The following is a 124,744-nucleotide window of genomic DNA, read 5'->3' as shown; positions in this document are numbered from 1 at the left end:
AACTGGAGAAAAATAATAACTAGTATTTTATTGCGGCAATGGAGCAAAACTTGAACAGGTGAATAAATATGTCACCGTTATTTAAATTTCTCTTATTACATCAGATTGAACGACTTTGCTGACAGTTTAATATAAAACATGAGAAAATGTATTCAAGCCAATTTGTGATGAAAGAAATGTTACAGGCAAATATTGGCATGATTTGTCTTATCTCTGTTTGAAAATCAGCTCACTCTTATCTCCCGTTGGTGAAATGAATTTAATGTGCAAAACAGTAAATCTGTTGTATGGCATTTAGGCAACCAAATAAAGGCTTGTACTAGTAGAAATCGTTGGACCCTTGCCATCTTGGTTTAATATAATGCCGCATAGGTCAAACATAACTTAAAATGTGACCATACTGTCCCGACTACGACCTCTGTGGTCGTATCAAGCTGCACCGTGGAACATTTTTTATTTGATATACGTTAGAAACATGTACGTGTATGATTTATGTCGATTTTGTCTCCGTTGATAATTTTGTAATATTAATATGTCCATTAGATTGTACTTCTCTCAATATTTAGTAGATGGTCTTATTTCCCATTCATATGCCTCGTACAATTTTATAGCACCCATGATAAAGAGTTGATGTTCTTATCTGATTAGTTATTTCGTGACTTTATAAGGTTCATCCTTGTAATTCTTAAAAATCTTTATTTTTCTGAATTAATTAAATTTAGCGGAATGAAAAACTACTGAAAATAGTTAAATGCAAATTGAACAATTGCGTGTACTTAAAATTCTATGTGTTTAAAAGTAATGAATGTGTATAAGTTCGTTGTGCATGTCATGTTCGATATTTAACATAATGACGGAAATAAGGCACAGGTGTTTCTTTTAAACACATTTCAAAAATATCAACAACAGGGCTTTGATTTTACACAGTGTCCATTCCATTAACTTACCAAGTACACAACTACCCAAGGATTATGTTTATTTCCTTCGTTAAAGGTGATTGGTTTTCTATTATTGTCAACGAAAAGGATATTAATAAGCAAAAATATGATTACTACAAACTTGCATAAATATAACAAGAATCAAGCATCCTACACAGAAATATGCTATGAAGATTTCTTCTTTCTTACGACATCATCGAACCAATAAGCACCCGCAAGACAACATTAAGGGCACTGATCTTAATTACCAATGACAAACGAAACGATAATCATTTAAAACTAACACTGATATATCGTTATTTTTAGAACAAACACAATTTCACCACATATTACATTACCGTTCAAAAATATTTGTGAAAATTCAGTATTCTTAGTAGCCATTTTCTGTCAATAATTAATGAGATATTGTTATTCTAGTATTGTAAACAATTATTTATTTTAACATGTATGTAATGTATAACGAATTACTTAGGGTCATTAATCAAAAAATAACATAAATATTCACACCGAGTGCAATTTTTACACTATTTAATGCACATTTATTAATAACAATGTTCTATAATTGAATGAATACATATTGGTGTCAAGAATTTCTTCATACTTTTTTGCGCTATTGATGGAGAAGAATTGATAAAAGTATTTATAACTTTGGTGTCGAACCTTACTTATTTATGTGAAGATAAAAGTTATATTAATGCATTTCTTCTAACTAGTCGGAAGACAAGTTACTCTTTCATTTACACGAATTTCAAACAGTTCATAACTTGCAATAAATTGATAAACAGATTAACTTTAAGTATTCACCATCAAGTTTTGCAAAATATCTTCATTTTTTGTATATCTAAAGCCAGTCAGTTTCCATCAAAATATCTTATTTAGAGTTGGTATGAAATACTATAATGGACCTGCAACCAGTCCATTTTATGATGTATGCCAATAACAAAAAATCTTCACGCCCTCGTCTTAATAGGATTGTGGTTGACGTTTCAACCACATTTTACCTTACTTCTGTTATGTAATGACCACGTCAGTAACCGTACTTGCCTATTAAAAGTATTTATAAGCAGACACTTAAAATAATTAGATACTCTACAGCCATAACTGTTTGACTTTTTCTATGTAAAGATCGTAGTATTTAGCTGAAGTGGCATTGTACGTACATCATTGAAAAACGGCGTGTACTTTAAAAAAGATTTTGGATCAACACTTTTCGTAAAAGCGACATAGTTTCAATACGTATTGTTTCTAATGAATGTCGTAACATTGTTTCGACAATTACAGGTAATCATAATAAATGTAAGTTTTTTTTCTTTTTTTGTTGTCATTTTCATCGAAGTTCATTAGTCGTATGTCGACCTGATTCAACGTAGCTTTGTTAACTACACCGGTGTACGACAATGCAAACCAGTGTAGACCCCAGTATATGTACATTGTTACTCGCCTAATTATCGTAAATAACCGCATGTACAAATCAATTAGTATGTCATAAAAACGGATTGCAGACATGCTTTTCTAATTATCTGAAAATATTAGAAATTGTCTACATTTTAGATAGAGTGTTTTCCTGTTGGATATTACTAACACTTGGACTGAATGCATTGCTTTATCCTACGGAATAATTTTTCATGGAATGGTAAGCTAATTTTTATGATAAGAATATATAATACTCTATCGCTTAACGATTAGAAATAATTATTACTGCGATTTTTTTTCTATTGTAAACTTTTTGTATGTTTTTTGTTTTGCGTACTATTAGCTTGGACTATATTTCACACTGATTTCATATTTTATTTTCCAGGAACTTAAATCATTCGTCTTATTTTTATTATTTCTTGGAATTAAAAGTCTAACAGCCCAAGGCAAGTATTCAAGATTTACTTCTTACTGATGAGTTCTATCTTATACAGATCACAAGGACAAACAGTTCGGTAAACAACACATTTAGTACAACAAAAATATCCAACGCGGGATTAAGAAAGCTTGGTCGTTTACTACAATACTTTTCAGCTGAATTTTAAATAAAGATTAGTTTTAATGATATTTACATACCATCAGCATTTAAGAATATATTCGTTTTGATTTTGAAATAGTTTAGTATCGGTCCATATAAAATTCAGACAATACCTTTAGTAGAATTGCTTAATGATGTAGAAAATAACGCTTTTTCGGTCGACATATGCTATATTTTTACTTAATGATAATCCTTTTTGTACTCAGATCTATATTTTTCAAACCAAATCAAGAAAGATAACTCTTCCAATGTGCCTCTATGTAATTTTTATCTGAAAAGTGCAACAACCGAATGAAAACTTGGACTGGTTATGTGATCAGAAATTGTTTCTGAATAAGAAATAAAAGTGAGTTCGACGAGTTTTTATCATGAATAAATCAACTCCTGTCCGATTTTCTCAGCAACTTAAATGCATTACATTTCCTGTAGTCAATAGCTCATCTAAAGTGATTTACTGTTTACATATGAAAGGATCGTTTGTATTTCAGATTGTTTAGAATCTCAATTCCAATGTAAGACAACAGGGGTGTGTATTCCCAAACAGTGGGTGTGTGACAAAGATCCGGACTGTACTGATAACTCAGATGAAGAGTCATGCTGTAAGTGTTAACCTTGACCTCTCACATACTTTTGTATGATATTGGTCACGAAGGCAGAAACTCGAATGGCTTTTTATAATGAACATAAAGATATACTGTTTTTTTTTTGCTTTTCGCCCTCATATGTAACGTGCTCATTGATGCTAGTCAAACTAACTTTTGCTATTGAATTTGTTTTTCCTGAATGATGATAAGTCTTAAATGCTTCAAGATCAAAATTATTGAACTGCTGGAAGTGAGTAAATAAGTAAGTATTAGACACAAAAGATAACTTAGCAGGTTTGTAAATACACCCTAAATATATCTGCTGCATACCCGAATGATATAAAACGTGAATTAATGAATTAAAAGTTATTTTGTTCACCAGTTTGCCTTAGTCTGAGTCACGGAAAACCTGGAAACAAATCATAACCTTGAAATGTCAACAGCAGATATACAACCATGCCATATTCATGCCTACTATATATATGTGGGTCGATCTGGTTTTCGTCAATATATTTTTGTTTCCTCTGTTTTCTACTAATGGCAAAGATAAATTTATTGGATTTTTTCCGTTATCCTAATTATTTGTTCTTAGCAACCACTGAAAATGAAGTAGATACACGGAGTTGTCCTGAGAACAGTTTTGGCTGTAACAATGGAGTTTGTATCAGCAACGAGTTTGTTTGTGATGGCGACAGTGACTGTACCGACGGAGAGGATGAACAGTGTGGTAAGAAAATAGTTGTTTGGATTTCTACAAAACTGAATTTGGACACGTAGTGTTTTCAGACTAGAAGATTTGATTGTATGCCATAGACTGTCCAATGGTTGTATTTGATAACATGCATATAATTGGATATTTATCTTCGACTAACTGAAATATTTTATTTTGATGGAATAAGTGGTATAGATTGGTTGCTGAAACAAGTTTTTATGGTAACTGTATCTTAAAAAAAGCTTACTATTCTTTGCTTTGCCCGAAACATTGATATCAGTTTGATACATTGATCACTTTCATATCATATTAATATTTGTCCAATTTCAGTTTCCTGGACTAGAAGGTATGACCTTGTATGATTTGATGTTTTTGAGCTAAAACACGTATAATGTCAACACAACTTCTTCAAACAATTGTGATGCTGTAAAATGACGTGCAGAAAAACAGTCCGTGTTTTACATCTTCCTAAATCATGGAAATATTAAAACTTACTATTTACTCTCTCTTTCACGTTTTTAGAAATAAAGACTTTTAGACGGATATGTTACTTTACAAATTGGGCCCAGTATCGCCACAATGATGCCAAGTTCACACCAGACAACATTGACGCAAGTCTTTGTACACACCTTATATTTGCCTTCGCCAGACTGGAGGGGACTAAACTTGTCTTCACAGAGTATAACGATGACATGACGTAAGTTATGTAAACAGGACTCTGTGTTAGGTGTATAATTCAGTGAACATCTGATGTATATGATCTAAGTTCAACATGACATGGTGATAATTGTGTTTTTGAAACTTGGTTCTTCGTGGTTTGATCACAAATAGTTGATGTGAAAATGAAAAGGAAAAGAATGTCTGTGATGGTTGGCTTTTGATTTGAGATTGTCATGAAATTCGTTTAAATAGATACACAAAATGCACACTTCTCTACTGATTTGTTTCAGTCGCGTTGAAATCATGTTGATAGTTACGTAAAAACGTATGCCAACTTTTGAAGATAGAAAAAAAAATGTATCTTCTCGGGTAATTTTACACAAAATATAGCAAAGTAATGGTTATCGTGTAGGTATGAAAAGTTTAATGGTCTGAAGAACAAAACTAAAGGACTGAAAACTATGTTAGCAATTGGTGGATGGAATGCTGGGAGTAAATCCTTCTCAGACATGGTGGCCACCGCTGACAGTAGGATGACGTTCATTTTATCTGCCATCGAATTCCTCAGGAAATATAACTTTGACGGGTTGGATATAGACTGGGAGTACCCCACTCTCCGACAGGGAAAACTAGAGGACAAACCCCGATTCGCTATGTTGGTGAAGGTGTGTTAGTAAACGTCGAGCCGACGAGCTTTTCAGCTTAAGTTTATAATGTAAAGTGTATTTGTAACATCAGATTAATTTTGTTTTCTTCGTTGTTTAAGTGGTTGAAAATTTATTTCTTTAAGTAAAACTTTTTTTGAATTGCGGAATACACTGACTCTCTTGAAAGGATGAAGTCCCCGAGATATCATAAAATACTCTATTTTTCGTTTATCAACAGGAAATGCGGGAGGCTTTTGACATGGAAGCTTCGAGATCACTGCGTCGAAAATTGTTACTGTCAGCTGCAGTTCCCACTGGAAAGAAAGTTGTAGACTCAGGATATGATATACCAGCTCTAGCTAAGTAAGTTTGAGAAGATATGAGCTCAGTGTAGTTATATGCAATGTCTAGGCATTTACCAATCTAATATTGTCTAACAACAACGATCGTTTATTGGCTGTACACGTCCCCTTTCAGGTATCTAGACTTCCTTAATTTGATGTCATATGATTTCCATGGTGGATGGGAACGACAAACAGGTCACAACAGCCCATTATTCTCTAGCGACAGAGGATCCGGTGCTGTTAACATGAATACGGTACGATGTCTTTTTTGTTATTGTATGTTGTCGTCTATATGGTTATAAAGATATAACCCGGTAATAGTTCAGTTGTAAAACTGTACGTTGATTTGATTGTTTTCTTGTAGTACTTAATTAAACGTTGTTCATAACCACTCATCTAATTATAGCATTGCACAGATATCCCGGTGTTAAAAAAACACTAAACAACAAAAGACAAAAAACAAAACAGACTGTTGTGTTATAGCATAGCTTTACCTGACTACTCTTAACTTTCAGGAAAAAGCAGCTGAATATTGGCACTCAAAGGGAACCCCTAAAGATAAGTTGAACATTGGCATAGCCACGTACGGAAGATCATTTGTATTGGCAGATCCTGTGAGTGAGTTAGGGTTAGGAGCTCCTGTAACAGGTCCAGGTCCACAGGGTCCCTATACACAAGAAGTCGGATTTTATTCTTACTTTGAGGTATTTTGTATATCTGTCATAGATAGCTTTATTCGCTTTGCAATTTCAATCTTATAACGTTACATGAACTATTATAGGAATGATATTGGGATTTTGTAAATAAAGTACTAAATTGTTTAACAAAAGCAATAAGAGATGTTGGTACAGACTTTTACTGCACAAATATATGTAGTACAGAATGTTAGATATACATTTACCTTATTCACTTGAACCTAAATGATTTAGATGTATAAACCACTAGCATCAATATCACGTATCGCTTTTTTGCAACATTTAACCACAATGCGATTATGAATTACTTCTTTATAATATGAAGCTAATTTTACTGAATATAACACAAGTATGGAAATATCTTGTTCAAATATTTGAATGATCCGGAAATAAGACCGGATGCTTAATTTCTTATAGATATAAACCTATTGTATACAAAATTTGAATTACAACCGAAGTTGTTGAATGAATTTCAAAAATGTAGCTTATTTGGTAATTCAACTAAAATAATATGGTTTGTAGATTTGTCAAATGCAAGGTGATGGTTCTGGTCAAATATACAGAGATAAAGACCAAATGGTACCATATTATGTGAAGGATGATCTTTGGGTTGGCTATGATGATGTAGAAAGCGTCAGGAACAAGGTAATATGTCTAAACGTGTTCCCTTGTCTTCATATTTTATCACAAACTAGCCTTTCCAGTTATTAAATTAAGACAACTGGTAGCGTTTCTTTCTTAAAGTATCTACATGATTTATAAAACCACTTTAAGTAGATATAAGATGAACTGAACATAAATGAAGAAAGATTTAATTAATGTACCGTTTCAATCATCCTAAATGTTTTATAACTACATCATAATGAAATATACACCCACACTTTTATCATATAAATGTTTTGCTATGCGTTTTGTGTATTCCAAAGGCTGAGTGGATAGGACGAGAAGGCTATGGAGGTAGCATGGTGTGGTCTTTGTCGTTAGACGATTTTACTAAAAGTTGTTCGTCGTCCGTTGTTTCTTCCCCACTAACACGGACTCTATCCACAACTCTGCAAAACATTGAGAGAGCAATGGTTCTTAACTTTACAAGTACCACTAGAAAAATTATAACAACACCAACGACATCCCGTCGTCCCACGCCAACAACTGTTACGACGACAACGGTTACCAGTCGTCCAATACCGACAACTGTATCTCCAATACCCCAAGTAACTAAGAAGTTGTGGACCGCTGATATTGGATATGATGTAGATCCGAATAAAATTATTTCGCCACCAATATGGCAACCACCAGATTTAGTTTTTGGCCCAAGTAAGCAATTTTAATCTCAGTTTACTTAATGAGGGAATAAGTATCATTCTAGTATAAAGACTTCAAAACCCATGACCGAGGTCACCCATTAAGTTCATGTCGCACCACGCGTCTACCTTGTCCACCATAGATTTTACATTTGGTCGGTTGCTTTGTTGATTCGTACGACATATATTTGATGGATTATTCTATTATTTTAAAAGAAGAAATGATAAATCGGCCATTATTTTATCAAGTAAAACCAACAGGTATTATTTTACAAGCAACGCATCATTGCATCGCAGAACTTTTGTTTTCTTGCTGTTTTAACATTTAAACAAGTCCGGTGTCATTAATAGTATTAAAAGAACACTCATCAAAGTTAATATAAGGAAATTGACAAAGATAAAACTTAATTGTAGTCATGCAAAGTATTCCCTCTGACAGTATTTTCCTGTAATTTTTTTCTAGCATTTTATGTAGTTTCATATTTAAAATAAAATGAATGCTCAATGTTTTTGTCCGTTTAATGGACTTGTCTCGCGTTTCCTAGAAAAGAAGTTTGAAATATTCTTTGCGTTTTTTGACCACGTATTTTAAGTAATCTGTCGTTTTGTCATCAAATTTATAATAACTGTAAGGTTTATATTTGTAATAAGTAATACATTTGTATAATAGTTAGTATTTTGTTGTACAAAAATAAACAAAAATTGCGGAAATGTTTAACGTATCAGCAAATTAATCATGTATGTTTACATTATTAATAAGATGTGCTATTGATATCCGAAGCCTATGAATACCAATTACGACAGCTTCACATAAAAACACAAAAAAAATGATTTTGATGAATGAGAAAGAGAGGACGAATGGGCTTTTATTAGAATATTCGTTAATTTTGTATTAAATTGACCTTTAATATTCATGCATGTTGACCTTTTTATTTATCAATTTGATATGTAATATTTTCAGGTTCCTTTTCATGCAGACGGAGACCATTTGGATATTTCCAAGACCCAAATAATTGTAGTAAATATTTCGTTTGTCACATGGGAAGAACATTTCATTATAAATGTCCTAGTGAATTAAGATTTAACCCAAAGAAAATAACATGTGATTGGGCGGATTCTGTCCCTTGCGATGATGATGGTAGACCTATTAATAAATGGTAAGTTTACATTGCATGTTAGAATCCATTTGTCCGTATAGTTTTTTTTCAGTTGAATGGAAATCATTTATAAATCAAGGATTGGAACAAATAATACGAGGTGCAAATGAATAGGGAAACTCAGGTCCAACTGCTTAGTTGATGAAACGAGCACAACACTAAATACTAGTCTAAGTATACTACAAGTAGAAATGGTCCTAATGAAACCAACACTAAACTTGTACTATAAAAAATATTTTAAGTTCTTCATATTCGTTTAGTACATCCCAGGAATATTAAGACGGGCAGATACCTATTTTTACTGCTATTAAAGCATTAAATACTGAAAAAAAATTAATTGCATAGTATATTACATTTATAATACGAGGCATGTTTAATCTGTAGAAGGACAAAGTTGAATATATTGATATGATATTTTTATACCTTTTACAGTTTTACTGATATTTTTTCTCCATAATTTAAAAACAATTTTAAAACTTTTAACATTCAATTTTCGTTAAAGATACTTTAATTAGTAAAGATCCTTTCTCGGTATTGCAAGTTAACTTCCAGTGGAACTGAAATCAGGCTCTTGGTGCTTCTATGGTCATATGTCAAATCCATATTAATTACCATTACAAGAACTTCGTCCTCTGTTACCATCTTAACTGTACCCCATTTGTGTAAACATTCATGCTTATATTTATAGATTGATACAAATTAATTTTAATCTTGTATTTTCTTTCTTTCAGATACACATTGATAAGTTTATTTTTTATATAAAACATTTTGATATACAAAATGAATGAAGTTGGTTTTTTTTTAAATAAAATTATTCCAATATGAGCTAATAAAAACATGCTTTAGATTTTACCCTATCAACAAGTGCTATTTATAATGAGTACAAAGTCTAAACAAAGTTTAGATATGCCCAACTCGATCGTCTTTCTGTGTTGACGTGCAAGTCTTAACCGTATCTGGGTGAGACAAGTGTTTGTACAGTTAAATAAACATTTGCATGCTCGTGTCTCCAACTGATTTTGAATTGACCTGCTTACTAGCATTTTGATGTTTTCCCTGCAAACAGTTTCGTGCTTGATGCTTTTCTTTTCTGATGGTAATGTCATATGTATACATTGTATAATGGTAGATTCAGGAGAAGTTTATCCAAGGGTTGGAATCCCCTTTTTTCTGTATGATATTGTTAGTTTTGTATAAAAATATGGTCAAATTATCATGCAACCCTTGGATTTTCCATTCATGATAAATATAAAACTGACCCAGGCTTTATGTGTAAGGATGACGTAATTGTGCTGTTTGTTGTATCACAGTTCAAATGAGTAATCAAGGGAACCAAGGTTATAGCGGTAATCAAAAGAATGCAGTCCAAGGACAAAGACCAGATATGGAAAACAGACATACACAACAAAGAACATTAAGTAAATAAAATCATACATACAAAGTAACAAAAGCAAATGAGCAACTCGGACTCCGCTAAAAACTGGGAGCATGGACCAGGTGCACCGGTAGGGTAAGCGTCCTCTGTTTTTCTAGAAACACCCGCCGAGTTGCTCATAAAAAGTCAAGTCCGGGGTAGACAAACGAGGAAAGGAAAACTATGACCCGTTGAATAAATCAGTTTTCATGGTGCAGATGGATACACCATAACGATCCACGAGTTCATGATGACGACCATAAAACTTCTGTAGTGATGACTTCAATCTTGTAGCAACATAACCCTGTTCCAGAAGCCTATTTGTTAGAGTTCTAGCGCGATACAAAAAGTCTGTGTAGTTTCGGCAAGCTGTGGCATAACGTATGAGTTGTGATATGAACACTCCATACGCAGGTGCAGAAGGGATCTTGCCACAGATTAAAGGAAAAATGTTGTCGTCCAATGCAGGAAAAAAATGCTTTTCACGACCTTTTGATGAAATGTATTATTCAATTCAGTACTAAGCTTTTGTCATTAGTTAAACAAGAGAAGGTTTAAAATTGAATTTAATTGAGTTTGGCATATCATTTGTTTATTCGAGTAAGCAAACATTAAAAATATGTCGGTGTCTAAATTCGAAAAAAATCCACCGTCGTCAAGAGTTTATATACCGGTATTTTACTTTGTTACCTACAAAAATTATTTTTCGTATATCTTAAAACAAGGGAAAGTCATAGTAAGCCATTTGATCATCAAAATAATTAATTCTAGCTTACGTAATAAAATAGTATTATCAAGTATTTAAAAAAAAATAATAAGTTCTTTAAATGTCACTACACGATAGAATTGAAAAGGTGATTTCTATAATATCGATTAAGTCATAGGGGTTTGAATTATATATACACTACATTTTCCCCTTTATCAGTTTTTATCATTTGTTTGCATTCACCCTAGACAAACGTTTTAGAGAGCTCTTTAGTGTGCCGTGGTATTGAATATTTTGATATTTATTGATAAACTTAAGAGTTTTTGATAGTTTGTTTCTCCAATAAAATTCGGTTGAAAAAGGAAGTTGATACGCTTTATTAGGATTGTGATAATGTCAACATCTTCATAAATCACATGTTCATACGAAAGGGAAAGTTTAAAATCAACTGAATAACGAATGTAAACTTCATAAAATGGCGTTTAGCACTGGATTTCCGAGCATCCAACAGAAAAATATAAGGAACCTGTACAGTACTGATTCGTTAATTGATTTAAGAATTAAAAAAAGGACTGCAAGTCAGAGAACAGTAAGCCGGAAACCAGAATATGTGAATGTGACGAGTAATAATCAACTTGTCACGTATGAATATGTACCGGAATATAAAACATACATACCAAAAGCACCGGCTTTCAGGACAGTTACAGGAAATAAAGCCGACGAAATCTCAGAACGATTATATAATCCCACAGTAAGGACTAAACGATCTCGAAGTGAAGTTCCCCCGGCGAAATTAATACATAGGGATCCAACAACATTTGAAGACCAAAACTCAAGTGTTGACAGGTTGATTAAACCAACTGTTGCAAGCTTTATTAGACTGCGTATGAGAAGTGGGAAAGAACGAAAAATTGAAGTTAAAGATATAACAAATGCTTGTGAAAGGCTTAATCTTCCTCCTTCACAGAGGTATTTTCCAGCTTCTTATAAAAATTGGCTAAATTCGGAGGGGAGTAAATGGAGTATGAAGTCTGGTCTTCAGAATTCCAACAGAAGTAGTCTGGGCTCTTCAGATTGGGAATTTTAGCTTACATTTGTGAGTTAATGATGTATGTTTAAATTCTTATATAGTTATTAAATTGTTGGGAAATTGTTGAACAATATCCACACGATAGCTGTGAGTAAACACTAGAAAATGTTTTAATTTCCATTAAAAGACGCGGCTAGGTATGAGGTAATACATGTTGTACTATTAAGACCAAGAATATTTATCTTCTTTTATTCACAATGGCTTTAGAAAAAAAAACATATTGCATATATTTATTTGATACTCGTAAACCGATTTGAATACAATGAATCTTGAAGTAGCGGTCGTATAATTTTAACTTCGCTTACAGTAAAACCAAATTCTAGAAGGGAATTACTATTTGAACTCTGGAATTGGCACACATAATAAAAACTTCAACAGTGGATTTAGGATTCTCTGCAAATGGAACAACTATCATTTAAAGGCAGAACCTTTACCAGACGTTAGGATATGTGTTTTCTATGTTTTTAGAGAAGCATCATTTGACCTGTGAATTGCAAATAGCAACATTGCAGCAGCCTTCCAGTGTTAAAACCCGGAACGTAGGTTACACTATTTATTATATAAATAGCAGTGATTTACCGAATGTTCCCAGTATAAAATTTTTCGATAACGCACATGCAATTTCACTCTCGCACTTTCTCCCGCCAAAACGCCACAACACGAATATCGATCCGCAGTTCACTTTTAAATTCATGTTGAAAGAGTAATCAAGGGAACCAAGGTTATAACGGTAATCAAAAGAATGTAATCCAGGGACAAAGACCAGATATGGAAAACACACACACACAACAAAGAACTAAAATCATACATACAAAGTAACAAAAGCAAACAAAACAACAATAAATAATGGAGACAATCTATATAATAAATAGGATAAACAATTGGTTATCGTGAATAACCAAAATATGATCACTCGTGCCAAAATCGCATTAAGATTTAATTCGTGCGCGGAACAAGTTCCACACACTCGTTAAATCTAGGCGTTCTTCGGCACTCGTGACCATATTTTGGTTATTCACGCTTACAATTAATTATCCCATTATCTTTTTAAAGACTTACTTGGAAAAAAATCCAACAACTCATATACAAAAAAACATATACATGATGAATACAAACATATCATTTCATTTTTATTTTGGTATGCTATACACGTGTTTCATGTCACGGAGTAACATCTCATTAACAGAATGAGAACCAAATACGCAGAAGGATTTAAATCCAAATTTTGTTGTACTCATTTTTTTACTATTTTTTTAGGGTTAGTGTTTCAATAGAGAACCACCTTTCTAAGGGCACCGATTGCGCAACTTCTGCTGATCCTTTATATTATGCTGTTAAGTAGACCTTATCCAAATTTTGCTACAGCAAATGTATTTCAATTCCCATTATATAGGAGTTTTTTTCTACAGTAAAGAATTAAAGAGTTGGGGATTTTTTATCTACAAGTATCACAAAGAGCTTGAAATAAAGAACATAAGAAACACCGAAGCCTTGCATATTATTTCAACATTCATCCCGAAATAGACACAAAGAAAAGTTGATGACAAGTAAACGACTTTCAATTTCCCTATTTTGTCCTATTTAGTAATATTCCAGCTGCACAATCATACATGAAATAAAACGCTTTGCTACAAAATACGGTCATTTTATTGCCCACGATCTACGTTCTTAGCTGCGAAGGTTCTACGGCCTTCACATTGCTCTTTGTCCGATTTGAAAGAAACGACCTCTGTCATAGATGCTGTATACCCTTTTTTTCTAGAATGACCTGCAAAAACAGTGGGTGTCATGCAAGTAGTTGGACCTACTCAAAATCCTTAATACCTTAGATTACCACCGGTTTAAGTGGGACTCGTGTTGCTAGTTTTTGTATACCTGTATGTTCCTTCGCATTCTATGGCTTGTTTTCAAACCTGTTTGTGTGTTCCGTCTTTTGATCTTTGGAATGATAAAGTCATATCGATAAGAGAAATATTCTCCATGTGTATGCATTAATTAATTTTTTAAACGACGAACTATCTGAATATACATGTTTATAAATTTTGGTTAAAATAGATATACAATTATATGTAAAACACTTTTTGGATCATTACTGAAGTCTCCTTGAGTTATCCCGCTTTGTTTGTGCGCTACAACACTGAATTAAATCCTTTTTTTCAATGTTATTTAGTCGTTCAACTTCAATCTAAAAACAAATTTAAATTTCACCTTGTGAATCTTACAATTTGTGTTGAGGTCATTACAAAAAATTAAAAAGAAAATAGAGAAATACATAGAGCCTGCAGAAACTATACAGACTTTTTGTATCGCGCTAGAACTCTAACAAATAGGTGTCTGGAACAGGGTTATGTTGCTGCAAGATTGAAGTCATCACTACAGAAGTTTTATGGTCGTCATCATGAACTCGTGGATCGTTATGGTGTATCCATCTGCACCAGGAGAACTGATTTATTCAATGGGTCATAGTTTTTCTTTCCTCGTTTGTCTACCCAGGACTTGACTTTTTATGAGCAACTCGGTGGGTGTTTCTAGCAAAGCAGACGACGCTTACCCTACCGGTGCACCTGGTCCATGCTCCCAGTTTTCAGTGAAGTCGGAGTTGCTCATTTGCTTTTATTACTTTGTATGTATGATTTTACATTCTTACATTGGATTACATTCTTTTGATTATCGCTATAACCTTGGTTCCCTTGATTACTCTTCCAAATCAAAAACAAACAAAAACAAACAAAAACAACTGTACTCTATGTCCTTAATATACGGATCTACTGAAGTAAAATAATGAACCAAAATACATATGTCCAAAATCACGATAAATTCATATACATATCGTGAAGTCAGATACGGCTCAAAGCTTTTCAAAGATATGAACAATCAAGCTTTTATACTTGTTTCACCAACAATTAATGGAACACAATGCTTCTTTGTATTTAGCTGTTTATTAATTTTCTTATTCTTGACACTATGTATCCTTTTCCATTAAACATTCTTATTTACTTGATATAAAGAGTGAATCGAATATATTCATATGGGTAAAAATGAAAGAGTTTCTTCCTATAAGAAAAACAAGTAAAAAGCACCAGAGAAGCTGCCGAATTGTATACAGAGGCTCCGTGCCGATGTTTCCACCGATTCTTAGAACATGTGATTTAAACTTGGAATATGTTCGAGAATTCAAAATTAAAATACCAAAAGCTCCGGCATTTAGAACTTTACAAAAAAGAGAAGTCACTGAGATCGTCCAAAGACTAAGTAGTCCCGCTATAGCTATCAAAAGAACATGCAAAATGTCAGGTTTTGAGAGGAGCAAAACTTTCTCGTTCTCGGAAGACGAAAAATTCAGTACCTTAAGGATCAACCAACCTACGGTATCCAGTTACATTAGATTCCAATTGAGACCTGGAAGAGAGAATGGAATTAAGTTAGAAAATATTCAGACTGCTTGTGATAAATATATCCGCCATCCACCACAAGGATACATTCAGGCAAAGTATAGGAACTGGTTTGTTGTAGAAGGACATAAATTATAGGACTTACAACGCAAACAGGCTTGTAATTATAACATCACTAATGAAGACAACGTATTTCTTAAAGACGAAGCAAAGTTAAATTCACATGATAAAAGGTTTAATCACTGATACCAACATTTTTTCTCAATATTCTGTCCTTGCATTTAATTGGATTAAAAGTGTTTGCTCAATTTTGTATCTACCTTTAAGTTACCTTATATTATTTTGTGTTTTATACTTTTTGGTTCTCGTCCATTGAATTAATTAGTTTTCATTGTCAAATACTCTGTTATGAGTTTATGCATGTGAGGTACAGCTATTTATAAGGAAATTTTAGGAAAATTCTAAATCGGCAAGCCACTAAATCACTTTGCTCTAATTTTTCTCAGTTTATTTTCTATCAGATGTACAAAGTAACGTCTGTTTATGCCTATGTTTTTAACAAAAATCATTTTTCAGATTGAATAAAAAAAATCCCCCATCATCATTTTGGAAATAATTGTGACATCTTCAACCTTTTACCGTTCACTCGTTAAATTATGATATCAAAATAAACTATAAGAAATGTGTCTATTTAAAAAAGACCTCAATTACCTGGTGCACAAGGCAACGAAAAATACTAGCTCAACATGTTATTTAGTGTGCATGAAGTTGAGGTCATTCCTTAATATGCATACAATAATACGTTTTTCTCTTTATCCGTCTTTTTCTCGTGATTATTGATTCTTTATTTATCGGTTCAACCACTGCCAAAGTGATTTCACGTCAACATTAATGTATAATATGCGTTTCTGTTACTACAATTTTCTAGATTCTGATACATTTTTGTATTTAAAAAAAAAACAGAAAAGACCAAACATCAAAACTAAAACTAACGTTAACAGAATATTTCAACAACCACAAAAAGAGAGACTGAAGCACGCTGACTGGGAAAAACATGACTGTGTGTACCATAAACATTTCCAGCTTTTCTAGAGATTGCTTAATTCAATGCATACTTCCTTTTTGAATATTGTATAATGTTGTTATGGAAAACTTAAATCAACGTAGAAAAAATATAGAGAGAAAAGAAAAAAACAGAACAAGAAAAAAAAAATAAATAAAAAAAACGAAACGAGCCAAAATAGCAGACAAGTAACAAAGCACATGTACTTTTCTGATTCTTTGTGTGGGTGGAAAAAAGTTCCCGTGATGAAACAAATCGGTATCTTTACTTCTTACAACGAAATATTATAAAAAAAAAAAACTTAACTATTGGCAATACTCAATATGGACACAATCAATTCCATTACTAAGCGGGATAATTTTGCCTATATCATTATTATTAAAATCATTGATAAAATTCCGCATATCAAACTCGAACTGTTTTTTATTCACTCCTTTTTTATTTGTTGCTTTTCGGTCGCTTGTCTGTGTGTTTACATCCATAGTTTGCGGTTTCAAATCGACATTATCTTTACGTAACCAAGTTTTATATGCTTCTGGAAAGCGTCGTTGTGACGGCGGAAGACTACGGCGACCACATATATGATCAATGTGTTTTACGTCGAGGTTCAATTGCCCTCCGCCCCTCATTTGCTTTCGTATTTCACTTGCTGCAGTAGGCCGGCATAACCTTTCTATATCAATCTTTTTCCTTTTAGTATTTTCCTGATTTGCTTTTGTTTGAGGGTTTCGCCTTATTCTATCATACCCGTGTTTCTTTTCAGATTCATTATCAACCGTTGTAGTTGTTTGAGTAGATTTGTCACACATTTGAACTTTTAAATTTGTCTCGGGTCGCTCATAACTTGCTTTCGAAGCTGTAACTAACACGTCTAAACCAGAATTCTGATTAACAATAGAATCCTTATCACCAATATAAACACATTTTGAATCCATCTTACTTTCATACATAGTCTTTGTCCTATGTGGTCTACTCAAACGTCGTGAAATTTTTTTTGCTTTCCATTCTGGCACTGTTTTAAATCCAGATGCCTTAGGTAGATATACCTTGTATTGAGGTAAGTATTCATGAGTGATAAACTGCGAATTTCTCCAAGCGTTTATGGATTCTTGCCTTATATATGTTTTTTCCATGATAGAGGAATATGATTTCATTCATCTGAAATCCCACACAAATCCAATGACAATATTTTGTATATGTCTCATTTATCTGTTAAAACAATAAAAGGAAACACGCCAAAGAAAAAATTCTGAACAAAACTTCACCCAACGTAACAACAAGTAACATTTAGGTTTTAAAATTGCACTCCAGAAATCTTAATCTTTAAATGGTATTAACTGGTCATTTAAATCAATATAAATTATTGTACTGTGCATTGACCTCATATTTTATCGAAGACGAGAAATTTAACACCTGAAAAACGATAATTAAGAAGCAAACAAATAAACAATGTGAATCCTAGACAAAAATGCCTTTAAGATTTTATAACAAGAAAGAGGGATTACAATTTCCGACTAAGCCCCTAGCCCTCAATTACATTAATATATAGATCGAAAAATTGACCAGTAATAATTGGCTAAGTGAAATCATCATACAATATATATTATATATACAACGTACTAAAAAAATAAGATTATAAATGGATTAAATGGGGAGATTGCAAAATCAGCAACAACAAGAAAACACAGGAAGTCAAGTAATTCATTCCCTCATAATAATGTGGGCATTAGAACGTCAATCAGGGTCTAATATTATCTACAGTATCCTACTAATAAAGAAAAGCTTGTACGAAATTAATTACAAAATTCATAAATTCTAATTGAGACAACAAAATTATAATGTAATATAAACTTTTACTGCTACTTTTTTTTTGAATGAATAGGTAAAAAGTAAACCGAACTATTTTGTTAAGTGGTAATATATTATCTAACGGGAAGGATGAAGTATTTTCTTCTTTTAAATCACCGCCGAAAGAATAAGAAACGGGTTGACGAATAGCTAACCAAGAGTATTTTTACAGAAAAGAAACTTACTTAAGGGTCTTTCTTACGGAAAAATGATTAACATACCAACATCAATATATTTATTTTTCTTTGTTTTGCCAAAAAACAAACAAACAAACAAACAAAACAAAACAAAACAAAAACAAACAAACAAACTAACAATAACGTGTTATATATAAAGCTCTATTAATGGAAATAGAAGTTAATGTATTGTATTATAGCAATTCATTTTAGGAAAATTACAAAAGATGTTTAGTTTCACCAAGAAAAGAATGTATCATATGATTGATTGCTCAATTACTGTAAATATCTTTCTAATCTACTAGTTTGTCATATGGGAATCAGAATAATATCATGGACTTATCATTACTATGTTAGTTATCGTCCATAAATGGTATGTCTGCTTTTTAGAATATCTCAGCTGAATACATAATGAATAAACTTGTTCTTGATTTTTGAGCGTGCAATACAAATATGAATGAAACTGCCAAAAGGCAATTCACTCATACATGATTGTTCAATCAATACAAATGTGAAAAACAGGATTATACTGAATGCGAGGCGAAAAGTATTAGAGATTTTCATCTATATATGAAGAAACCAATATAAATAAGTAGTTTAAATTGTTTTAAAGTGTAAAAGCCTTCGTGTCTGTTGTATTTATTCTTTTTATTCCTGTTTACATTTTATGACTTGATCATGTTAGACCTTTCATTCCGTTGAAGTGTGTAAATAAAAATACTAGAATGACAACAAAGTTGTTTTCATTCATATTTTTCTATGACTTGTACATTGCATAATTACTCTGCTCAAATTTGAACTAAAAGACACTCATTAGATAATTCACTTGTATCATTGAAAGACCTGAACCAAGTTTTAATTTAAATACTATTTTCCTAATACTTATTTGACACACATCTAAACTCTTATCAACAAAATATAAGCGGGGTGCCTTCATTGGATAAGAATTTGTTTTTGTAGTTTAAATTAATGCTCCAATCTCATATGTTATATATATTCAATACTCACTACGTACATAGTATAGCTTAAACAGAAAGCACAAGACCTCCCCAACAGTTAATAAAACTACCGGATATTCAACAAAATTAAAATAGTTTCGTTTTGGAAATTGTAAACTAAGATTCCATGATATGGCATTCAATATAGGATTTATATCAGCTGGTACCAAAAACATTCGACATATCTACAGCACAAATATATCAATCGAGAATAGGGTACTTAAACACAGGACCTACGGATATAGACATAAAGATAGAGAGCTACAATACATCAGTGACATGTACTTTACTTATGAAGAAAAAGAAAAATCAAAGGAACGCCACTTTCTTCCTAAAGCACCAGCTTTTAGATTAATGTCAGCCAAGAGAGTGGAAGAAATTACAAATCGACTTTACAGCCCTCCGGAAGATACTCGTCGTGTTCAGTCCAGTAAACAATGTCAATCTTTTAAATCAGTGTGATTCCAGAGAGTGTTTCTAAGTTCTTTGTTGGAGACTATTATAATCAACAAGTTGAATAACTACACTGGCAAATGTGCCACACATGATATTCACATGATTTGGATCATATGATTTTAATATGAATCGAGCGCCATATGATAATTATTTGTTAACGTTATGACTATCATATGTTTTCAAGCCAAAATTAACATATGAAATTCATATGAAAATCATTTAACTATAATATGTTAAATATCATATGATTATCATATGATTACCATATATGAATCGAGAACCACATGACTGTCATATATGGCACATTTGGCTGTGTAACACAAATAAACATTAACTTTGCGATGTTCCAAATGTGACGGATAGTAGTACTTTTTTCACCATTGTATGTTTTATGCTTTGTTGTATTTGTTTAATATCGATTTCGCAAAAATATCTTAATTTTGCAAATCGTCATGTTGATAAATGAGTATTTATACCTCGTTTTGCTTTAAAGTGTCTATTTTGATTTTTTTTTCAAAAGTGGAAAAACATATTTTTCATATGGGTGTGCTGCATTATAAAAAAAAAATCGATTATTTTGTTTCATATGTTCAATCTCAGTTTCCGCTATATAAATGACGTATTATCTTTAAATAATCCTAATTTCGGGGATTCGATACATCGCATCTACCCAAAAGAACTTGAGATAAAGGATACTACAGACACTGTGAAGTCAGCCTGATATCTTAACCTACACTTAGAAATCTATGGTAAAGGAAAACTATTGACCACACCTTACGACAAACTTGATGACTTTTCATTCAGAATTGTCAACTTTCCTTTCATCTGTGGCAACATCCCTTCGGCTCCTGTGTATGGAGTGTTCCTATCACAACTCTTACGTTATGCCAGAGCTTGCCGAAATAACGCAGACTTTTTGTATCGCGCTAGAACTCTAACAAATAGGCTTCTGGAACAGGGCTATGTTGCTACAAGATTGAAGTCATCACTACAGAAGTTTTATGGTCGTGGATCGTTATGATGTATCTATCTGCACCATGAAAACTGATTTATTCAACAGGTCATAGTTTGCCTTTCCTCGTTTGTCTACCCCGGACTTGACTTTTTATGAGCAACTCGGCGGGTGTTTCTAAAAAGGCAGAGGACGCTTACCCTACCGGTGCACCTGGTCCATGCTCCCAGTTTTTAGTGGAGTTCGAGTTGCTCATTTACTTTTGTTACTTTGTATGTATGATTTTAGTTACTTTATGTTCTTTGTTGTGTATGTCTGTTTTCCATATCTTGTCTTTGTCCCTGGATTACATTCTTTTGATTACCGCTATAATCTTGGTTCCCTTGATTGCTCTTTCAAATTTTAAAACGAAAACATAACAGACACAGAACAATTGTCTAAAGTAAGTTTAAGTTTTACAGTTATTTTAATTTGAAAAAGCAAACTTGGCCTAGTTTGTTATCTTGCTGATCTTCTATATAATTGTATGTCTAATAATAGTTTTCTGTTGTCGTTAGATGACTGATGTGGGCTCCTTTTTGTCACCAGTTTGAGTATATTACAACATGAAAGTGTGCCGGTCTAATTATTTAATCACTGATTATTTAGCGAACATTGATTCTTCAACGTATATTGTTAAAAGGGGATTTAAATATTCGTGGCATGGATTATTCTTTACATTTCAGCAATAATTTTTAAAATTAAGAATCTGTTTTTAAAAGTTATTTTATGAAATTTTGAAGACTTATGTCATTGGAGTAATTAGTGAGAAATGTAACCATTAGAATTAGCAAAACATGTTTAAATCGCCCATGTATTCCAAAATGAGATATAAGGTTAATTTGAATATATGTTTAAACAGTAAATGTGTATCATTCGCATAGTGGTTTGATCAATTTTTGAAAATTTAAAGCTTTGGAATTTAGTCGTTCTTACTACAGGTTTTGATATTTAATAGACGTGTTGCCAACCTGCAAATATTACAGTGTTTTGGGTTTGGTTTTTTCTGCACTAAAAAGATAAACGACATAAATTTCACACGCGTTATGCAAACGTATGATAAGAGATAAATATTGTTTCAATCACACGAAGAATAAGTTGTCAACATGCTGTTGTAGAATTTATTTGTGCTTTCACTTATACAAATGGATCCGAAATGCGAAAGAATCATGAAAAAATGTAGGAAACAGAAGCGTAAAGAAGTAACCAAGAAACCACAATACGTGAACGTAATGGACAATTCTCTGTTAGTGAGATTTGAATATGTTGAAACTTATAAGTCTTATGTTCATGCAGCACCAGCTTTCAGAACAGTTACTGCACGGAAAGCGAAGGGGATTACAGAACGGTTGTTTCGTCCTTCTCATAGGACAGAACGGTCTCAAAGTGAATCACTGACTAGGACATCCGACCATAGACATCGTTCCAAGCAGCAAAGGAAATATGGTATGTTCCTGTTGATGCAACCGACAGTTGCAAGTACATCTAGAAAGATACTCAGTGCAAAAGAACGCGGAAGTGGCAGGAATAATATCACCAACATTTGTGACCGTTGTATCCGAACTGCTTCAGAAAGATATCGTGATATATCATCGTATATAGCCTGATATCAATGAAGGAGAACTGATATGTTTAATATTTAAATATACACGTATACAACATGTATTTTAGAATGAACATTTATTATCATGTACTCGGAATATCAAATAACTATAACGAAAGTATTCTATTTCTGTATTTGTACAATAGGAAAATGTGATACTTAACTAGGTTCTGGCTTCATAAAAACAACGGAAATCACATTTATATGTTACAAGGAGGAAGTGTTACATTTTTTGTTCCCTGTTCAGTTAGCCAACATAATCTGTTATTTACCATATAAAGAAGATATACTCATAAGTAATGTTTTTTTTTCTCTTTAATATCCTAGAACATATTTTGCCTTTTAGATCAAACAAAGGTACCCGTTCCTACAAGCTTATAATAAACTAATTGTACCCTTTTTAAAGAAGCATGTGTTTTGCTTTGTATATTGTTACATTGAATTGTTACAAATAATGAACATGTTTATATTTCAACGGTCTATACTCAGTACAGCTAAGAGTAGAATTACTGCTTGGTTTTCGGTTTCTACTTTCTATTGACCATTTGCTGCTATTTTTATCAAGCCAATTCTCATATGCCAATGGGTAATACCTTTGTGATGGCGAAAGATAGAGACGGTCACAAACATTTGCTACTTCTCTAACGTCCATCCTACGATTTCCTCCTCCACCCCTCATGATATGTCTTACCTCACTAGCTACAGTAGGCAGGACTAGTCTTTGTACGTCATATTGTTTACCTCTCAGAGGTTTGTTGCTTCTATTTCTTGAATCAGCTTCATTTTCAGGTCCTTGTGATTTTCTATTAGGTTTGTTTAATCGTCTAGCTATTTTTAACGCTTCCCGTTTGGACACTGCTCGAAACCCAGCAGCCATTGGAATGTATGATTTATAATGGGGTAGATATTCATAAGTAATTAGTTGTGAATTTTTCACTACTCTCTCGTACTCTGGTTTCTTTTTTTGGTTACGTCTGGATTCCTTATCGATTTTATCTGCACTTGTGGAAGCAATGCCGTTTTCTACACTATTACTCTTACATCCATCAAAGTCCATTGTTATGAATATTGACAATACACATAAAATACTTTTGCAGTGTATAATTCATAAAAAATCAAATTTTCTCTTTCACAGGAAACAACATCAGGTGAACGTCATGTCCATAGTCATATAATTTATTTCCTCTCAATGTATTTCCGAAACAAAAAAAAGTAATGAACGAATGAAATTGTATTTCATTTATTATCAGAGAAAGTGATACTCTGTTCACCATTTTTCTAGTGTTATTAAATTACCAAGTTCACATATCGTGTAAAGAGTAAAAGGATACTTTCCTATCATGCTTGAAATCCGTACGTATATTGCAACAAAATGTTTATGTATTTTAAATGTTCTTTTTCACTTTTTTATAGAGGAATGTTAGTCATTTTTAAATTTTAGGTTTTCGTACTCAATCAAGTATGACCAAGCAGGTATAATAGGGTCCATTATTATTTACTATTTACAGAACTTAATCTTAAAATGAAAATGATAATAATGTAAAGTAAATGAATATTCACGTAGAATCTATCTGTAGGTAACAAAATCAATGGAGAAAGCAGAAAGATTAAATTCAAAAGTGTATGATCATTAAAAAGTAATAAGGTAGTAGCGATAGGGTAAACGTCCTTTGCTTTTCTAGAAACACCCGCCGAGTTGCTCATAAAAAGTCAAGTCCGGGGTAGACAAACGAGGAAAGGAAAACTATGACACGTTGAACAAATCAGTTTTCATGGAGCAAATGGATACACCGTAACGTTCCACGAGTTCATGATTGCGACAATAAAACTTCTGTAGTGATGACTTCAATCTTGTAGCAACATAACCCTGTTCCAGAAGCCTAATTGTTATAATTCTAGCGTAATACAAATAGTATGGGTAGTTACGGCAAGTTCTAGCATAACATATAAGTTGTGATATGAACACAGGCGCGGAAGGGATGTTGCCACAGATATCGCGTTTGTCGTATAGTTTGGACAATAGTTTTCCTTTACTATCGATCTCTAAGTGTAGGTCAAGATATGAGGATGACTTCACATTGTCTGTAATATCGTTCTTTGGGGGTAGATGTGATGTATCAAATCTCCGATACTAGGATTGTTTAACGATAATACGTCATCTATATAGCGGAAACTGAGATTAAAGATTAAAGGATCTAACTAAACGATGTTCCTTCTTTTGGATCAGGTCAGCTATAAGGTCAGCCTCATAAAAGTGAAGGAATAGGTCAGCAAGTAGAGAAGCACAATTTGTTCCCATTGGAATGCCTACCGTTTTTTGAAAAACGCGTCCACCACATTGGACAAATATTTTGTCGATAAAAAATTCCAGCATTTTGAAAACATCTTCGGTATATTTTGAAGATGATTTGGAATTATATAAAGCAGGATTAAAATTAATTGCACCAGAAAACATTTACAAATATAAAATAGTTCACACTCGTTTTGAAATATTGTCTATCTTTACTATTATAACTTATTTCAATGGCACTTCTGTAAAAGCGGCGTTTACAATTTGAATGACAAGACAATCCTAAAAAATAATGATTATCTATCAAAATATAATGAAACACACAGAAGATCAAACGAACAACATACAACTAGCCCATAACTAAGAGGATTGGCAAGGTGGATTGGAAAAGAAAGCCATTCTTTAAACAACTGCCGGATTTTCTTTGTAATATCTGGCAAAAATTAAACAACAAATACGAATAGAACAAAAATGTAAACAAAAAAAAAGGATACAGACCATTCATTGCTTATGATTTCTTGTGTATATCCTCTAAAATTTAATTTAAATTTTGAGATATCATCGTCCTCTGCTTTTCTAGAAACGCCCGCCGAGTTGCTCATAAAAAGTCAAGTCCGGGGTAGTCGGAAGAGGAAAGGAAAACAATGACAGCCTGAACAAATCAGTTTTCATGTTTCTAGTGCGATAAAAAAGTCTGCGTAGTTTCGGCAAGCTCTGGCATAACGCATGAGTTGTGATATGAACATTCCATACGGAGGTGCTGAAGGGATATTGCCACAGATGAAAGGAAAGTTGACAATTTTGAATGAAAAGTCATCATGTTTGTCGTAAAGTTTGGTAAATAGTTTTCCTTTAGCATCAATTTCTAAGTGTAGAAATGGTTATTGAAATACATATCTACTACGTATTCATCGGGCATTTTGTAAATTTAAAGGAATTAGAAATTTTTGATTTTACTAAAAGCAACGACGTACGTTTCTTTTGAAATCCAATGAATTATTTATATATCATTTAAACTTGGTTGATAAAAGTAAACTCTTACTTAAATTTTATGCCATGTTTGAATTTAATCAAATTTACATCACTAGGAATATTTCAGTATAAGTATTAACCACATGAACGACCGAAGTAATGAGAAAATAGAGCCGAGATCCAGATTTCTTTTTCATTAGAGTACCATTTGTTTTCTTAATTCTTTACAGATTATTAATGATTATTTAGAATGTAAATAACAAAAGTTAAATATCAAATACTAAATGAAAACAGATAGATCTGACGCCATAAGAAGGGAATTTCTGTAACGCGTATCTAAGAACCATATTTTCTATTCAGATTTTGATACTTTACTTAGGTACATGTACGTATAAATTTGTCCTTAAGGTGCCCGTAGAAAATAGTTCTATATACGCCATTTAATTACCAGATTCCTGTAAATCAAATGTTGTGAAAAGAAAATGCATTTTCATCAATTTTGATTTGAAATGTACACTGCAGCTGGTTGATGGCTTGTGATATATTTTTCTGGTGAAATTCATCATTCATTAAATAGTGCGACATAACTAATTAAGGTCAAATCTAGTATTTTATTACTTCTTATTTGAAGTAAAGAGAGCATCTTTGAACATTCGAAAATACTGTCTTGTTGGAGGATACAACTGCAATGTCAAATTATCATGAAACGAGAATTACCTTTACAATCGATGAATCAATCAAGGACTAAAACCAGTTGCGGTACGTACACTGACAAGACCAAAAATGTCTAAACTGTCGTGTATAGACGTTAGTCGTCAGACGAATAGAAAAACTTTCTCTTTCAAAAGACCTAAAACAGAAATATACATGCGAAATAAATCGAGCAAACAACCAGAACCGTCAGCTTATGAAAAGACGACGGTATTTGGAAACAGACCTACAACATCGGGATTGAGTAAAAATAATATCGACAATACCTTAAAGTCGACGGTTCCTAATAAACAACAAAGCACAGCTTTGCGTAGCAATGAAGAATTTCGTATTTTAAAACTGACCCAACCAACTGTGACAAGTTTTATACGGTATAAGATGCGAGCAAAGAGAAGATTCACTGTGGATGATATTCGATTTGCCTGTGCTAGACACAGTCATCAGGACAACAACATTCCGACATGGTATAAAAACTGGTTATTAATGGAAGAAGAAATCAGGCAGATCCGTGAGGAAAAGTTTGTAAAGAAGCAAACCATATAGTTTTGTTTCATAAATAATTCTAACAATTGGTTCGTATTTGTTGATTTGATTTATAATGACAGACGTCATGTTCACCTAAGTGATAGTCTTTTCTCAAACAAAATATCGAATGGCAAAGATATTACTTGAGCACATTTAATAGTTTTTTCATTGAAAAATCTGTTGTTTGCTGAAAAACAAAAATAATCTAATAAAATAAAATATTTTGTTGAAATTGTTAAATCATCAAAATTTATGTAATGACTGCTATGGAAATAAAAATGTGTTTTACGTGTTGTCGTTAGTGTTTGTTTTCTATGAATGGCTGTTTACTAGAATATCTAGATTACAAAATAGCGCACAGAAATAGCAACATTTTTTTCTACATTAAAATAAATGATTTTGGGATAAGTCTCATTCAGTGAGGAGAATGGGAAAGTTTAATATATATTTACACAGTCAATAATTTCCAAATTATCTTTAATAATTTAATTTCAGAAGTAAGAGGGTTTCTAATTGGATCAAAATTTCGTTTATCATCTCATAGACCAAATTCTGCAATGAATGTGACGTCATCAAACTATTTTTATGATTTACTCTTTGTATTTTGGTACTTGAAGAAATAACCCCATCACGTGGTGCACACTAAATAACCTGCGTAGCACCACGGGCATGGAGGTATTTCAAATAGATCGAAAAATATAACAGTCATTCCTTAAATAAATGGATAAATATAAATCGTACCCATTGTACTATTAAAGGTTTCGACAAATTTCGCCACTTTCGTCAGAATATTTTTTTGGCCATTCATAGTTCTGGTCTTACATTCTACATATATAGGACGTCGCTGCGTCTTTATTACTTTTTCAGAATTGAGTAACTATGGACGTATGAGATCAACCGATTTAATTGTCTTTTATTTCTATATATATCACGTCTCAGAATGTGACGACTCTATTCGCTACACTGCTCCATCGGATCAAATTGATACAGGGAAGATAATGTAAACTTAAAGAAGGGTCTGAAAAATTCCCAACGTTTTTAGAACTGACAAATTTGCGAAGCAAATTTTTGGTCGTTCCCTCCTCGGGACTCGAACTCGTACCGCTGTAACATCTATGGCAACATCGCCTGCACTAAGTCAAGCGCCCTAGACCAATCGGCCAGCTAGGCAATATAAGAATATCTAACATGGTTGGAAATTTTTCAGACCCTTCTATAAGTTTACATTATCTCCCCTGTATAAAGTAATCATTATCTCAATATTTAACTTTTAAAGATGAATGATTAACATTTAACATCAATACATTACTTCATTAATGTGGTCAACCAAAATTCAAAATAGGATTTTTAACAAAAGCTTTAATTCAGCAAAGTAATAAAAAGATCGTTTAGATACCCGTGTCATGTAGTGATAATTCCAATACCTGGAATGAGATAGGTGAAACGATAAAGTGAAATAGGGGGTGAATTTTGTAAGTGATGAATATTCATTCCCAATGCGAGTTGTTCTTCCACAGTGGCACAGCTTAATGTTCCATTATAAGCTTAAGCAGATAAATAATTACATACACACAAAAAAAATGATAAATCCAAAAACGAAATAACTTTTCAATACTTAAGTTTTCGGATTTCACTCTAAAGAAAAAGTTAAATGTTGCTAAAATGTAATTTCCATGCTTTAAAAATATTTCATCAATATTTGCTTTACGCTGCGAAATATTGGAAAAGAATTCAAATACGGAAATTTGATTCGTTACTTCTTTAATTGTGTCATAAAGTGGGACACTGGTACCGAAATAGATGGTAACAAATCGAAGACTTTAAAGTTATTATGTGAGGTGGTGGGGTTTGTATGTTAAGTTAGTGTCATTTGGTTGGTAACGGGACAATTATTTTATTTTGTGTGGTGGATATTATACTGATCCTAAGTGTCATCTCTGATTACATCTAATTATGGCATTCAATATAGGATTCCAATCTATTCAAAAATTAAATATAAAGAATATACATGGATTATGCGATCAGAGTGCTAATGAAATAATGACGCGTAAGTTTGATATACTACCAAAAATTGAAAGAAAAGAGAGATATTTACTAATTCAGAGTTGTCTTGGTAGTTTGGAGTTAAAAACTGATAAAATTGAAACAAAAGGAACAGTATTTGGATCTATATCTTCAGACAAAGCCTTGGAAGTTTCAAACCGGCTATGTGTACCTAAACACAAAGATGAAAGTGCAATTTTGAAAGCGCGGAAACGTGTACATAACAAGTTGGAAAATCCCAAAAAGAAAGAAGTAAAGCCAGTAGTAAAAGATCCGAATGAAGTGGCCGAAACTGTAGAGATGCCTACCTACGAAGACCAACGGAAGCATGTAGAAAGAGTAAATACACCAACAGTGACAAGTAAAATACGCCTCAAACTTTTACGTACTGGAAAAGGCAACGAGGACCTTAACATAAACGACTGTTGTGAAAGATCTGTACTGCAGGCTTCACAGCGTTATTTTCCAGGCGCTTACCAAAGATGGCTAGCGGTAGATAACTTGAAAGGTGGTAAAACTCATTTCAAAGACTACATGAAGCAACAGGGTATCGATCCGAAAACTTGTCTGAAAATAACTATAGAAAACTATACTAGACAACACCGTAACAATTGTAAATGTGTTAAATACAATCAGGTATAAGTATGTCTTTATTCTTACATGATGAATTCAGGACAGATGAAAAAAACTAAACCACATGTAATAGAAACAATACAATTGTATCTAATTGACATTCGTTATGGATCTGAAGATGATTTTCAAAGAGAACAGTGGTTATAAAGCATTTAAAGACGCTTTGAACTTTAAATTTAGTTGGTTTAATTCACAAATGACTGTTGAACAAAAAGGCTAGTAGAATCAAAATCTCAGAGTGTCTTTTATAAGTGTACAGTTTACAAACGGCATTGTCAATACAAGAGATCAATTATTTAACAATGGGGTTCAAAATTTGACATATTTCTGGCTTATGAAGAATCTATATTTAAAAAGTAACGTTGAATTTCCTGTTGTGTCCCTCCACCGATGCTGTCCAATAAATTAATATGATTATAATAAATATTATTAACATGAACATAATAATAATTTTTTCTTTTCCCCTTTTTTTAACAATCTTTTCAGAAAAGCGTGTAATACACAAGCTTCCTTCGTACAATGAAAAAATCGCTAAACAAATACATCCATTTTGTATAGAATTTTACCTGCGTCACTAACGTAATGAGCAGATCTAATAGCCGCTCGAGTCCGTCCGTCTGCCACGCTTAGGTGTCCATATTTAGTGTAATCCACAACTTAAAAAAAGAAAAAAAAACAGTCAAACAATTATTATTATCGAAACTACATGCTCAGTATTTCTTTCTCTATATTTATACTTTTTCGGCACTGTCTCTCAATGAGTATTAACAATTATCGTTCGAGTACATTATGAAGATGTGCACCTGTTAGAAATGTGACACATTTGTTGTTTGAATTTTTAGTTATTTTTTTTACTTATTGAACTTAGCCATATACACTTTATATTCTGTCACCGGTACATACCTCGTGTATTTTGTAACTCAATGTTAAAGTGTTTATACCTTGCTCGTTGTCTATATATATATTGAAGATATGGGTCGAAAAACGCAAATCCAGACATGTTATCGGACTCGTCTACGATGTTATTATGTTCATGGTGACTACACATCCAACCTGGCTAGGAAAACGACTTAGTAAGGCGTACTTTCGACATATATGTAAGCTTTTCTGTTAAGAAGCGTGACATTTTAAATAATTGGCCGCGCAATTGCAGCCATTAAACAATTTCTTCGAGGGGTGATCACTCGTTAAATGCCAGTCCAGAAATGTATACTAATATTATTATTTGATATAACCTTGGTTTCCTATCTTAAGGCATAATTATACCTACTTTTAAAAGGGCAACATTTACTGAATACCTCGTGTATATGATTTAAAAAGAATGTTATTGCTTCGTATTATCTGATGAATATAAATGTTAAATGATCAGTCACTCGAGCGAACTTGGCTTTTCCATAGTACTTGTTTACTGATTCATATGAAGTTTTATTATGTTAAAAATATGATGCTGGATATGGTTGAGTTTAATCCACTCTTTGTGATAGAATACAATGCAAGATGAAAGTGAATCCATTACAACACAAACTTACCGAAACTAACAAATCAGAGAGTAGTGGCATGTCTAAAGCCAGTGGTGCACTTCAAACCTCATTCAAAAGGAGTGGATTCAACCAAAGACCATCGGTGTTCAGTCAAGTGTCCTCTGCTAAGGTATTGGAAATAAGCAACAGACTAAGTGTCCCAAAGCATACGGATGTTATTCCAAAACGTCGTAAAACAAAGGTTGTCGGTGGAGATAACCCAAAAATCACAACACAGAGGCGGAAACGAAGCACAACGAAGACGGAAGGACAAGAAAACACAACGAAAGGGGACACAGTACATACTCAAGTCACATATGAAGATCAAAGAAGACATGTTGATAGGTTGAGCCGTCCAACGGTGTTAGGACAGAGCAGAGAAAATTTTCGATATCACTGCAAACGATGCTTGTTACAACCCTCACAGCGTCATTTTCCAGAGGCTTACCGGAACTGGTTGTTTTTTAATCCTGGGGAAGGGGATCAAGTGAGTTTCAAAGACTGCTAAGTTTTATATGAAAAGTTAACCAAGTGATACGAAGTTCGGACTAATAAACTTAATCAAATATTAACAAAATAAAATACTACTTAATAAATGTTTAGCTCTAGCAAATGTAAGTATTCCGGAAGGCGGTATTTTACTGAACACCAACGCCTTCAATATTTTGAAGCCATTGACAAAAGTAACATAGCAATGACGAATTTACTATATACGTAAACTAATGTAATGGAAGTGACTGTAATCTATTCACATATACACATGGTTTTGCTATCATCACGTAATTATCATATGATTTTGTTATGGATATAAACAGTAGTGAGTTGAGCTCGGAGTTTAGTCTGTATTTTACAAATGCTTAATGTATTTGATAACGAGTTTGAGTTCGTAACATATGAGTGACAATATTCGCAATGATTGGTCAATTCAGTCGGCATTTAGTATTTAAGCAAGTTCGTCAAGACGGTGAATCGCCACTCTTCACGTTTACGTACTCCCAAACAGTTAGAGTGGGGAAAAGCTCTCGGACCCACGTGGGGTCTGGGAGTAGGCCAGAGCGGCCCAGTCGCTAGTAGGACATACTCTGACTGAGTTCTTCGGTCAGGTATCCCGAAGTCTGGGCTTCGCTACCTCCAACTACTAACAGACATCTACTAACAAAATCCCCGTAATGAGCGGTCATGCGTGATCCGCAAGGATAGTCAAGACCGTAAAAAACCACCAATCAGGACGGTTAATCGTTTCTTCTATAGATAGCCATTCAGGTGTGTCGCACACCGTCTCTACCCTTTAGGACAGTTACAGTTTGCACTTTCTTTGCATCAAACTGATCTACGGTTATGCCGTTTTCTCGTAGGATTAAAATATTCCGAGAGAATGCTTTGGTTATATTTATTCGGACCTTTCGGCTTCTTTATACGCCAAATCATTACGAAATTATTTGTATTTCTGGTTTTCTGTCGAGCTACAAATTAAGCCGTTAAGCCAGTTACTCCCAGTTGCATTGTCATCCCGGTTAATTCTGAAGTTATTTAGCGTTATGCATTTATTAAGCGATATACATCACTGTTTTATAATTTGCTTCTAAAAGAGTTTTCATTTATGCAACGTTATATTTAAAGAGCCCAATGCACGAACGTGCCACACAACAGGGTGTCTTTATAACGTTATTTAGTCTGAATATGGGTAGTTAAAATAGACACGTAAATTCTACAAAAGCGAATACATCAGCGAACATTTTCCATCATTTAATAAAAGAATATCAAACTACTTATATGGTTAGATTGGTATTGCTGTTTTCTTAGTCAGATTTCAGAGTGTTAACTGGCCATTTTCACAGAGAAACTAGCACATACATCCCATTACACTATATTTACAATAGAGAGTTAGATAAGTCTTCATATTTCATCTGGGAGTGCGTTTTATTCACACAATTTGGTTAATTTCTTCACTTATCGCAAACGAACAAACTGGGATCAACCTACGAACAGAGTTCGTTCACCTTTAACTGGAACCTTTGTTAATATTTAACTGGCCAATCAGATTAATGAACGAGTACTTACGGGGCGCCGATGAGACTCTTATGGTTTCGTACTCAAAATTCAATTTTGTACAGACAAAAGTGAGATTTGTACCACAAAAATGAGTTCAGATTGACACAATTAATAACATACTACAAATTTAATTTTTGTCATAATCTTTCAGTGGACAAAAGTTACTTTTGTCAGGACAAAATTCATTTTTGTATCATAGACTTTACTTTTGTTACCTAATTTGAATATTGGGTAACAAAAGTCAGTTTTGTTTGCAAATTAGTTTTGATTCTGTGAATTTGTATACAAAGAGTAATCAAGGGAACCAAGGTTATAGCGGCAATCAAAAGACTTTAATCCAGGGACAAAGACCAGACATGGAAAACAGACATACACAACAAACAACATAAAGTAACTAAAATCATACATACAAAGTAACAAAAGTAAATGAGCAACTCGGACTCCACTAAAAACTGGGAGCATGGACCAGGTGCACCGGTAGGGTAAGCGTCCTCTGCTTTTCTAGAAACACCCGCCGAGTTGCTCATAAAAAGTCAAGTCCGGGGTAGACAAACGAGGAAAGGAAAACTATGACCCGTTAATTTCCGTTAATAAAACTGAGAAATATTATGACAAAATTAAGTTTTGTAACAAAATTCAATTTTGTGTTCATAAAATTTAATTGTCATAAAAAAAATCACTTTTGCATGCAGTTAAACACAAAATTCACTTTTGTGTCGCAATAGTCATTTTTTGTGTCACAAAAGTCAACAAAATTGTCTTTTGTGTTAAATTTTCACTTCTGTTTCCACAAAAATTAATTTTAATTACAAAATCACATGATGCTAACTAACTTAATCAACATTTTTCAATTTGTCTCACAAAATTGACTTTTTCCATATCAGGTAACAAAAGTCGATTTTCTATGCAAATAAGTCAATATTTGCATATCTATTTGACAAAATTGAATTGAATTTTGTCTACAAAAATGAACTTTTTCATTATAAAATTGAAGTGATCATAAAACAAGTCATAAACAAATAACATACTTTTGTACGGCAAATATGATTTTGTTATGACAGAATTCAATTTTGTGTACACAAAATTGATTTTGATTACAGAAAGATCAAGTCCCATAAAGGAGGCCTGCGTGGGGAGGTTGTACCACAGTCCGTACCAGACCCGAAGGCGTAGTCAAGGACATTAAACCCACAATAGTTAATAACACTAGATGCATTTCCTTAACTATTCATTAAGGACATAGTCCTGTAATTAAATATAGGTCTCTGATGTGGATAAATAACTGCAAATATATGCATTTTGCCGATAGCCCAGCGAACATCGTGGACCCCGGAGTTCATTTTAAACTATTAACAGGTTAATTTGAATATAGTGGACAATATCAATACAGATAATAAATATGTTCAACATCACCAAATAATGGCAAAATTTACATTGAATATTTCGGATAACCGATATCCTTCAGCATAAACTAACAAAGTTCAAGATCAAAACAGATTCTGAAGCTGAATCAAACAGTATATGATTGTATATTTATGAAAGGCACACACAACCAATTATATATCGTTCATTTGATCCTTTGTCCTACAAAAATAACACTGCAGCCCTAGATTAAACCTACGAGGAAAAATGACCCGGCCAGCGAAAGCTAAATTTTCATATAGCCTAAGTGGCCGAGTGGTCAAAGCGCTGGACCCTTATGCAGGCGGTGTTGTCATAGATGCCACGGTGGTACAAGTTCGAGTCATACGGTGGGAACGACCTAAAATTTGCTTCTACGCTTAAACTATCTTTCCTGTATCAATTTGATCCGATGGAGCAGCGTAGCGATTAGAGTCGTCAAATTTTGAGACGTTTGTATATATATATATATATATATATATATATATATAGCAGCGTAGCGATTAGAGTCGTCAAATTTTGAGACGTTTGTATATATATATATAGAAGGGTCTGAAAAATTCCCAACGATGTTAGAACTGTCAAATTTGCCAAGCAAATTTTTGTCGTTCCCTCCGCGGGACTCGAACGTGTACCGATGTGACATCTATGGCAACACCGCCTGCACTAAGTCCAGGGCCCTAGACCAATCGGCCAGCTAGGTTATATAAAATATAGCTTTCGCTGGCCGGGTGATTCCTCCTCGTAGGATTAATCTGGGGCTGTAACTTAGTACACGATGCATGGTAGTACAGGACAGTTCATCTAGGTGTTATTATGTAGGATAGAGGATCAAATTAATGATGCATGTCACAACAAATCAATATTATACAACGTCTCAGAATGTGACGACTCTATTCTCTACACTGCTCCATCGGATCAAATTGATACAGGGAAGATAACGTAAACTTATAGAAGGGTCTGAAAAATTCCCAACGATGTTAGAACTGTCAAGTTTGCGAAGCAAATTTTTGTCGTTCCCTCCGCTGGACTTAATGCAGGCGGTGTTGCCATAGATGTCACAGCGGTACGAGTTCGAGTCCCGCGGAGGGAACGACAACATCGTTGTAACATCGTTGGGAATTTTTCAGACCCTTCTATAAGTTTACGTTATCTTCCCTGTATCAATTTGATCCGATGGAGCAGTGTAGAGAATAGAGTCGTCACATTCTGAGACGTTGTATATATATATATAAACGTCTAAATATGTTTAACATTACCAGAAGATGGTAAAATTTAAATTGAATATTTCGGATAACTGATATCCTTCCTCAGCATAAAACTATATGAGGATAAAACTCACAAAACTTCACGAGCATAAAACTCACAAAGTTCAAGATCAACACAGATTCAGAGCCAAATCGCGTACGCTGTGGGTGATTGTACCTTTATCAAAGGCTCATATAAGCAACTGATAAGGAGCCTGAATGAAAATAACAAAGAGGGTCTTTTTATCAAAGTTACAATGAACTGTGGAAAACAATTTTAAAAAAAATAAAAAGTCAAAACGATACAGTCGTTGAAAAACCGTCACGATATAGTTATAGAACCAGCAGACAAAGGCAGCGCCATAGTAGTTATGGATAAAAATAACTACATCTCAGAAGCTATGCGTCAACTTTCGGATGAAAGATTTTATAAAAAGATATCCCTGGGTGACCCATAGTTTCTGCTAATAGTCACTCAACCGAAAAAAATTATGATTTGGTGGATTACCATCTCCGACCCCTTTTTCAAAAGCTCCCGTCATATTTAAAAGGCACCACGGACTATCTGAGGGAAATGGAATCAATGAATCCTTTACCTCCCGAAACACTTCTGGTCTCCCTTGATGTCACTTCACTTTATACTAATATCCCACACGATGACGGTATAGAAGCCTGCAGAGAAGCTTGGGAATCACGAGATATTTTGGACCCGGCTACCGATTGCCTAGTTAATTTACTCACTTTAGTTTTGCAGTGTAACAACTTCACTTTCAACGACGAACACTACCTCCAAATCAATGGTACAGCTATGGAAACGAAAATGGCTCCTTCGTATGCTAACATCTTTATGGGTAAATTAGAAAATCAAATAATCTCAACATCTTTATCGAAACCCCTCTCTTGGTTTCGATTCATCGATGATGTTGACATGGATCTTCACAGCAAACCAACTGATAGTCACCAATACTTATCTCCCAATAGTTGTCATCCAAAACATTGTACTAAAAGCATACCATACAGTCAGGCACTTCGAATTCGGCGTATTTGTTCTTCTGACGATACCACCAACAAAAGACTAGATGAACTCCGTGGTCATTTGTTTAAAAGCTACTGTACTGGAAAGGAATTTGCCATTTTTTGCGACGTGACTTTCATAACCGAAAATACCATATACCTTCTCCAGTGCCGATGTGGTATGCAGTACATTGGCGAAACAGAACAACCTTTCAACAGGCGTATGAATGGTCATCGCAGTGACTACAAATGCAAACCAGACCTCCCTCTAAGTCGCCATCTTAGATCCGCCAGACACACCCAGGAGGATCTCCACAACATTGTTGTTACGATCATAGAACATAATAAAAACTGGTCAAAATGTAAAAGAGTATCTCGGAAAAGCTTTTGGATGAAGAAATTGCAAACAACGTCTCCACATGGAATTAACGAGAAAAAATAATTCATTTTTAGTTCTTGGTCTAAGGCTGGTACAGCACTACTTGCTATACATCAATACGACGTACTACTATATTTGGACTTTTTTGTTTAAGTTGTTTTCCACAGTTTATTGTAACTTTGATAAAAAGACCCTCTTTGTTATTTTCATTCGGGCTCCTTATCAGTTGCTTATGTGAGCCTTTGATAAAAGTACAATCACCCACAGAGTACGCGATTCAGCTTCTGAATCTGTGTTGATCTTGAACTTCGTGAGTTTTATGCTCGTGAAGTTTTGTGAGTTTTATCCTCATATAGTTTTATGCTGAGGAAGGATATCAGTTATCCGAAATATTCAATTTAAATTTTACCATATTCTGGTGATGTTAAACATATTTAGACGTTTATTTTATTTATTGTTATGTTTCGCACTGTTTTAACCAACCATCACCCCGTAAGAGTGATTGTTGACTACTATTTAGACGATTATTTAATATATATATATATATATATATATATATATATAGAAAGGTCTGAAAAATTCCCTACGATGTGAGAATTGTCAAATTTGCGATGCAAATTTTTGGGCGTTCCCTCCGCGGGACTCGAACGTGTACCGATGTGACATCTATGGCAACACCGCCTACACTAAGTCCAGCGCCCTAGACCACTCGGCCAGCTAGGCTATGTATCGTTGGGAATTTTTCAGACCTTTCTATACGTTTATATACCTTCCCTGTATCAATTTGATCCGATGGAATAGTGTACCGAATAATCATCAGCCACCCCGCCGCCCAGGGAAAAAAAACAATAATATGGTGGACACCTGTGTCCGAAGTCGCATCGAATGATATACCCGGACTTGTATATTCATATAAGAAAGGAACCAATAAAATCAAAATAAGTTCAATATTATAATCTAAATAGAAAATGAACTTTGTTGTCCTGTCGGTTGTGGGTTAGAAAGTAAAACAACCGGAAAATAAATGTTGTGAAAAAGGGAGCCTATATAATTATGCAGACGATAATACGTTGTCTTTTTGTAACCCTTATTTTGATAAGTTAATGTCTACTCTTGAATCTCAAATTTTGATTGATTGGTTTCGGTTTAATAAAATGCAGGCAAATCCTGATAAATTTCAAGTTTTTGCAGTGGGGGAAAAGACATTTGAGAAAAATCCCTCCGTCAAAATTCAGTCCTCACTTGCAAAAAAACGGTGAAATTACTATTTTTTTTTTATAGGAATAGAGATTGATTATCAGTTAAATTTTGATGATCATATCAGTGTGATCTGCAGGTAGGCATCTCAGAAACTGAATGTATGAAAAAGGCTAGGCTCTTATTTGGATCGTTTAAGTAAACTAACTATATTTCATACTTTTATTTTGAGTAATTTCAATTTTTGCCCTTTGGCTTGGAACTTTTGTACAGAAAAGAATTTAAAAAACAATAGAAAAAGTGCAAGAAAGAGCACTTCGTTTCGTATATGAGGACTATAACAGCTCTTACTAGGAACTCCTCATCAAAGCTAGTGTGCCTTCATTGCAGATCAGACGGATAAGAACTATAGCTTTAGAAACTGTTAAAATTGTCAATAATATTGCCCCTGTATGTCTAAAAATCTGGTAAGTGTACAAAAACCTAAATATTCTTTCAGGTTTGTAAACTTATTGGGTGTGCCTCAGGTAAAGTCAAGCAGATATGGTATTAATCTTTTAAAGTTGCTGCGGCAACACTCTGGAACAGCCTTCCCAAAAATTTCAGGACAGAAAACAGTTTTTTCTCATTTCAAGAGCCTAATTCAGTCCTGGAATGGTTCGGAATGTCGCTGCTCTGCATGCAGGTAACTTTCTTTTAGATATCATGTTTATTTTCAGCTATACGTTTTGTTTGGCCTCTGCCTGAATAATAGTACTTCTGCATTGGATTTAGTTTCTGCATGTTTACATACTTTTACGTTTATTTCTCTGCTATATTAATGTTTTAATTAGTGCATGCTATGCTTATTTTGTGCTTGATTGTATGTATTGCTTTGTATGTATATGTCCTTGTCTTGTTTTATGTTATGTTTTTGTTTTATATTTGGTCAAAAGCTCCTTATGATGAATGGGGGGGTTTTACGGTCTTGACTATCCTTACGGATCTCGCATGATCGCCCCTTGCGGGGATTCTGTTAGTAAATGTCTTTTTAGTAGTTGGAGGTAGCGGAGCTCAGCCTTCGGGATACCTGACCGAAGAACTCAGTCAGAGTATGTCCTACAAGCGGCTGGGCTGCTCTGTTGACGATCTGGCCTACTCCCAGATCCAACGTGGGTCCGAGAGCGTGGTCACGTGACCAGTAAAGAAAGAAATTGCTGTGTAATAATATAATACCTGAATTACAACTCATTCGTGTGGAACCGTTAATACAATAATTTCTTTCTTTACTGTCGATCGTAAGAAATTATACACATCTACGTTTGTTCATGTGATACGTGAGTGATTTGTTGATAACAGATACATGTTAAATACAAGGACTGTGTGTTAAAGTTTGGATTATTTAAACTGTAAACTGTAACTTTTGTTTAAATGGTTCTATTCTTTTATTATCCAGGATATTAATGAATTCTGATACTAATTAAATTTGCTGATGTTACAGTGGCCACTTATTTATGTTGTTTCTGCAGTGGTCATATGTTGAAGTGTAATCAAGTGGACCAATCCAAGCTAGGATAAAGACTATATAGGTTAAATAATATGAAATAACCAAAAAGAACACGCACAAAGAAACAAATGTAAATGAACAACTCGGACTCCACTAAAAAACTGGTAACGTGGACAAGGTGCACCGGCAGGGTAAGCGTCCTCTGCTTTTGTAGAAACATCTGCCGAGTTGCTCACAAAATGTCGAGTCCGGGGTAGACGCAAGAGGAAAGTAAAATTATGACACGGTTAACAAATCGGTTCTCATGGTGCCGGTAGGTACATCGTAACGATCCACGAGTTTATGATGACGACCATAAAACTTATGTAATGACGACTTCAATCTTGTAGCTACTTAACCTTGTACCAGAAGCCAAATTGGATAAAGTCTACATAGTTATGGGAAGCTCACGCATAACGTACAAGTTGTGCCATGAAAACTCCATACGCAGATAATGTAGGGATGTTGTCACAGACGAAAGGAAAATTGACAATAGGGAGCGAGAATTCGTCGTGTTGAACTTACATGACCAATTTAAATAAAATACGACTTGCTGCTTAGTAGTTTGTGCCACTCAGTCACTGTTTGCTGAATCTCTAACACTCCATTTTACTTTCCGTGAAACCTTTTTATCAGCTAATGAGAGTTTCAGCTTTCATTATGAAGGCATGTCCCAAGCTAGGAACCTGCAGTCCAGTGGTTGTCGTTTTTTTTGTTGTTGTTGTTATCCGTTTTGCGTTTTTTCCCCCTACAAATTAGGAGATCGATTTTCGTCTTTTATGAATATTTTCATTTTATTTGTTTTGGGGCCTTCAACAGCTGAATTTATGGTATGAATTTTGCCCACCATTGAAGACTGGATGGTGACCTGTAGAAGTTTAATTGTTCGTTACATGGTACATGTACATGTTGTACGACTGTCCAATTGGCAATCGAGCCACATCGCCTATTTTTTAATTTTATTTACAGAAACAGGACCCATACATGTCTGGACCTGCATCACCATCATATACTTGTCAGCATTGTAAGTATTTTCAAAATGTATATTGACACTAACCAAGTTAAAAAAAAGTGTGGGTTATAAATTTCTTTTAAAAAATTTACTAATAAAAGCATATACTGCTGAAAAAAAAAACTAAGTTCAACATGCTTAAATGTAGGAAAACGATCAACCAGATATGTCCATAATAAGAGATAAACATCTTCAATATGTGTATAGATACTGTCCAAAGATCAAATAATTTTGGTCAAATACTTTTTTTGAGTCACAGATTTCAGAATGTAGGTGCTGTCCACAACATAGAGAAAAAATAATGACGAAAAGCAGGAAGTTAATCAAAATTGTCAATAATAGAAGGCACACATCTTAGTATGTATATAAACACAGTGCAGAGTTTGAATATTTGTTTCATACCTTCTGAGTTACAGATTACACAAATATGGTGACCGTTGAAAGACAGACAGACAGTCGAGAAGCTACAAGATTTGCTTCTTACCATCAGGTAAAACAAAAGATTCTGAAAAGTTCATCTGAACAGAAAGAAGAAGGGGGAATTGTTTGAACCTACATGCATTGACTGAATGAAATGTCTACATGAGGGATACTGCACTGGAGTAAAGTCACCATAGTACAGGGTACAACTACTACTAAATAAAGTAACTCCATTTGTATTTTATTTTATTACAAGCTACTGTAATCATTACAGAGAAAAGCAAACAGGTATACACATATTTACATTAACGTCTGTATGGCATGAAATGCAAAAGTATAAATCTGGCAGAAAACAGCACAAACTGCTTGGTTAAATACTTCATGGTTTTCAGGGAAGGGGCAATTATAAGTCTTAGTCCCATTCAAACACCATGAAGAAACAAAACTGCCTTAAATCATGAAACCCATAGTCATGAACTAATATTCATTTTTTTCCATCATATGATTCATCTGTTATTAAACTTTACCAAATGAATTGAGTTAGACCACTACCACACATACAAGTAACAGAAAAAAAATAGTTGTGCAGTTAAATATGGTTAGCCCTTTACATTTGGTCATCTTTGATGAAAATTGAGTAGAGTAGAAATCCAAATTAAGAATTATGATAAAAGAATTAAAATTACTGACAGGGTTGTAAAGAATTTAGCAAAGATCAATCTGATTAAAATCAGCTATTTGTTTGGCTCCGATTACTACACGCAATGCCATAAACAGCAGTTTAAATCAGATGACTTTAATCAGATTGATCATATATTTTTTAAAAATTCTGATTTTCAGATGAATATCAGAATGTTCAACTGACTAGAAGTTATACCTTGCATGATGTTAAAATTCATCAACATTAAAGCACCCAAGTCACTCGGAGACAAAACGATATATACAATAACAATTAACATTAACAGATAGAACAGACTCATTAAAAATAGACAAAGATAAAGATATGGGTAAATCATATACTGTTCACTTATTTGTTAAATTCACATTTTTTTTACATTAAAGACGTCATACTCAAGGAAAACAGTTGACTCATTCTCTATTAATTAGAAATCAGCAAAAAAAGGCTATGTTAAAACTGGTGAGATACATTTATTCATCAAAACATATCTTGATTTGATAATGTAAAGTACTGTTAATGATTATATATTTTGTATATAGCCTGAACAATAAAGATAGGATTCATTGAAAAAATAGAAAGAATCAGAAATAAAAAATTAGCAATACACATCACTAAAATTTCAATTCTGGAAAGATCATTAAAAAATATATTTTGTAAGCAACAACCATACAGATAACTATGCAGTAATAAATCTAAAAATATTGGTTCTTATGCTGGTATCACTGAACTTCTATCACAACACTCATTTGCATATACATAAATTCATCTGGCAAGGTTTATTCAACAAGAGGCTCCTCCTAGCCTGAATAGCACACCAAAAAATAAATACATATACAATATCAGGCATATTTACAAATTAGTGATTTTCCATTTACATGTAGTTTTCTTGGCATAAAAAGGATCTAAACCACCACAGGAGCTATTGAATTGTTACTTCTGGTAGATGTTTCTTTTTGTCATTGCCTAGAAATTTCTCGAAAGTTCCAAAGCATTAGTTCTTGTGGCTTAGTGAAATCAAACTTTGGTCATTTAAAACACATTATGGCTATTTAATGAGACCTGATTCATCTATGAATAGTATTCGCAATAATAATAAATGATGTATGTTGTTAGTTAATTTTGCCATATAAAATCTGAGATGATCTACAAAAATCTGTTAACCAACAACTAACAATGACAGACACCTAGTGATGGCATGAGCTCATATGGCTCTATACAAATGTGAGCATATCATTGATGTAGTTAAAACAATCATAAAAATCCTAATATAAACAACTACAAGGGAGGTAACTATGTTTAAATTTATATGTTATGTCAGAATACATAACAGAGTAGATATAGCACAACTTTAAGCAATATATACTTGAATTTTCAATATTTGTACATACTAAGTAACTGGCATACCTCATAGCACTTTCAATTTTTAATCTGTGTGGTTGGTGACCATTTGAAAATTTGAACAAATAAATTATGTTTAAAATTCAAAGAATCACACTAAATATGGATTAAACCAGAGGCCAAGTACGTCAGTACAATTAAACTTTCCAACCACCTATATGTGCTGACTGAAAGTCACAAGCACTGATTAAAAACTATTATCACAGTCTGTTTTTTAACATAAAATGCAATCTTTTAATGTTATATGTGTAAATACTTAGAAGACCTCTGCCTGCATAAAACATAATTCTATTTATATTCTAATCAACTCGTCAAATTGACATTCAAAAGTAATTTCATGATTACATCATGTTAAATAAATTCTGAATTTAGAAGCAGTCTTAAATATTAAGAGTCACATGGTAACAAAAAAAAATCAGTTCTCTTGAAAATTGGGTAGCAATTAACAAGAATGAGGTGATTTCATCATGCTTACATCAAAGTAACACCAAATGAGGTCTTTTTTTTTAAATGTGTTAAAATGTAAAGAAGGAATTGAAAAACGCATAACCTAAATTTCATTAATAAAAAGGCCACATGAGGACTTATATTGCATACTGTTAGAATAGTAGAATCGCCAAAAAATACAAAAAATGTACATCACATGTTTTATAAACCATTTCTGACCATATTAAAATTTTTGGAAGAAAGAGCAACAATGGAAGCATATAAAATTATTTTTAAAAATTTATAAATCTAATAGCCATAAAAAAATTTCCTACGACATTTATCAATAGGAACAAGATCTGTCAGTATCATTGAAATTACAATACATTTACATAAAAATCAGGTAAACTATACACGTATAATTCTGGGCAATAAAGTATCATAAAAACTAAATGATCTGTATTTACATAACATGAAACAATTATAAAATATCATATTGGTATTTTACGTACAGCTTAGAGACAAATCCTCTGTTTTACAAGATCATTGTATGGACAAAACATGAAATTTCATAACAAAGTACTATTAGAATATACAATTTAAGTTGAGGAATATAGAACTGAAATACAGAGCCACAACTAAAAAAACTTAACAATTATTTCAATATGTAATGGGTATTTAATTAAAATTGAAACTTAATTTATTTAGGACATATAGATTTAAAGAGCAATGCTTCTCAGATCTTTACTCGAAACTCAATCACTGCCCTACAGCACATTCAACTCCTCCCCCCCACTAACCTTTTGCCTTTTTTATGTTAATACCCCAAACAATTCAAAAACTAAAGTTGGAAAACAAATGATGAAATACTGCTCAGATCAAGTTAATGAGTAAGGAAACATAATATCCCTTAATGTATCAGTTTTGTTGGGTTTTGTCAAGTGGAAATATTAGTATCTCTTTTATTATAAAAACTGTTTAAAAAAGGATTAGTGTGTCCTAGTGTTGAAAATAATTTTGCTGGTACTATTCAACTTGTCCAAGATACACTTATTTGTCTAATATGAAAATTGTGAAAACTACTATATTATTATATATAACTTATTCTTGTCATTTTATATATTAACAGTTTTTAAATTAAGAGTTTTTAAAGCTTGAACCCCTCACGTATCAATGGATAAAATAACTACTATATAAATATGTATGTATTTACATAATAAAAAATAATATTAATTTGGTCATTACAAGAAGACTTTGGTCAATGCAAGGGGTTCCTTAAGGGAAATAAATAAAGCGATTATCAATCTGAACAGACATTGTCAATAGGTAACTATAGTAACTACATATTATAGCCTAGTACATATGTACTTACACTTACCTTCCTATTCATACTCCATACCATAAAAAAATATTAACATTGCTATCCGTGTCTCAATTTTACACCCATAACCTCAACTAACCAACACAAAACCAGTGTCTTCCATCATATAAATAATACAAGTTGGGCACAACCTACAACCGTTGTTTAGGCATTGAAAAATGGACAACAGTGGAAAGGGGTGAGATAGGATTGGTAAACTTAAAAAAAAAAAAAAAATTATTCAGAGTACCATATCTACATGTTGTAAATAATTCATTTTATTTTATTTTTTTTTTAATTGCATATTTTAATTTTAAATCAATTCAAAGTCTACTTTCACTTTGAGTTCACTTCTCTGAACCATTTTTGGGAACGTCATGATATGCTTAGTATTATGCAGTCATTTAAAATAATTTTTGTTTGAAAAGTTTTTGAAAATGATACAAAGATTCAGTTTGTACCAACATGTCTAGTGTACATTTATTTCTAATATACATATAGCATTATACAAACACATCAAATTCATACTCTTATTTACTGTTAACAGAACATAAAGTTTAAGACTTTAATTTTTGACTAAGTTATGCTCTCATAACCAAGTTTGGGACAGTTTAATGCTTGTTCCTAAAATATTTTACAGTTCTTGAAGTGTAAACTGCCTTCAACTTGCTTATTTCACATAACCAGGTCAAAGATTTGAAAAAAATCCTTAATTATTCTTTCTTTCTAACAAGTCAGTTAAACAGAACTCTATGATTTATCACCTTTAATAACCAGAGTTCCTAACACAAGCAGTTCACAATTAAAATAATTTCCTTGATTTTTCTGTGAAGTGTATTTTGTTTATTTGCCTGTGAATACAACATCAAATGTGAACACAAGCTGAATGAAAGAGGGAAATAATAAAAAGTGTTCTTTCATTTTGTGAAAACATCAAATCTATTTCACTGGGAAAAAAATGATAAATTACTATCAATTATAAACAGAAAAATGGCAGTTTTTAAGTCAAGACTGAAAATATCACAGTAAACCCAATAGGGTGATATATAATGTTCTGTCAAGACATTAAAAACTTTTTATTTTGTTCTTTGGTGACGTCACAGTTGGAGCAACATTATCATTGGAAATCACTATAGTTTTTTGGTATAAAGGCAAAAGAGAAAGGATAAAGTTGCCAATTCTAACTATAAATATACACAGCTACATTTTAATTGACATTAATTAGCAGCAAAAGTAATTGCTAATCAACAATGACTGATGAAAACCAGGAAATCTTCTTTCAATGAAATGTTACATCGTCATAGCTTTAACACAATGTTACCAAGAAAAAAAGAACAACAAAGCACTGTATAAAATAATAATGATTTAGAAAAATCTAGATGTATTACCAATATCTACTGGCAGTGAGAATACTTTGAATATTTTAAGTTTATAGAGATCATCATCGAATTAAAAAGAAGTATGCATCTTAACTTACATGAATAAAATATAACAATATTTTTAAATGTGTATGAATGCAACACCATATCAGTGAACATTTGCTTTTATTAAAAGAAAACTACAAGTGATAAGGTGCAGCACACTGAAGATCATTATTTACTTTTATCATTAAAATATTTCATATCAATCATCATTAAAAAGATCCAGTCCATTTCAAATTTAGAAATAACTAATAGTCTTTTAATTTGATTTTTATTATCCTTACCATTTATATGAAGAACCTTAAATGAATATATCATGTAGCAAGTGTAAAGGTCAATACATAAATCATTTTATTGTTAACACGTGTAGTGGTTTAGTTTCAGACACAATATAAAAAAGATTTATCTGAAATATTTGTAAAAAGACATTTTTCAAAATATACAAATGAAATAGGTGCATACTAAGTTAAAATTGCAAAATTTGAAAGACATTTTTTATCACAACATTATTGCTGTGTCAAACAGAGCCAAGACAAAATATCTAGGTTTTTTCCTGTGGTTGTGCAGTACTGATTTAAATCTAATCTAAAAAAAAATCTGCTAGTTGTGATTAAAAACCAAACAAAACTGCATGTAGGCACAGATCTTTTTTCTTGGCTAACAAAAATAGGTGAAATTTTCAAGAACACAATGGGCTGATCATCTTTTAAATAGCCCTATGAACAGAAAACACAAGTATAATGGCACACTGATGGGTACAAAACTGGCTCAATCACTGTTCTTTAACATATGCTGCAGGAAACAAGCCTTCTCTGTTGTCCAATCTTCCATTCCACCAATTCTCATCTACATAGTCTAATACAACAATAACATCACCTTTCTTAAATCCAAGTTCTGTTGGATCCTCAGGCTTAAAATCATACATGGCTACTACAGTTCTCTCCTATAAATAATGTAGAAACAATACATTTCAACAGATTCTAAAAAAATCATTTTGTGCCTCAGGGTGTACTTAAGTAATTTAGGTGTAAAAGTCTTCATATCTATGGATATGAATGCATAAAGTAACTTAAGATATTCTGCTCTGTCCTGCAATCCAGGAACTTAAACTAGGTTATCAGAACAGTCAGATAACATCAAATTGGAGCTTATAGGCTATTAACTAGGTTATCAGAACAGTCAGATGACATCAAATTGGAGCCTATAGGCTATTAAATTAGCTTCAACTTTATGTCATCAAATATGGAAAATCTAACTCTTTCAGCACTTTTAATATGTAATAGGTTATGTTGCATGCAACTGATTCAGTTGCATAAAATGTTCAGTTTAATAATATGCATCATGTGACTATATAAGCTTTGTCAGCAATGATCACTTGTACCAGCTATATTACCTACTTACCATCATAAGATCGTGAAGAACAATTGTTTGTGTCCGACTGACTGAATTTGTTCGATGATATTCAATAATTTCATTTACAGAGTTAAATTTTACACACCACAAGTAATATTTTCCTTGTCCATCACGTAGCACCTTGAAATGTTGTATACTGTCCTTAAATCTAAAAATACATCAACAGGTAGTTTTGGATATATATCTAATTCTGTAGTACATACTTTAGTGCTGGAATATCATGTGTGATCCATATATCCCAACCACCACCCCACCAAATTGTTATTTTTATATCTATGCATGAGGTCTACTGGACTATTTCAGTATTATTCCACCAGGGGAAAGCCATACTGCTTGTTATTGTAATGCATTACCTCAAGTGTTACAAGGAGTTCATGGCAGTCAGTCTAGTCCTCTTTGCCCAACCAAATCCCAGGTACTATTGCATGAGTAGATATTTTCTGGCTATAAGCCAGTTCAAAGATTAATAACTTAGGTGAGCGATACAGACTCTTAGGTCATATATGCGCATCACTTGGCGTCTGTCGTCATAAAGCAATAATTATTTATAAGCAATTATTAGTTATATTCTAGTATCAATCATACACTATAAATATATATAAATGTTTTCAAAATTTTACTTACTATTGCATACTTTTCCAAGTTATATTCAAATTTTTATACAAAAGTAATCATTTAGTGACATATAATTACTTTATTGATTCATTGTTAATAAATTTGATCTAAAAAGTTAAATTTTGATATTAGACACACATCAAGGGAGATAATCAAATAAGACAAACAGGAGGCTCCAATGATATGTTGCATTCAAGACTATTTAAAATGCTTCAAATGTTTCACAAGGATTAAAGCAAGTGACTTACTTCTCTATAACACATGCAAGTAAAATAATTTTGACATTTACTTTCCTTATTTGTATAACTTTGTACAATGTAGTATATTTAGAAAATAGCAATACTTGCATCCAATTATATTTCTGAATTCACTCAAATAAAACTAAAATATTATTTGTCAATAAACATAGAAAGTATTTTTGGCTGAATAAAAAACAATATCAAGTGAAAATACTGTGCTCAAGTCCTGACAGAGGACACCTACTGCTTTATTTGAATCAAAACATTTAAAACTCTGTTTGAAAATCACCCCATTCTGAAAGCCATAAAATAGCCATCAATCATCATGCAAATTTACAAATAATACACAACCATCCTTAAAAAATGTCATCATATTTTATTCATTAAAACAATTAGGGGGAATTTTGCCTACATGATCTAAAGACTTAAAATGAAAGTCACTGAAGTTGAATTAAGTCCCCTTGCTGACAGCAACCAGTAAATCAATGACACCCTTAGAATAAATTGTGCTCATCAGATTTTGATATGACAGACTGGATGATTCTTATTCAACTGCAAAATGACTTTTACAAACCCCGAACTCTATTTCCCTCGGTTAATTATACCTATAATCATCAACTTAATAGGATATTTTGCATATTTCCATTTTATTCTGATTAACCAATAAATCATAAGTCAATCTAGATTTAACTAAATAAACTAGAAATGTGACCAAAAAAAGTTCCAAAAGATAATACCTAATCTTTGAATGGAGTTAAATGTAAAAACCTTAATTGGGAGTTTTGGAGTCCTAAAGCAATTATAATACTCCTTCATGTGCATCTAAATATGATGCTCAGCCTTCCTAAAATGTTTCATCAAAATTCCTTGATTGACTAATTCCCCAAGTAAGGTGGGATGGACATCAACAAAAGAATTAGGGATCAAATGAATGTACATCTAAAATTAACTTCTTACTTTAAAGAAAATAGGGTTTTAAATGAAAATAGATTGATATGATACAGGGAGAGACTATACTTAAGTTAGAGGCATCTAAAATAACTTAAATGTCTGTTCCTATCATGATATTTACTTTACTGATATTGAGAATTCTCCAGGAGCACTTTCACTCATACGGACTAGAAAAGCACCATCAGGTTGAGAAAGACCAGCGCCTGTTCTTTTTAACAATCTTTCCTCTGCTTGGCAACGAGTCACTTTACCAACAAACCACCTGCAATGATCCAAACTAATCCAGTCAAGATATAAAGTATTTACAAAGTCTTCCATTGCTGTAAGGTAAGTTCAATGTCTTCTTATAAGCAAGTTGCATTTGGCAATTTATTTTACTTAACATGCAACTTTCAATTTAATCTGTTGAACTTTGATCTGGTGAAATAAGCATAAAATCATGATTTTTCCCCCTATCTTTCAAAGATACTAATCATCAAAGAAAAATATTGGCAAATGAATGAGAAGTAGTGAGTCATAAATTCTAGAACATTAGCATTCTAATATAAATTTTGACCAAGACCATAACATGCCCAGACCTGCATCCCAATCATGTTTGTCAGCACAAACTTTGAGCATTCATGTATGCATTACCTTCACTCAACCATTTTTGTCCAACTTGTGCATTAAAGAACTTCATGTATACCATTACAAAAAATGAATCTATGAACTTTTGAGTAACAGAAAGGAAAAAAACAAGGAACCTTGAAAGGGGAGACAAATCATCAAGCAAAACCAATACATCAAATGTTTATAAGCTAAGAAATATGTTACAAAAGTTTCTATTTTGCATCACCTAAAAAATACTGTTGTACAGTAAAACAGAAGTTCATAAAAAAGGTACTGTATACAACTCCTTTGGATGCAGTCTTTCAAGTTAAAGCAGTTGTCAATTCTAATGACCATTTAATTTCACCTACACATGCAGCCACCAGTGTGTTAGGATAGCTTGTACTTAATATGCCAATAAATATCTTGTTTCAGACTGTCAACATTGTTCATTCAATTACTTATGACCTTTTGGTAAATGAACCCACTCAAGATTCAATTGTGAGGATTGTGTATTACAATACTTCCTCTTTAGCTATAGTAGATACTATAGCCATTGACCTACAAAAATGTACTAGACTGTCTTACAGAAACAATACCAGGTCCAAGTCACCATATTCCTAATGGGCGTTTGAGACTGACCAAAAATTACAAGTTTTATTTCTTCACACAAGTCCTTTATAATGTGTGAAATATTTCTTCTTGCACTGAAAATAGATTGTATAAACCTATAAGCAATCCTAGTAGCACAAAAACTGTATAAAGCCAATTCATGAAGTTAGATATGAGTAATGTGATAAAAAAATTAAAAAAAAAGATTGTTAGGTCAATTTTATTAGGTTAAATTTAATGCGATATATATTTACATTATCTGGTCATGACAACTTTACAGTGTAGCTCACACACCTATATTATTACAAACCATTTCAAAGTTTAAAAACAGAAAACTTACGAATGTGGTTTCATTTCAATATAGTTATGAGGTACAAAACCTTGCTGTCCATTCATTTCAGCCTTAAACCAATTCTGATCTTCATCAAAACTCAATATCTGAAATAATACACATATTATATTTTATGATACTGGTACTTAATATAAAGTCACATAATTACTTCCGTCTAAACAGATGTAATAATTACTTGATTTAAACATTTATTTGAACTTAGTTAGTTCGAATTTCCTCTGACCCTGCAGCCATCCTTAAAAATCTGCAAGTTAAAAATCTTCAACTGAATTTAGCTGTGGGATGTTTACAGGCAGAAAAATTCCACTGTGGCTCCTCCTCCACGCATTGAATGATTTGTTACAGAAATATTGTTAAAAACTTATCCATAAATGTACGACTATTAATTGCGTTCACATTTAATAAACTGAGGTTTTCTATTTGTTATATACTATAGTAGGACTGCATACTTGATGGTGGAAGCAAGCCCCGGTGCTTGAAAATGGACGGATTTTATGATGGTCAGAGACAGAACAAGTCACAGAAGTTATGATGACTGGTGCTTAAGTCGATGCATAGTCTTTACTAGACTTTTTTTAAATTTGTATTAAAATCTTGGACAAAAATGTAAATATCCCACGTGTTATAAAGTACTTCAGCGCTAACCCATGGGATGTTCTTCAAATTTTAGTTTCTACAAAGAAGGGTTGACCTGTGTAAACGGACATGTTTCAAGTGTAAGGATAAATTGTCTGACCAAGACTTACTAGCTTGTGATTACTGTCTGGAATGGCAGCATTATGATTTAAAATGTGACTGAATCATGTGCCAAAGCAATCTTTCTAGATGTGCAAACTTTAATATAGTCTTTCAAGATTGTTAAATGTATATTTTGTCTTAATTCTGAAAGACTTTTAATTGATATTTGTTACATCAGATATGATTTAAAAACTTTTATTGTATTTGTATTTATTTGTATAAAAATAAATTTCTCACAATTTCCTCATTTCTAACGTATATGTGCGTTTCAGTCCCAATTCCATTTGTTACGGAATCAAACTGGATGTGTGGACGATTAGCCTGAAGAGGCTACCCGTCCATGAATGCATGGACGAGTGGACGAGCAGCCACTGCCTAAAAAGTATGGTTGCAGGGTCAAGAAAAATCAGACAAATATTGGTCGCATTCACAGACAAGAAATGGAAACAGAACATTTGTTTGATTGTCTTCCTGTTATGTATGATGAAATGACATATCACAAGAAAAGGTGATTGTAACATTCATCACGCCTAATTAAAAAAAATTGTTTGTTGTGTTTTGTTTTGGTTTGAAATCCGAAAATGATCTATTGATATTAGCAAATTGACAGCAGTTAATGTATTTTCATGAGACACAAACGTGGACTTTATATTGCGTCACTTCTTGAACAACCTTAAGTACATCTCCGCGGCGAAAACTTAGTTCATCATCTGCAGTTGCAGTAAAATCGTGTTTCGCCTTCGCCTCCATCTTCGACGATTCGACTACAATTCATGTGTACATCCGAATGAAAGGTAAAACCCGAGAGTCCCAAATCGTGTTGTTATGACGTAAATATAACCTTAAGATGTCTTCGACGACGTCCGCGCTAATTACTGTCTGTTTCGGCGCAAGCAACATCAAATTGATTCCTTGTATATTTTAATATATGTGCTAAATTTTGGTCAGAGAATGTAACGCCCTTAATTTAGTTTTGCATTTAGTTGGTTTCATTTCAAACATTTTATTGATAGTATATCAAAATGATTAATTGCATAATTTATAAAAATTCTCTTAAATAAATCAGGGACTATAGCAAGCCAGTGGGCAAAAATCAATATTTTATAATATTAGAAAATGAATTTTTAATATTAGAAATTCATTTACTAATATTATAAATTCCTGATTTAGTAATATTATAAAATATCACACATTTTGTAATATTACAAATTGAATTTGTAATATTAAAAAATGAATTTGTAATATTAGAAAATAAATTTGTAATATTAGAAAATCAGTCACATTTTTTAATATTACAAAATGATTTTCTAATATTAAAAAATCGTCATTGAATACGACAAATCCATTTTATAATATTAGAAAATCAATTTCTAATATACAAAAATAGTTTTTTAATATTAGAAATTCAATTGAATTTTTAATATTAAAAAGTGATTTTTTTTAATATTAAAAAAGTGTTTTGTGATATAACAAATCTAATTTGTAATATTAGAAAATGAATTTGTAATATTAAAAAATCATATTTTAATATTAGAAAATGCTCATATTTGTCCACTTTGCCTTGTCATAAGGGACTTTTTTATGTTCTAATATACAATTCGCGATTAAATGAAAGAAAAGAAGTATACAATAGCTATGTATAGTAATATCAAAATAATATATATATGCATGCAATGAAAGCTATTGTATTAAAGTAACTCATAATCAAGAGATACAACTAAAAATATTAAAAAAAAAAATTAAACAAAATGCATAATCAAATAAGCATGACAAAAAAAGACAGATTTCAGCAGTCAAGTGAGACTAATATACAATAAATTGTTGAGCGGTAAACGAACAAAAATGTGAAGACACACACAAACAAATACATGATTTAACACTATCGAAAGAGTAATCAAGGAAACCAAGATTCTAGATGGCGGAAATCGAAAGAATGTAATCCAGGGACAAAGACCAGACACAGGAAACAGACACACACAAATAAGAACACAAAACAAAAAAATAATACATACAAAGTAACGAAAGTAACTGAGCTAAGATTTGGGAGCAGGTGCACCGGCAGGGTAAGCGTCCTCTGCTTTTCTAGAAACACTCGCCGAGTTACTCATAAAAAGTCAAGTCCGGGGTAGACGAAAGAGGAAAGGAAAACTTTGACACGTTGAACAAATCAGTTTTCATGGCGGACATGGATACACCGTAACAATCCACGAGTTCACGATGACGACCATTAAACTTCTGTAGTGATGACTTCAATCTAATAGCAACATAACCCTGTTCCAGAAGCATATGTATTAGAATTCTAGCGCGATACAAAAAGTCTGCGTAGTTTCTGCAAGCTCTGGCATAACGTATGAGTTGTGATATGAACACTCCATACGCACGTGCTAAAGGGATGTTGCCACAGATGAAAGGAAAATTGACAATTCTGAATGTAAAGTCATCACGTTTGTAGTAAAGTTTGATCAATAGTTTTCCTTTACTATCTATTTCTAACTGTAGATCAAGAAATGAGGATGACTTCACAGTGTCTGCAGTATCTTTTATCTCAAGTTCTTTTGGGGTAGATGCGAAGTATTAAATCTCCAAAATTAGGATTGTTTAAAGATAATACGTCATCTATATAGCGGGAGATGAGATTAAAGGATCTAGCTAAACGATATTCTTTCTTTCGGATCAGATCAGCTATAAAGTCAGCCTCATAAGAGTGAAGGAATAGGTCAACAAGTAGAAGAGCACAGTTTGTTCCCATTGGAATGCCGACCGTTTGTTGAAAAAGAGTTGAACACTCATAGGTTTAAATGCCATTGTATTTTCTTAATAATCTTGAATTGAGGCCTTCTAGAAGATCTTTCGGATTTTTCAGGATCCACATTGACGTAATACAACTATAGGAGTAACAAGTGCATGTCTTCGGAGTACTGGAGACTTTTTTAGACAGCTGCGAGTATAGAAGTTAAAAGTATTTAATGAGGTTTTGTGATACATTTTGCAGGTCCAGCTATGTAGCGTTGTTTGTATGGATTCATGTGGAGTTTAGGAATCCAATACATATACGGTAAATCACAATCATCGTCTTTGGCACAGAGACCAAAAGATAGCACAGATTTATGACTTTCCACTCTCTCTTCTTCGGAGAGTGTGGTAGTGGTATAGGTCTTGTTACTGCTATTATTGTAGAAAATAATTAATAATTAGTACAACAGTGTTATTTTTGTAATCTCCTCTAAAGAAAGGTCCATTCTATTATCATTTATATCCAAATGGTTCCCGAAATTTCTAAGTTCCTAAAATAGCTGTAATGTCGTTGTTGCACAAAATTGGGAAAGACCTAGAAATAATTAAAGTTAACTCCAATCCCGTTTCCATGCTCACATTCAGAGCTCACAGACAGAAATGACATGAATAAAAGGTATCTATAGGAGATGTCACTAACTTCATTACGAGGTTGGCAATAAATATTTAGTTTTTGTGGTCCGATGGAAAAATGCATTCGTAGCTTCTCCGGATTTTGATCTGAACAAAGACAAAGATAATAAGGTATGATTTTAGGTATCAACATCCAATTTGTTCCAGGTATCTACGGCACATGGGAAAAAGCTTATTTTAAAGATTACGTACGTGTATGTGGTATATTATAAAATGAGATTTATTATTATCATCGATAGGGGAATGAAATAACTAGGAAAGTTCCCCTGCAGAGCCTTCTATACTTTTTTTTTTGCGTCTCTCTTGCAGTGAGTCCCAACCAAGTACTTTATACAATTTTGATGTGGAGGTGTCCCTACGTATATTATTCAAGCTAGTTTCAAATTACACGGACTCGATTTGGTTCCGGCTGTGTACATTTGTTCCAGACAATATTTCCATAATCTAGGTTAGTTCCTTTAAAATTTTACTTGAAAATTTCAAGTATCCTCCACTGACATTAAGGAGGTTGAGTTTTATCGAATTACAAGTCTTTAAGTTAATCGATAATAAAAAAAACCCTCCTGTATACCTTCATGGTATATTAACTACAAATGATAATTCTTATCCCTTTTGATACAATAATCAACAATACTGCCATTTTACCAAGAGTTACCAACACCGGGTGTATACGGACTACATTCACTGAGATACGGTGCGGCGAAGTTATGAAATGAGCTTCCAAATGAATCCTGGGAGGAAATGATTTTGAATCATTTTAAAAACTTGATAAGTAAATGGTATGGGAAAGAACGTTCATGTTCTTTCTGCATCTAGACACCAGTTTTCCATTGAGTTTCCTAATAATATCTCATTGATGATCCTTTCACTTTTTATACTCTGCTTTGTTTTATCATTGTAGGCTATGCTTATATATTTAATTTGGATATTTAGTATTTTCAAGTTCCACTCTTTTATCGATTTTAGTGCTTATTTTAGTTGGTCTTAAACTTAAACGTATATCCGTTACTGTTTTTAACTTTGCCCATGTATGTTTTGTTTTTCAATAATATCATTGCGTGATATCGTTATGTTATGTGTATATGTATGTGACTGTCTATTTTTATCCTGTTTACTGTTTGCTTACATGTACCGAATCTAAATAGAATTTATTCTATTTTACTTGACTCTATAACGGACATACGGACAGACGGGAAGAAGAAAAGGAAATGACCCCGACATTACATATGTTTTGTTCATGTGCTACTTTCTATAATAAATAAAGTTACATGTAATAATAACAGACAAATGTATAATATAGAGAAATATCTGGATGATGAAAGGGTTACCTTTAATGAGAAAAAAAATAAACAGTATGGATAACAAAAATACTATCAACATGACATTGTTCTTTTTTATTGAACTATAATTCTTATAAAGTTCTCAGATTGACTTCCTCCGTTTTACTGATATCAAACTTTTTGAACGTTAGGACTGAGAGTCTATTATAGTTAGTTATACATACATATTATTAATAATGTTTTAATTACTATATTATTTGAATAATGTTTAACTATGTTCATTATATGTGTATAACAATTACACGTATCTGTATCTACACATTTATTGTTTGAGCCTATAAAGTATTTAGTGTAAATTTAATTAAGAGAAATAAGTGAAAAACCATGATTTTGTGTGCCATATACTGTTCAAAATCTAACCAAACCACTTATTTTATTTAAACCAATTTGAGATTACTATAGACCTGTAATTAAAGTACAGGTCTATGAATATACACACTGAATCATGGACATGTACAAAAAGGTCTATGATTGAATACACAGAGTTGAATAGTTACAGTACCGCTAGCTATTTGATACTCAAAATAAAATAAAACGTTTCAATCGACTGACTTTTTTCAGTGATTTTTTTGGATGTGTTTTAAGGAGTAATCAATGGAACCAAGATTATGGGAGCATGGACCAGATGCACCGGTGTGGTAAGTGTTCCCTGCCTTTATTCATATAGAAACACCAGCCGAGTTGCTTATATAAAGTCAAGTCTAGAGTAGACCAAGGATTTATATATGTATTTAACTCCTCGGGTGGACGAATGAGGAAAGGAAAACCATTTTCTTTAGAAATTAAGTTACAAACCAATTTAAAATGTGTATAATTCAAATAGTATGTTTCACTGCTTGGATACAGTCAATTCATTTTAACGACAAATAATGAGTGCTAATAGTAAAAAATGAAAAATATTGATGAATCGAAGTTCGCGTAAAATTGCAATACATTGTCGTCAAGTGGATATTGTAGAAGTCGCAATATCCGGTGTACAGTGATGAACAGGAAGTAATTAATAATATGCAAATTTTGATATTCATGTGCGAATATAGTCCATAATTTCTGATACGTTTGTTTTCTATCCCATACTCATTCAATCTCCTTTTTATAATTTCATTTCATTTTTCTTATGTTCGACCGTCAAAGAATCTCAATCAATGAAATCACAATAATGGAAAAGCGACAATTTTCAAGAAGCGCGGAAGTATATATCGCACTAGATGGTTAATTTCCTCCAAGATGGAGGCTGTAGCAAAACATAACTTCACTGCTACTGCTCAAGACGAATTGAGCTTCAATAAGGACGACATTTTAAAGGTATATACCGATATGAGTGCTTATGTTTATTCTTTATTTGCACCTTTCGAAGTACATCTGAATCAGATGCATGAAAGCATGACTACCCACTCTTAGGCGTGTCGTACTCGAACTTTCTGTTTTACTGTAAACTTGTCTGTCATGTGTGCCTAACTACTTCCTACTCAACTAGTCCTTCAAAGTTATAATTGTCCACATAATAATTTTTAGACAAATTGTCGCGGAAAGACGAATCATGCTTTCAATTCCGTTCTAGGACTGTACAAATATAATGTTTACATTTCTCCAAATTTAGGAAGTCTTCGACAGAGCATTTGTATGGTCAAGATACTTTTAACTTTGGTCAATATACAGAAATCTAATGCTTAGTAACATTCGTCTCTTAGATTTTAATTGGTCAAAAGTGTTCTTTTCCAATGATATTCAATAGACATCATGTTTTGTGCAACAACTATTTGGTCAAGCACAGTTAATGGAAGAAATTACAAAACTCTTAACAAAAAAGGCAAGTGGCTGCTCATCCACACATTCATGGAAGAGGAGCTTGTACAGGCTAATCATCCACACATCCTGTTTGAGTCAATAACACATGGAATTGTGGCGAAAATGGTTTATTTACGTTATTATTGTGGAAATTGTGAAAAATTCTTTTTTATACAAAATGATACAAATACAATTTAAATCGAAACTGATGTAACGAATAACAAGTAGAATTCATTCAGTATTAATACAAAACACACATTTAACAAACTTGAAAGACTATTTTAAATGCATGATTCAGTCTGGTACACTTTAAATCATAATGCTGCCATTCCAGACAGCAGATGTGAAACATATCCATTCACTCTCGTCCTTTGTTCCATGTGTTTTCTAACACATAGGATATTTATATTTTCAGCCAAGATTTAATTAACATTTTTTAAAACATCCGGTTAAGACGATTCATCGACTTGGGCACCAGTCATCATATCTTCTGTGACTTGCTCTGTGTCTTGTGTACATAAAACCTGTCCATTTTTTCAAGCACAGGGTCTTGCTTCCACTATCAAATATGCAGTAAAACTAGCATATAACACAAACAGAAAACTCGGCAGTTTATTAATTGTGAACACAGTTCACATTGACATTAATAGTCATACATTTGCGGATAAGTTTGACAACATTTCCGTAGCGAATCAGGCATTTCCATCATGATTCTATATGTTTTTGACGCAAACCTGATGTTTGGACAATTAACCTGAAAATGCTTCCCGTTTATGAATGTGTGGACGAGGAGCTACTGTCTAACAAAAAATTATAGTACCAAAAATACTTACATCCACAGTTCCATTCTCCCTTATTTTTATGCTGAAAACACTGGGTAATGATAAATATAATAAAAGATACTTCTTAAATTCTTGTAATGATATGATGCTGTCAGTGTTGTCTTTGTCTGTAGACAGTTGGTTTTTGTGTGATAATCTTTGTACAAATCCAAACCACTATTGATTTTGGGGATTTGTGGAATTTGGAGCAAAAACCAGCACTTCATCAGGGTTCTCCATGACCTCTTTTAGCATGGCGTTGCGCCATATGTTACTTTCCTTGCGCTGTATATTCAAATTTGTGTCATGTCCATTGCAAATTGGCATGGTATTTCCCAATTACTCTTGCTTATTATTCACTTTCATTTAATAAAATATAGAAACTTTCAAAGTATCAAGAAAAAGATCAATGTGGTCAGAGAGGGAGAAAGACAGAATTTTGTGAATTTATAGTGTCTCAACGATCTCTGCATTTATCTGACACAGAAAAGCAATCCAATTTGCTTAACTTTTTTTGAAAGGGTGGCTGATGGACTCCCAAAAGCTCTAAATGTTGTTTTATGACATTGATTCAGATGAAAAGACGTGGTTTGACTGTCTAAGTTCTTGTGGTTAAATTATTTAAAACTGGTTTAATGGTATAAAAAAATGAACATGCCTACCAGTGATTTGAATTTCTCCAGAGCTGTGGACCTGTGGTCAAGCCTTGGGAGGAGAAAATGTACCTTGGTATGGTTGAGTTAGACAATACAGATAGAAAGATTTATCATTGTTGATTATTTAGTTCTATTTTGTAGATTGTACTATTAAATATGTCTCATTCAACATTATCATACTTTCTTTGGCAATTTATTTTCTGTGTGAAAGGACACTTGCCAGGATGAAAATTTGTCCAACCGAAGAGTGAGCCATGTATTCATTTTGATCCATGGAGATTCCTGCTTGATATAATTAAACCATATAACTCCAGTAAAATCATATGAATGTTAATGAAATTGTTACATGAAATTCTATACCACAAAGGTTAGATTGGAATTGATTTTAGGGGTTAAGGTGATCCTTTTAGGAATGAGGGGCTAGAAACAATCATTTTTCTATTGTCAGAACAATAGAATGACTATTATTAAATTGATCTCTTTGAAATAATACAACAAGGTGTCATACCACCAAATGAAGATGGGTAGTGATTATGGGGGTTATCAGTTGAGCTGATTTATATTTAAACAGACACAATCATTTTCTTAAGTTTATGTCCGAATAATATCTTGACTATTGTTTGGATCTCTTTAAATTGTACCATAAGTTGCCATACCTTAAAAGGAAGATTAAAAGTCTTATTTTACTTAACCTGAATATGTAACTTAAATAGTTACATATGTGGGCAACATTGTATTATATTTTAATAGTTTACTTTGTTTTTCGAAGGAAATCATTTTAGTGTACTTGAAAGTAGAATTTAATTTAGGGATTTTAGTGTTTCCCTTAACGCAAATCTCTGTGTAATTAACACATAAAATAGTTTTTGCACCCAAAGGGTCATCTTGATGCAGGATAAAAATTTAAAGATTGTACATTTTGAGATTGGGTTCACATATTCACTCCTATAAAAAGCCAATTTAATGTAACATTCAGCACACCTTGACCAATTATGTTAGCCTTCACCAAACTAATAAGATGTAATTGGCCAAGGCGACTCTAGTGCTAGAATTCAGTTTCATTCATCAAATATGGTGACGCTGTTGAACTTTGGGTTTAAGAAACCCAATAATTTGAAGCTCGAAAGGCATATTGATAAAAAGGACCTTCAGCAGTGGTTGGTTAAGAATATTTTTGGCTAACTTTTGATGATACAGCAAACTCGATGAAATGTTAATTTTTCAACTTCAATAAACTGTGTAATCCTTTTGGACTTGGTTGTTCTAACAAATTTTCAATGATCAGTGTTAGAACGACCTAGTGATGACCAAAGTCTGGCAGCAAGTAATATGAAAAACAGTCCTAGGTATTTACTAAAACTGTTGTGAAAAGTTTGACCAAGTGAAGCCATAAGTTAATGCAATGATTGGTACTGTAACTTTCATGATTGAAGAGGACAGAAAGTTTGAAAACTTATCAAAAACAATTACCAGTAATATTTGCAAGGAAAAGGACTGTATGTGACTTTTTTTCTGATATATGAAAGTCAACAGTCAATTTATTACTGTCAGATTTCCTTTCATACATATTGATTTTGCCTCATTTTATTTATATGTAGTGTACATTTTTTGTAGATTATTACACTTTACAAAAGTATCAGTTTTTTTTGGTACAATTAAAGATCAAGTACAATAATTAACAAAGAAACAAAATACAATACATTTTTGATTTCATAACTGTGTATTGTAACATAGATGTTCAGTACATTACATGGTGCAATGTGTATAATTAGGACACTGAGACATGTGATAAAATGACGTTACTTAAAGAAACTGTAAGTGTATGTAGTAAATTATAAAGGTATTCATTTAATCTGCATTGAACCAATATTTATTTATTTCATGAAGAAAACACTACCATAGCGTAACCTAAACAATGTAAATCAAAATAAATGCTTTTTATTAATATTTAAAAAGTGTGAACTCCCCAAAAAGACGTACCCCCCAAATTCAGCCCCAAAGAGTCATAATGACGCTTTCATCTCCAAAAATTCAAAAACACTGGGATTTTAAGATATAAAAGAAAATTTTCATGTAAATATGTTTTTGGTTTCTCAACCCTATCTCTTTTAATGCAGTTGACTCTTAATCGATTTGTCAGAATAACATTTTTATGTCAAGATTTGTAATTCTTCTTCATTACATTTTATGTTTATAATCCGTGATCATCTGTAGTATAGATACTTGGTACTAATTTGCTATTCAGGGGAAGATTCAAGGGCAGGGCTCCAGTAGTTGATACCCCCTTTTGTTGGAAAATCAAATGTGATATTTGAGCAAAAACAAGCTAATCATAACCTGAAATCTATTCATAAAATTTTGAATTTGAATCCCAACTCCCCTTTTTCACCTTTCTGGATATGCCACTGCTATTAAGAATGTAATTTTGTCTGTCCTCACTTGAACAGAATGGGAAACACACATTGTTTCTTACATACATATTGTAAAAATTGTTTCTCTTAGCCTCTCTGTATTGTTGGTAAAGTACATGTACATGTAGTTAACTTTCAGAAAGCTTCAATTAATACTTTTAACCATATATGTACACGTACATTTGAAATAATAGTCTTATTTGACTGTTAAAGTACCATGATGACTTGTGATTGTGTTTATTTACAGTTGGTAACTTTCTGGTGTTTATTGCTAAGAAAGTTGACATATTTATTGGAAAGTTCTACCTTGCAGATTGTGTTTAATACTCAAAAAGTAAACTTTGTAATTTTGTTTGTTTATGTGTAATAAAGTTGCAGTAAAGAGATATGACAAAGTATTTCACTTCCTGGATTCTTTCTGTTTTTCTATATTTGCATGATCAATCAGTTTTAAAAGATTGCATGCACTTATAATTGTCACTTCCTTGATCAAAGGTCATTGAAACTGATTTAATATTCATGTATTTCTTTATGTTCATGTACACATTAATTTCACTCTGAATTTAGTCCTAAATATAAGTTATTTGTGATAAAAAAATTGAAATGTCAGGGTTTTGTTACTGTCAATGAATGTGAAAGTAACTTAGAGATCTGTGATGTTTATTTTCAGATCACAAACAAAGAAGAAGATGAAAACTGGTTTAAAGCAGAGCTCAATGGAAAATCTGGCTTTGTGCCTTCAAACTATATCACAATGAAACCAAATCCGTGAGTAAAGTTTTTAACAAGGTCTGTCTGAAAGTGAAAATGAAACTATGAAAGTACAGTGATCGGTTAAGAATCAAGACCTCCATATCACAGGGCCTTATTTAGACATCAATGACACAGGGAAGTTTTAATCATTTTAGTCAAATAAAAATTTACTTTGTATGCCCCCCGCGACAAACAGTCAATCTGGCCGTGTGTGAAAGCGTGAAATTAATTTATTATATGATTTTAAAAATTAGAGACAATGTCTAGTAGAAATTTACTTAGTTGAATTTTGATTTTTCTTTTTCATAATCTGCATTTATTTTGTGATCATTGATTAATTTCTAACAGCCTTAGCTGACCATATACCAATTTTTCTCACTGAAGATGACTTACAAGGCTTCTTTTTATAAAGGTAAAATTCTGTTATCAGAAATGTTCAAAGTTAAAATTGATATATTGCAGTGATTATGAACTGAAAGCATTTCATAGCAAAGGTTGAGGTACATTTACAGGTGAAATAGGACCCTTGTTTTCCTGAAAATTAATGTTTGAGTCAGAGCAAACTTTTGCTTTCTGAACAAAGGTGACAAATATAAAGTTTAATTGCCTATATTTATAACTTATCTGTGCTGCACATTTAAGTCATAATCATTGTTTAAATAGCTGCTTCTATTCAGTTTATATAATCAGGAAGTAAATTACCACATAAAACACAAGCTTCTGCACCAAAATGTAGACCCATATAATATCTTAATGGTCTGAAACATTTTTGTCTATTTTATCAGAATTCTTGAAAATTTGGTGGGTCTACATTGTTCTACATTGGTGCAGGCAACACAAAGATTAATTTTGTACCAAATTTTAGCAATTTTTGCAAAATTTTATTTTGTTTGACTTGTCAGTTCTGAACAAATTCTAACTAAAAAAATCTAATATGGTAATGGCTAGGTGATGTCCTACATTGTGTCCTAACAAAAATAAAGATTGGTGACATTCTGTTACTATGTTAAGAAATTGTGCTTAGTAGGGGGCCAAAAATTTTTTTTTAATATACCAGATCCTTTTACATTAATACACTAACAGTTCAGTATTACAAATAAATTACAAATATAAACTCTTTCTTAAACCATATCTGAATGTATGCTTTATTCACCAAGTAGGGTACATGTACCATTATTAATTTTGGAGTGGTGAGTTTGTCAGACTACTTTTTTAGGCTTTCCTGGCCAATGTGTTGAAATATGTGAGTGAAAAATTTTGGTATTCTTATGTCAACTTCATGTACATTGCCCACTAGCATTAGTAGCACTATTACATTTCTTTGACTTTGACAAAAATAAGAAGGCAGAAAATTCTTTTACATCATACATGTACATTTGTACATGTATATTTATTCATTTAGCCTGTGCTGAAATATAATTAGATTCATTGAATTTGAATTGCAATTTTTTCCCAAACAGGTGGTATGTACCAAAGATATCAAGAGAAGAATCAGAAAAGAAGTTATTAACAAAAAATGCAGGTGGGGCTTTTGATCAACCTGATGGTGCTTTCTTGGTACGGCCTAGTGAAACATCACCTGGAGACTTTTCAATTTCTGTCAAGTAAGTATTTTACTGTTTTTTTTTTCTCAATTATTTTCTTAAATTTCAGAAAACAGTCTTTATCATACAGATTTTTATGAAAATATCTCACAGTTAAGCTTTACCTGAATGAAAAATTGATTTCATACGTAACTCTAAATATGACAGTCGTTCAATGTGTTTTTTAGGTGATACAAATGAATTTATACTTTTTTTTTATTTTAAATGGAATATCAACTTCGAAATAGAAATGATTTTTACTTGTAAGAAATATTACATTATTAACTGAAGTTGACATTGTTTTATTGAGGTGAAATATGACTTGTTGACCCTATTAATTGAAACATTTTGTAAAATTTATTTGCTGTTCTATTTGCAGATATGGAGATAGTGTACAACATTATAAAATTTTACGGGACAGAGAAGGAAAGTTTTTCCTGTGGGTTGTCAAATTTTCCTCTATAAATGAGCTTGTTGAATATCACAGACAGGCTTCAGTTAGTCGGACACAAAATGTTATGTTAAAAGATATGGTTCATGGGCAGGTAGGTTGTTATGCAATAAATATTATCAATGATGATGGCTCATATAAGTATGACATCCATATTAAGCTATGATATACATGTATCTTCTGTGCTGAATGTATTAGTACTTTGTCTTAAGGCATCACTGTTTTTATTTCAATGACATCCTAGATTTGAATGGAAACCAAAGAAAATAAGATTTTTTTTATGAGTGGGTTGGTGAAGTAATTACTTTAAGGGTATTTTATGTGGTTATTAGTCTAAACATATTGATTGTTATAAAGTATATTAGATTAAATTAACAGTTCTTACATGTATTTACGTGTACATGGAAATACTGCATTAGTGCACAGTTGAATTTTTTCATCACAGGTCAAATAATTTAATATAAAGTCCTGAAAAACAAACCTCAGTTGGAAAGGCAAATTTTAATGGAAATGAATTAATATTTCTGACCCCAAAAGGATTTGTGCCTGCATGTATATTTTATATATGTATTTGCAAGGTCACAGATTTTTAGATATTGAAACTTTTAATCTTCTTATAAATGTATTTTTACAAATCGGTACTTTCGGTTGAAATCTCGGATATGCATTTTAATGGTCAGCGAGGCATGTGACAGTGGATTATAGAACTTTGATTGGCTACTTCAATATTTCCTTACCTGTCAACTTCTGTGATCCTAGCAGACTCCATGGAAGTGAAGTGTAAGAATCTCTTCTAAGCAATTTATTGATATGAACTGATAGTTGAAGAATTGTTTATAACAAAATTTACTATAAGTAAAGAAGATGCCACTACTTCTAAATTGAATAACTGTTCTGAAAACGCATTTACCTTACACAATATTTCTGGCTTTTGTTGTTACATGTACATTCTAAAAGAGATATTGTATATTTATTTATTGGATAATATTTCATTCTGTCTATGTTTAAATGCATTGCATGTGATGTATGTATGACTGACTCTATTTTCTTTTCTCTATAAATACTCTTTTCCTCACAGATATCTATGTTTTAGCCAAAAGATGCTTTAAAGAATGTAGAATGTGAATAAAAAAATGTAAGATTCACTTATGCAAACAATGTCGGATTATCTTTATAAACACTTCAAGTTTTCAGTCTCCTTTGGACCATGACATTCAACCATTTGGTAGATAAGCTTCATGAAGGGAATGATATGATATGATGACATACTTCATTGTTCTTGCCATGTTACGACATTTGATATGATAGCATACTTCATTGTCCTTGCCACAATGTTGACACTAAGTAATAGAGTGTATTAAGTGAAATTTTAATGGTTAAGAACGGGCAGAGTGAGTGCAGCAAACAAGCCGCCTTCTTAACCATTAAAATTTCACTTAATATACTCTAATTAGCTTAGGATGTAACCTTATTTTTAATTGGCCGGCATTTGGAAGGTCAATTGTGATGTCACAACCACAACATGAACATCAGGTGCCCATAATTTCCAGAAAATTTATTTCGAATGTGATAATGCATTTGTCATAGAGGGTACAATGTATTTAAATGTTTATTTTGGTTATTTTGGGTCTGTCAATTGATGTCATCATGTGGCACCATTTTTATGACGTAACTACTTCTCTACTCTGGTCTAATAGTAACGTTATATTCTAAGTGTAGGTATAAAATGGAATTGTAAATATACATTGTACCAAACATGAAGCTACCTTGTTATTTGAATGTTTATCCTTTTGAGTTCTATTTACCTCATTAATATTCACCAATAAAGTATGAAAAGTATATGATGTCTTCATAAACCAATTTTATTTTTCAGAGTTTTCCATTATGCAGAGCCCTTTATGATTTTAATCCATCTAATAGTGATGAACTTCAATTTAAAAAAGGAGATACAATTGAAATGCTTGGAAAAGAAGATGAGCATTGGTGGAAAGGAAGAATTGGATCTAATGAAGGAATTTTCCCTGCAGCCTATGTCAAACAGCTGTCATAACTATTAGTTCTACCTAGATGCTGAATAAGAGACCTAGGGCTGTAAAACCACATCTTACAATAGCTTACTATGAGTTCTTTATTTTTAATTGGGTTCATTTTAGCATAACTTTAAGTCATTTTGACAGAATGTGGAATTATTATTGTGAAATGAAGGTAGACACTTTGTTGTAAAAAAGAAAGAACAGAGATGTAGGAATAAAAGAAAAAAATAATTGCAAGGCCAAAGTGGAGTTGGTCATCCAAGATGCTCTATGGATAGTAATTGGAAACCTGTCTTGATTAAGGCTTTATATCTAATGATAAAGAACCTGCTCCGACAAGTTTCTTCTTTTTCTTGTATTGTATAAAGGAATCACTTTGTTATTTACTATTAATCTAACTGGCTGGATGTCAATATATGAATCTTCAAAGTGCATCTCTCCTTAGCCAGCCAATGATTTGGATAAAAATTGATCTGAAGATTAGGTATCATACATGTAGTTGATGTGGATGAAGAAAGATGATTATTATTGAGATACTTAAGGGTTTACCTGATCTAGTGGAGACGAAGGGATCATATTTGTTAACTTGCTCACGGTATTTTCAGTTATTGATAACTATTTTACTTAGCTAAAGATAACTTTTTATATTTCATTTTAGTTGCAAGAAAGAGAACAGTCTATTTTTGATAGCATTTAAATGGCTTTAAGATCTATTTTAGCAGGATCATTTACTGTAGCATTATTATTTACATGATTTTATGTAGATTGTTTTAAGCAAAGATTATTGAAGCGTTTCTGTTAATTAAGGTCAATATTATACTAAAATTCATTGGAAATGGAGCAATCAAGATTTACTTTCAAGATTGATTTATATCATATGGTGCATATATTGTAATGGTCAGACCTGGTTTTCTTCTTATTTTTCAAATCCTGAATTAAGCATTACAGTTATTTTTTACTGTATGTTTACTACTGATTTCAGCGATTTCCACTATTTTGGTTGGCTCTGTAAAAACCTGGTCTGAATGGTACAGTCAGTACACTACATGTATCTAGAAACACTGTGGAAGAAACATCTTGATCCCCTGTTCCAAGATGTTTAGATTAAATGCTTGCTTTTTCGATACTTCATAAAGGAATTGCACTGTTACTATTTTAAGAAATGCAAGATCATTCAATGTATTTTATAACATATACTGGAAATAGAAACCAAAAGCCAATTTCATATGTTGATACAAGTTTCTTATCGAATGAGTTCATGCTTCAGAACTGAATATGGTCATTATTTTATCATGGTGCAAGTGCTATGTACCGTAAAATTCTTGGAAAAGGTGGAACAGTGCATTATAATGGATTGGATTGAATTAGTATGTTACAGAATTAACTTTTTTAATGTGAATATCAACCATTTGTATCAGCATGTAAATGATAAATTGGAATATAAAAGAATGTCACAGAATTACAGTGTCAAGTAATATATTACAGTTTTTTTTATTGTAACCATTTCATATTGTAAATAAAGGAAGTAATTAATTGTCTCATGTTTTTTGTTAAAGAGACCAAGAAGAATGCATGTATTATTGTCACTCATTCCTTTGTATCAAGTGCTTTCCTGCTTGGCCAGAAATATTAAGTAGAAATAATTTTTGGCGTTGATGATATATATACATTTAGTTTTTTTTTCTTTTTTTTTTAATGTGTTGCTAACTTAATTTCTTTTTTCAATTTTATATTCAATTTTAAAAAAGTCAAGCCTTATATAAAAACTAGGTTAGATTTTTTTGTAAAGTAACAAGCTGTTCCAAACTGTACTTGCTAAAAGTTGCATGATGCTTTTATAACTTTCAACTTTTATTTCTTATGTTTTAACTCAATTACTGTGCAAATCCTTGCAAGAACAACTAATGTAGTATGAATGTGAATATTTTTATAATCATCTTATAATATAGGGTTATTGCATTTATATTGATTAATTTTCTGATACTTTATTGCATGAGTTTGCCGATGATACTATTTAATTTTCAACATCAATCTTATCTACATAAGATCTATCTGGCAGTTTCTACATTGAAAAATGGATTTAGAGATGATTGCATCCTCAATTTTTTTATCTAAACTTGACAACAACACAATAATGTGAAATTCTATTTCAAAATGCATTGATATTTTTCTGAATATGATTTTATCCATGCTTATACAAGGATGAATTTATTGCACAATCATTTTCTATTACTTTTCCATCAAAATAAACCAGAAAATATTTATCTCACCATATGATGAATATTGTATGGAGTAGTATTGTGTACTGCACAAACTTGTAATGGCAATAAAGATTCTAAAATAGATTATATTCTGACACATTAATGCAATAACCCTTTTTTTTTTTGGAGATTAGAATTCTGTTTAAATGCAGTTTTGTTATTGGTGATTTTGACACTATTGTTGCACTTGTGCAATATAGGAAGTTATTGCATGCTTTCTTATGCTATACAAGTACGTATGGTATCAACACCATCAGTTTCAGAAATTTTTGTTAAGAGTTGATGGAAGGTATAATAATTGTTACTTACATTTTGTAATTTGCTGTTACATGTATATAAATGGTAGCATCCTGGACAGTGTTTTTTTGTGAATCAACCATCAAAATGATACTATGTAACTGTTTTTTTTTTTTAAATAGTTGCATTTTTGTTCAAATAGTAAGGGATCTGCTAAAATTTGTGGCAATATTGTGCTTTTTTCTTTTGCAAAAACACTTCCATAGCATCAGGTTTTATCATGTGTAGAATGTCATTGTGTTAATGTTTTTATAATAAATCATTTTATTATACAATGTACTGATTTATATATTTTAAATGAAACCTTTAGTTAAACATAGTCATTACCGTTATATATCTTGATAAAAATAATTTTGATTTTTGTGTAAACCATTGATTACAGCTAAAAGATATGGCTGTTTGGGTTGTATCAGATAAAATAATCAGTATAAATGGAGTTTCAGGAGAATTAATTTTTTTGGAATGACCACTTTTCATTTAAGGCCAAGCACTTTGACAATAAGAGACTACTTTTGTCTTCGGAGAAGGATGGTCCCCCATGAAAGGTTACATTTGAATAGTCATAATTAAGTCATCTTCTCAGGCATAGTGCCTTTTTATTGAAAAATGCCTTAATTTTAAATGTATCACCAATGGTCTGTTTGTCCTTTGATCTATTATACTGGAGGGATACCTATTTGTATGATATGAACATAATGAACCAATATTATTTAAACTGAATAGAACAGTGGTCATATATATAAATATATGAGCAGTGGAGAAGTTTGAAAAAAAAATAACTTCATCAGTATTTATACATGTGTGAAGATATTTATATGCTGACTAATATACACACAATAGATATAGTTTATTTGAAGTGCAATTTAGAAAAAATCGCAATAATAACAGTTATACTAACGTATGTTTCACATATCAACAATTATACTAGACTATAAGCATATTTTACCAACCAGCCTTTTGAGGCTTATGTTGCACTAGGCTACAAATGTGACAGTGTTATGTCTGTCTGTCTTTGAAGAAATAATCTAATAAACTGAAAATATTAAGTAGTATTATCATTCAGATAATACACTGAAAGATAATACTGACAAGTATAAAAAATTTATTAACAAATCATCAAAAGATGTAGATGAAGTCTCCTGGTTATATACCGTTAGGGTCCCATCAAGACAAAAACTGCTATCCAGTGAAGATTAACATTATTAAGCCTTAATCATCTATATATCAGCTTGTGTGCCTCACTGTGAGAACATCTTATGTCATGTTTAATATTGCTTTGAAGCTGGAGTCACAAGAGGGTTAAACTTGGTGCACATGTATATCACTTATTTATTGTTCAATAGTTCAGCGTTTATCAAAAGTTGTTTGCAATGTGACAAGGTATCATGTATTCGGATTGATGTCCCATTAGATGCCCTATTTTTGCCACTGCAATTCATTTAGCCTGACAAGAGGATTTGGTTTTTGAACTTTTATACTTCGTTTTTGCCTCATAATGTTGTAATGGATTTGAATGAATCTTGTACAGATTGAAACTTGCATGATGAAGGTTTGGGCTGGAAGCAATAGATTTGAGCTCAATGAAAAGTCCCTCTTTCAAAAAAAAAGTTTTTTTCTTTTTTTAAAGTATTTTGAATACAAACCTGTTTAACTCTTTGAGTTAGTGATGTCAATATGTTGGCTTGTCCATTTCTTCAAATTTGTCTGTGTTGATTTTTCTTTACAGAAGAATGAAGAGCTACATTAATGAAAAGGTTATATTGTATGCATGTGTGATAATTTGGGCAGAAATACTGTTTCCTCATGAAGTCCAATCTTATTTATTTGCTCTGGTGTTTAAAAGTATTTAGTACATCAGAATGTGTTAGTTCATATCTGTCTTGACCCAAGAATTTACTATGTAATACTGCCTGTAAAAACAACTGAAAAACATCCCAATGTTTTTGACAAATGCAGATAATTAAATAAAAGAACCATGTGGTGGGAAATTTACTTGTTTATTAATCACAGTAAAAAAAGAAAGATTGCTAGAGGCTAGAGATTGGGGAGTTTAGGTAGATAGAGACGAAGCATTTGTCACTAATTATCTCTTAAACTTAAGTACAAATGCAGGTTTTAGTAGTTTCTATATTGACTAGGACCAAAATGTTTAGAAAAATGATCTGAAGAAAATACATGTGGACAACCTTTAATATTTTGAAGATTGATGGTTTTATTACTGGGAGTTTTTGGCTGTATAGAGATTATGTACAAGTACATTATTGCAAATATGTGTTTCTGACCATGTTATGTTACCGTATATAATATTAAATATATACTGTGGTTTCCTCAGGTTTTACCTTTAAACATCTTTGTTTTTCAGAGTAAAAAGTTATGTCGAGCATTGTATGATTTTGAGCCTGGAAATGCAGATGAAATTCAGTTTAAAAAGGGTGATATAATAGAAGTTACAGGAGAAGAAGACTGCAACTGGTGGAAAGGGAAGTGTAATGGACAGGAAGGCATCTTCCCAGCAGCTTATGTCAAACTTAATCCATCATAATATTCGCAAAAACTTTAATATCCTTCACCATAACAAACTAAGGTCGATTGTACACATTCAGTGACTTACTTCATAAGATATTGTAAATAAAGAGTAAATAAGTTATGACATTACGACATATTGTGACATCATTACTTACGTATTCTCTTCTGTTTTTTCGTCAGGCTGCCTTGAAGTATTAGAGTTGTTACTGGTACATTTTTTTGTACTTCATGAAATCTCTGTTGAGCAGAGTATTTTAATCTGTATATAGCTTATATATGGTTGACTAATAAATCAACAGTATCTTTATAATTAAAATAATTTCATTTATTACAAAAAAAAAAAAAACTGAAATAGAACAATCAATGAATGATAGAAAACTTATGCATGAATTTTGAACAAGACAAAATCTGTACAATTATGGTTCAGAGGGGGAAAGGAATGGGGTTAGACAGAAATGGGTAATAACTGATTGTGTGGGAGATTTTTCTATACATAATTTACCTTAGTTTTTATGGTTCATTTAATAGCATTGATTGTATGAGTAAATCATTGTATTATTATTTTTATCCTACTTTTAAATATCAAAACTGTGAAACATGACTGTTGATATACAGAGAATGTGCCATAATGTTTCAAGGATGAAGTAAAAACCTATCAGTGGTGTTATGGCATAGCCAATCAATAGACCTACACTATATTACCAATGAAAGCCGGCTAATATAGTCTTTGGAGGTACTAAACCATGTTCATGCAAAGGGAAATAACTCAAACACCAGTAAGAGTAGTTTACAGTATCATATGAAGAAAGGGAGAGGAGTTGACATGGTTAAAACTTGGTTCATTTCAAGTTTTTTACTAGTCATTTGGTTGTTTTACCAAGTACCAGGTAATTTTATTGTTGAGTATTTTTCTATTGTACACAAAGCAGCCAGTCAGTCTGATTGGTGTGAGTTATTTCCCTTTGAAGTCAGCCAGTCTGACTGGTGTTAACCAGGCTAAAGCAGAAACTATGAAAATAAGACTGCCCATAGTAATGTGAGAATTGTAGTAATTTTGTTCTTATTTTACATAGGTTTACAGAAATATTTTCATATTTTAAACTTCACTGAAGTCTGTGTCCTAGCCTTTTATTGCTGTTGGCATAAGTGATGAGGAAATACAGTCATAGACAAGTTTGTGTTTTTGTCATTAAGTACTTTTTTTAATAAAACAGTTTTTATTTGTGATTTCCCAAGTGTTTTTTTATCATGTTTTTTTTTAAATCAGTATACAAAATATATTGTTGCTTACTTAATGGTGAGTGTGACATTGTAATAGGATATTTTATTTCATCATACAAACAATTAAAAATGCATTTGTAGCTGCTTGGCTGTTCACCTACACAGATGGCTTTTGTTTGACTTAGAAAAATGAGTTATGTCCCTTCTCAGTTACAGTAAGAGTTAATAAGACATTATATTCATGATGTACATTGGAAAATTTCATTAACTGTATTGAAAAGGAATACATAAATACACACACAAAAAAAAAATCATTTCTTAGTATGATGTAGTGTTGTTGATTAAAATAAAATGATTGTATTTTCTGTTCAAGATTATATTTGGGGGGGGGGGTGGGGGTTCGCTTTGTGGTATGAGATTTTTTTGGATTTGTAAATTGGCAATTTAAAAGTGAACATAATTTATTTGTTTTTGGTATTCACTTATAGTTAGAATTTTATGTGTTACATGCCATATGAATAAGAATACATAGAACATATACTACTAAATAAAATAATATAGAAAGATGTATTGTTTAATCATTAAGAAATAACGTGAATAACTCTCAGTATGTTCAGTTCACTTTGATTTCTTAATAAAATGGATTGCCAGTAAATCTTAATACAAATGGAGATTTTTGATGGTGATTTGATAAGTTATTATTTGAGTAATTTTAAGGAGAAATTATAAAACTGGAAGTATTTTAGGTTTTAGATAGCAGGGTTAACAATACTAAAGGCAAAATGGTTTAATTTACTAATTAACAAAAACTGTAAATTTGACTTTAAACCTCTTTAACCATGCTAAAGGAAAATAAAAAATAGTTTTCTTTTCTAATTTCTAAAATCCAAAATAATTTCTAATTTTAAGAATTAATAGTTTGTTTTAGCTCTTTGATTGTGACACTATCATCATGTATTTGACCGACAACAAAGAATTTTATATTACTTTATTCAGTTCAAACTTGCAAGGTTGGATATATGTCTGTATTGTGTATATAATTGTAAATATATGAAGTATTCGATTGTCTCATGTTCTTTGTTAAGAGACCAGGGAGGATTCATGTATAATTGTTAGTCACTCATTCCTTTGTATCAAGTGCTCTCCTGCTTGGCCAGAAATATTTTATATTTGTTAATCATACCATAATTTTATTGTAATCATTTTGTTGGTATTATTATAAGGCAGGTGTATGGTTAACTACGTATTTGTTTTTCACTATGTTTTAGAACTTTTAACACAATCTTCTATTTGATGTTGAACTATAACTTGCTTTTTATGTTTGTTTTGATTATACTTAAAACACAAAATAAACTGCTGTGGAATTTTAATTTTAGTATCAACAATTTATGAAAATGAAGGGAATAAAAAAACAGGTTTGTTAAATATAAAAATTGAACACATTTAATCATACTTGTATCTCCACTATTAAATTTTGTTTTGATTTTATTATTTTTTTATTATGTATGATCTCTTATACCACATTATGTTAACTATAAAATTGAAGTTACTGAACATGTGGATTTGTAGCTAAAAGCAATTAAGGACACGATACATAAATTTCACCCTATTAATTCTTCTATGCTCATCAACTTTTTGCCAATGTCAGCTGTGTGCTTAGTTACTGATGAAAATCATTTTATTTGCGGTGGTTTTTTTTTAGTCTAACTATTAATCAGTTCAAGTTATGAATTTTGTTTTAATGTAAATGCTCTAGATCAGCATCAGTAGCATTTTAAAGAGAAAGTGATGTTACTTGCAGTCATAAATGTTGTTACTTAAAATACACAAGTCAATATGTTTAACTGAAATTTAAATTATTAAAATTAACATTTGAATGTAACATGATTTTCACTTGTTATCATAATAAAGAGTGAAAAGTAAAGTATGAGGTTTATTAATGTAAATCACACCTGTCTTTAAACATTCTCAAATGAACTTTTCTTTATGTTTTTGTTTCACATTTAAAACTTCATTTGCATGAGGTAAAATAATCTGTTCTGGTTTAACTTAATTTTTGTGTTGGCTTGGGCTGTAACTTTTTCCTATATGACAATTACTCAGTGCTATTTGCTCCTGTGTTCCCACCAGAGTGTTTTGTTGGAGTTACAATTCTTGATTTACAGTGATATCGGTAAATATTTTAGTGCCACTTTGACAGAAGGAACATATTGTCCTGCAGATCATTCAGTTTTTAGCAATCAAAGTAAGATTTGTTTCTTTCTATAAATGAGGTTATTTTCTTGTGAGACAGAAACACTCAAATAGTTCTGAATTCTAATCACAACCCAGAACTTCAACACTTAGTGATTTTTCTTTTAAGGATGAATGCACTTCCTGGTTGTGATTTGCAGGTTTCAGTAATATGTTTTGCACTTTTATAATATACCATGAAAGAAGAAGAGAAAATGGTTATAGAAATTGCTGGACAGAAGTGAAAATCATGTTTACTAATGATGAATTTCATGTAAACATGATATATGCCCGGTTAAGATTTCAAATTTCAGACTGTTGACTTGTGCAGATTTACTGTTGCTGTTGTAGAAAATCAATGCTATATTTATATTTTGTTGAGTGATTTTCTTTAATTAAGTTAATCAATGTGGAATTTAGGTCAAATTACAGAATTAAATTGCATAATGAAAGTAGGAATCTCTGAATTAGCTTGTGTCAGATGTGTAAATGGGAGCAATTTCAACAATAAATCATTTTATACATGTAGTTCTTGTACTTACTAATATTGTTAAGATTCTACAGTGTAAGTATTAAAAAACAAAATGAAAATTAAAATGTGGGAAACGAAAAGAATCACATGATCGAACTAACATGCATATCATCAAATTTGATGTGGACTCGAGGCAGTGTGCTTTTTTTATCCAAGAAAAGAAACAGTTTAATATAACACAATTGTTTGATCAAGTAAAATTATTGACTACTTTATTACTTATTCAATAGACAAATTAACTCAGTAAATTAATGTTAATACAGCCGTTTCAAACTTCTGTAAGGTCAGAGGTCAAATCAATACAGTAGTTATTTTCACACAGAACAATGAAAGAAAGATAGCCTTATATTTGTTCATGGCAATTAGAGGCATGTCAAAAGAAAGGCTTGGCTAGTCAAAACTTTTAAGTACCAAGTCTATATAAAATTCAGAAACTGCCTTGGGTATGGTGATTCATGGTGTAGAAAAACCCACACAACAAACGATGCTTTTTTGGTCTACATATGCTTTACTTTTATGTGACAATAGTTCTTTCTGTATTGAAATCTACTAAAATCAACCAAATTAAACCGAATCAAGTACACTTGTAAAGTGCTAATTTCATGTATGATCTATATAAATTTAATCTCAAAAGCACAACACCCAAATGAAAAACCAAAGACTGTTTAAGTGGTTGGAGACTGATTCTGATAAATTTGTTGGGTTTTTGACACCACCTCCCGTCTGATTTTTATATTGACTGCTATTTATTAGGAAACAACAGTTTTGCTGACTGTTTGAATATGACTTTCAGTGTATCATTAGTAAACCAAAAAGTTTTAAAATTCTTGGCGTCATTTGCATAATATTTAATAGCTCTGAAATTAAATCTACTTAAACATTGTGCACTTTTCTTCAAAATAAACATTAGATCAAAGTCCTCCAATAATTTTTGTGTTATTCATATGACATGTTGATGGAATAGGCATATGAAAAGACCAAACTAGAAAAAATAACTTTATGAAATTTCTAAAATATTCAACAGCAATTCACATTTGATCACAACCGTTACAAAATAAAAGTCCATTACAAATTCATACAAAATATTCAGTCATATTTATACCCCCATGTGATTTTAATTACAATCAAACTACAGAGGATTAACACTGAAAAAGGCTTTTATCACATGTTTTCCCAAGCCATTTTTTGTCAATGCATTATTTGACTTGTAAAGTCTGCACCAATATGATTCTACATAAATTTCGCAGTATGCATTTTATTGCTCCCTAGCGTCTTCTCAATTCTCAGACTTGCTTAACAGAATGAGAAAGTATTCCATTCAGACTGTTTTGTTTGAGTCTGATGTATAAAATCTATTGTTACCTCGGGTTATTTTGCTTTTCAACATTATCAAAGGGCAACTTTCTGGTGGTGATAATGGAAACAACAGGTCCAACATAACAATTCTCAATGATTTTATTTTTATTTTTCAAATGGTAAACACACCAAAGATTTAATTTTTTTTTAAAAATCACCATTTCTGATACTGTTTCACACTGGATGCAATATCAATATAAGAATCTATATTTAGACAAGAACTGAGTATTTAATCTCCAGTTCTGTATTTATTTTTTTATACAATCACAATTTTTTTTTTATAATAGTATCATCCTGTCAGCATTGCTGGCATCACTTAACTTTAGTTTATTTATGAAAACTTTGGTAAAAATTATCCAATCTTTTTGAAACTTTAACACATTATTTCTAGGAACATGGCGAGGGGCTCTTAAGTTTTTGGAGGTTTTTATCCAATCCCTTTTGGAAATAATTATCATAAGAATTGATAGAGAAAGCTTATTGTTGATCCGATTTTTATGATTCTGCTTATCTTTAACTGTTCTGGAGTTTTAAGAATTCTATTTTAATTGGTAAATCCCAGCCTGCATTTTTAATTAGATTTTAGATATCTTATATGGTTCTCAAGTTGAAAGGGATCAACAAGGCCACACCCCAAAACATCAACTGTTATATTTGGTCCAATTTTGAAGACAGGTTATTAGAATTTATAGGTTTGGGATTGGAATAACATGTCAGACGAGTCAGGTTTTTAGAATTACAAAGGTTTGGGAACAGAATGACATATCAAACAAGACAAGTTATTGGAATACAGAGGTTTAAGATCAGAAAATAACATCATATAATACAGGTTTGGGATTAGAATATCATGTCAAACAAGACAGGTTATTTGAATATACCAGTTAAGGATTAGAATATTATGTCAGACAAGACATGTTATTGGAATACACATGTTTGGGACTGAAATAACATGACATACAAGACAGGTGATGAAAAACTAAGAAGGTATCTTTGTCAGGAACATATGAATACATTAACAGTGTTTGATATTCATTTCAATTACAATGGTATGTATTGAGACATGTTTCACAATGTGAAGAAATTTCATCAACACCTTAATTTAAGACATGTAACTGTGACACAAAATTTTAGAAGATAAATATTTTCAATAAAATATCAATGGTATTTGTATAATATATTTTTAATAACATACTAATTATTGGTTTTTACCAAAGCCTATTATTTCCTATTTGCTAAAAACTTAAGTTTTATTAAGAAGATAAGGTCAATAATATTTTTACAAAAAAATTGAAAAGTTAAGTCAATACCCTATATAAAATTTCACTCCCGAGTTATTTTTTTTTTGTATACTATGTCTATTTAGTGTACATATAATCTATGTATATTAACCTCCTTTAACTATTGATCTGGAAATAAACATGGCCTTGTTTCCTCCTGTAACTAATAATTATATATATAAAACATAATGGTCAGAAAAAAAGTGAAAATAGTTATGTAATATGTATGACAGTCTAAGTACCTTCTTATAGACATGGTTGAGCTTAATTAATTTCTAAAATCTATACTAGTTGGTGAAAATAAGAATGAAATTATTCATTGAACAAAAGATCAACATGATGCCACCACCCCACAACTTCAATTTAATTATTTCAGTACTCAACACACCTTTGGAATAATCTATATAACTCATGTTGGAAAAGAAACCAGAATCTTTCTTCAAATATTTATTTATTAGTAACCTTAACCTTTGAACTTTTTACAAGGTACGGCCCTCAATATGATGAAAAAAATATGTGAAATGAAATAATAGATCTAGTTTCCCCTTCTCAAAGATGAATATAGGTACATTTATCTTGAAAATATCAATATCTATAAGTGACTGATATTTTTGTCTAATCATTTATAAGCTATGGACTAATTCTGATTGTCTTTACATCACCCATCCCTGATGTTTTTGTCTAATTATTTATAAGTATGGACTAATTCTGATTGTCTTTACATCCCCATCCCTGATGTTTTTATTTATAATATCACAATAATATCACAGTATGATTCTACACAATAACGTACACACTGCATTATTAAAACACAGCATGTTTAATTTTCCTATTTTTGTTAAAACTTGACCCCAAATTATTAAATTACCTGTTGTAATGTCATTTAATGACTTATTTTGTGGAACAGTACTATCATTTTCCCTAGGAGACCAGAACAGTACTATCATTCTCTCAGAGAAACCAGAAAAGTACTATCATTCTACCTGGGACACCAGATCAATGTTGTACATTGACTAAAACAGTACTATCATTCTCCCTAGGTGACCAAATCAATGTTGTACATTGACTAAGGATTGTATTGTTTTAAACAAATATTAATATTGTCTAAGTCCTGTTTCTGGTTCTCTTTCTATATATTTATATTCACAAATAAGTCATACTTTTTCCAATACATAACAGCCAATACATGTACATGTATATCTAAATCACACATACTAAGATGTAACCAAAGTACACATATTCTTAGTCCCTTAGTTGTCAAGATTTTTGAAATAACAACTTTTTGTCTTAATGGACATAATAAACATGAAAAAAGAATGACAAGATAAAGATGACAATGTCATCAATGTCACTCATTTTTAGGTACACTAATGAACAGGTGCTCTCCCTCAACTCAATTCAATATCAATATTGCATGGAATTACTAAATTTTGATACACCCCTCTTTTCATGGAAACATATGTACCTTTCCTGAAATCTGTCAAAACCTAACTTTCAGTGATTATAATATAATAAAAACCCTTTCCATAGAAATTTGGTATATTTATCAACAATGTATAAATTTAAGTATAAAATGTAAAAAAGAACAGAAGAACTAACTAAAAAATACATGCCTTTTTACTTTTCTTGGTGGGGCAAGCACCAAAAACACAGAAAGACCCAATTCATTGGGTGATATTGCATGATAAAGTAAGGATTTCAAACACTCAGAATTAGAATGATGAGGTTCCACATAGTTTCCTGATTTGTTCAAAGGTCAACCAAAATGTCAGTGACCACGGAGCCTGAAAAAAAAGAAGATAGTTAATTATTTAATAATGGACTACAATCTAGTCTTTCAATGCATCATGTCAAAATTATGTTCTCCTACTAAATGTTAAACAATTCTGCAGGGAAAATTGTGACCTAAAATTTCTAACATGTTATTCTTAAGAGACTGCCTAAATAGTTTTCAAGATATTTGCTAAAACTACAAAAAATGTTATTTTTTCCCATTTCAAGGGCAATAGCTCAAAAAGGAGTCACCTTACAATTTTAACACAATAGGAAGTTCTTTAAGCCTATCATAAGGATCATTTCATCAAGGAAAATTTCTTTTTTATCTATTACAGTTTTTGGCTATAAATTGCAACAATTGTGTTTGCCTTAAAATAACACCATGACCTCATAAAGACTTTTGTCTGCATTATCATTAGGGTCGTATTACATACAAGTTGTGATATGAAAACTCTATCCTCAGGCACTGAAGGGATTTTACCACAGAGAAATGTACATTCTTTGAGATATAACAGACATGCTGTAAGTAAAAAGATGGTTGTTGCTTACTGCAAATTGAAGGTATGGAGACAAGTCAGCCAAAATATAGACCTGAATGTTTAGGTTAAGTGAGTGAGTGTGATGAGTACAATCTTAAGTACCGGTAGTTTAAGAGTGAATGACTTATCGTTGAATGAGCGCCTTAGTATTGATAAATGGAAACATGAAATATATTGACACACTTGGGAAATTTGTTGACCTGCGGTTATAAATTATTGTGGTGTAAACTGTTGGATATTTCAGGAGGTCACTACCTTTGTACATAAGTCAAGATTGTGTGAAGTGGGGAATAGTGAAAATAATATTTTTGGTGATCATAGTCACCCAATCTGAGCATTAAAGAAAATTTTAATTTATACTTGAATACAAGATTAAAAGTAGATTAAACAACAAAGGCTCTCAGGAACTTGAATCACTCACCTGGTTCAATTTTCAAGGACAATAACTCTAACAAGGAGTTGCTCTACTACTTTTATGACCTTATCATATTAAAGAATCATTTTATCATTTCAAAGGAGATTTTTATAGGCCTTATCATAAGGATCATTTCATCAATTAAAAGTTTTTTGTCTATCTAACATACTTTTCTAGAAAAATCGCTGAAAACTGCAAAAATGATATTTTTTTGCCTTTCAAGGGCAATAGCTCTAACAAGGGGTCATCAGACAATTTGACTTGATGGAGACTCTTGTAGGTCTTATCATTAAAATCATTTCATCAATTGAATATCTATTATATATATTTCCAAGATATTAGCTGAAAACTGCAAAGAACGTGCATTTCAAGGACAATAACTCTAACAAGAATGCTGATGATAAAGTTTGGTAATAATCTACTGAGTGGTTTTCGGAGGAGAAGTTTTTTTAAATAAAAGTTAACGACAGACAAAGACTACAACAATGAATGCCAAGTAATAAAAAAAAAACTCACATGGCCTTTTAGGCCAGGTAAGCTAAAAATGCATCTTTGAATGACTTGAAATTGTTACTCCTGGATCACTTTCTAGAAGGATAACACATGTAATAGTTCAGAATGGGCACATAACAAAATGCTTGGTAAATAATAATAAGGTAATTAATTGGAAAGAATGAATTACCTAAATATGACTATGAGTGCTGAAGAATGCCTGGATTTAAAGAATGTGCAAAGCTTGTTGGCAGATTGATGTTCGAGTTGTGACATTTTGGCAGGAGAAAGTCCGAAAGTAAAATTATCAAATTTACATCACAGTGTGAATTATTGATTTTTTTTTACACAGGGAACATTCGGTAAATCACTACTATCTATATAATTAAAGTGCTGTTAGCCCTGGAGGTTTTTGGTTCCAGTGAAAATTGTAGCATGAACAAACTTTCAAAGGCTACATGATGTCAAATAAAACTTTATTCAAACATTTGTCTCTACCATATTATTTAAACTGTTTTTTTTTCTAATATGTAGAAACTGAATGATAATAGTTACTGCTGATTATAAAGCATAACAATTATGTTGATAATTATGTTTTATTGATTATTTCTCTAATGCACTGAACTTGATGTTTTCTTATCTACAACCGCTGTTTATTCAATAACCCCAGAAGCTGTTTCATAATTAGGTAATAGGTCAAGTGGTCAAGTGGGTCAAGTCAGGGATACGTCATCAGTTTTACAGTTTCTTGTTGAGTGAACATGCTATTTATTGAGGTCATCCTAATTATTGTTTACTTTTTAATTTCCACCATCCTCCCCACCATGCACCATGTTGTCAGTGCCTTAGGGGACCTATATTGTTTATTATTTCCATGTGTAGTTACTGACCAATGATCTTTATTTTTATATTTATCTATGCTTTAATGTTTTTGTTTTCATGTGTACTCATGTTGTATATTTCTCTTTTTGAAACCTTGCTTAATGGTTTTTTAAAAATGCTTCCCTTTTTGATGCCATTCTCACGTATGGATTTATGCCTTCCTATTTTGATATCGCCCCGTGCAGGTCTGGGTGTTAAACGAATAGGCCTGCAGCAGCGCTAAGCTTGTTGTAAAAGGTGACTAAATAGTGCTCAGAACCCTAGCCAGGGGCTAGGGCACTTTGCCCACAAAGCAACTGGGATGTGTGCCCCAGGTGGTGGAATGGGGTACCCCTGGCATGTTACATGCTGGGGTTGTCAGGCTATAATACAGAAAACCTGACAGCAAACCATAGTGGTGCACCGTTTTGGGAAAGATACCACGTTCCTCGCACGTTAAAGAACCCTACTGTGGTATTCTCCCGGAGAAGGAGTGTCCCATCCCTTTTTCGTTTCATCATCACTTCATGTTCATACTATCATCAATTTCATGTTCATCGTCTGAATATAGCTGAAATATTGCTGCACGGACGTTAAACCCCAACAAACAAACAAAACAAACTATTTCGATATCATGCTTACGTATGGTTTATTCTCTCCTTTTGTACCATGCTTACATATGGCTAATTACCTTCCCATTTTGATACCATGCTTATGTATGGTTTAATGCTTTCCTCTTTGATACCATGCTTACGTATGGTTAAACATTTTCCCGTTTTGGTACCATGCTTACATGTGGTTAAATGTTTTCCTTTTTGATACCATGCTTACATATGGTTAAATGTTTTTCCCGTTTTGATACCATGCTTACGTATAGTTTAATGTTTTCCGTTTTGATACCATGCTTACGTATGGTTTAATGTTTTCCGTTTTGATACCATGCTTATGTATGGTTATTGTTTTCCCCTTCTAATACCATGCTTACTTTGGTTAAATGTTTTCCTTTTTGATACCATGCTTACGTATGGTTAAATGTTTTTCCCATTTTGATACCATACTTATGTATGGTTTAATGTTTTCCGTTTTGATACCATGCTTACGTATGGTTAAATGTTTTCCGTTTTGATACCATGCTTACGTATGGTTTAATGTTTTCCGTTTTGATACTATGCTTATGTATGGTTAAATGTTTCCATTTTGATACCTTGCTTATGTATGGTTAAATGTTTTCCCGTTTTGATACCATGCTTACGTATAGTTAAATGTTTTCCCATTTTGATACCATGCTTACGTATTTTTAAATGTTTTCCCGTTTTGATACCATGCTTACGTATTTTTAAATGTTTTCCCGTTTCGATACCATGCCTACATATGGTTTAATGTTTTCCATTTTGATACCATGCTTACGTATGGTTAAATGTTTTCCTTTTTGATACCATGTTTATGTACGGTTAGATGTTTTCCCATTTTGATACCATGCTTACGTATGGTTGAATACTTTCCCGTTTTGATACCATGCTTACGTATGGTTAAATGTTTCCCTGTTTTGATACCATGCTTACAAATGGTTAAATATTTACCCGTTTTTATACCATGCTTACGTATGGTTATATTTTTTTTTTTTCCTGTTTTGATACCATGCTTATGTATGTTTTAATGCCTTCCCATTTTATTACCATTCTTGCCTTGTTATTTTATAACATGCTTTAATATATTAGTTTGGCTATGTTGATTCAAAATTTTGGTAATTATTAAAAAAATTGTTTCTCTCATTTCCAAGTTTCATAGTTAGTTGAGTTGTCTCCCTTTCAAGAGAGACATTATATACATTGTATTTTCAGTTGCAGTTGTTTTAGTCCCAATTTGCCAAAATGTAAATTTTGTAAATAAATAGTTTAGTTTAATCTGGTTTGTTATTCTATAAGTATAGTGTCATGAATTTCATGGAATATAAAGGTTCATACATGTACATGAGAAAAAGTTATGGGCTTGGTGTAGTTTCAAGTACTATGTTGAAGGTACACTGTGTTCGGTCATTTATTCACTACAAAACAAGGAGCATTGTTGAAAAATATAAATTTGCTTACAATGGCAAAATATAGTATTTGAAACTTTAGGTGCTTTGTGTGTTCATATTAATATATGTACATGTAAATATGAGACTTTGTTGAAATATGGTATGGCAATGTTGTTGTTCTTTACACAGAAATAGAGTGATAAAATAAGTATAAACTGTAATCAACAGTATCCAACTTCACACATATTTACAAATTTTGTTTCATTTCACCTTTTTCCCAACTTTTTTAAACCTGTCAAAATTAATTTGCATTTATATTAAAAAAACTTTCTTAATTGAATGTTTATCCTACACTTTATTACTCAAATAAAACCAATTTCAGCTTAAGAAAATAATTGCCTTGATGAACATAAAATTTTCCAAAATTAGACACTTTATCAATTTGAATTTTCCTGCCAATTTTACTTGGTTAAAATCACTACTCTTCACTTCCTGTTTATTAATCACAAAATATCAATGATTCGATGAAGGTGTGTTAACATCATCTCAACACATTTAATGTTTCTTGACACATTAGTGCTAAAAGATATATACCCTAAATGATTTTTATTACAACTGGTAAATATCTTTCAAGGCCCAACAGGAATCCCTTAAATCTTCAGCTGAATTGTAAAATTGAAGACTAGACATTAATTTTATTTTGCAGAAATAAAAGAATATTATTGAGCTGAATAATTGCAAGAAACATATTAACTGGTTATAAGAGAGGTATTGAATGATCTAAAAGGAATTACATTAGGACTATATTTTTGTGTAGTGTTCAGGAATAGTAGGGAAGTTCCAGGCATAGACCAGTGACATAAGGTGTTTTGATCCTAAAGGATAAAAAAATCAAGATAAAGATGTATGGTTTTTTTTAAGTCACATAAAATATGTGTTAAGTCAGCCCTTGGAAAACAAACTCAATTTTCCTACATCACTGAATATAAAGATGTGGTATATATATTTATCATAACACTTACCATTCTACCCCATATAGGAATAAAGCCTTTATATAAGGCAAAGAATCCTTCTTGTTTCACTGTTTTCACTGCACAGTCTACAACACCCCTATATAGAAGTCCTCTGAAACAAAATAGCATTCCTAGCTGTGAGTGTTCTACCACCTACATAGTACTTCATTGTGTGTTTATATGTAGCCTTTATCAGTTTCATGAATTTCTAAGTTTTCATTTCATTTATCATTTTCTAAACATTTAAAAAAAATCATAAATCCTATGGCAGATTTGTAACCCATTTTTGGACAAGATTTATTGATCTGACAACCAAATACATGTGAACTCAGCTTTTTACTAGTTATATCAAATCAGTCACATTTCTCTCAAATTACTTTTTTTTCAGCATTTTTTCTTCTAAACTTAAAAGAAAACATAGAAAATCTTGAATTACAGTGAACACGGTCTTCAAAGGATACCACAATATTATTGCTGACCAATCTGTATAATACTTAAGTTAATTAATCTCAATCTGAATGGATAATCATACTTCCTGAGAGTCTACATATTAATCTTATCAAAAATGATAAAATATTCATAAGCGGTTGCCCTAACAAGATATAAACAGACTGACAGACTGAATGGTACCTGCATGGGCATACTAGCCTAAGGTTTATTTGTACTAAGGGGAAATATAACCAGTCTTGTATAAATAGTCTGTGCAATGAACTTACCAGTCTGGCCCATGTAGGTACATAGCCCTTGTACAAAGCCAGAATACCTTCATATCTAACTGTTTTAATAAAACAGTCAGTAGTTCCTTTATATAAAGTACCTCTGAAAACAATAATGTTCTATGTTATACCTAGTGTTTTAGACCAAATTTCAGATGCACATGAGAAACCAATGTTATCAACTGAAACGTCATTTGCATACTACTGTAAACATATCAATTTTTGCGAATGCTAACTTTCATGCATTCTGTCAAGTGAGCATATTTGAGAGTATCAATTTTCATGGTTTAAAAACATGATTAGTGTTACATAATGTTAAAAAAACAATTTCACTAGTACTATTTTTCGTGCTTCTCAGTCCACCACGAAAATAGCAAAAATGAATACGTTTACAGTATTTTATAGATTAGGGTGAGAGATATGAATGTCTCACTTACTTCCCGTCTTTGATCGGCTGATTCATGATCCTAGTTTTAACTACATCTGCAGGTGTTCCTAAAGTTGCTGCAACTAACCCGGAGCAAATACTTGAGAAAAAAAATAAATTCAGTACATCAAACAACTGCCCCATTTCTGTTTCATTCATACTACCATTACAGTGTGAAAAGTGGTAAATTTCTTTTGTAAATAATGGGAAAAAAATTAAAATTAGTTGTAATAACTATGATCACATGATCTTTCCAAACTTATACTGGATACCAAATCTTTACAAGAAGCCTTTCAAGTCACGTTTTATTTCATCTTCCAGCAAATTTTTTACTCCTAATATTCCTAAATTATTAGCCTTTACTTTAACTACTTTTAAAAACTTTGTTATTAGTCATCACAATAAATGAGATTAAATTTTGAAAATAATGGTGTTAACTATTTAATAAGTGTCAAAAATTCATTTGTAGTATTAGACTGACTTCATACTCGTGCACCTTTTCTTGATTTAGATATTTCACTAGGAAATGGCAGCCTTAAATTCATGACATAACAGATGATTTTGATTTCCATATTGTACACTTTCCATTCCTAGACGGTGATATTCCTGAAGCAACCTCCTATTGTATTTACATGTCATAAATGGTCCATTTGCTAGTATTTGTAATATAGTGTCAGGTTTAAATGAAAGCAACAGATTCCTTACAGAAAAGCTTCTGCACTAGGGATATTTACATCACAAACTTCCAAAATACGTTTACAGACTTTTTTCACCGTTTTTAAGACTTTGATGCAAAAGAATAACAGCACTTGCTGGCTCTTAATAAAAAATGGTGATGCACACCTAGTTTTTTTATGGAGATATAGTATATAAAGCACAATTTCTTTCAACCAAAATCTCATGGATTTATAAACTGTCCTCAATAGATTTATTCATAAAGGATAAAGTTTTCAATTATTGTCTATACTTTTACATATAACCTTGTTTTCATAAATAGTGATATTCCACCCCTAATTGCATTGAAACATTAAAAGTAAGTCATTTTTTAGTATTGCACTTTTTGATGAAACTACTCCAAGTCCAGTCCACTGGAATTGTAGTGGCGGATAATTTCTAATGCTAGAAAAAGGAACAGATATGGTGAAACACAACAAATGCACCATTGTGTAACACTAATAACAATAGTAAATACAGAGATCACCATAAAGTCTTCAAAAAGTGTAATTACAAAAAAGCCCTGACAACAAAAGTGATAAATTCCACGGTAACAGAACAATGACGTTCCTTCAAAATAAACTAAAAAGTCATGACACAACACAAAGACACACTAATAGGGCGATATCATTCATTTCTAACCAAGTATAATGCTGCAAGCACAGCAGACAATTGGAAATAGTGGACAAACATCGGAAATTGACAAAATTAGATTAAGACAACTGGAAATCACCAAGCACGTGCTTAATTCATAAATTATGTAATGAAAATTTTGAATTTGATCTTGAACTTGATATCATAAACCAATAAATGGAACAATAATAAACAATGCTGGGCTGGTAGCTTTGATTGTATTGTCATTCTTTAATGTTCTGAGCTAGATTTCAGTAACTGGGAGTGTTCTTTGAGTGGATATTTCATTTTCAACTCACCTAGCAGAAGGCTATGTGAGCTAATTCAATCACTTTGTGTCTGTTGTCGTCATCGGACGACGGACGTTAACAATTTTTCAAAACCTTTCTCCTCTGACACTACTTGACCAATTGGAACCAAACTTGGTATGAATGTTTCTTGGGGTATCCTCCATAAAACTGCAGTGGAAATTTATGATACATCAAAAAACATTGCTGCCGTTACTAAAAATAAAACATAGGGGTCAGACTAGTTTTTTCCATATACATGTATATCCAAAACCGTTAGATTTGGCCAAAATCTGACACAGATCTGAATCTATCTGTGGTCATATTTTCGATTTAATCCATTAAGCCATGTTGGAGTTATTGCCCTTTTCTGCTATTTTCAATGTTTTTTCTTTCAAAAATCTTCTCCTCTGACACTATTTGACCAATTGGAGCCAAACTTGCTATGACTGTTCTTTTGGGTATCCTGCATCAACTTATGTGGAGATTTTTTATCCGTCGAAAAACATGGCCATTGTTACTAAAATGGATGACGTCAAGTTATGAGTCACTTTCACTGATAAAAATCTTGTTGCTATGTTGTTTTTTAAAATACTTTGCACAATGCACCTCTTAAAATATAGCCAGATTACCAATATCACTATACTGATTTTATGGGAAAATGGAAATAATTACCAGGAAAGGCTATTTTCCTCAAATTATGCATTTCTCTGAAATATGCCATAATTTAGCTTATGGTCTCACTAACCACTTCTAATGTTTCCATTACTTTACATGTTAAAAAAGTAATTTTCTAAGTTTCACTGTGAATTCCCAGGACAAATGACATCTTAGAGTTGCATACCATTGCGAAGGTTGGAAAATAAGGCTTCCAAAATCATTATGCTTAAAGATTATAAAAATTCTTCACAAAATTTACTTGAATAAATAATATTGAAAATCCACATTTTTACCTTTTCTGCTAACTGACAGCATGGAGGCAAATTACTCACACATGTAAACAATATTCATACACTTTTGTAGTTAATTACATATATGATTTTAAAGTACTCATTCTCAGTTTTATTTTGACTACTTTTAATCATAATACACACAATTAATAAAATTACAATGCATATGTCTAGGTTCAATGCGTTTTTGGTACTACATAGTGGGGTGGCCATTTGACCTGGAAGTGGTTAGTGAGACCTAAGCCATGTTACAGTTATTGCCTTTTTTGACATTTTCTGCTATTTTCAATGTTTTTTCTTTCAAAACTCTTTTCCTCTGACACTACTTAACCAATTGGAACCAAACATGGTATGAATGTTTCTTGAGATATCCTGCATAGAACTGAAGCGGGGATATTTGATCCTTTGAAAAACATGGCCCCTATTACTAAAAATAGAACATAGGGGTCAGACAGTAGTTTTTTGCATATACCTCCAAAAACCGTTAGGTTTAACTAAATTTTTCAATAGCTGTAATGTTCCTTATTAGAAGGCCTACAAAAGTCCTCAGGGATAAAAGTTGTCAGATGACTCCTTGTAAGAGTTACTGCTCTTGAAAGATGAAAAATGACAGGTTTTTTTCAGTTTTCAGGCAATATCTTGAAAACTATGATAGACAGAAACGTTCAAATGCTGAAATGATCCTAATGGTAAGTCCTACCAAAGTCTTCTTGATTCAAAATTTGTGGACATTTTCTTGTTAAATTTATTGCCTTTGAAAGACAAAATTCAACCAGGAGAGCAATTCAGGCTACTGGCAGCCTCTTGTTTCTATATGGTGTATGTTGAGGTATTCCATAGAGATTTTGATGTATTATTGAGTGAATTTTATGGTGTGTTCATTTGTTATTTCAGTTCATTTTTGACTTAACATTTAAAGGGGGATGGTTAAGGCCTTTTAAAACTAGTTTAATCCCATCAAAAACATGTACTTGTCCAGAGTCACCAATATGTCTATGTTGTTGTTCTTTTACTCTTTAGTTTATTTTGAAGAAGTGCCATTGTTCTTTTCATGTTGATTTAATTAATTTTGTTGTCAGGATTTATTTTTTTTATTTCTGAAAATGAGATCAACTATGGAATATGAAATCCTAACCATTCATGACATCTCTGTTGTACTAACAGATATAAGGAATTTCCATGTAAAAACAAAACAAAATGGCTGCAGGTATCACTGAAATGAAAAGTTCAGTACAAAGTTTTAAGGAATACAGGTTACTTGAAGACATACATATTGGTTACTTTGAAGTGACAAGACACGTACATGTATAAATGTGTCATTAAATAATTCTCTAATTATTACAATTACCTAGATATTGTATGGGTAACCCAGTTATCATGAAGACTTGTGTATTTTAAAAGTCTGTGTTTCACTGTATCATAAGTTGCTAGATCTGTAATGAAAAGACAACATGGTTTTGACAGAAAGGAAAACAACAAAATATAATAATAAATATGCAGGGACAGATAATACAGAAAAAAACTGAAATAAAAAAAATAAAAAAATTTCTAGTAAAAAGTCTATAGCCATAACAAAATGAAACAAACCAGATTTTTTTTTTATATTTCAGAACTGACTTATCATAGCAATCAATACAAAAAGACAACAAAACCCAAAGTAAATATGCAATAATGGATCATAGACAGAAATGGCCAGGTTGCCATAAACAGGAAATATAAGTGTCACAGACCTAAAATTGCATCACTGATATGGGACCCCATATTGAAGTTGCATACTAAATATCTAGTGGCTGTTATTTATAGCTGCTGAGAAAAGTTTTATAAAAATGTATTCGCTGCCCACTTGCCCGTCCATAATTCACCATTCTATATGTGGATTTGCATGAGTGCAACCGGGCCATTAAAAAAGTAAAAGGGAATCTTAATTTAAAGAAAAAAAATTAGGTCAGAATATTACTCTATAATTTGTATTATTTTTTTACTATTGTTCAATGGTAGCTCCATATTAGACATAAGGCTCACAAAGTTAACTTTTCATGTTGTTTGAAGCCAATTACCTCCCATGTTGACTAGTGCTGCTCTCTGAACATTGGGAACAGCCCCTCTATACAGACCGCGGTATCCTTCATCAGCTACTATTTTACGGAAGGCATGACCAGTGTTCTTTACCCTGAAATATAGTTTAGTTTTGTACTATAGACAAAATGTCTGCGACGTCTATCTATGTAGAATGTAAGACCAGAACTATGAATTACTAAAAATATTCTGACAGAAGTGACAAAATCTGTCAACACGGAAGTAGATGATTGCACAAGTGTGGAGGCACTGTGTTGTCTAAGACTGAGCTCAGTACATCATAGCCCAAAATTATAATATCTTCAAAATAAGATTTTAAAAAAACTAATTAAAGCCACAACACTTTTGTAAAGCTCAATAACACATAACTGATGCAGTTGCAAAACAAGACATAATGATGTTTACAGCAAAAGTTGGAACTTGAAGCCGAGATATAAGTTGATGAATGAAGTAAAAATAATTCCAAATAAATTTCTCTCAATTTCCACAGAAAATTTAAAATAAAAAGCAGCTAAATCTCTGGATGCCATATTGTCTTTGATCAGCAACAGGGCTTATCATGTTAATAACTTCTTGAAATATTGCCATTTGCAGATACTTGACCAATCATAACTTCAAGCATCATTGTATAAATTGGTTGGAACTATACAAACAAATGTGCAAAATACAATACTCACATGGTGCTCGATTTATATGATAATCATATGTTGCAAATCTTATCATTCTCATGTGTGGCACATTTGGCTGTTTTTAAAACATTAAGTCTGGACAACCAACATGACTGAATTAAGAAAGTTACATTTTTTCACAGTATTCAAGCTCTTTCGGAACTTAAATATTACCTTAAATAAATTATAAAAAAAAACTTGTTTTCTGTAAAAAAAAATCTAACAACATATTACCTAGGTGGTTTCCCCTCAAGCCTCCTTCTTCCTTCCATCTGCATTTGAACTTTGACTAGATCTGTGGGACTAGCAATAAATTGGCCTAAGGCACCAGCAGTAAGGCCACCTAAAGAGGACTTCCTAGAAGAGAACATCCAGGGTATTAGGAATGATGGCAGTTTTGAAGTTGATGCAAAAAGTAGTGACAAATCCAGTGATGGGATAGACTAGTACCTGAACAACTGTGCCCTGCCACAGCACCACAGCCTTATGTATTTGGACACTTGATTTGAAAATAACCTTCTTAGAAAATTCAAATAAGCATTTTTATTTGTTTACTGGCAGTAAAACAATGGAAAATGTTGGAGAACAGTATTTAGGTCGCAATAGACAGTAGTTTGTAAAAGTTTTTATTTTTAATTCTTTTAATTACATTATTTCAATGGAAATTTTTAATAACTATAAACTTGTAATTTGGAATGATTGATTATGATGTCGAGAACTTAAATACTTGCTGAATGAATATTTTGATACTCTCTTTTTTAAAAATTTTACAACAAATTTCCCAATAAAAAATCAAAGCAATAGAAGCACAAAGCGTCATTGCAATTAAGTAAATTGATATATTAAGTTGACATACCAGAGAGGAAAGCTGCCATCTGAATTTTTTTTTAGAATTTTCTCCCTGATGATTTCATAGAAAGACATTCTACATCCAGTGTAAACTATTAAGACAAAGAGAGAAAATGGTGAAGTAAAATTAACAATAGGAAAACTAAGTAAAATATTAAGCCAAAGACGAAAATGGTGAAACAAAATTAACATTTGGTAAAACAAAGTAAAGTATGCAGACAAAAAAATGGTGAAGTAATATTAACATACGATAAAACTAAGTTAAAGTTAACAACTATTTTCTTACACATATCTACTAACCTATACCAGTAAATGGGAAAATGGATACTTTCTGGTAGAATCTACAACTGTATGTTAAGTCTAATACATGAATAAGGTTTTTCAACTATAGATAGTTAAGTTTTCAAATTCTATACAATCAAAATTTAAATTACCTATATGTCTGTATAAGGCAGGTGTCAGACCTTGAAATATCTTAGTAGTACCTTCCTCTCTTACTGAAACATCACATATCAAACTGTAAATCATAAGGTAAATAACTCATAAGTTACAGTCACAATATTACTGACCACCTGTATTCACCTGTATTCAGGAAATTAGCTGCCATAAAAGACTACAACCCCTATGTTGTTCATTCTAAGTAATATTAACTTTTATATTATGCAAGTTAATTTTACTTAGAATGAACAACATAATATGATGACCACCTGTCCTATGTGACCATGATTATGATGACCACCTGTCCTATGTGACCATGATTTTCCTCTCATTTGGTTGGTCATTTAAGACAGGTTTGACTGTATATGAACTAAATGTTGTACATCCTACAAAAGCATACGTACATGTACATGTAGATTGAAATAAAATTAGTAAATACTGGATTCTTTATTTGGTACTAAAACCACAAAATCTAAATAATTTACATGTAGAAAATGATTCTAAGAGTACTGCCATGGACTAGCAATACATTAGTCTCCTTCTTGAAATAAAAATGCTCATGCAAATCAGAATTTATATAACCTAAAATAAATTTAACACCAATTTCAGAATTGTATCCCTATATTTGGTGTAATTTTGTATTCTAAAAGAAATAACTGAAAACCAAAGCATGGGTGAACATCAAATAGCATACACAGGAGTAAAAATGAGGAAATACAAATATTTTCTATATGTTCAACTAAATTTCGCCAAAAAGTTTGGTAACAAAGCTCAAAATCTAGCAGCCATGGGCTACTGGGCGACTGCTAATTTTTAGCCCTGATACACTATTCAAACACATTAAAAAACAAGAGGTTCCCAAGAGCCTGAATCACTCACCTGGTTAAATTTTTGCCTTACAAGGGCAATAATAAGTAACCGCAGCCATGTTTTTCCACAGATGATAAATCCCCACGTCAGTTTAATGCAAGATACTCCAAGGAACATTCATACAAAGTTTGATTCTTATTGGTCGGTAGTGTAAGAGATTTTTTATGGAAATAGCATTTAAAATAGCAAAAAAAAACATGGAAAAAGGGCAATAACTCCAACATGGCTCAACAGATTAATACAAAAATTTTACCACAGATAGATCTCATCATGCGGAACACTTCTACTTGCATCAGAATTTAGCTAAACCTAACAGTTTTGGAGTCATATGTGATAAACTACTGTCTTACCCTTATATTTTTTTTTTAAATCATGGCCATGTTTTTCCACTGATCAAAAATCCCCACACCAGTTCTATACTGGATACCCTAAAGTCATTCAAGATTGGTTCCAGTTGGTCAAGTAGTGTCAGAGGAGAAGAGTTTTGAAAAATTGTTAATGACGACAATGACGGCTGCCAAGTGATGGCAACAGCTCACATAGCTCACATAACTCCAACATGGCTTAACAGATTATAACGAAAATTTGACAACAGATAGATCTTATCGTGCTAAGCACTTTTACCCTTTCAAAATCTGGCGAAACCTTATGATTTTGGAGATATATGCGAAAAACTACTGTCTGACCTCTATATCCATTTTTAGTACTAGCGGCCATGTTTTCTTACAGATAAAAAATTCCCACATCAGTTCTATGCAGGAACCACAAGGAACATTCATACCAAGTTTGGTTCCAATTGGTCGAGTAGTATCAGAGGAGAAGAGGCTTGAAAAATTGTTAACCACAACAATGACGACGCATGACAATGGACACCAAGTTATGGCAATAACTCACATGGCCAACAGCCAGGTGAGCTAAAAATACATAGGATATTTTTCAATATTTTTTTTCTGCGGTTGTGCTAACAATTGTTTTTACATTGACTTTATCCTACCTATTCCAAGGGCTGTTCTTATCATCCCCTTTTTCTGCACTGCCATCTGACCCTGAGCATTACCTTCCCCTTGGATCTGTAACCTGGTCTTAGTTATATCAAGTGGATAAGTCACTAAAAAATAAGAAAAATATTTCAACAAAGATAACTATATTAAACTAAAATAACTATGAAGCAATTCATGTACTAATATGGTCAACCATGAATTTTACCTAATGTGTTTCTTTAAAAAAATCAAATTCTTAATATAAAGTTTCATAGGCATTTCCCCAAAATGTTATATATACTCAGAGTACTAGACATGTAAAAATCAAACCAGTCTAAGAAAACTTTCACTACCTTCAATGATTAAAAACAAATCGAATCATAACTTTTTCCAAGATAGAGATGGTCAACCCAGTTAACATTATGGCATCCAAATGTTTACAAAAATGATGTTATCAGCGTAACATATGCTGAACAATTCACCCCAAAGACAATACTGACCATGACAATATTAAGAGTCTTTTTGGACAATTCAAACCGTATTAGAAGCAAATTAATTTAAAACATATTGGAATTATTATGATGGTCAAACCTTTCAATGCTCCTGAATAAACATTAATATATTATATTTATAACCTTCCAATATTGTTAATATATGGTTTAATTGTTCTGAAACATTATTGTCATGGTCTGATATGTCTATTGGCTGAAATGTACGGCTTTCGTAAGGAATTATGGGTCGTCATGGTCCCAAATGTCTTTGGATCGAATTGTCCGGCACATTATTTTTCTTATAAATTGAGAAACCTCTAAGAAGATTTATTTTATTTAATTTTGATTCATTTTGTTTTGAATTGTATCCTTGAATTTGATTTTTGTTTCCTTTATTTAAGTTGAGGAAATGTCTGATTTTATAGTTTGTTAATTACCTGTCTCTGCTACAACTGCTGCTGCTGATGATAATGCATATTTAAACCAAAAACTATCCGCATAAGTTAGGGGTGTTTGTCGATCACCACCAGGCATGTTGACACTGTTCTCAAACTATCAACAAAAACACGTGTGTAACAGCTGTTTCAGTGCCAAAGGTCAACTTATTTTAATGTCCAAGCAGTGGCCTTAAGACGGTCTTTCTACATCACAAATGTCTCAAAATCTCGTTTAGCTGCAAGCAATATTGCTGTCAGTTGACATAGAGCTAAAATTAAGAACAGATTCACACTGTTGTTATTTTGCAAGCAGACAACCTATGACCGGAAGTTCAAATACTAAGTTGTTCACCAAATGCCAATGAACAATGATACGGGGTCCGGAAACAACGGACTGGTATTATATGAACGTCTCGTATTCTTAATAAACGGCGGCGTTTTCTTGGAATAACTGATTTTTTTTCTTGTCGGATTATTGTTTTTTATTAAAAAAATATTATCATGGACATTACTCATCAGTAGTTAATTTTTATCAGACACGTATAATTAAATTACAGGAATATGTCATTTTCAACTAATTTTATAAAGTTATACTTCGTCTTCATTTTGGTCTATCTAGTCTATTCTGGAGTATAGACGGTTAAATGATTACCCTGACATTTCAGCTGATAGAGATATTTCAAAATTCACCAAGATCAGGATGTTCAGCTACAATACCAAATTGTGTTCCTTACGTTGAAGGAAATTTGCGAAAGACTGCCTCGAAGTTAGAGTGGGGTGGGTGGGGGGGGGGGATAACATCAAGTTACGTCCATCGCGGGCTGTTGAAACCTATAATGATGATTTCATCGTCTGTATATTTGGTTTTTTTTTATTCCGAATTATATTTCTCTCGGCCTAAGAGAAAAAAATCAGAGTTCAATAGAAAAAAATCTATGGGAGTCATTAAAATTTCACAAATTGCCATTTATTGTATTCCAAGTATCATTATACTTTTGGTGAGCACGTAAGAGAGGTGCATTTTGTTGATCTAGTACATTGTAGTGATAACTTATTTGTTATGTTAGATGTATATTTACAATGTATTGCAAAATTTGTATATTTCCTTTTGTACTAACTATATTGATAAAATAGAGTATAACTTGAAAGACATTATTTGAAATAAATTTTAATAGAATGTACAAGACATCATGATTTCGCGCATTTTTTCTATTCATTCGGGTAGATGTCGACAAGCCGTACATGTACTTCTCGCAAATATCTCAGCTTTTCAATAATACCAACAAAATTGCGGTATCAGTAAAATGAAAAATATGTATACCTACCCCATCGCTTACAAGCACTTAACTTGAAATACATGTTTTTTTTTTCAATATCAAAACCCCTAGAGTATCAATACTTTTGTGAATAATGGCTTAATTGGAATTTTGGGTTAGAACTATCACAATTAATACTTCTGTGGTTCTTTTAATGATTTGTGGTAAGACTATCAAAAATTGAAAAAAATGGAAATTTCGATTTCTCCGTAGAAAGTCGCATAAATTCGACTCTAAAATTTATTGCATAATAAATTGAACAAAACGTCTCAGATTTGGTATCATTCGATAGATTATTCAATTTTCGAAAAATAGAATCACAAAAAAACAATGTTCATGAAAGGATTTTACTAAATCAATAAAAACATTACCCCTACCCCTAGAAAACTGGTTACGGTATCAAACAAAACTCTCATTCACAGCATACCGACGATGTAAAATGATTTTAGGCATTCACAAATTAGATTATGATGTATTCCACATATAATTTGATCAATTCAGGCGCTTAAATTTTCCTTTTGGCTTAAAATTATGATAAAAAAGGGGAATTTTCAGAGTAACAGATTTTCTTATATATCACGCGTTATTGTCATTTTTCTTGATATCGTAGTTCAAACAAGCTTTTGTATGATACAGTTCACTTATATAACATCTTAGCTTTCAAATGAGCCCAATCAATATATATTTGAACTTTTTGAATAAAAAAAAATTATTTCTCACTATTTAATCAAAATGTTAATTTTTAGCATATAAACGACGTAAAGACAAATTGGGGATTATTATTGTAATCATCGATATTTCCAATATATCTGCTCATTTCGGGCGCTTATTTCTCAGTTTCGAGGTGATAATAATGACCTTTCTCATTGTTGAGGATTTTTTTTTGGGGGGGGGGGGGATAGGGGTGACATTTTTTCACCAAAATGGACTTGAAAAATTTCAAATATAGATTAATCGGGCTCGTTTGAATGCTTATATACTATATATGTGTACTATAGAGTAATCAAGGGAACCGATGTTCTAGCAGAAATCAAAAGAATGCAACCCAGGGACAAAGACCAGACATGGAAACTTGGAGCATGGACCAGGTGCATCGGTAGGGTAAGCGTCCTCTGTTTTTCTAGGAACACCCACCGAGTTGTTCAGAAAAAGTCAAGTCCGGGGTAGACGAAAGATGAAAAGCAAACTATGACTCGTTGAACAAATTAGTCTTCAAGGTGTAGATGGATAAAATACAACGTAACGATCCACGAGTTCATGATGACGACCATAAAACTTCTGTATATAGTGATGACTTCAGTCGTGTAGCAACATAACCCTGTTGAAGAAGCCTACTTGTAAGAAGTCTAGCGATACAAAAAGTCTGCGTGGTTTCGGCAAGGTCTGGCATAACGTATGAGTTGTGATATGAACACTCCATACGCAGGTGCTGAAGGGATGTTGCCACAGGTGAAAGGAAAGTTTACAATTCTGAATGAAAAGTCATCACGTTTGTCGTAAAGTTTGGTCAATAGCTTTCCCTTATCTTCGATTTCTAAGTGTAGGTCAAGATATGAGTCTGACCTCAGTGTCTGTAATATCCTTTATCTCAAGTTCTTTGGGGCATATGCGATGTATCAAATTCCCTAAATTAGGAATGTTTAAACATAATACTTCTTCTATATAGCGGAAACTGAGATTAAAGGTTCTAGCTGTACGATATTCTTTCTTTCGGATCAGATCAGCAGTAAAGTCAGCCTCATAAGAGTGAACGAATAGGTCAGCAAGTAGAGGAGCACAATTTATTCCCATTGGAATGCCGACCGTTTGTTGAAAAACAGGTCCACCACACTGAACAAATATATTATCATACAAAAGTTTGTTTGAACGGTATTAAAAAAATGGCAATAACATGTGTTTATAAGATAATCGGAATTCCTGAAAACTCCTATATTTACGATTTTGTCATAACTATATTCCCCCCTAAAAAAAATCTAAGCGCTTGAATTGATCAGTTTATATGTTGGATACATCATTATCTGAATTATGAATACCTATAATATGAGTTTACATCGTTGGTATGCTGTGAATGAGAATTTTGTTTGATACTGAGACCAGTTTATAAGGGTAGGGGTAATGCTTTTATTTTGTTTGGAAAATTCTTCATGATTTTTAGTCTTTCGTGTTTTTTATGTCGGAAATTAAATCATTTATCGAATGATACAAAGTTGAGACGTTATTTGTCGAGCAATACCTGTAAGAGTTGAATTTACGCGACTTTTTACGGGGAAATCGAAATTCCCATTTTTTTCCAATTTTTGATAAAATCTTACAGTGAAAATCGCCACAAGTCATTAAAACAACCCAAGAAGTATAACTTGTGACACTACTAAACAGACAGTACAAAATAAGCCATTTTTTACAGATTCATAAATATTCAGTGGGTTTCGTCCTAGGAAGACTTTTCAAATATTTTTAATAGACCTAAATGTTTCGTAATCATTCAATTTAGTTAACTGTTAGCATATGGTAGTCAAGTAAATCAATGGCCTCTACTATTCGTTTTTTAAGGGGATAGAGTAAAATTTTGAACTCCATTCCATTTTGTCAAAAAGGTTAGCAACTTTTCCTAATAGTAACGAGGAAAGTTTCGGCTTTCTTTTGATGCCATTTGTAGTAAAAAAAAACAAGAATTTGGTTTACTTCTATGGAAGTGGTTTACTTTTAGACTCTGGTTTCCATGACATCGCTTCACTTATTTTTTTGGCAAAATAGCAGAAATACGTTTCTAATGACTGTACATATCTATCAACCTATAAAGGTCTGCAAAAATCCCTCCAGGGATATGGTTTCAATACATCGCCTATTGACTATATTGTATCAAAAGCATGAAATAAACGATGCTGTAACAATAAATGCAAAATTAAATTCCAATTAATGGGTTTGTGTTCTCGGTATGATGTTATGTCAGAACGTTTGATCGTCTGAATATAGCTGAAATATTGTTTCTCGGACGTTAAACCCCAACAAACAAACAAACAGAACGTTTGAAGAGGGAAAAAAGAGTTTCGTTTCTGTAAAGGAGAGGCGATGAGAAAATATACGAAACTTGAATGGCTGCTCTCTACCTAAATAATGACGAAATTCCTATGAATGTAATATTATTTAAGTCAACTTCTCGCACTTAAAATGGAACTCACACACAGATTCGACATCCAATTGTATAAGAAATTCTTGAAAATGCTTTATAGGCCGTGGTTCGAATTATAAAAAAAAATCTATAAACAATGACACATGAGAAAATAGGGCGTGCCGAAGTTGTTAATTGATTTATGTTTTCTGAAAAAAGGCATTCTTAAATAGATCGTATATTTGTTGGTACTTTAAGTCAAACAAACTTAGCTGTTCAATGGAAGGAATGCAAAATTTGTTTTTTTATTTCAGCAAATTTTCATCGAATTAAAAATTCAAGAGTACTTAATGAATTAATAAAAGGGAAAATTGATCAGATATTTCGATTCTTAAAATTCATAATTAAAACAGCAATATTGGTCTATATAAACATTTTCTCGGACCGTTTAAACATATGAATGGGTTTAGGTATTACAGCTTCATGGATTATGATTAACTTGATAATATACGTTTTATATGCAATAGTATTTGGTAAGACAATATAATGATAATTATCTATCATTGCCAGTGTGAAAATTAAAACAATTACCTCCAGGCGAAGAATGTTCGTAGAAATATGTTCAATGTGGTGCGTTTACAGTCATGATATAAAAAAGTTCCATATTCAACGTTTTTGTTAGTTTTGCACTCTGTCGTCGCTTTAGAAATTAACGACTGGATTCATATAAAGAAATAAATAGGAAAATTCATGAAACTAGTAAAAATAAGTTTTGCTGTTCTTAAATAAAACTGCTTCACCATCTATCTGTTTTAACGTTCAAACACTTTTCTTGAAATGAGAACATCTATGGATCTTTTCAGATTGTATGTATATTCGGTACCAAAAATATGTGATTTGAAGAATTCAAAACTTTATACATGTATAACACAAATCATTATCTGAGTATTATGTTTTCTTATTAGAAACCTTCTTTTAAATTAGCATGAAATTATCTGAAGAATTTATATAATTTCTCAATTTAGATAATCGTCGAACATTCCATGTAACACCAAAACAAGAAATTTTCGCGAAAAGAAGTTTGAGAACCATATGTATGTCTACACATCTAAAACATTGCAAACTTTTTCAATGCAGAGTGTCCAGTTGTGTCCGCCTGGAGCATTTATAATGGAGAAGTATTGGAAAAACAGAATGTGTCTTTAGGATGGGATGCAGCCACTGCTGTGTGCAGGTCAAACCATAGCATAATCTCCTCTCCCCTGGACCCGGAAGTGCGGGACGCTATTGTTCTATTGGTACTGGATAACTCTCCCGTAACAGGTATGTAAAATTTTGACATTTCCATATTAACGAGCGAAAAAGAGAGGACTGTTTTTTCTGTTGATTTGCAAAACAAATATACCAAACTTTTGCAAAAAAAAGTATTTGGCCATGGACAGAAAATATGATTTCCAACTGCTTCAAAATGAAGATTTAAAAAAAAAAATAATTCGGCTGGTGGTTGACAAAAAAATCTCATTAAGGAAATGACATGTGCCTTTCATTAGTACGTTTAATTGGTCTCAGAACAAATAAAATTACAAGCCATAATCGGAACAAAAATGTCTAAGGATGTTAAAATGTCTAAGGATGTTCGCTGGTCTGTATAAGAATAACAAGGATTTCAAAGAGTTGTGAAACAGTTAAAGATCTTTCATGCAAGAACAACATAAGGAGAAAAATAGACGGGTCAGTGAACTCGTTTTTGAGATATCATCATTTGAAATTTTGACGGGAAAAGAATTTCTCTAGAGTATGTTTTATCTATTAAAACCACTAAAGAAATAACAAGGATTTCATTAAAAAAAAAATGTTTAAATAACATTTTAAAGTGTGTTTAATGAAAATATGAAAATAATAGTGGGATCACTGGGCAAAAAATAGTAATGCTATGAAATGGATAAAACCAGAGGAGTCAGAAAATCTGATAGAAAATGACGGAGCATAACCAGCGAACATCCTTAAGAACTGTCATCAAATTCATTTTTAAACGTTTTTATTTTATCGTTTAAGATATAACAAGGAAGAAGAATAACCCGGCGGTGAAAATGCGTCAATTTTATATTAGAGTAATGAAATTGATCATTTATTTAGACAAGAGCATATGCTCCAGAATGACAGAAAAAATGAAAAGGACAATAAATATCTTGATTTTTCACGTACTATACCCACTCACCCACCTACTCCATATAGCATTGACAAAATGTGTTACATGATAGGAACTGCAGTTAATTACTTTTCACAAAAAAGATAATATGTATTCTTCCACAACAGAGTAAATTCCCTGACAAATTACAGCGTATGGAGAGAATGCAATAGTAAAGTTAATGTAATGTTATTATTTTTTTTTCGGAAAACATAATAAGAAATTTATTCCGCAACTCAAGTTAAAGACGGGGATGGTAAATGTTTGTTGGCTTTCATCTAAAATTATATATTAGTTACTTTGGTACATTGTAATTACACCCGTATTCTGTTGTTGAATAAGTATAGCGGAACTAGTCGACTTAGCGTAGTCTCTAAACTTGGCATTTGTATACGAAATGAATACATGTATCGGCAAAAAAAAAACAACAACAACAACAAAAACCAAATAAACAAATCAAAACAAAACAAAACCAAAAAATACCGAAGCGCCAGCAGTGGGATAATTCAAATACGTCAAATTAAAAAAAAACATGACTTGAACATGAAAACAGGAAACAAAACGAGATACATACACAATGTTGCGAACCGAATACAATAGATTACACATTAAAACTGTAGATTAAGAAAACAAGACGTTACACTAAAAAACAAAAGCACTTGCAATATGAACTCCCACAAAAAACCGGGAGTGACATCGGATGCTCCGGAAGGGTAAGCATGTCCTGCTCCGCTAGCGGCATCCGTCATGTTGCAAATGAGGGCACACTTTACAGTTACAATAAAGCGCAGTTTCACACACCAAGTTACCCCCGTCAAATTTTGTAAAACTTAAAATTAAAAGTTGAAATTTGGTGAATATATTGTTTAAACGTTGTTCAGCATTTATACATAGACAGATGTAATAACAGGTGTATTTTTAATGAAGAATGGTATCCGGAACGTTTCAGTCCCCTGCCGTATTCGGTTCTCTCCCCAGCATCAGATAGCTGATTTTCATAATATCCTATTTCGCACGAACTTTTGGAACTAAAATTGTGAGAGAATGAATCGAAAAGGGTCTTATTATTTTTATCATTTTTCCACCTACTCCATGCATGCTTCATCCTGTGGTAGTGTCTAAGTGCCTGATATTTTATAAAACATAGTATTTGGCTGTTAGTTTTGAAAAGGCACCCCTGATTTGTACTAAAACTCAGTAATATATTTTTTTTCCAGAATATTACCATGGCTACTGGATTTTATAACAATAATCACTAAATTACTTATAATGACTTGAACCTACACACATCAAGGATTTAAAAAAATATGCACTTTTTATGACAAAACACTAGAAATTTCTGTGCGGACTGCGTGAAAACAGCTTTATTTCAACAAAATGAGACCAAAATTTCAGAAATGACCTATCTGTATTGTACTACCTGAGTATAATCCTGTAATAGTCTAGCAACAATAATGCAGCTCCCCGACACGAGTCACAGAAAGGTCCCGTCAAAAACAAATCACTCCAGGGCGAAAACATTCAGAAACATTTCACATGGAACGAACAGTTAAAATCTCAAACTTTCAGTTGTATTGATAATTTAGAGTGCAAAAGGGTGCGATGGTGAATGTTCCTATGGCCCGCACTATCTCCTAAGGTTAATTTGTGAAACATATCATTTTTACTTTTGTAATTATTCTTCTTTATTTTATCCTATAATCATCCGCGAGTGTTTCGGAATGGCTAAATTAACTTGGCATAAAAATAGGGCACTATTTAAAGTTGTTCAAGTTCATATTAAAAGAAAAAATCGCAGATAGTTGATAATTGCTTAAAAATAGTACACCACAGGGGCATTCAATCCACTATATTCAAAATAAACATTCAAAAATGACGGCCTGTCAATAAGTAAAATAAACTAAATTCAAATCAAATAACCATAGAAAATGTTAAATGAAAACATTATACGGTATTAGTTACAATTATATGGGTTTTATTGCGAACAACGATGTTAAGCATGTTAATATTTTAAAAATCATATTTTGTGTAAGCCACACGTTTGTGTTATCCATCCTTAACTAAACGTGGGTCAAAACAATGTTCCATTAATGTCTCAATGGATCTCAATTAACATGATCTTTACTCTGCCTATTAAATGATCCTTTTAAAAGCAAAAAAAAAATGAAAATCGAAAGAAATTTGCAAACTAAACAAATATTCCATTATCGAACACACCACTAAGCATTAATATTAAAAGTGATTTCTGTTTCTAATCTGGTTTGTTCATTTGTCTAACCTGCTTATCCAAAATGGTTTTTGTTCGTGTACTTACAATCCGTTGTTTCAAAGCTGTATTAAGTGTTTTGTTCTTTTGTCTCCATTTACCACCCCCACCCCCCATTTTAAGACCAATGTACTAGTTACATCCTACTTTTTAGTTAGATATACATTGCATTACGCGTTGTTTGGCAAGTAAATGAAAAATTGCATTATAAAAGTGTTATCTGTGTGGAAACTTATACTCGATTAAATCATTTAATGATGGAATTATTTGATTTTTTGTAGACACAACAAAATAACAAATAAAAACAAACAAAAACAAACAAAATGACCGACTTGTAATGGGCTGATCAAGAAATTTATACAAGGGTTGTCTCCGATCCTGAGAGTAATTAAAGGAGGATCATTCTCTTTTCTATGCCCACGTTTTAAAAAATTGTTAACCTATTTTCTATTCAAAAATGTTGATACGAGATATAGATCTGCCCTTTAAAAAATCATGCCAACGGACTTCTGTGTCGCATGGGAAAGTTCTTATTTTTAGATAAACATTTTCATACTCCCAATTAACGAGTGATTTCAATCTCCATAACACTCCGGATCCTGTAATCCCATTGCTTTAAAAATTCGTAATTTCCACCCACTGTTGTCAATTTTAAATAAACCCTTTCTGTGGAAAAGGCATAGAATAAAAGCAATTAAGGAAGATCATACAGACATATATATTTCAATGAACTAAAACAGTTTAAAATGATGTAAACACTGTGTGTTTAAATTATCTTAAAAGATTTTTGACATTAAATTTTAGGTAAAATTACAAACAATAATTGTATAAAGCCTCTTTTAAGGGGCGATAAGTGGCGGAAAATATTCTATAGAATATCATTTTTTAAATATTACTAGAAAGAAAAAAAAAGTTTAGAAACTCCCGATTTTCCTTTTGAAATATCAAATAATGTTAGTTAGATGTTCTTTATGTAAAATAAGAAGAAACTCTGTCTACCATTTTTTTCATAGTTTGCGGGACAGTGAAATTCCCTCTTTATTAAGGCTCAGTTAACTCGAAATCAAGTTCGGTGACTTATGTTTTTTTTTATATAAAAATGATTCCTGCATTCAAAATGATGCAAATGTCGTACACAAGTCTTTAGTATAACAATCTTTGATATTGGGAGTACTTTTATTTTAGCTCCAGAAGTTACTTACTGGTCGGGGTTCAAGAGGAACACACTACCAAACGAGTGGATTGGGGATCACTATCTTGCATTTAACACAACATTTAAATGGAAGAGTGGTTATACCGGTGAAGAGGTAGGGGATTGTTTGGCAATGGAGGTGATGCCTTTTGGTATAACATACTACCCGGCAGATTGCGCAGTTACACTGCAGTTTATATGCCATAAATTTCAAGGTATTCATTATTCCAATAGAGAAAAACCTTTTTTGTTGTAATTTTGTACTTTCTAGTGCTCAGTACAGTCAGTACAGTACCTTTGTACTTTCTAGTGCTCAGTACAGTCAGTACAGTACCTTTGCCTTAATATTAAGTGATCAATTTTTAATAATTTCCATCAATTTCGTGCGCGTATAAATGAATAGTTGTTCATATGATAGCAGGTTTTGTAAAGTATCAGTTGTGCCTGTTTTTGTGCTATTCTCTTTTGGTCTCTCTATCAAAGACAATGATTGTGATTTACCGTCTATGTACTGGATTCCTAAACTCAACAAAAATCCATACAAACAACGTTACATAGCTGGATCTGCAAAATGTACCACCAAACCTCTTTCAAAACTTTTAACTTCTATACTCACAGCTGTCAAAGAGGGTCTCCAGTCTTACCACAGCACTTGTTCCTCCCGTAGTAGTATTTATTCAATGTAGATCCTAAAAAATTCGAAAGATCTTTTGGAGACTATCAATTCAAGATTATTTTCAGAATATATAATAGCATTAAAACCTATGATTTTTCAGTACTGTATATTTCTATTCCCCATACTCAGTAAAAATCCCGACTCAAAAACATTGTACATCTTTGTTTCTCCAAAGAAGATGGTATAGCTAGACACAAATATATAGTTCTTGGAAGAGATTCCTCATACTTTGTAAAAATAATTCCGAATCACCTACCAAATATACAGAAGAATATGTTTTCAAAATGCTGGAATTCTTGATCGGCAACATATTTGTCCAGTGTGGTGGACGCGTTTTTCAACAAACGGTCGGCATTCCAATGGGAACAACTTTTCCTTCTCTACTTGCTGACCTATTCCTTCCCTCTTATGACGCTGACTTTATAGCTGATCTGATCCGAAAGAATGAATATCATATAGCTAGATCCTTTAATCTCAGTTTCCGCTATATAAATGCCGTGTTTTTAACCAATCCTAGTTTCCGGGATTGGATACATCGCATCTACCTCCAAAAACTTGGAATAAAGGATACTACATACACTGTGAAGTCAGCCTCATATCTTGACCTTCACTTAGAGATCGATGGTAAAGGAAAACTATTGACCAAACTTTACAACAAACGTGATGACTTTCAGAATTGTCAACTTTCCTTTCATCTGTGGCACCATCCGTTCAGCATCTGTGTATGGAGTTTTCATATCACAACTCATACGTTATGCCATGGCTTGCCGTCATTACGCAGACTTTTTGTATCGCGCTAGACTTCTTACAATTAGGCTTCTAGAACAGGGTTATGTCGCTACAAGATTGAAGTCATCACTATAGAAGTGTTATCGTCGTCACCATGAACTCATGGATTGTTACGGTGTGTCCATCTGCACCACGAAAACTGATTTGTTCAACGTGTCATAGTTTTCCTTAAACTTTCCTCTTTTGTCTACCCCGGACTTGACTTTTTATGAGCAACTCGGCGGGCGTTTCTAGAGAAGCAGAGGATGCTTACCCTATTGGTGCATCTGATCAATGCTCCCAGTTATTAGTGGAGTCCGAGTTGCTCATTTACTTTTGTTACTTTGTATTGTTTTAGTTACTTTATGTTCTTTGTTGTGTTTGTCAGTTTTCCCTGTCTGGTCTTTGTCCCTGGATTATATTCTTTCGATTTCCGCTAGAATCTTGGTTTCCTTGATTACTATTTTACCAAACACATGGGCTTACTCCCACTTTCAAATATGCAGCCTGGCTACATATTTGATACTGGGAACAAGCCCCTGTGAACAAAATACCACATATAAATTGAATAATGAAATATGCATATATATTAAACGATGCAAGGAAGAACAATTATTTTTCTAACGTACAAACTCTATAAGAATATTTTAGTGGAACTATATAGTCAACAGTTAAATGGATCGATCTTGTTACAGCAACATATCCAACAAAGCAGATGTCTCAAACTTTACTTAAACCGCCTGTGCCATTTGGCGAGTTTGATGTGCAGGACGAGGCAGACTGTATCCGCACATGTGCTCTTGACCTAAACTGTAATGGTTACTATTATGAGCCCCCTTGGACGTGCCATACATACAACGATGCCAGTTTTTCTGGTGGAACTATTTCTACACCGGCCTCTCCTCTTTCTACTGAGACAGCATTCTGTCCATTGGAATGCTATATACTTGATTGTCAATGTAACGAAACTGTTTGTGAATTAAACGACTGTAACTTACCTGGACAAGCACCTAACTGTACATTTACCAACTGCTTGAATGTTTCATTATGTGAGGCGTTTTCAAATAGTACTTGCGTGCTAAACGGCTCCAATGTGTTCATCAACTGTGAAGGATGTTTAGGGATAGAAACTACTACAGAGTCAATCACGATAACAACTCCAACTCCAACTCCAACTAACTATTCCTACACTGAAATAAATGGTAAATATCATTCAAACATCCCAAACTTAGCTGTCCAGAATTTATCAACGTTTTTAATTGTATCTGATTGCTATTTTTTGTTTTCTTTCCGTTTTATATGGATGCTATTTAAAGTTCGACGCCACAACTCATTCTCGCTTCTCTTTTAGTAAATTCTTCTTTTAGCTATTAACTTTTAAAACGTATATCCTCATTGAATAATATTCAGTAACGCTGTTCTATCACAAACGTTGCAAACTATTGTCCAGTAAATGAATATTAGGTAGACAGTTACTTCCTATATAGCTTAGCCCATTTGGGATAAAATACTTGTTACTGTAGATAAACCGAAAACTATTGTATTTCCCAACTTTCAGGATGTGTTAGTCTATACACCCAAGATTATGGCTTCGTGTATCCCGGAAACTCAACTTTTAACTCGACAAGAAGAATGCGATGCTTTGGGGACTACGAATCGCCCTTGTCTTTGAATGATACTTTGGTGTGTGACTTCGACAGACGGTGGAGCCTTGTTCCAGTTTGTATAGATGGCGGTAAGTACTTACTTTCCATGTCTATGTGCAGAAAATGAGTGATAATATATACTCTTACAGATAATTAAATATTTCTCCTTAGGGGTCGAAGTAGTTAAATCATTTTTTAACCCTCGAGTTTAGATCAATACTTGACTAAAGAAGTATAGCAATATATGATAGCCTGTAATTAAAATGTTTTAAATAAAGCTCACATATAAGGCATGGATGGCCCCTTCAACCATCAAACCTTAGATCTCTTAAGTTTGTGTTTTACTCAAGGTTTTCAGACATTTCCGCAGTCATAATGGTAAAGGAAAAAAGCAATGCCATTTATATTATATTCATATTAAAAGTTCAAGCATGTTATAAGAAAAACCGGAAGTGTGCGTACACATTTTCTACCAGCCTCAAAGAATAAATTGTAACACCATAGTAGCGTTCTTCTTCCACTGTAGCCCCAGGCTGTCCTCCAGGTTGGTATGAATACAGAGGAAGTTGTTACCAAGTAAGGGATGTACCAGTAACATGGTTTGACCAAACATGTGATGTCGACAATGCTTTTAGCCTGCATATACAGACTGCTAAAGAAGCTGATTTCATTGACAAATTGCTCTATTATCATCAGGGTGGGAGTTTCTGGACAGGTGGTAGCAATATCAATGTACGACTGGTTAGTATATCAACATTCGAATGGTTGAAGTTTTATATTGTTACTAACTGACTGATTCTGTATTAATTCGAGATTGGTTGTATTGATCCCGTGGCCCTGAGGACAGAGGGTCAATAAAGTTGATCGAGAACCAGCGTGAGGTTAATACAGAATCAGCTAGTTCGTAACACTTTAATCACAAATCCAAGCAGTCCGTACACCTGGTCCGTATGTCCAGTCCGTATGGAATTCCACATTGTCTCTTTTGGGAAGCTGTATTGCCATGTGTATAGTTGATCTGTTGATTGCAATATAAAGTTAATTTTATCTCCTTTGACGTAATCTCAGTTGAATGTCATCAAACAGTCCAAACTTTAACTGAAGCCCATCTTCTGTTCTGCCATAAATTCCATAATTATGGTACCAAACTGATTCAAACCATTCAGTTTCATCAAATTTGTAATAAGTTCCAAGTTTTTCCTAGTGACATCATCAACAAATCTTACATTGTTAAGTTCTTTCTTTCCCTCATCACACTTCTTTTACTATTGACCAAACTTTACGACAAACGTGATGACTTTTCATTCAGAATTGTCAACTTTCCTTTCATCTGTGGCAACATCCCTTCGGCTCCTGTGTATGGAGTGTTCATATCACAACTCATACGTTATGCCAGAGCTTGCAGAAACTACGCAGACTTTTTGTATCGCGCTAGAACTCTAACAAGTAGGCTTCTGGAACAGGCTTATGTTGCTACAAGATTGAAGTCATCACTACAGAGGTTTTATGGTCGTCATAATGAACTCGTGGATCGTTATGGTGTATCCATCAGCACCATGAAAACTGATTTATTCAACGGGTCATAGTTATCCTTTCCTCGTTTGTCTACCCCGGACTTGACTTTTTATGAGCAACTCGGCGGGTGTTTCTAGAAAAGCAGAGGACGCTTACCCTACCGGTGCACCTGGTCCATGCTCCCAGTTTTTAGTGGAGTCCGAGTTGCTCATTTACTTTTGTTACTTTGTATGTATGATTTGAGTTACTTTATGTTCTTTGTTGTGTATGTCTGTTTTCCATGTCTGGTCTTTGTCCTTGGATTACATTCTTTTGATTACCGCTATAACCTTGGTTCCCTTGATTACTCTTTTAGCATCACTATTAAAAAGTTTTACTATAACAGGTTTTGGTCCTGGTTTCAAAAAATGGTTAGCGTTAGAAAGTTTTAAAAATCTATTTCATGAGTACAATATTTCATGATGTTCTGTCCATCGCGAAAATAGCGAAAATTAGAACACTGCAAAAATTAGTTCGTTTACAGTAAGTTGCTCTGGTAGTAGATAGGATTGTCAGCCTTTTTGTTGTCATGGTTCTTCTACATGATGATCCTTTCCAAAGGGCCGAGTTTCCTGGTATATTTCTTATTGGTGTTTCTGTAATCCATAGGATTTTACTAGACTGGGTGATTTACCCGTACTTAACACCAACCAGGAGAGCCAGTGATTTGTGCTCGAGTTTTTCGTTCCCTAGAATGGCTGAATGCCACAGTTCATGAAGCCATTCTACCCAGGTTTTATATCAGAGATTTCCTTGTAGATAAATTGCCTCTATAGGATAACGACCTTCGTCTGGCTGTAATTTAACCCATAGCTCAGGCAAAGGTAGTTGAGTGCTAGGGCATGTCCACTAGTTGGTGGGCTTACACATTGCGTCACTGGGGTCCTTGCCACTCTGCGGCCCCTTTCAGTTCAGTCTGAGATACTAGATCCCAGTTTACCGCGGGAAGGCATTGGACAAGTCTTGTAGAGGCTTTGTACTGGCAGGGCTAGATTTATGTGTAAGCTACTTTCCCTTAACACCTACAAGTAGGCTAGCCAGCAGCAACAGTAGATTTACAATTTTGATCCATGCCACATTAGACATATGTTACTACTATGTGATGTACCATCACCAACACAGCCAAATTCTGACAATTTAGCTAAAAAGTTCAGCATAAAGAGATCTATCTGTGGTCAAATTTTCATGCAAATCTGTTCAACCATGTTGGAGTTTTTGCCCTTTTTTGACATGTTATTACCTTATAAAAGTTCTCAGAAACTGCTGGACAGAATTTAATGAAAATTGATATGATTGTTCCTTAGGTATGAGTGTTAGGAATTCTTATCCAAGAAAAAACATGGTGGCTTTTACATAATTAGAATGTTGCCTATCGAACCAGGTTAGCGATTCAGGCTCTTTTCAGCTTCTAGTTCTTATCAATGCTGTCTGACACAGGGATAATTTTCTTTTTATTTCATGGTGAAAGTTTTTTGCTCCTTTTTAATAATGACCCGATGGGACTGTAGCTACTGTTGTGGGTTTGATTGGGTTGTGTTTCCACATCCTTGCCTTTTTCCTTTAACTGCTAAATGTTCTCTCAACTTCAAAAAATGGTGTTGTAAATAATATGTTTTATTTTTATACAACTGCAAATAATTGAGGTCATATATTGGTATCAGGACAAGAATTTGAGCAAAATGAAATTATACCACAGGATACCAAACCACATTGGTGTTATGACTCGAATCCTATGTGAATTAGCACCAAAAATGGGACCGGAAATGAGCATTTTACTAGTGTTTGAATAATAACTTTACTTTTAGTAAATGAATCTCTTGAAATTGAACCACACGTTGACATATCTCAGAAAAGAAAAGCTGGTTATGATTTTGAGGGTTGTGACTTCAGTCATTTGGGGGTAAGGGCCGAAAAGGGACCACTTCAAATTTAGTAAAATTCTTATCCTGTGTCATATATTTAATTTCAATGAAAAATTTACAGCTATATAAAACTTACTGCTTATCTCAGCCATTTCATATGATGACAAATTGTTAACATACGTATGCAATATCCTTGGGAGTCTTTTCAGACTTTATCTATACATACAGAAATTTGCATGTGGCTTTTCATATAACCCCTGCTCTTGGAGTTATATAAAATGCACTGTAGAATTAAAAATTAAGGGAGATAACTCCCCAAATGACACTAAAATATAATAGATTGATTGATTGATTGTTGGGGTTTAACGTCTGAGCAGCAATATTTCAGCTATATTCAGACGATGAACATGAAATGGATGGTAAAATGAACATGAAATGATGAAATGAAAAAAAGGGATGGGACACAAGGGTAATAGGGTCGACAAATTTTGATTGACAAAGGGAGGGATGGGTAAGGTCGGGCAATTTAGCCTCCTGTGGCGGAGCGCAAAGGTTCCTACTCCTATCGAATACCACAGCAGGGTTCTTTAACGTGTGAGGAGCGTGGCATCTTTCCCAACACGGTGCACCACTATGGTTTGCGGTCAGGTTTTCCGTATTATAGCCTGACAACTCCAGCATGTTACACGCCAGGGGTACCCCATTCCACCACCTGGGACACACATCCCAGTTGCTCTGTGGGCAGAGCGCCTAGCCCCCGGCTAGGTTTCTGATCACTATTTAGTCGCCTTTTATGACACGCTTAGCGCTTCTGCAGGCCTATTCTTTTGACACCCGGACTTGCACGGGGCTAAAATTTAATAGAAAGTGTTGGATTTTTAATGTGGATTATCTCCTAAGAGCAGACAGGTTGGAATGAATAATTATAAGTTTCATAATATAGACCTATAAAGCAACTACATAACAAAAATAAAAATGTGTAGCCTTTTTTTGATGTGTATTACATACTACAGAATTTTCATGATTCTTAAGAAGACTGTTACTTAATTATTGATATGTATAATTGCCTATAATTTTGTTGGTTGGGAGTGAGTAGTCTTTGCCTCCAGCTTTAGTCCTTTAAATGTGCTACACTTATATGTTTGATTGTGAATACCTTTTTTCATTTAAATTAAATACAATAATACTGGAAATGGTAATAAAAAAAATATAGGAACAAATTTAGGTTCATGCTTTTAAGGGCATGCAAGTATTTAAATTGGTGTAAAAAAAAACTTTTGGCACTAGAGTAGGCCCACTCTGCATTGCCCCCAATACATTGAGGACACAAAATATATATAGCCCTCTGACAAATTGCAATCAATCCAACTGTGTTTAAGTTGTAACATTTTAATACCGTGAAATATTTAATATTTTAGCCAGAACTATTTTATTGGAACTACAATCATGATGAAATGGAGTACCAAAACTTTGAATTTGGTGTCAACGAGTTCCCGGAGTCATCTTGTGTCTCCTTGTTATATACCAATGCCTCATACTACTACCAAGCTGAGGATTGTTTGACCTTGAAACCATTTGTTTGTAAGAAAGGCCGTAAGTATATTACGTCTAGAAAAGTAGGATAGAATAAAACAAATTTTAAATTGTATTCTGTCTAAATTAAGGCAGTAAATGTCCACTTAGAAATATTATTTATTATTACATGTATTATTATTATTATTATTATTATTATTTATTAATTATCTTATGTATTAAGATATCTTTAAATTTTCTAGAAACAATTAGTTTTTCAAGGATATTTCCTTTTCTCTGGTAGTATTCAAATCGATGAGTATAAAGAGCTCCTCATTAGCTTTGTTAATAAGTATCAGTCCATATAAAATTCAGGCACTGACTATGGTGGAGGTGAATCATTGTGTACAATAACCCAACAAACAAATGAGGTTTTATTAGTCTAAATGTGCTACATTTTGACCTAGCAATAGTCTTTTCTCTATTTAGATATGTATTTTTGAGAAAATTATACATTAATCTTCAACTAAAATAAACAAATTCAAACCAAATAAAGAACACTAACACTTACAAAGTGTCAATTTCTTACACAATCTGAACAAACACCATGTGACTAACTAGACCAGTTTTGTGGTCCTTAAACATTACTGAATTAGAAATAGAAGTGTATTTGATGGATGCATGAATCACCAGTCTGATTTTTATCAAGTCTGCTACTTAAAACCACACAAGACCGTAGGTATGTATTTGTGCTGTTGCATCAGCTATAACCTTAATATACCGTTATCTTGGAGCCATCCTTGATTTCTTCTGTCATAATCAATTGTGTTTCATGGATGGAGAGGTATTTTTCCATCAATGACTAATTTTGATCCTCTTGTATTACTACTTTGTAGGTGTGTTGATAGGTGGTAATACCTGTCATTATGATAGTTGGTGTATTGGTAGAGGTACTTGTAGTAATTCAGGGAAATGTGTCTGTTCTGACCTGAAGTTGTATGGAGCTGAAACTGATGACCCAGGAGCCTTTTGTGGAAATAGTATGGAATTATTTTTTTGTTTCACAATAAACTGAGACCAATATATACATATTCAGCCATAAGGGGCACACATTATATCATAATCATATATATGTTTATGTAAAGCATGCTAAAAATAGAAAAGCATGATAATTTACATGTGTTAATCATAAGATTTATGTATGATTCTCATATGTAAATTTTGCTCTTTTTCTACACTTGATAATCATATTTAAATGGAAAATATGGTTGTAACTGGTACACAGGAAAAAATTGCACAATGCGTTTAACACATGTAAAACAAACGTTTTACATATGTATTTTACATGCGTAAAACGCATGTTTAGTACCTTCATGTGAAACGCATTTGGACATACATGCGCATTACGCATGTATTACATATGTAATACGCATGGTATGAACAACGCATGTACGAAATATGTATGTATTACACATGTATTTTCAGTTTTTACATAGGGTAGGAAAAAAATAGAAAACAAAATATTGGCTTTCCATGTGTTTCTTTCCATATCTGAGGTTTGGATGACATTTTTTTCCTTGCATACTGTATATATATATATATACATGTAAAGATGCACTTCCGCCAATAGTCAAGTTAATCATCAGCAATAAGCGTGTATTCTGTCAAGAGAAAGCACTGCAATATTGGCTTTTTATGAGTTTTCACAGTTTTAATTGTGTGTGCAAGCCTATTCCTTTAGTGGACAGAAGAAAATGATTTCAGACCTTGTATTTGACGCAATGTGGCAAATGATAAACTAGACATATTTTGATAAAACTCATAAACAGAATACCTATGGTTCAAATGGACTAGACTCATAAACAGAATACCTATGGTTCAAATGGACTAGATGTTTAATATGAATAGTCTAAAGCCTTAAGTTGAACTGTCCCCCTTTCTAATCATCCAACAGTAGTTTATTCTTTCATGAACATCAACATATAATGGCCAACCTTTCTAAAATTCATCAAAATCTAATGAGTAATTTAGGAGTCACGCTACATATTTCAACTGTAAAACCCAGATTATCTGTCTTTCGTTTCTTCTGACAATATTTATATTCCTTTAGGCATAATGAAATATCATGCCTAAACTTTCTATAAAGTTTCATTAAAATGTCATTAAAGGTTTTTGGAGAAGTCATGCTTACAAGAAAAGTTGACAGACTAGTGGAAGGACAAGCAAACAGACAGATCTATAGAGTGGTTCCTATACAACCAAAACTTTCTATGTATTGGTATAAAAATGAGGCCTGATTCATAATACTTTTGAATATTTTCTTTATCTTTCTTATCTACCTGCAAATCAAATAGCGTTGGAAGTGCTGGAAATTCCTTCAAGAGAAAAATGTTTAAATACATGTAAGTGACTTTACAAAGTTAAAATACATGTACACTGAATTTAATGTGTTACTGAAGTTTAGTTGATGGGTACATGTACCTTCTACTTTACATGTATATAGGACCTGATGATGTTTTAAAATTTGTGTTTACTATTGGACTGAGTTACATGGTGACATACATGTATTAAATCAAAGGCTCTATATCAATACTAAGTAAAAGTTGTTTTTATTTTTCAAATTTATTTTAAATCAAAGTACTCAAGTACTGCATGAATTAATATCAAATGAGAATCATACACTTAACATCACAACTACATTAAATAAAGAATAGCTAAATGGAAAGTCTAGTACAAGGTAGAAAGTGAACGACTTGTCATAATGTCTTAGATTTTCCCACTCATTTATTTTTTATCATCCAGGTTATAATGTCCTTAAATAGAAATGACCACTGCAACCTATCAATAAATAAACTTAACATATCTGAAATTCAGATCTAAGTTTAGAAAACTGCGGCTCCCAATTTAGACCAGAAAGCAAAATAATCTGCAAATCTATACATGTACATGTTGGTAAATTGTATAAAACAAAGTTACTTTTATACATTCCTCATTAGAAAGATGGAACAAAAATCCATATACAATACATGTATTAATCCCATGTAACTCAAACTTGTGACTGTCAATAGAATTATCATCTATGGAGAGTGTCATATAACAGGTATTACTAACTTCTTAACTCTGGCAATTTAACCATGTCAATTCCAATCTGATCCCACCTCATCATTATACAGATTTGTTGCCATCATTTTGGATATTGGTTTCCACACTCTTTAAACCAATTTGTGTGAAAAGTCAAGATGAAGAAAAACGATCATTTCTTCCACTACCGTTTGTCAACAAAGGTATAGATGCAATTAATTTGGCTAACATCTTCCATCACAAAAACGTTTCCAACAAAATTCCTCCATATTTCAAAGACAAATCCATACCAATTATTTCATATTCCTATATTTCACCCATTGCATCCAAAATTTTCAAGTATAAAAGGCTATTGCAGAACCTCGAGATTGAGGACTTCAAGGCTAAACCATCTGACTGTTCTTGCAAAAACTCTCCATTCAAATATGGTCCTTCTGGTTACGTCGTTAAAGGAGATTTAACCATCATCGAAAACGAATCTCTGCGTAATATCCTCTCTTAAGGTCCCAAGTACCATGAACCACGTTCCATAAATTGGAATTATTACTTTAAAGTTCTTATGGATGCCGTCGAGGACTATGCAAGAAAATGGATAAAACAAGAACAAGAAGATATTGATTCTTTGTCAGAGTGGTTAAAGGCCGTGAGGTCTTTAATCTTGAAACGAATGAAAGTTTTAAGTAGTTCAATGAGTGCCAAGGCTACATCGGTCTTCAAAGACCCCGATGTAGCAAAAACATTGTCTAGTATACATGACAAATATATTGTCGTACCAGCAGACAAAGCCCAAAACAACATTGTTTTTGTCTGCAAAACGTTTTACATCCAATGTTTATTATCAGAGGTAGACGTAGAAAATAATAGCAGTGGCAGACCTATACTGCTACCACACTCTCCAAAGAAGAGCTTGTGGAAAACCATAAATCTGTGCTATTCTCTTTTGGTCTCTCTACCAAGGACGATGATTGTGATTTACCGTCTATGTACTGGATTCCTAAACTCCACAAGAATCCATACAAACAACGTTTCATAGCTGGATCTGCAAAATGTACCACCAAACCTCTTTCAAAACTTTTAACTTCTATACTCACAACTGTCAAAGAGGGTCTACAGTCCTACCACAATACTTGTTACTCCCGCAGTGGTATTTATTCAATGTGGATCCTGAAAAATTCGAAAGATCTTTTGGAGACAATCAGTTCAAGACTATTATCTGAATATAACAGCATTAAAACCTATGATTTTTCAACACTGTATACTTCTATTCCCCATACTCAGTTAAAATGCCGACTTAAAAACATTATACATATTTGTTTTTCCAAAAAAGATGGTACACCTAGAGACAAGTATATAGTTCTTGGTAGAGATTCCTCATACTTTGTAAGAAATAATTCCAAATCATCTTCCAAATATACAGAGGAAGATTTTTACAAAATGCAGGAATTTTTAATCGACTACATATTTGTCCAGTGTGGTGGACGTGTTTTTCAATAAACGGTCGGCATTCCAATGGGAACAAATTGTGCTCCTTTACTTGCTGTCCTTTTCCTTCACTCTTATGAGGCTGAGTTTAAGGCTCACTGTTTTGCACACCAAGTTACTCCGGTCAAATTTTGTAAAACTTAAAATTAAAAGTTGAAATTTGGTAGATATATTGTTAAAATGTAGATAAGCATTTATACATAGACAGGTGTAATATATGTTATGGTAAACAGGTGTAATTTAAATGAAGAATGGTATCCGGAACGTTTCATTCCCCTGCCTTATTAGGTTCTCTCCTCAGCATCAGATGGCTGATTTACAAAATACCTTATTTCGCACGAACTTTTGGAACTAAAATTGTGAGAGAATGAATGGAAAAGAGTCGTATTATTTTTATCCTTTTTCCACCTTCCCCATGCATGCTTTCATCCTGTGGTAGTGTCTAAGTGCCTGATATTTCATAAAACATAGTAATTGGCTGTTAGTTTTGGAAAGGCACCCCTGAGTTGTACTAAAACTCAGTAATATTTTTTGCAGTATGTTACCATGGCTACTGGATTTTAAAATAATAATCACTAAATTACTTATATATGACTTGAACCTCCACACACCAAGGATTTCAAAAATATGCACTTTTTTATGACAAAACACTCGAAATTTCTGTGCGGACTGCCTCGAAACAGCTTTATTTCAACATAATGAGACCAAATTTTCTGAAATGACCTAACTGTATTGTACTACCTTATAGCTGATCTGATCCGAAAGAAAGAATATCGTTTAGCTAGATCCTTTAATCTCAGTTTCCGCTATATAGATGACGTATTATCTTTAAACAATCCTAATTTCGGGGATTTGATATACCGCATCTATCACAAAGAACTTGAGATAAAGGATACTACATACACTGTAAAGTCAGCCTCATATCTTGACCTACACTTAGAAATCGATGGTAAAGGAAAACTATTGACCAAACTTTACGACAAACGTGATGACTTTTCATTCAAAATTCCCTTCAGCACCTGCGTATGGAGTGTTCATATCACAACTCATACGTTATGCCAGAGCTTGCCGAAACTACGCAGACTTTTTTGTATCGCGCTAGAACTCTAACAAATAGGCTTCTGGAACAGGCTTATGTTGTAAAAAGACTGAAGTCATCACTACAGAAGTTTTATGGTCGTCATCATGAACTCGTGGATCGGTATGGTGTATCCATCAGCACCATGATAACTGATTTATTCAACGGGTCATAGTTATCCTTTCCTCGTTTGTCTACCCCGGACTTGACTTTCATGAGCAACTCGGCGGGTGTTTCTAGAAAAGCAGAGGACGCTAACCCTACCGGTGCACCTGGTCCATGCTCCTAGTTTTGAGTGGAGTCCGAGTTGCTCATTTGCTTTTGTGACTTTGTATGTATGATTTTAGTTAGTTTATGTTCTTTGTTGTGCATGTCTGTTTTCCATGTCTGGTCTTTGTCCCTGGATTACATTCTCTGATTACCGCTATAACCTTGATTCCCTTGATTACTCCTCCATAACTATGTACATTTGTGCATATGCATATACTTTCAGTCGGCGTTGTCGTGCGACCAGCCACTTTACTTACGTAATTATTTACTATTGCCTTAACCCATTTTAGTATTCATGGTACTGTTAGTTTTTGGTTCATGGTGATTATGTCGACTTTGATGAAGTTTTGGTACCAGGAGAAACTGTATTCACATTACAGGAAGTTGAAACAGTAAACACTATTTCAAATGCTATAACTGCAGGTACTGCTCTCTAAAGAGTTGCTTTGTTGTTGGCATGACTTTTCCCATCACTAGAATATTCACATAACACATATATCTGTTTGACATCATTCCCTGCAAAAGAAGATCATAACTAGAACCATGTAGAAATCAAAGTGCCTGGAGCACTAAAGGTTTTGATTCTTATTAAAATTTGTAACAAGTACTAAATCTCAAACATTACAGCCTGTCACATGTTAATGAAATGATGCCTGGACTGAGGCTAGATTATAATGCCTACAGAGGTTGAACAAATTTATGGTTCTAAGGAGATTCTCAAAATTATAATCACAATCCTTGCAAAATAGAGACTTTTGTACCATGATAGACTTTTTGTAAATGAGATGTTAGAATGTAATGTTTTTACTAGTAGATATTTAGTAAAAACTACTAAGAAATTATTTTATTAGAAAGAAAACATATTAATGCACAATTCAGGTTTTAAACCCAAAGTTTTGGCTTAGTATCCTACAACTGAAATTTGTGTAGTCAATTTTTATAGCTCCTTAAAATCAAAGTACCCCACATAAAATTATTTTAGGAGTCATTGGCAAGTAGGCTCCTGCTAATTTCAAACCCTAGGTCATTATTTATGCAGTACACAGTTCATCAAATTATATTTATGTAAACAGGCATTTTTGTCTATTTTATCAGAATTTCTGAAGATTTGGTGAGTCCACATATGGGCATGCATTACTAATTTTAATAAGCAGGTGCACCACAAGCACATGATACGCCCGTAATCTTGTGAAAAAAACATTAGAAATGTTGTTGGAATAACATAGGGTTGCACAGGATGTCATGCTAAGCATATCCTGACTCATTCCTTATTCCTACTCTTTTATATAAAATACACACAAAAATTGCTAACAATATGTTTTATATGATACCAAATTGAAGCAATAATTCTGATTTAAGGAGCAAAGTCAATAAATAAATTGATAATTTCAAAGTAATATAAAACAGATAAAAACGTTGATAAAAGAGAGAGACACAAATTGTTACAACATGATTCAGTATTCATGGTATAATACTTCTCAAAATTAAATTCCCCATATTGGTTCTTTCTAAGAGCTATCAACCAATAAATGTATGGGAGGGTTGCAAGGAGTTTTTGGTGACCCAATCACCAATACATATTTTTTAAAGATTTCTTCTCATTTGGCAAGAAATGTTAACCCCCCTTTTTCACAACAAAACCCAATGAAAATTTCAATAACTCAAAAACTTAAATGCAAATTATCACAAAAAAAATATATACAAGTCTTCAAATTAATGTAACTAACAAGTGTGTAAAGTTTTATGCAATAATCATAAATAGTTTTTGAGATACGGTGCAACATGTGAAAAATTATGACAGATCAGGTATAATGCAACCGTTTGGAACACACTTGAGACTGACCTGGTACTTTATCAAAAATACATTAAGGATAATAAAAGAACAGCGTTCCAATGTCCCCCGCGAAAAAAAAAGTGAGGAAAACTTGAAATTCACTGAAGTTTTCTATGTCCAAGGGCCATAACTTCCGTAAAAATCATTCAACTGTAACCAAAGTCGAACTTAATCTGTAACTTCTCATAGTAAGACTACATACAAAATTTAATGCGTCGTGGGGGACAATCAATTGAAAAGAGTGAAGGTTACAGACCATCAATTCAACCAATGAGCATTTGGAACGTACGCAAAAATAGTCCTACGCAGAAATTACCCCTGTTCCTCATAGTGCTGTGAAAAAAGTTCTTATCTTATTTTAAAAATTTAAACAGTTTCTGAAAGGAAAAACATTTCTGTACATTTTATAGGTGCATTTTGCTTCTTGTGATGTGAAGCCTAATCTCCATAATGATTTTTAAATATACCCCTATCTTGTGAAAACACTGGGATTTCCCATGCTATTTATAGACCCTTCACTTCCGGTGACCAGTACTGCACTGCAAGTCTGCTAACCGTACATGCCATTCTGAGGATTGTGAGCTGACATATGTAGAATCATGCTGATATATAGTCCTCTGCAGGTTAAAGTTAAGGTAAAATCCAGAGAAGCCATTGAATATTGTGAAATTAGCATAGAAGCCTATGGAAAGTGGAATTAGTGGTTTTTAGCCTGAATACCCAAATAATGATCACGAGTACAGAAGAATGCCTAGATTTAACGAATGTGTAGAAATTGTTCTGTGATCGAGTTAAAATTTAATGCGTTCTTGGTACAAGTAATTACATTTTACTTTTTAATAACCACTTGAAATCCTATTTATTACGTAGATTTTCACCATTATTCTTTGCTCTTTTCAACATAAATTTTCAACTTTTTGAATGGCAGATTGATATCTATGTTGTGACATTTTTGCGGGATGAAGTCCAAGAGTGAAACTACCGAATTTACTTTCAGTTGTGAATTAATGATATTTTTTTTACACTGGAAATGTTCGGTATATCACTGCTATCTATATAAAAACCCAGTTTATTACCCTAAAGATAATTAACACACACAAATGTACCATCAGGGAAAATGTCGAGTAAGACAAAGCATTTAGATGTACCAGTGAATTGTATTATACTGTACATGATAATTTATGTAAGTACTTACCTTGAAAACATTCTCTGCATGTGCACTTTGTACAATATAGAAACCATCTAAAACTCTCCCGATGTTCTAGGGTCTTACACAGTAGTATTAGTCTGTGTTAATGCCACTTATGACTACATGTAAATTCTACCTAACTGCTGATCTAGTCATCTTTACTCCATCTTTTTCCTAACAAAACAAGAAAACCACAAAGTATCATATCCAAACAGTGGCGTACACAATACATGTACATTGATTTATAAATGTTTTCAACATTCTTACTGGCTTATTATACATGTTTTCCAGATCACAGCTCACTAAATATTGTAGTTTTTCATGATGTTACATGTACATGTACTAAAGTATAATATACTGACTAGTAAACCAGTACATTCATTCCGCAATAAATTAGCTGTCTTTGTAAGAATCATGCAAAATCTGAAAAATATGATATACCCCAAAAAAGGCTTCATATTTTTATTTTTGTAATTAAGTTGTTTTATGGGTCTTTACTATGAAATGTGTTATTATTCATTCAAATCTGCCTGCTCTTAGGAGATAATCAACATTGAAAATCCAATAGATTCTATTGTATTTGAGTGTCATC

General features: G+C 32.6%; 6 protein-coding genes and 2 long non-coding RNA genes across 15 annotated transcripts; 5 read left to right on the top strand and 3 right to left on the bottom strand.

The window, feature by feature from the left end:
• The first annotated feature begins 2,435 nt into the window (after positions 1 to 2,435).
• Positions 2,436 to 9,874, top strand: LOC148618884 (chitinase-3-like protein 1). Of its 2 annotated transcripts, XM_088578219.1 has the most exons (13): positions 2,436 to 2,571; positions 2,737 to 2,797; positions 3,438 to 3,548; positions 4,126 to 4,260; positions 4,768 to 4,942; positions 5,318 to 5,570; positions 5,791 to 5,915; positions 6,030 to 6,150; positions 6,412 to 6,600; positions 7,114 to 7,236; positions 7,518 to 7,905; positions 8,854 to 9,049; positions 9,781 to 9,874. In XM_088578219.1, coding segments are annotated over exons 1-13 (1,881 nt in total). In that variant the 5' UTR covers positions 2,436 to 2,568; the 3' UTR covers positions 9,782 to 9,874. The 2 variants fall into 2 exon arrangements, with proteins under 2 accessions (XP_088434345.1, XP_088434344.1); XM_088578218.1 differs by lacking the exon at positions 9,781 to 9,874 and having other exon boundaries at positions 8,854 to 9,193.
• Positions 9,875 to 11,397: 1,523 nt separating this feature from the next.
• On the top strand, positions 11,398 to 14,419 carry LOC148618883 (uncharacterized). Of its 3 annotated transcripts, none has more exons than XM_088578216.1 (2): positions 11,398 to 12,265; positions 12,728 to 14,419. In XM_088578216.1, exon 1 carries the CDS (start codon positions 11,645 to 11,647, stop codon positions 12,254 to 12,256), a length of 612 nt encoding a protein of 203 aa, XP_088434342.1. In that variant the 5' UTR covers positions 11,398 to 11,644; the 3' UTR covers positions 12,257 to 12,265; positions 12,728 to 14,419. The 3 variants fall into 3 exon arrangements, with proteins under 3 accessions (XP_088434342.1, XP_088434341.1, XP_088434343.1); XM_088578215.1 differs by having other exon boundaries at positions 11,398 to 12,278; XM_088578217.1 differs by lacking the exon at positions 12,728 to 14,419 and adding an exon at positions 12,567 to 12,707.
• Positions 14,420 to 29,093: 14,674 nt separating this feature from the next.
• LOC148618882 (uncharacterized) lies at positions 29,094 to 30,410 on the top strand. Its single transcript, XM_088578214.1, has one exon. The coding sequence runs from the start codon at positions 29,238 to 29,240 to the stop codon at positions 29,967 to 29,969; it is 732 nt and encodes a 243-aa protein (XP_088434340.1). The 5' UTR covers positions 29,094 to 29,237; the 3' UTR covers positions 29,970 to 30,410.
• Positions 30,411 to 39,300: 8,890 nt separating this feature from the next.
• On the top strand, positions 39,301 to 42,467 carry LOC148618881 (uncharacterized). Of its 2 annotated transcripts, none has more exons than XR_015921492.1 (3): positions 39,301 to 39,455; positions 41,265 to 41,319; positions 41,724 to 42,467. It is a non-coding gene; the product is annotated as an uncharacterized LOC148618881 (long non-coding RNA). The 2 variants fall into 2 exon arrangements; XR_015921493.1 differs by lacking the exon at positions 39,301 to 39,455 and adding an exon at positions 39,994 to 40,086.
• A 3,399-nt stretch (positions 42,468 to 45,866) lies between these two features.
• On the bottom strand, positions 45,867 to 53,287 carry LOC148618880 (growth factor receptor-bound protein 2-like). The gene is made up of 5 exons (XM_088578212.1): positions 53,192 to 53,287; positions 51,770 to 51,867; positions 50,351 to 50,491; positions 48,413 to 48,572; positions 45,867 to 47,954 (listed from the first exon to the last, which is right to left on the bottom strand). Exons 1-5 carry the CDS (start codon positions 53,267 to 53,269, stop codon positions 47,784 to 47,786), a joined length of 648 nt encoding a protein of 215 aa, XP_088434338.1. The 5' UTR covers positions 53,270 to 53,287; the 3' UTR covers positions 45,867 to 47,783.
• Positions 53,288 to 58,481: 5,194 nt separating this feature from the next.
• On the top strand, positions 58,482 to 76,843 carry LOC148618879 (growth factor receptor-bound protein 2-like). 3 transcript variants are annotated; one of them, XR_015921491.1, is made up of 5 exons: positions 58,482 to 58,587; positions 63,629 to 63,726; positions 65,172 to 65,315; positions 65,674 to 66,525; positions 66,824 to 67,576. XR_015921491.1 is itself a non-coding variant. In XM_088578210.1 (5 exons), the coding sequence occupies exons 1-5, from the start codon at positions 58,510 to 58,512 to the stop codon at positions 72,876 to 72,878; spliced, it is 666 nt and encodes a 221-aa protein (XP_088434336.1). In that variant the 5' UTR covers positions 58,482 to 58,509; the 3' UTR covers positions 72,879 to 76,843. The 3 variants fall into 3 exon arrangements, 2 of the variants coding, with proteins under 2 accessions (XP_088434336.1, XP_088434337.1); XM_088578210.1 differs by lacking the exon at positions 66,824 to 67,576 and adding an exon at positions 72,699 to 76,843 and having other exon boundaries at positions 65,674 to 65,839; XM_088578211.1 differs by lacking the exon at positions 66,824 to 67,576 and adding an exon at positions 67,619 to 70,611 and having other exon boundaries at positions 65,674 to 65,839.
• A 987-nt stretch (positions 76,844 to 77,830) lies between these two features.
• LOC148618878 (mitochondrial uncoupling protein 4-like) lies at positions 77,831 to 97,477 on the bottom strand. 2 transcript variants are annotated; one of them, XM_088578209.1, is made up of 10 exons: positions 97,130 to 97,477; positions 96,216 to 96,329; positions 94,348 to 94,410; positions 93,921 to 94,005; positions 93,299 to 93,421; positions 92,378 to 92,490; positions 91,669 to 91,753; positions 87,747 to 87,836; positions 87,310 to 87,412; positions 77,831 to 81,264 (listed from the first exon to the last, which is right to left on the bottom strand). In XM_088578209.1, exons 1-10 carry the CDS (start codon positions 97,224 to 97,226, stop codon positions 81,193 to 81,195), a joined length of 945 nt encoding a protein of 314 aa, XP_088434335.1. In that variant the 5' UTR covers positions 97,227 to 97,477; the 3' UTR covers positions 77,831 to 81,192. The 2 variants fall into 2 exon arrangements, with proteins under 2 accessions (XP_088434335.1, XP_088434334.1); XM_088578208.1 differs by lacking the exon at positions 87,310 to 87,412 and adding an exon at positions 86,603 to 86,705 and having other exon boundaries at positions 97,130 to 97,476.
• A 20,312-nt stretch (positions 97,478 to 117,789) lies between these two features.
• LOC148618877 (uncharacterized) lies at positions 117,790 to 124,368 on the bottom strand. Its single transcript, XR_015921297.1, has 3 exons — positions 124,159 to 124,368; positions 121,387 to 121,645; positions 117,790 to 119,338 (listed from the first exon to the last, which is right to left on the bottom strand). It is a non-coding gene; the product is annotated as an uncharacterized LOC148618877 (long non-coding RNA).
• Between the last annotated feature and the right edge of the window lie 376 nt (positions 124,369 to 124,744).

Source organism: Perna viridis, chromosome 4 (assembly GCF_037379345.1).
Source record: "Perna viridis isolate PV_CMFRI_1.1 ecotype Kerala chromosome 4, ASM3737934v1, whole genome shotgun sequence".
In the NCBI taxonomy this organism is placed as follows: domain Eukaryota; kingdom Metazoa; phylum Mollusca; class Bivalvia; order Mytilida; family Mytilidae; genus Perna; species Perna viridis.
The sequence above is the reverse complement of the archived record's forward strand: the minus strand, read 5'-3'. Positions and strand labels throughout refer to the sequence as shown.

Coding starts and splice junctions, on each gene's coding strand:
- LOC148618884 (XM_088578218.1), top strand. Junction 5,571..5,790: donor GATTCGCTATGTTGGTGAAG/GTGTGTTAGTAA, acceptor GTTTATCAACAG/GAAATGCGGGAGGCTTTTGA. Junction 6,601..7,113: donor GATTTTATTCTTACTTTGAG/GTATTTTGTATA, acceptor TATGGTTTGTAG/ATTTGTCAAATGCAAGGTGA.
- LOC148618883 (XM_088578216.1), top strand. CDS start 11,645: ATGGCGTTTAGCACTGGATTTCCGAGCATCCAACAGAAAAATATAAGG.
- LOC148618882 (XM_088578214.1), top strand. CDS start 29,238: ATGGCATTCAATATAGGATTCCAATCTATTCAAAAATTAAATATAAAG.
- LOC148618880 (XM_088578212.1), bottom strand. CDS start 53,269: ATGGAGGCGAAGGCGAAACACGATTTTACTGCAACTGCAGATGATGAA. Junction 50,492..51,769: donor ATTGAAATGAAACCACATTC/GTAAGTTTTCTG, acceptor GGATCATTGCAG/GTGGTTTGTTGGTAAAGTGA. Junction 48,573..50,350: donor GAATTCTCAATATCAGTAAA/GTAAATATCATG, acceptor ATGTATTTTTAG/ATTTAAGGACAGTATACAAC.
- LOC148618879 (XM_088578210.1), top strand. CDS start 58,510: ATGGAGGCTGTAGCAAAACATAACTTCACTGCTACTGCTCAAGACGAA. Junction 58,588..63,628: donor ATAAGGACGACATTTTAAAG/GTATATACCGAT, acceptor GTTTATTTTCAG/ATCACAAACAAAGAAGAAGA. Junction 65,840..72,698: donor AAGATATGGTTCATGGGCAG/GTAGGTTGTTAT, acceptor TTTGTTTTTCAG/AGTAAAAAGTTATGTCGAGC.
- LOC148618878 (XM_088578209.1), bottom strand. CDS start 97,226: ATGCCTGGTGGTGATCGACAAACACCCCTAACTTATGCGGATAGTTTT. Junction 94,411..96,215: donor AAGAACAGCCCTTGGAATAG/GTAGGATAAAGT, acceptor GTGATGTTTCAG/TAAGAGAGGAAGGTACTACT. Junction 81,265..87,309: donor TACCTACATGGGCCAGACTG/GTAAGTTCATTG, acceptor CTTTTTTTTCAG/GCTCCGTGGTCACTGACATT.